Source organism: Phycodurus eques, chromosome 20 (genome assembly GCF_024500275.1).
Source record: "Phycodurus eques isolate BA_2022a chromosome 20, UOR_Pequ_1.1, whole genome shotgun sequence".
NCBI lineage: Eukaryota > Metazoa > Chordata > Actinopteri > Syngnathiformes > Syngnathidae > Phycodurus > Phycodurus eques.
This window is the reverse complement of record NC_084544.1, coordinates 4,754,602-4,898,780: the sequence shown is the minus strand read 5'-3', so window position 1 is coordinate 4,898,780 and position 144,179 is coordinate 4,754,602. Positions and strand designations below refer to the sequence as shown.

Below are 144,179 nucleotides of genomic sequence, written 5' to 3'. Positions count from 1 at the left end.
CTGCTCTCAGCTGAGTATGTGCGTTTCAAAGAAGGCCAGTGTTCCACAGCCAAAAGCATCACCGTCATTCCAAACGGACTTATTACGGGACGTGCGTGTCCACGTGCATACGTGCGCGTACGCGTGAGCGTGAGAGAGACTGACGTGGTGAGCATGTAATTCAGCGGCAGGGCGACCTCATTCTGTCATGGCGCCAGAGCGTCCGCCTCGCAAGCAACACTGTCACCGCGCGACTCGCTCGTGCGGCTACAAGACACACAAACGCACACACGGTACACAGCTCAATCGCTGTTGTGAGTCAAATATGCTGTGAGCAGACAATAGGAAGGTTAGTTCGCAGTTTATACGCAGCTTCCGCAGGGCGCAACCTGAACTACTGCACTCAATTCATGGGGTAAATTGAAGTTCATAAGGTATCTACTGCACAATGTCAGTTTAATTTTTTTTAAATACAGAAACACGCTGGCAGTTTTTAATCCCAATAAATAAATTTGTTCTCAACTGTTTTAAAGAACTAGGCGTCTTTATTTAGCCTACAAAGTGGCCACAAAGAAATAAGTGCTGATGTTATTTCGACAGGAAATCCTAAACGATCAGAAACACAATCTTACAATTAAGCTGGGTCGCAACATGAAGCTCCTGCTCTGACACACTCCACAAATATGGCAGAATTGTTGTTCAATTTTAAAAAATGCATCCACCTAAAGTCATAATATATTAGTAGTAAAATATATTTTTGCCTTGATTTGAAAACCATTTTCAATTGTTCATCAAATTAGAGGCACAAAACGGACCAGAGATAGCTGTTTTATTTTATTTTATTTATTTATTTATTTATTTTAACAGATCATTTTTATAATGTCCTACTGTAACGTCATAATGACAGTTTTAGCAAAATGAAAAAAAGTGATTCTTTGAAAACTAATAAGTTTAAGACTAATAAATAGCCCAGTACAAGCATAAATGAATACATGAATGATTGAAACGTAATAGATATATTTTTTTTATATACTTGTCTTTCAATTTAGAGAGCTTTGTTTTAGTCCCATGTAAATGTAGGGGCCCTGTTAAAACAATGTGAGCAACATGAATATGGGTTGTGTCACTTTCATTCAAAATTAGTTTCAAGATGCCTGAAGCTGCTGTGCACTTCCATGCAAGTGGGTCAAGCACCAACTTGTATGATAAGCATGTCACAATCTGCTATATAAACCTGGTCACATGTGCTCTTACTGTACGGTATGATAATATAGATAATATAACAACTACAAAGTGTTGACAGCAAAAAAAAAAAAAAATAATAATAATAATAAAAAATATATTTTTACAGCACTTCTGTGCAGCCCAGTGTTAGCGCCATTCCCCTCCCAGCAGACTGAGGCCAGGGCCTTTTTGAACATGAAGCAGTGACTAACGTAATGTCTGTGACACAGAGACGAGCCTCAGGGTGTCTTCAACCTCACATCTTCTCACAGCGCAGGCAGTTGAGAGGCGTTGTCCAAGATGTTCGGCTGCCTCTGCACCTCCGGGGGGGGGCGGGGGGTCCTCTCTCAACAAGATGGCAGTTATATATTTTCACTAGGATTATTAATCTTTCCTGCAGCCCTTTGCCTTGATGTATTCTCTCTCTGAGCTACGCGAAGGGAGAAATGTGCTGGCCACCAGCCACTGCAGCATGTTTGGTTGCGGTTCAGTGCGTTGCTCAAGGGTTAGCTCGACAGTAGTCAGTCAGCATACTAGCATCTCTCCAACAACTAGTTGAAGTTTTTATTTATTGGCAGCTGTGGCCCTCCGGTTCTAAAACAAAATTCTTCCAGATGAGCAACTGTCATCCCGAGTGCCTGAGTAATTACGTTAATGGTTCAATTACTGTGATTGAACCCACTGGTTTTGGGAGTACATATTCACATGTGCTCACTTCTCCACACAACTGGTTGATGCACTGCAGTGCTGCAACTGTGTGATACTTTCTGAGAAACAACGTCAGACATCACTTTGTCCTCTTCAGGCACTTGACTCATTGTATGTTACATTTTTGCAAAGAACAGCTGAATGTAAGTTGCAGTGTGTTGTCTGACGAGTGCCCCAACGTACGACGTTACGTTACGAGTAATTACCGGTGTTTGTTTTCACATACTCGTTTATTATCATTTATTGTGTTTTCATACAATACAGTGCTATTTTTATTATTAAAAACGCAGCAACAAAAATTTGTGTTTTAAGGCGATGGAATGGATTAATGGCATTTGAATTCATTTCAATGAGAAATATTGACTTGATGTACATTGAGTTAAGGGACCACTGGAGTTGCACGTCTACTGCCACGACTCTTTCACAGATATTGAAATGCTTTCTCACTTGTTAATAAGAAATGCGCTTCCAAACAAAGGACACACTCAGCACCTCCAGGGCTTCCTGTTCTCTGAATGTAAGATGAGCATGCACCGCAGCGCTACCTTGTTCTTAAACTGAACACTTCCACGTCGGAACGCCCCGCAGCAGGGAACTGAACGCCTGTGCGATGTCTAGCATAGAGATTGTGCCAGATTTACAGAAGCCGTACGCGCATAAAGCATTTTGAGGCGGAATGTGTGAAGGAGGAAGAAAGAAAGAAAATGTTTGTATGTGCTGCTCACTCTAGGACGGTGGGCGGAAACACATTTAAACCTTTGTTGTCAAAATCCATCAACCCCTTGAACTCAGAGCAGTCACCGGTCACACACAAAACATACACATTGTGGTGTCTTTTTTTTTTCTCTGGGCCTTTTTTCGTCTTTTGTACTTTGAACTCAATAAAACTAAAGCTATACAAACCCTGATTTGATCAAGTCAACCTCAGTTTAACCTCAAGCAGTGTTAAAGTGTTTGTTCCGCTACTTTTGAGAATGTTTTAAGTTCCAGAATCTTGATAAAGGTGTGGAGCGCAGAGGACGGTGCCTGCCAGCCCGCTCTGAGCAATCTCAACACACCGTCAGACAGAGGTGGCAAAAATACTTAAAATCTGTACTTAAGTAAAAGTACAGATTGAAAAAAATACTATGTGGTAAAAGCAGAAGTAATGATTCAACTACTTTAGGAGAAAGTGAAAAAGTACAGACTGAAATGTTCGTAAGTGCAAAAGTAAAAAATAAAAATACATTTTGACTGTCAGTTATACACAGCACCTGTTTAGAGGTGAAAAACAAATGCTGAAGTATATACCTGATACCTGAAAAGGCTTCTTAAACACAGTAACAAATTATTTGTAGTTCATTACTCACTACTTTTGCTGTCAGATGCCTTTGAGTTGTCACCAATAATGTTACCTCTTAGGTTGTGTAATTATTGTCCTGAAGAAAATAAAAAAATCAAACAAAACATCTGTTGGTAGAGAGGGCAGGATCCCTGCTTCAACATAGAACACGTCTTGAAAGTCTTTAGAGGACTTGTTATGAAATTATGTAATGAGAAACATGTTTATCCATCCGTAGTTTTTCTATATCGCTTATCCTGATTCGGGTCATGGGTGAGCTGGAGCCTACCCGAGATGACGTTGGGTGATCCCCAACCGTATTATCTTAATCCAGGCAACTAAACTGTCTGTACTCGATCGCATTAGATTGTGTAGCTGTACCTCACGTTGTGATGTTGTATTTGGGACTTATCATTCGCACCAAGTTTTTATGGATGTGAGTAAAAGGCAAACCAAAAAAAAAAAAAAACGGTTTGTTATTTAACTTCCATCTGGTCCTGTCTGAAACAATGTAATCCCCATTTAAAAGGCACCTGAAATAGCGTTGAATGTTGATGGTATTTCTCTTTCCTTCACTCTGTACAAAGGAGGAAAAAAAATTAAATCTATTTGGAGAGTAACGTGTTTGCACAGGCGATTAACTCCAGCTAATGATAATAAATTAGTGTTGTATCGCTCCACCTGCTGAACAAATGCATGTCTCCAGTATCTCCGTATAACTCTGGGTAAATCTTTCACTCTATCCCCATTACTTTTTAGCAAAGATAATGTGTTTGTTTAAGAGAGTGGAAAGTAGATAGGTTAATTGGGTGAAAAGTGTTAGAGATGCTTCAAACTTATTTAGACTCCCTTATAAATGTTCATTAAAAGTTAAGAACAAAAAAAGAAAACAGTGGCTAAATATTTGTGTGCAGATAAATTCATGCTAAGAGTCTAATGACTGAAGATAAATTTGTGGTAATGTTATCAATGCATCGTTATCTAGATCGAATATGGTAAATGTTAGAAGCATTTAATTCAAACCTATGTGCTTGAATCCAAACCAAAAAGAAAAAGAAAACTTCTGATTGTGTAAATATATTTTAATATTTACTTATAAAACTTGACACCCTTGTCACATGTTTAATATGAATTGAACCAAGGTGTCCATGACTTGACTTTTCTGTGTACAAACTGAAGTGATTGGAACATAATGGAGTCTTGAACCAATGGGGGTGCACCGCACCATCTCAGCACTGCATGGTCTGAAGAACATATTGTTACATGCAACATGTCACATTTAAAGGTGACAAGTCTCGTGTGATAAAAGCTGTAATTATAGTTTCATCAGTTTTCACTGTGCAGGCTTAAAGACTGAACCGAATGCATGTGTCCACGGTGAGAATACGAGTCAGTTGCAACCCACAGTGAAGTTTGAGCGATGTGGGAATAAGAAATCATCCTTCAGCATCGACTGACACAATTTATTAGAGGAGCCCATGAATGTGGCCAAACATTGCGATCCTAATTCGCTTATTAGTTGGGTTGTGCCTACAGATTTGAAGACACTCAAAATCTTAGCTGATGGAAGGACAGTCATAATTTTGGCAGAGAGTGTGGGCAGAAGACCTTGCCGTAAATATTCACCAAGAATGACTCAGTAATTAAATCTCCTTGACTTTTTTTTTTTTAAATCAGCCATCAAGGTCTGCTTTTATTACAACGTGACACATAATGATTTCCTGTTGATTAATCATGCGGAGACTCATTGACATCCTTGAAGTGTGTGTCAGTCTATGACCTCAACATCCTTGCAACTTATAATAGTGCAAACAGGTTGGCCCTCTTTTAGCTACATATAGTTAGTCACCAAAGCATATTATATTGGAGTCATTTTCCCACCAGTGCTTCGCCCAACCATCTCAATCATTGCAGCTGATAAACTCCCTCGCTCCTCATCTGTGCAGTGACGATGGAAGAATGATGAATGAATGTGGCAAATGTCAACTTGTAGGGGAGCTTGTGTGTCTCCTGCGTCCCTTGTTTCCCCAACAAAATTATGGTATGACTGTAGTTTTTTGGGGGTAGCTATTGTAGAAAAGATGGAAGGGTCAGACAATAATGATGGCTTGGGATTTACTGTAAGAATGTTTTACATTGACACATTTGTTTGTCCAGGTAAAAATCAGTGTGCAAATGAATCGTCTCTATGTGACAATACTTTATTAGAATTTGGCTTAGAGTTCCTAGGGATAACCTAGTCTTCTCTGAGACTTTGGAAAGAGGAGCTTCAGGGCACAAAACAAGGAACTCTTACTTCTGTATCTCAAAACAATGTCAAAGACAGACCAAAGGGAAGTGTTCTTCGCTTGCAGCCATGTAATTGTATGCATGGTCATCATTACTTTGATCACATTTCAATCTTAGACTGTTAGCTAGAGAAAGAGGAGACAAAGTCTTGCATCTTAGATTAGCACCCAAATGAACAGAATAAGAGGTAATTTTCTTTCTTTTCATCAAAAAAATACAGTTGTATGCGTCTCTGTATTTTGTCCTGATCTTGGAACAGATATTGTGTTTATTTGTTCTTCGTTCTTTACGGCGTTGAATGACTGCACACGGTGTCTGATGGTACCAATGTACAAATAAAGCAAAGCACCTGTCTGAAAACGTCTGGCCATTTTACAAAACACAAATGATACAATCTGGTTAAGAGGACAGTAGTTGTAAATTACTTTTTAATGAATGTCAATTTTCTGGGGAAAGCTGCTTGAAATGTGGTTGTAACGGCATTGAGCGATCTTTTAATAAAGACTTAAATTCTCCCATAGCTATCAATTCTCTTGCCATTTATGAATACAATATGGGGCTGGATCATGCTAAGCTTTTTTTTTTTTTTGCCCAATTCTGTCCTGACTCAGAGTCAGCATACAGGTGCATAAAAGGTTGGAAGAGAGCTTTTTAAACAAAAATAAGCCTACAGTACAGTTCGCTTTCTGTGGTCCGACTCAGTCTTTCCATTATGTTTGTAAACTTGGGTCTCAAAAAACCTGTAAAAATATCTATACAAACCAAAGTGTGTCAGAAAAAAACATCGAGATTACTCTCATTGGTCTCAAAGAATGCAAACTGACAGTTTACTCACTGTACCAGTTAAATCTGATTGATCGCAGAAAGAGTTTGTGTAGAACGAAACCGATACCGAAATGTTTAGCACCAGTGGATTTGGTCTTCCCACAAGTTCTCTTACTGATCAAACAAAAAAGACTAAGACGGACAAAGAACTCTGGTAGATTAAAAGTAAAGAGCGCTAATGTAAAAGCATCCTAGGGTTGAGCCACATACCAATGTATGCAAAACTGTTTTCAAATGACCAGCCACCTAAACCTGATTATTGTTCTGCTATCTCCAGGGGCATGCAATTGAAATGCGAGAGGTGTGTTAAAAGGGGTGAAGACAGGAAAAGAAAAATTGAAAAGGCAGAGTATGACACATGTTGGGGAGGCTGTCAGGTCAGGCTACCCAGAAACTTGAGGATGAATCAACAATGTGTTGAAGAATTGGACATCAAGCAGAGAGGTACACGATTCGGCTTGAGTTTCCACTGGCTGCCTCCTTTCCCCTCTCTCCTTCCCCAGAGATGACAATAAAACGAAAAACACTTGCGAGGGAAATGGTGTGAGAAAGAAAGGCTGAGAACAGTGGCAAGGTTCACAGAGAAAATGACATTTCTCTAAGGGGGGAGCCAGCCTTTCGCATTTATTTGATGAGACACAGATGAAGCAGGGGAAGATATAGGAATTAAGACGGAGAATGCAAAGGTCAAAGGCAAGATGGTGCCCACGGAGACTGGTTCAAAAGGGAGGCAAACACATACAGTTTTATTTGTACAGCGATGCCTTGGCTTACAAGTTTAATTTCTTCTATGACCAAGCTCTGATTTAGATCTGTTGCTGATAGTTCTATTTTAAGTTGAAAGCAAATACTCGCGATTCAAAAGATGCTAGTGCAGTAATTAAAGCAAGAAGTATCACTTTTTTCCTTGTATGTGTTTTGTTAACTTTTCTGTCAGAAGGGAACATAGAATTGGAGTGTGAAGGTTAAAAGGATGAAAATCACTGAGACGAATGGACTGGAAGCCTAATAGGTCAATGCAAGCAGGATATGCCTTGTTCAGTGGTTAACAATAAGGCCTGCTGTTAAATATGATGCAATATTTATTTATTTTTGTTTTAATTCTGTTGGTATGGATGAATCATAAAAAGAAGAGCAATCTATTTCGACCTACTTTTTTTCCCCCACTAGTGTTGTATCCTCATCGAGGAACAAATATGAAGCCTGCACTCGTTTCCTACTTGTCCCATTAGTTCACACCTGTGGGAGAGAGGATTATTTTTTCCTTCTCCCTTCACTGCGTTCTCCGATTGCACGCTCAATTAAACCCTGCACCCCCGTTAAGGCTCCTGCTTTCTCACCGGTGCAGATTACAGATGCTGTTGGATGAAACGTGTACTTATTGAAATGCGGCGCCGCGCTGTAAGTTATTCTGACAGGCAGTTATTGGGTCGATTTAAAAGTGAACAGTGAAGGAGAGGTTATTACGATTGATGCACTGCTAAGAGTGCACACACATAAAGCAGTGGAATAAAGAGGACAGGGATCATGGACTGCTTCTCTGGAGCCCCGCCCACCTTTCAGCAGGGGTAATTCAAAATAATAAATCCGTGAGATCCAGGACCTAAACTCAAGAAGCTTGTACAAACCACGGCCACCTCTCGAGGATTATGGCTCACGGTCAGAGATCGTCAGTTCAAAGTGGTCAGAAACACCGCGCAGAGAATCAGCAGAAATGGAAAATGGAAACACAATTGCGAGACCAAGACTGGAGAAGAGACAAACGGTGTGACAATAATCTAAGTGATTATCAAAGAGAGCATTCAAGGTCACTGCAATACCAAAGCCAAAACATGCTACAGGAGAGGCCTTTTGTGAGCGTGATGGCCTCCAGCGAATGGAGGTTCAGGGTCAATTTAGTTTCACAAAAATTTAGTTTCACAAAAAAATTTACTGGATAAAATTATTAAAGTTGATGTTCATACTAAACAAAGCAAAAAAATTACAGTTTTCCAGCAAGTCCTACAACAACCAACCACTCAAACAGGCACTAAAACTGCAATTTCTGATATTGCCAAACCAGTTACAGTTGCAGGCTCAAGGCAACTTCACCCTAGGACTGATTGTTGTATAATACAGTGAATCATGTTTTCTCCAAAATCCTTTGTCAATTTTTTCATTGAGGACAAATTCTCAAGGGTGAAGGTAAAACCTTGAGCCATATGATGTAAAATGTTGTAATGGTTGAAGTATGCATGCACAAACTGGGGCGTATCCTGGAGTACTTGCTATTCGGGTTGATGTTTGTGGAGCAGCAGAAGGTGCGAAGCGACCGCTTGATCCCAAATATCCATCACAAGGGGCGGCGGTGATGAATCCCCTCTCAGCGAGTCACATTAACAACATTGCGCGTGTTAGTCACGGTGTTGATAAGTGTTAGAAGATGGAATTGATTTCTCCTTTCTTCTCACTTCAGAGTAGTTTTTAAACATTTACCACAATTTGTTCACTGGTAAACAATTTCTAAGGCTGGATTGATCAAGTGAAATTTTTTTTCTCCCATGTGTCCCGATTCGGATGTGGGTAATGACATCGTAAAGCACATTAGGATTGGATCTCATCAGCTTCAATTTAAGGTTCGAATTATTTTGTATCCACATGAATGTACACACACCTACATAAAAAAAAAAAGAAAAACGTACAACAGATTTTTTTAAAATACCCAAGGTTAAAAATATATATACATATTAATTTTTACATCTTGCTTCCTGATGTAGATTTCGGGCATGTGCACATGCTGGTTATTTTCATACGTCCAGCAAATAAACACCATGATTCGACTTGACTTCATTGATATAGCGGGACCGTATACTGTAAAAAGCAGTTTTATCCATCCGGTGCGATTTTAAACACATTTAAACTTATGAAAACATTTTTTGTAAGGTCCCGTATTTTGGCTATTTAGACCACCATAGAGTGACTCTCTAACATGGACTTAGAATAAAATAATAACCTTGGTTTTGTCATACAATAGTCCAGAAAAGGCCCCTCTCACAGCTACTTCTGTTTGACCCAGTTTTGCATCGGCTTGGTCTATATTTGGCTAAGACTGCCCCCTTTCCTCTGATTGGTTGCATCCGCATATGTTGACAGCGCTGGCTCGGGAGCAGTGAGGTAGGCGGAGAACTTCGCCTATGATGTAGATAAGCTCAAGAAATTTGAATGGCCTCTCAACAGAAAAACGTCTGGAACTCAGGAATGCGTGGAAAATTTTCATTCATATTTCACATGTTTACTGAGGCACCAGAGAGACAATATTACATTCCCAATACTAGAAAAGGTTGGTTCGGCAAAAAACAGGATATTTGAAGTTATCTCTTGGTGCTTGTTCTCTTTCGCTCTCTCTCTCTCTCACTCTCTCTCTCTCTCTCTCGCTCTCTCTCTCTGTCTCTCTCTCACAGTTCTCCAAAACAGAGGCAAAGTTTACAATCATTTCTTGCAACAATTTGAAACATTCAAACAACGACTACTTATCACACACCGAGCAGCAACACGTACACACAGCGCATTACAAGAATATTTAGAGGCATATTCCCACTGCTTTGTAGGGAAAAACAACTATTATTAAAGCTTATAGTTAGTAGATGATGATAAATGTCGTGTATTATACTGTATGACTAACACCTTTTCGGTAATATTCTTTAAAGATTGGAATCTGTTCTGTTGTTTTTTTTCTCGCACAACTTGTCCCTTCCTTGAAAAGGGTCCAGGCTTTCGTTCGGCCTGAGCTTTTCAAATCTGATTCAGGATGACATAATTAGACTTTGGATGAGATATTTGCTGGCCTCAGAAGTGATGCCCCAGTTAGGGGATGTGTTGCATGGGAAGTTATGGAGCGGAGAGAAAGGAGGGAATGGGTTCTCACTCTGTTCGTTCCTGTAAAGCACAGTTCAAGGACAGGTGTAAGTAGCAGTGTTGTACTTTTTACTTTACAGCAGTCTACAAAATTCACTCGCAGCTTCACACCGTCCTTCACTGTCTCCTTCTCTCAGGCCTTCCAGGAACTTCAGCGCTGACATGCACACCAACTTGCACGAACACCTGCTTCTCTTCTCTCGGCCATCCGGGCTTGGCCGGCTTTCAGTCGCTGTTTATTTGAGTGGCAGCTCTGAAATGCTCACAGGTGAATCACTGAGCTACCCTGCGAGACAAACACAAGCCTTTTTCCCTGGCTTGGCTTCAAATTCACGGCCCCCCCGGTCGTCGCCAAATGTCTTTTTAATGAAAACTGCTTCGTCTCATCACTCAGAGCAACTAATGGATCCTGTCTTGCTGCAGGTAACCGCCAAAGGTAAGGATGTCTGGCACGGGCGAGCCGAACCTTAAGGACCGAGGCAATTAACACGTACTCTTTACACGCAACCGTGCACACTTTACATTTCAGCCGCACTCAGAGTTCACAAAGTCCGGACGTGTCCAATTACTGTGGCCTCTCTTGCTCCCGTGGCCGACAAGAAGAGTGGGCGTTGTTAGCAGAATAGTTTGGAGTTCGATTAATCATCATGAGACTTTGAGATGTGAAAACACAGGAGAACTAAGTGAAACCGACTTGTTAATCAGAACTACCACTGGGAAATCAGACCACATGAACGGGAGTATAAGTGTGTGAATGGAACTGGGGAAGCAAAGCGGGTAAATATATTTTGGTAAATTTGCGAACATTTTCCAGAAATTTACCGTAGGATATTGATGATATGATGTTGACATCTCTCCCAAAGTCAGCTGGGATAGGCTCCAGTTGTCCTTAAGTGTCAGTGTGAGGGCTATACTGTTTGCCCTGCGATTGATGTGCAAGCAGTCCAGGGTGTACCCCACCTCTCTCCCGAAGTTTTCTGGTTCAAGCACTCCCACAACCCTAGTTAGGACAAGCGGAAAAGACAATGGATAGATGGTTGCCAAGCTTCAAAATTCCTGCCATTTTTCACCCCCAGTCAGCACCAACTTGACGTCATTGTAAACCCAGATGAAGACACGATGACAATATTCTCCATCCTATATCTCGTGTTCATTCAATGTCTTTCCTCGCTCAACCAGCTGGACGTGTCTCTCATCGCAAAGCGGCGGATTTGCGGGCTCATCCTGAACCCGCACACACAAAAAGGGAGGCCGCATAATCAGCTTCCTTTCTCTTCCGGCCTGAATGGTTCCCTCTCCAGAATTCCCACACGGGGCCATGCCTACCCAAATCGGACTTCTACCCATTATCCCTCATCTACTCAGCTGCTCACTCTATAATCTTTGGCTCATTGCTTTCCACTTTCCACATTCCCACAGCAGCCATCACAGGGGGATGGATAATATCTGGTTCTCGATGAGGTCATGATTTTGCCACGTTTAGAAATGAATTCAGCTTAAGGATGCGCAAAGATGACACAACGAGCTGTTCACTGACTGAATTCTGGCCTGAATAGTGTAATATCATATTAAATGTTTTAGTTTTTGATTCATGGCGACAGTTATGAATATTATTATTTTGTGGTAATCCAAATAACTACAAAAACTGAAATCGTAACCTGCAAAATTTGCATTTTCAAATATTAATCAGTTTTACACATGGTTTAATATACACAAACACAGCACTCAATAATCTTGTTTATTTTGTTTTTCCACTTTGTGCTTGTTTAAAAACGTTTTTTTCTTTTGTTCAAATCAAGCTTTGCCATTTTTGTTAATTTTAGTGAACATGGCACATGAAGAGAGCAACAGCCCTGGATTTGGAAGTGACAGAATGTAAGTTAGAAAAAAAACAGAATAAGAGAGAATGATAGAGTAGCAAGAATAGTTTGTGTGTGTGTGTGTGTGTGTGTGTGTGTGTGTGTGTGTGTGCATGAGTGTGTGTGCATTATTGATTCATGGGGGCCTCTGATCCTCTCTCTCAGCAGACTTCAAAATTCATTCCCTTCCAAGCTGCAGAAGAATCAAGCTTCCCATCCAGCCATCAATGATTTACTGTCATAAGCTCAAATTTAACACCGCTGCTTGTCGGTATAAGAAAGTGAATGCTAGTGATACAATGGCGAGGCTAATTGTTCATTATTTTTAATCACCTCCTGGTCTTGGCAACAGAATACAAAGTTCTTTGATTTGCAGAACATGACAGAAGTCCCTGAATACATCACGAAATGTATCAGGATGAGGTCATACAAGTGGAATGCAATACATTAAAAAAAGCAATTTTAAATGGAGGAATTGCCATGAAAGAGGGTGCAGGTCCTCGCTGTTTGTCTTGATCTCTCCCCTCTGTTCGCTGTACGCTGAGAACTGCAAGAAAATCACTGACTTGTTTTCACTCTCCTGTAATTTTCTATTTTCTTTGGGGGGGGGGCTCCTTCAGACTTTGTGACAGGCAAGTGAGTGAGATAAATTTTCTTTGTTTGAGCTCATCTCGGCGTTATGGGGGTCTTTTCAATAGGCTATTTTATCCATCCATCCATCCATTTTCTGAGCCGCTTATCCTCACTAGGGTCGCATGCGTGCTGGAGCCTATCCCAGCTGTCATCGGGCAGGAGGCGGGGTACACCCTGAACAGGTTGCCAGCCAATCGCAGGGCACATACAAACAAACAACCATTCGCACTCACAGTCACACCTACGGGCAATTTAGAGTCTTCAATTAATGCATGTTTTTGGGATGTGGGAGGAAACCGGAGTGCCCGGAGAAAACCCACGCAGGCACGGGGAGAACATGCAAACTCCACACAGGCGGGGCCGGGGATTGAACCCGGCCCCGCCTGTGTGAGAACTGTGAGGCTGACGCTCTAACCAGTCGCCCACCGTGCCGCCTAGGCTGTTTTATTGTAACATTTTTTGTCTTGCCTTCACTCATCTTTCCAATCCTCTTTTATTCACCTCATATCATTTCTATTTTTTTGTGGTGATATTGAACATGTATTTTCTGTGTGCTTCTGCGAATTGGTAAGGTTATCTTGTTTCATTTCCTAATCATAACTGTGTTTTCTTTGTATAGATGTACTGTGAGAAATAAAGAATCTACGTCATAATCTATATTTTGGCTCCAGGAAGCTTAATTTAGATGGTGTAATGTTTAAAAGTCAATGTTGAAGAAACTGACTCTCAACACACTGTGTTCCCCCAGCAAGCAAGATAAAACCACTTGTGACTATATTCGAAATCCTGGCATAGTTCAACGTTTACTCCAAACTTCGTCCACCCTCAAGACACTCTGGTTGAGTTCTGGACCCTGGTGCCAGTTGACAAGAAGCCTCGTCCTCAAACAATCCAATGTTCATTCCTGAGAAAGCTAGACTCTTTGATATCACTCCATGTCATCATCAACATGCCTTTGTGATATGAATAGATGGACAGAGAGTGTCAAAACAGAAAGAGGGGGGCCTATGCCCAGGGGATTATGCAAATCACCTGAGGCAGACTACCACTTTGTTACTTCTTCCTTTCTATTTTAGTCATGAATAGGTATGAGAGGCAACTGAGGAATTTCCCTTAATTAGAAACCCGAGGTATGTGGGAATGTGATCTTTTTGTTCTTCGTCTAATTAGGCCCACGTATCTCGAAATACGTGTCGTGTTCTTACCTGCGTGCAAGTTCGTGCCAGCCTTCAGGGGTTGACCTACTAAAAGTTCCAGGGATGGTGCGCGCACATCAGCACTGTGTGGTAATTTGTCAGGAGTGGGCGGCTAGCGACAGGCTAGTCAAAGCACTGCCTGGGGAAATGGCAAGTCGAGGAGGGAAAATGCCAATTCCCAATGTCAAAAAACACCTAATGACTCCCTCCAAGGAGAAAGGTGGCACACATCATCGCACGTGTGGACACTCGGCTTTAACTCCGGCTACACCTTCATCTGCCCCTCGACACACGGCGGCTCCTTGGGGAGTTTTAAAGGGATCCTAAATGTGTGTTTGGCAGAGAGAGAGAGAGCGAACCATAGTGTATTCATTCCATCCCTTGACTCGCCTGTCAAAGTGAACCAGATGTTCGATGAAGGTTAAGGTGAAGGGGATCAACTTTCACAGACAGAAAGGTAGAAAGGTAAGGCTAAGAGTTTTGTCAGGGTTTTTCACGTTTTGTCAAAAGCTGCGGCTGACCTGAACTTATCTTTTCCTTCTCAGAGCGAGCATCATCCGCCAAGCTGTTGTCACTTCTTTCCATCCGTGTGCAGAGACTGTCTCGCTTCCAAGGGGATACAACTGTCCAAACTGTCTCATTTGAAAACAAACGTGTAAAGCTGCGACTTTTGTCATATGTCAATCGGTTCGCAGGTAAGCTCGAGCCTTTCGCAGCTGACTTTGGGCGAGAGGCAATTGTTTTTCTTCTATCAACCTAACATGCATCCATCTTGGAATGTGGGAGGAAGCTGGAGTACCCACGCAAGCAAATCAACAAACTCGGAACTGCGAGGTAGACGTGCACGAATCTCCTGCAGATCAATTTTGAAAACTCCAAACATTACCAAATATGGTTCTTCATCACGACTTTTTGTAAGGCACACATTAAAATATTTGGAGGATCAAAAGCGAGGGTTCAAGCCTAAATTCCAAGCAGGGGTCGACTTGATTGACATCAACACTACTGCAAATGTCATCAACAGGAGCTCCTTGCTAATTTAGCCAAGCTCCTTCTTTTCAGTGTGTCACAAAATCTATTGCTCACTTTTTGATCACATAGGTATAAAACAGAGCTGTTTCTAAAAAGTTGGTTACCTTATTGAACAAAATGTCATACCTCTGAGTGTCAGCGAAGGTTGGGCATAATTGTCTTTGTGAAGGCAGAGAATCTTGGAATAAATCTCATTGCATTGTGCATAGTAATTGTATTGATCTTGTTGATTTGTGTCTCATTAAAATGCAGCATTTATCAGTGGCTTGTTATCACATAGAAGACTAATAAACAAGCGCACGGAGATACTTTATTTACTGTATTCGAGAGAAATGATGCACTTAAAATGTGAGAAATGTCTTCAGATTAGCTGTTTCTGCCACCTTCCACGAGCTAATTGCCTGCAGAGTTAATTGCCTGTTGAATCTCTCTTTTTTGTATATTTAGCTTACTGTACACATGGGAGTGCATTGATGTTTTCCGACCCCCGCTTCAGACGGTAAACAACGGCTCATTACTCCACTCAAGGCTTCAAGTGCCACACTTTGGCTTGATGAACGCCGAACAGCACTTTTGTTGTCATTACCACTTTTTTTTTTCTTTCCTTGGAGTGGTGTGCATAAAGGTGCGACTCTGCGCTGCTGCAGATCAATATGAGCCCCCTCGGAGCTCCAACGGGAACAAGTGTTGACCTTATCGGAGCTGTGTGAGTGCACTTGTGCCAATTTAATGAGCGCACTGGGGGCAGGCGCTCACATCGTATCATCACACCAAATGAGGGTCTGAATCAATAACAAATAGCCGAAGAAGAATTGTTTCTTTGATTCCGTGGCATACAGCGTATTTACATGAGGACACAATAAAAAGTAGAAACAAGGCAAAGCTCATATAGTACAGTAATGATACACACTGTTGACTTGTGCAGTACGCGAACCTTGAATCATGTTCCAGTAATTGGGGGGGGATTACTGTTTTGTAGACTGTTTCTTTCCATCCCTGTAAAATGGCATAATCGCTGGGTCATGACATCACCGTTATTTGTAGGGAAAATATCACAAAGGTATATTATCGTGATTTCCAGATTACACACAAATTGCACATATGCTGCAAACCACTGAAATAGGTGTTATTTGCAAAAACAGGCCTAATGCACCTTACCACTTGAATCTTTTGTGTATATCCACCACTTTTATCTAAGAAAAGAAAGAAGAGGAACAGTAACAGATATTATATATGATTTAATAATAGTTTGAGTCTTTAGATTATGTACATTCTTTTATCATCTACATATTAGAATAAAGTCATCTTTGCAATGTCACAATGATTGTGGTTTTTTTCCCCTCTTTCTTTGCCATTTAGCAGCACGGTGGACGACTGGTTAGAGCGTCTGCCTCACAGTACTGAGGACCGGGGTTCAATCCCCAGCCCCGCCTGTGTGGAGTTTGCATGTTCTCCCCGTGCCTGCGTGGGTTTTCTCCGGGCACTCCGGTTTCCTCCCACATCCCAAAAACATGCATGGTAGGTTAATTGACAACTCTAAATTGCCCGTAGGTGTGAATGTGAGTGCGAATGGTTGTTTGTTTGTTTGTGCCCTGCGATTGGCTGGCAACCAGTTCAGGGTGTACCCCGCCTCCTTCCCGATGATAGCTGGGATAGGCTCTAGCGCGCCCGCGACCCTAGTGAGGAGAAGCGGCTCAGAAAATGGATGGATGGATGGATGTTTGCCATTTATGGATCATATTTTTCTGTAAGGACTAGCCAAATTCCTCATTTCAATGTCAGCATATTGTTGTTTTCTTTTTTTCTCTCTCTCTCTCTCTCTCTCTCTCTCTTTCTCTCTCCACCCTCTGGCTCTATTTGGAAAGTCATTACTGTCTCCCTTAGGACAGGTACTTATTGTCTCTGAGTACATTTAGCAAACTGTAGCATGCAAGCAGCATACTGCAGAAACACACCAAAAAGTAAGATGACATTAACTTCTTGTGGGATTTAATTAAATATTAATGCCAGACAAGTGAGCTAATGGTTTTGCCTTTTTTTTTTTTTTACTGTCATCATTTGTCATGACACATGAATCCCCAGATGGTCCTTTCATTAGCGGTCAAGGGCGCAAATGTCAAATCACACCAGTCAATCACACATTTTTACCAAACTGTCGGCATGTATTTTATGTTTAATTCCAACATTCTTAGTCCAAGTGTATGCACTGTCAGTTACTAGTTTGCCACTGCCATATTTTTTCTCAATTTATTGAGAAATCTATTATCAACATATCAGAGGATAAATGTAACGTGACCAGCAAAAACAACGCAAGCAATTCATTTCATCTGTGTTCGCTACTTAATAGGTACATTGTTAAGTTTGATATTGAATGAATTTCAATATTTTACCTCACTATGGACAGTTAATCCCAAAATTATTCATATATTTTTATTCATGTATATTTTTTATTCAGCATACTACAGAGTACCAGCATCCTTTGGAGTGTGGTAAAAGAGTTCTTATCCTATTACAATGTCTTGCATTGCTATTGGGGAACTTTGGTTACCAAAATATCAGAAACACTCCTCAGTATGATGGCAGTTGTACAACACAAGAAACTTCAACTCAACTTAAATGAATAGCTGTGACAGTGTCCATCAAAAACATGGCATTGTTATCTTCGTAAGTCGGATCGTGTGGGTGTAGCTCAGGTGTTTTACGTAAATCTTTCCATTTGATCGTTTGCGTTCAGTTTTGACTTCATCCCCGTCTCCTTCCATCCTCGCCCCATCTCCACACAATTGCTGTCTATAATATCTTCGGCTTCTTCTTGAACTTCAACTTCTCAGTGTGCGCTGCGCGGTGCAATATCTCTGCATCTTGACGTCGAAGCGGGTGCACGTCACCTAATAGCTGCTGAGCGTCCCTGTGAGCGACGCTTTAGGGCAAAGCCCAATTACAGGCTGCTGTGACAGACAGACAGCAGAGAGATGAGACAGGTTTTTTTTTTTAATTCTTAGCCTCTTATTTCTTTGCACCACATCCCATTTCAACAGCCAATAAGCAGACTAAGCGTGCTTTATTTGTTGTGTAAACAAATTCGCACAATCCTGCACATCATCTTATAAAAGATAAAGCATTCATGTAACAAAGCAGCTGTTTTATTCTGTGGTCCATTTTTTGGACCACAGAGAGCTTTAGGGAGGTAATTATAAGACAGCTAAATGATATAAAAGAAAAGCAAAAAGGAGTGGTCGTTACAAAAGCTCCATGTGGCGAGATCTTCAAAAGTCTATCAAACAGCACGAAGAGATTGAAGAGGCATGAGGACAAAACATTGTCAAGCAGCGTGACAGCGAGCGAAACAACAAAAAGAAACGGCACGACGAGCCATCAGAAGGAAGGTTCTGAGGATAAGACGCATTGAGAGACGCGATAGCCCGAGTGGGGGAAAACGGCAAGAGACGGAGGGACACATAAGCGACGTCCATCAAAGTGTGGCGTTTCTGCCACACGCAGCAGCTCCACGCCACATGGAAAGGAGAGAGTGAAAAGCCAGCCCATTAAAAAAAGCGGAAGAAAGAAAGAACACCCTCAGCTGCATCCCTTTAGGGCTGCTGAGAGGCAATGATCAGACCGAGTTTTACATCAGCTGCCGATGGCCATCGGGGTCCCTCGACCCTCATCAGCCTTCGCAGAGTGCTACGCTCGTCATCCCTGCCACCCGTTTCTCTGTCCTTCCTCCTCTCCTTCCCCGCAGGCTGCCCCTGTAATTGGCCTTCCAACAGGGCTGCCGACACATGAACATGCGATGTATCTGCATGCTCTCTCCTCACACTGTGTGGAGCTTTCTCCATTTTTCAGTGTAATTTTAAGCACAGTTCACATTTGTCGACGATCTTACATGGTGAGCAAATAAACAGCTTGGAATTTCATATTATCAGTACATCTTTCATCTTAGGATAGCACAAACTTTTTGTGAAAATCATTTGCAGCATTTTCCTGAAATCCTCCCTAAACTAGAAAGACAATATATCCCACCGGACATCCACACACAATTATACTACACGTACGTGATAACGACCATAACATTTGTTCCAAGAAATTTGGTTTCGCTGACTGGACAGACTGCATGACTACATAAAATAACCCATTCACTGCCAGCCCTCCCAGTTAACATGGATATTTGATTTCTAAAGCCGTCAATGGCAGTGAATGTGTTTTAAAGGGAACACGAAAGAGGGAGCATATAACTCCTATTCTGGCCTTCTTCTACTGGCTGTCTGTGCACATGACAGTTAATGTTAAGATTCTGCTATTTGTTTTCAAAACTCGATATGGTCTCGCCTCACCTTACCTCTCAGAGCTTCTCCATCCCGACACTCAAACCTGTTATTGTTGTATTATTTTAAAAATAATGTTAAGTTGCGTTTTCTCGTGTTTATGTTTGATTTTTATTCATGTACAGCACTTTGTTTTAGCTGGAGTCGTTTTTAAAATGCTCTATGAGGCTCTGTAAGCCATGATATGTGAACCATCTGATTGGATGTTAGTAAATGCTTTGGGCAATACCATGACGACATTTCTCCATTGTTGCTATTACTTTCAATGATTTTGGTCTGATCTTCTTGCAGACTAAATTGAATGTCCCAGTTTAAATAATTCTAATAGTAGGAACAATAATGGCTATTCTTAAGCACTTGTTTTCAATTCCCGAATGCAAGGAGAGGAAAATATTTGTATCAGGTGTTTTTTTCTTCTCGGTGTGTTCACACGTTGCATTATTTCTTGGCACCCGATTGTGATTTTGACACCATGTGACTTTTGGAAATGTCAGATCACTGCAGCGTTCACACGGCCGTACCTTGCTGTCTTGACCTGGAAACTTGAGATCACTGACGTTTGCACACCTCATTGATCACTGGCGACAGGTCACGCAATATACAATCGTTTTGAGGTTGAATCTGTCTTGACACCACATGCAGGTGCACTCAATGATGTGTCCTGTGTGTTGAAATCGTCAGTCGTATTTGTGTTAGGTATTGTCATTAGTAATTGTCTTTTTTTTTCTTTTTTTTCCAGATACATGAATGTGTATGAAAAGTTGAAGCCTACAAGGAATGGAATTATCCACTGATATTTCACAGATCATTGGATTATTACAGAGTCAGGCCATTGAGTGCTGCTTATCGATTGTTAATTTCCATTAATGCCGGTCAGCTGCAAGGGGGAATATTCTAGTCGGATATTTGCTCTCATACGCTACATTTGCTGTCAGATGGAAGTTTGGCTCACTCCATCAATTTGTTTACTTGTCGGTCGTCATATTGCCGCACCGCAGAAGTCGAGAGATGTTTATTTGTTTAGTTTCCTTTTCATTACCAAAAGGAAATGCTGCACATTTGTCGGCTTCTCAAGGCTTCCATTAGCATAACAGATTTAATTTCCTCTCAGTTTATTTTATTTACATGATTTATTGCCCCTGTGCATATCAATCGATCTGATTTTAAGTTCAGTTTACCCTGCTGGGCTTATTTATGGTGCTTTTGCTTTGATTAGTTAAGTATTGGTTAAATCTAAAACTGAAAAGTGTTTTTGATTGTGTTCTACTTGCACTGTACAGTATATACATGCCAGAACATTGTAATCCTCAGCTGGAATTCAAATGTTTATGTTTTACATTATCCTTAAAACACTCCATCTACATGTAAATGGCACTTGTAGAAGGTCCCTTCAATATTTTTAATCGCTCTCCATTAGCTGTCGTCAGTTCGAGCCATAAGAGCAAAGATATTCTTTGTTTGCCCTCTCATGCATATGTACAACTCTCACAATGTGGAGACGACTCCAATTTGGAGTTATGTCACATACTTCCCTCCCAACTCTGCGACCACAACAAATTGTCATTCTCGTCCTTGGTCATCCCATAACAATTACACATTGAGAGGTTCCCAGCTAAATACAGTTCTCACTTGTATAGCCGAGGAATAAACCCATGTGTAAGTTGTCTGTGCAGCTGTGTGGACATGTTGCAAAGGGAGCCAGTTGATAAGAGCTGGACTGAAACAGCCTTCGGTGCATTCTCATTATAATGCAGATGGGCGAACTACATGCCTAACACTGTTTGCAAATAAACAAATCTTTGCTCTGTAAGGGCGTGGAACAGTTGTTGTATTTTTAAACACATGCAAATGTTTGTGCAGGCAACTAAATCAATTTACACTCGAAGCTTTTGGGTTTCGCTGTGTGCGTTCGTGTCTGTTTTGATGCGTCTGGTGGAAGCTGCCTTGCAGAAGTATGTCCAGGCAATTTGATGAATCAATAAAATGAACATAACAAATGAGCAATAAGACGACATTTCATCTTCTGTTTTATCTGTGTAGGAGTCTATTAGCATGAGACATCGTGACATATTTGCCCGCTATTCTAAAATGTTTTAGGAATGTTCATAATTGCCAGAAATCAGTCCTCACAGCAAAGGTAATAGTACTTGACTTGGACTTAGTTTCTGGCTTAAGGAGTTCCTTCGAAGCTAGAAGAGTGAAAAGAAAAGTGTAAGGGGTTTAACATGGATGAAGGTTTTGAAGTCAGATGTCCCAAGGAAGGCCATGATCATAACGTCATTTTGATAGAAAATAAAGTGATGTTTTATTCTGTGCGGTACATATGGAGCATATTGTGGTATTGCCTGAGCTAAACCTGGCTCGGGGTCATTTAGAGTACGGGATAGAAAATGCTCAAACACACAACAGCAGCCTGCAATTACAGACTCGGGTTCACATTTCGGTTATTGTTGTTTTCAGGAACCTTTAATGGTTTAGATATTGAAACGCACTCCTCATAACCCAACCTCCTGCTTCTCCCATATGCATGCACCCTGAAGTGGATTAACATCTTTGTGTTTTGTTTTGTTTTGAAAGATTTCGCATGGAAAGTCAGTCAGTTACGGCTACGGTGAGATTTGCACAAGCTAAAAGAACTGCCAGACATACTCTATTAACAGATAGAGGTGTAACATTTTTGACATCATTTTTAATTTCAGAGATCTGAGGACATAAAATATTTACTTTTGAATGCTGAAAAGCACGGTAACACCTGTCTGGCATTGTGCTTTCCGACCCGCTTTCATGTAATCTCAAACAAACAATATTTCCACATTGGTGTTTTTAGAGTTTACTAAGAACTGGAAGAATGCTTAGTGTAAAACATCAAGGTAACTCCAGTGTTAACGTTTTGTTGCTAGCAGTAGAGGAGAAATTGAAAAGTAAACTTCAGATAAATCAGAACAAGTAGTACTGCAGCTCAGGCAGTGAGGTTTAACCTTGAAATCTGTGCTCAAACTCTGGCCCATTTAAGTCTGGAAATGGCTTCGGAAGGTTTTTATGGCCGGTGGGCAGGCACAATCACCGAGATGGATGAGTTAAAAGAGAGATGCAGAGAGATAGCGCCGCAGCCATGAGCTGCCCTCAGCTATAAGGGGGAGATGAAATCAGCATGGATCTGGGCAGGGGTACAATGGGATGTTAAAGAGGTTGAGCTCCGGTGGGGGTGGTCATGATCGGAGGCTTAGAGGGGATGATGAGCAAAGAGCTGCCCACTGGTGACGAGGAGCAAACGGTGCCATTAATCTGATTTGTGATGAATTGAAATGGTGCGCAAATAGACGCAAAACCGATTACGTCCATCGTTTTCAGTGATTAAAATTGAAGCACAACCGCACGTGCTGAATTCAAAAACAAAAGTCTGCAAGGCTGATATTTGAGATCCAAAGGTCAACAGGTCATTTCTCACGGACTTTAATTCAACTCTTCTTTTGTACCAATGACAGTTTTTGATGATTTTGCTCAGGTTGAAAAATCAAGTAACACTGTATGATTGACAGCCAGTAAACCTAGAAATTAGATGTATGTTAGGAGGTTTTGTCAGAAAAGCGAATGGCCTGGTGTTACAAAGCATATATTTTTGCATCCAAACTACATGTTTTTCTCTTTGGAAGAAGTCCCCCTGCAGTCTAATTCACTTTCCCCACCTTCTCTGCCACATCTTCGCGTACTCATGGCACCGCAGCTTTATCCTCACGGCCATCTTGATGTCATCCACGACCCCAAAATGGGTCTCCTTGATGACCGTCTAGATCTTGGGGAAAAAAATTACACAGCCAGGTCAAGTGAGATGGAAGGTTGCTGCAGCACAGTGATGCTCTTCTCAGCCAGGAACTGTCAGATGCTCTGGGCATCGTGGGCATTTGCGTTATCATGATGACGCAGCCACATGTTGTCTTGCCACACAACTCTCACCTCATCTCGCGCAGGATCGCTTTGTAGATGTGCTGGTTGATCATCTGAGCCACGATGAAGGCACAAATTTGTAGTTTGGGCTTGAAATATACTTTTCTGACACACTCGTATCTGCATATTTGGATTCATCATATACATTATTCAGGTCCATCAATGGCTCATTTTGAAGTGCACAAAGTGTTGTGGTGCAAAAAGGCAAAAGCAGGAGAGAGAAAGAGCAAGAGAGAGCCCAGACAGAAACAAACATTGCAGAAGCATTGAGGTGAGTCGCAGAGCGAGTTTTAAAAGAGCCACTTTAACAGTTTAGGATGAGAAATGAAATATATTACACTCACGGGGGGAATGAGATGCGTTATTGGATGGCTCATCAATTCACAGATAAGAAATCCACAAGCCAACACAAGCAGCATGAAATATGTATCAACCTTATATATGGTTTTTGCTCAGAATAATAATCAGTGCTATGGACAGCATAGAGCCGCAAAGACAAAATGAAATTCCACTCAGTGAAGCTGGGCGCAATGCTAGCAGTACTATCCCAGGTGGAATCTCATTTCTGCTCCAGGGGCACGAACTTCACGCGAGTTGGCCAAGTTGTTATTGTGACACAGGCTGTCTGTCAGACTCTCCAGCGGGTCGGTAAAAGTTGTCTCAGTAGCTGACTTTCTGCATTGTTACTGCCCAATGTAAATGTTTTGGGGACGATTTTCTGACAAAAGTCAAAGGTTTTATATGATGGGCTTCTCAGTGGGAAGCTCTCCCACCTGGTATTTTACGGGGGGGGGGTTTGTGTTTATGACCTGTGTAAATATTACACACCTCTCATAAATGCCCATTACCTGAAATACCAAAGTTTCTCTAATAGTTACAGGCAATGATCTCACTACTTAAACTGTGATGTTGCAGGAAAAAAGGTGAATTATTTTTTTTTTTAAAACACATTCAATGTTTTTTCACAGATTGATTATAAAACACCTTGACAAGGAAATGATTGAATTGACAGTATAATTGGTAATCTTTATACCAGTAGCGACCGGTCAATAGAGGGCGCTAGGGTGCAGCCCCAGCACTGACGGTGGTCACTACATTAATTTTCTTTGAAGACAAAAAAAAAAAAAGCACTCCAAGGCTGACATTCATCAATCTCTTTGACAATGTTTAGCCAACAGTAGTCTAAAGCAGAAAAGCCCAGACATACAGGTACCTATGCAGAATTAGTATATTTGATCATTTCAAATGTATAGATATTAAGTGGATGAAAAGGAAAACTCACTCACGTCTTTTTCTGCCCTTTATAGTTAGCTTTGCCCTGGGACTGACTTCAGCTTCCCTGCAGTCTGAACATAAGAGGTATCAAAAATGGATGGTTTCTAGCCAATAAAGAATTCATGCTAAATGTGCAGCAATGTAGACTGCAGTACAATATCACAAATAGCATCCACTTCTTTTATGTGTCAACATACCAAAGCTTGTTTAGAATGTCCCTGCAACTCTGCTCGTAACAGGACCCACAGTCACTTTCTTTCGCCGTTGTACATCTTACTTTGTAGACTTTATAGCAAAACTCTGCAATCCCTCTCTGCTTCTTGTTTTTGATTCAGCAGGCCATAAAATTCTTAACTTATGTCGACTTGCTGAGAGCGCAGTAGGCTGCTTGCCTGGAGGCAGTGTTCAGAGGCTGGCCCGCGGGTGTTACTTTGCTTTTCATCATTCTAAACCTTTAGAGCGTGCCCATAGGAGGTGACAATGCAATGTTGACCTCTGCTGCACTACGTCTTTTGTCCTCTTTGGTAATCCCATAAAGGGTGATCACACAATGTCCCATGAATCACCCCAAGAGACGTGTTTGGAGGACAGGAGTTTAGTTCTGATGCGATAAAAAGGGGGAACGCGGCACTTACTTGCACATAAACGCACTCTCTCATACATATAAAATCAGGCTACTGCATCAGCTACGTAGTCTAAAAAGGAAGTTTCTGACTCGGTAAGCAATATTTACTTGCTCGCTGATAGACTAAGTGCCAGAGTGCGGTTTGAGAGATAAGGCAACCCAAAATATTATGCAGTAACATGAGCGCTAAAATCAATAAAAGCCATAATGCATCTATTGTCACACTCATGCAAGCCAAGCGATTCATTGTGCGGCTCCAGACGTTAAGAGATAACACACGATCTGTTCTGTTCATCTTAGAAATAGTGTATTGATATGGTACTCTGCGGTAAAAAGAAGGCACATAGATCAAGTTGTACGTGAAAGTCACACAACACATGGGAACACTCAAGTTTTTGACCTGTGCGTGCCCTTCAAAGTAAGCGCCAAGTGAATCTTGTTTGCGTCTGTCCATTGTTTGCCTCATTGTGTTTTATACCTCCAAGACTAATTGGAGATTTGTCCTTTTGATTTGTGAGGCTAGTAAAAATACATTATCTGAGCATAATGAGGCAGTATTTGGGGCCCTATTAACCACGCATTCATAAACCCTGGACAAATCTCTCAAAATCCTTACAGTGTTAGCTGTGATCAACATCACCTCATTTGAAACATCTCCAACAAGGAACACCTGAGCAATATAGGGATAATCAACATCAACTTTGACCTTATTTTGTTCATCAGTTGCGCTCTTGCTTTACTCAAAGTCAATAAACCTTGTAAATTTGAGGGACAGTCAGATAAGTATGACTAATACAGAGCTTAAAAGCAACTACAATGACAATTAAGGCTATTCTATACTTCTCTTTGTTTTTCCATTGAAGATAACCATCCATGCAACGGTCTTTAGAATGACGATGATTCTATCACTATTCATTTCCACTCTTGTAGACTCAGTATTGGGCTGGCCTGGCAAACAATGGCTATTTACCAATGCATCAATCCTCCATGTTCCACAAGTTAACGACTGCCTACCCACTCTTGAATCTGTCACTTCAATGTGAGTTCAGTTCCGTTGACTCTGAGCCCCCTTATTCATTCTTAAAGACATAGCCAAGACCCTTGCAGGGTAAGGATGTATTTTGTACTGCAATAATTTTGTGTTGTGGGGGTCTTTCTTTCACTGAGGAATCAGTTCGAGTTAGCATCGTAATGAATAAAAATGAGCTCCAGACCGATACGATTAGATTGGACAAAACAGTCGAGAAAGAGCTCAGGACGTTCGACCCGACATGCAGAGAAATTACTTTCCCACACACAAATCTGCAGTAATGCACCCTGATCTAAAAGCGTCAATAAATGAAACTGCTATGCTGCTTAATGCACTTTAAACAGTATTGTCGGACTTCCCGGCCCCTTTTATCTTTTGCCCATGAGGGATTTGAATTATAAAAGGAACAATTGCTCTTATTTAGCTTTTAGCTTCCTCTATTTTGTATCGTCAAGGAAGAGTCACAACTGTTTTTGCACGACATAAGTTCTATTAATAGGGAAGGCAAGGCTTGAGGGGTGTCCAATCAGAGTGTTTCTTCCAAGGTGAGGTTACGTCATGAGCTACATGAGAGTGGAGCTTTTACATCTTTGTGAACAACAACAGTTTCTCTGTACAGAGTGATACCAGGTTGTAGCCTGGTCAAGATATGCTCAAGACGATGAATTAGTACAATAACTTTAATCCCAGAAACTAACTGGACACCCATTCACAGCAATGGGCAATTCAAGAGTCTTCAAATAACGTACCATGCATGTTTTTGTAATATGGGAACTAAGCTGGTGCAAACCCACACAAATAAGGCCCGGACCTCTGAATCCTGCGTCATCAGAAATTCACAACCGAAATATACTGTATGTTGGGTAAGAGATTTAAAAATAGTTTTTGGGATAAGAGTGAGAGGAGAAGGTGGTTGGTGCCCATGTATCCATCTTGCCTACATGTTACAGCTTTTCATCTAATTCTCCATCACAGTGTCAAACAATGAAAGAGTTCAGTTTTTACTCGATAATTTCAGTCTAAAGCAGGCACGGACAACTTGCATATTTTTTCATTTTTCAGAAAAGGCCAGTGAGCCACCTAAAACTTGGGGAGAAAAGGTGAATTCGTTGACCTCTGCATCGGTCTGACGTGGTGAAACCATTTACTGGTTGATCTACGTTCCCACCCTCACTGGTGGGAACGAACTGCGGGTTGTAGCCAAAAGAAGGGTGATGGGCTGAGGAGCTCGGTCATCTGGGAGGGGCTCAGACCAGAGCCTCTGCTCCTCTGCATCGAGAGGTTCCAGATTAGGTGGCTCGGGCATCATTTTGGTATTACTCCTGGGACGGCGGCCTGGTGAGTGTTCTGGACCAAACTCTGACCCCTGCCAGGAGGAGGCACTGGGGACGATCCAGGACTCGGCAGAGAGAATATGTCTCCAGGCTGGCCTGGGAACGCCTCGGGATCCCCCTGGAAGAGATGGATGAAGTGGCTGGGGAGAGGGAAGTCTGGGCTTCCCTGCTAAGGCTCCTACCCCAGCAACCTAACATCGGATTGGCCAAAGAAAAATTATCGATGGATGGATGGATGGTGAATTCAGTTTAAAATGTCTTATTTCTGTGAAAAATTTATGAAATGAGGGCTCACTGAAATTAAGAGCCTCCACTAAAGCATGTCTTGATGCGAGATTTTTTTAGAGGTATTAAAATCTATTTGGTCAGCACTATACTGTCTGTTTTTTTTTTCAAAAATAAACTAATAAAAGGGGTGCATGTTCATAGCATGGATAAAACAGAATGTGGCCTTTGTGATCAAAGATGTCCATTCCTGGTTTAAAGATCCACTTCAAGCTCAATGGTCTGGCATTGATGACAGCAAAGTGTCACTTTGTCTCACTTGACAGTGAATGACGCGGGACGTGACTATTTACGTTCATTCGTTTTTTGAGAGCAAAGTGCATTCTGAGTTCACAATTAGATCTCTTCAATGCGAGGCAATTGTTCGCTCAATGAGGTGTGCTCGGTGCAGACCCGTTTTTTGAGGATTTGAAGTGTGTGCAATCTCAGGCTGTTTGCCGTGAAGAACTGCATGAATGCTAGGACCATATTGCTGACAATTCGTGGAAACATGGATGAGAATGGTGATGTATTTTCTTTATGTCCAGTGTGGTTATGAATGATGTCTTCTTATAGCACTGTTAGTGTGATAACTGTTGATGCAGTATGTAGTAATATGAACAAAAATAGCATCCTTTCTACTAACAGTAAATTACTTCAATTTAAAAGGTACGGTAGTGTTTGCTCCTAGCCAATCCAGGATAAATTCCTCACACGTGCCACATTTCAGTTTTAATCTAAACTCGGAAATTAGACTTTCAGTGTTGGGGAAGAAAACATTAGTTCTGAGTTTCCCATTTGCGGATGTAAATAGTGAAGTTCAGAGAATGTGCAAAATTATGCTTGCCTAACCAGTGTTTCATCATAATCTTCCACTTTTCTGCAATCGACAACAACGCAAGTCGTGATCTCAAATTGGAACTGTGACATTTGTTGGAATAAACTGTGTTCCTTATTTAGCGTATTAAAATGTCAACACTTAAGCGTAAAAAAAAATAATAACAATCAAAAAAATCCGCACTTCATATTTCACCCACTCCGCCCATTTCTGTGAATATAATCACCACAGAAGGGAACTCTGTGGTTATTGCTAAAATTGCTTAATCAATGTGCTACAGTCAGTTTTTTCAATTCCGTTTTGTAGTTGTGCCCATGCACCCATGTGATTTATCTTGGTAAATTGCTTCCGAATCTTTACAGTTGTGCTGTAATTGAGACTATAGACGCTCTCGCTCACAGTCACACACATACACAAACACACATCTTCGTTTTTGAATCGTCATCTTCCATCTCGTGAAAGCACCATTCAAGCATCTATCTACACAAAGGTTTGATGTCAAAGGTTGTATTGCGCAACAACTGAACAAAAGAACACACACACACCACACAAAATGAGATGTTGAGACCTTCAGGTGTAACAAGTCCGACTGAGCGTTTTCTAGTTTTTGCTGACTGTTCAGATCAGTGCTGTCCTGACAAGTGGGGGGTCCAAAGAAAAGGATTAAAGACAAAGTGAGCAGGGCTTTGCAAACAGTTGATTCAGTACCTTGAGGTATTATTGTGCACCTTTCTATAAAATCTCTTTCACATCAAAATCCAGACCCCACAGCCTTGGATTCGTTCGTTTCCCATTCTGGCCTCTCTTAAGGCTTGAGGATCAAACGTCTCAAAAAAGGTTTTCTTTTTCCACTTATGAACTATAGTTTGTTTCCAGATTGACAGTTTAACACATCCACAACCTTTTCCTCAATGTGTTATTCCAGGCGAATAAACAGTTGATTGCTAGAAAAGAAAGCAATCAAATCCCATTTAAAAGTGCAATGACATAAATCAGGAGCACACTGGACCGGTAATGTTACTTGAGACGGGGAGAGAGCAGCAAATAGGTCAGTGGCTCGTCAACTATTGCAAAATCTAAGATGAAATGAGCCACAGAAAATGGGAAAATGTACCGCTTTTCTGGTATTGGGCATTTTTCCATTAAATCAATCCAGCAGCACAGGAGCGTAGTGCAGTCCGAGTCATCTTAATCACGCTAAACCAAAGTCTTAGGAAGTGTAATGAGCCAATCAAAGTGCTGAAATACAAGAATGCTGACTTCTGACACGAGAGGAATGCGCACAGATACGCGATAGATACTGGAGAATTGTTACCTGTGCTGTTTGATTTATATAAATGTGCTCTGAGTGTGTACACGACTCGGTGTGTTTAAACATTGAGCAGCTCAATTAGTTTGAAAAGAGGGTTCTAGTAATTGTCTTCGACAAGCATTAAAGAGACAAATCATGGAAGCCACTGGCTCAAACGCTTATTGGTGCACACACACAACTGACTGGTGCTTATGACGTCAATAATCTTGACTCTGTGTAAACAAAAAATAAGAATTTACTGAGTCGATCAAAGAAGTGCTGAGAGTCGATGATTACAGAGTTTTAGTTGTGATATTTATTGGTGGAGAATATTGGCGCTAGCAAACATTTTTCGCCGTTTGTTTGTGGCACTCAATTAAAACTGCGAGGGTCGACTTCGGTTCAAACATGTCCCCCACTGAAAGACAAGCCTTTGGAGTGTTTTCAATGGGATTGGTTTGTTGAACACAAACATATATGCATGATTCCCACTTATGACACCAGCTACATTCATTACAACGGTGCAATGCTGAGTTAAATATTTTATTGTACATCCCGACCGGCTGACTACACATAAGGTTTAACGTGAGCTTTATCTTTTTCATAGATTTAAATGACATTCACAAGTCTGAGGAGAAGCACACGTTCCAGGATTTCCACGCAGCCCGAGTTGTCAGTGAATCACTCGTCTTTGGTGTTTCTGGTTCATTCGCAGCTTACGCGCAGTGGATGTGTGAAGTCTGGACGCGAGAATCAGCGTAGATGAAAAGTGCGTACAGAAGAAGTTCTGCATGACCCTTAGTCACCGAATGTCTGGTCGTTGGCTTTGCTGTTCATCCATCCATCCATTTTCTACCGCTTATCCGAGGTCGGGTCACGGGGGCAGTAGCTTTAGCAGGGACGTCCAGACTTCCCTCTCCCCAGCCACTTCATCCAGCTCTTCCGGGGGGATCCCGAGGCGTTCCCAGTCCAGCCGAAGGACGTAGTCTCTCCAGCGTGTCCTGGGTCGTCCCGGCGGTCTCCTCCCGGTGGGACGTGCCCGGAACATCTCGCCAGGGAGACGTCCGGGAGGCATCCGAATCAGATGCCCCAGCCACTTCATCTGGAGGGGAGAGTTGGAGGTAACGGCTTGATGAAGCCAACAGAACCACATCATCTGCAAAAAGCAGAGATGCAATACTGAGGCCACCAAACCGGACCCCCTCTACGCCTCGGCTGCGCCTTGAAATTCTGTCCATAAAAGTTATGAACAGAATCGGTGACAAAGGGCAGCCTTGGCGGAGTCCAACCTTCACCGGAAACGAGTCCGACATACTGTCGGACCAAACTCTGACTCCGGTCGTACAGGGACCGAACAGCCCGTAACAGCGGGTTTGGTACCCCATACTCCCGAAGCACCCCCCCACAGGACTCTTCCAAGTCCACAAAACACAAGTAGACTGGTTGGGCGAACTCCCAAGAAGATCAAATGGATCCTAGTGCTTCTAAATGATGGGGGGGGGGGGGACCTTTGCATCTTTGCATGTTTAATTTTCCAACAAACTAACCAATTAAAAGTGTTTTTAATCACTTCCTATTCTTTTTGTATTATTTATGAGTAGCAAGTGACCATACCCGCATTAATGTGTATCCCCACTGAGGCCAGATGATGACAAAACAGAACTTAGATTCATTATAAAACATCCTCCATTGATTCTTTTTTTTTTCAGCTGTGGTTATTATTTAGTGTACTTTTATTGCAGAGAGATGGGCTGTAGTAATGATTGTAACGACTAATGGTATTTGCGAGGGAGCGTGTTCGTGCTGTTAATGCCACTCTGTTGCTCTGCCGCAAAACGCAGCTTGCCGTTGATTGTATCATGAAAGCAAAGCGCTGCCTCGCCCGTGAGAGACCCCATCGATGAATACATAAATAAAAAAATAGAATGTCTAAGCAAAGAGCTGAAATGATGTGTTCTTTGATCACTGGCATCGATGCGCTCATGTGCCATGTCTTGCCGGCTCGCCTTGATGAAACGTTTTCTGAAAAGCGGTTTCTCTTATCACCGCGTACGTCGACATATGAAAAACACACATCAATCATGTGGGAATTTTTCTTTCTTTCTAATTGTAAGTAATTAATTATCTGTTGTCAAATGTAGGGAGTAAAAGTAGGCGGCACGGTGGACGACTGGTTAGAGCGTCAGCCTCACAGTTCTGAGGACCCGGGTTTAATCCCCGGCCCCGCCTGTGTGGAGTTTGCGTGTTCTCCCCGTGCCTGCGTGGGTTTTCTCCGGGCACTCCGGTTTCCTCCCACATCCCAAAAACATGCATTAATTGGAGACTCTAAATTGCCCGTAGGCATGACTGTGAGCGAATGGTTGTTTGTTTCTATGTGCCCTGCGATTGGCTGGCAACCAGTTCAGGGTGTACCCCGCCTCCTGCCCGATGATAGCTGGGATAGGCTCCAGCACGCCCGCGACCCTAGTGAGGAGAAGCGGCTCAGAAAATGGATGGATGGATGGAGTAAAAGTAAAAAAAGTCGTCTGAAAAACAAATACTCAAGTAAAGTTCAAGTAAGCTTGAAAAGTCTGCTAGAGTCTGGCCAAAACCTTGTATGTCCAAATTTGATCACATTTTCCCAAATTGATACTTTTGGTCAGTCCCCACGTGCTTATGTTGTTTTTTTACAAGTTATTGACCAATCTAAAGTGTTGAAAATGACTTGCTCTCTTTGATGATGCAATGCCAACAGCTCAACAAGCATGCTGTTTTTTTGTTTGTTTTCATGAAAAGTGATGGTTTTGGAGAGATGGCGATGTCATCATTATACAGAAAGTATGCTACAGCTATGTTCCCACTTTTAATTTGGTTCTCTGTTCCGCAGAAGAAGAAGAAAAGATTCATTGGGCATTTTGCATTGCACATTTGATCCAGGTTCACTTAGCGTTCACACTGGCATCTCTTAACATCCAACCAAACAGCCTTTCTGTCACATTTTGACAAGTAAATATTCTTTAAAAAAAAAAGCTTGCTAGCTTGCATACATTTGTTTTACAAGGAGCTATTTATTACCAGCTGAGATGTCACCAAGAGCTTCTAGAATGAGAGACAAAAAGCACAATGAGTTCCCTAAAGAGCACATAGACGGACAGATGCCATAAGGAGGCTACTTCTGATGCCTGTGTAGATCTTAACAATTAAATAATACTGTAGTTTCATGAGTTCCTTCGACTTTCTGCTGTCATTTCGAAGCTAGTCAGAGACTTTGGTCTGTGCGCCGTTGAAACTGAGGCTGATGTCAACCAAACCCCAGCAGACTTTGTTAACAAACAGACTGAGGGTGTTTTATTTGCTTATCGCTTGCTGTTCGGTACAGCGAACCTTCTCCCTGTTGACATTCTGTCCAATAAGATGAGGAAATCACATTTGTTTGTTGTGACACATTTTGGTATGCTTGGAATTGTTTCCGACCCGGTCAACTGATTCGAACCAGAAAACGGCAACCTGAGAGCCATCGTCTCAGATCTTCTCAGGCTGTCTATTTGTTTTCATACGAGTGTTCGGACGATAGCATTCACACTTGATCCGACAAGCTGCACCGTCAGAGCATCGCATTAGAGTTTTGTCTTTAAAAATATTTTGGACAGATTTGAACCTTTTCCAGAAAATCAAGGAAAATTTGTATAATGCAACTCTGAAAATGTTCTACTTGTGTCCTTGAGTCTGCTTTTGTTGTTGTTCTGCTCAGTCAGCGGTATGGTCTTGATGACGTTCATATGCACTCCTTTTCCCGTCACATCTTCTACCCTGCAACTCAATAACAAAAGAGAATGTTTTGTTACATACATGATTTATTTCAGTATTTCGCGGACTGCGGGGCGATTCGTAGCTGTGCGTCGTGATCAAATTCTGAAGAATTAACATTTCCTTTCCAATCAACTCTTCACGATAAAATGATTATGCAAATACTTTTAGTGGAAGACAAATGTCTGGGAAAATTAACTTCATCAATTTACAGCTGAAACGTGAAAGAGAGCTGGGAAAATAAAATAGCAAATAAGATAAATTAAGGTTATCGCAGAGATTCAGTTACTGGATAGAAGCAACAAAATAGAGGCTGCGCTTCCACCTCATCTCAGTGTTTTCCTTCCTCCATCTACAATGAGTTACTCTTGCATCCAGTAGAGTGAACCAGGGAAACGATGGCGATCCACACTGATCTCTCGAGTGGCCTTGGAACATCCCCCACACTTGATGGGACTCAAACTGGACAAGAGGAACGAGTGGGACGAGTTGATTACGACACTTGAGATTCCAAGTTTTTTTTTTTTTTTTTTTTTTTTTTGTGGACCACCTGTGAAATTGGATAACAGATTCATCTCAAATGTCCTCCCAACTCTCTATTAAGAAGAGCCAAAGGCAGTGCGTTAATCGTTAGCCCAAAACTGCTGAAGTACACTGAAGGACAGTTTTCGGTCACCAGGCAAATTGTTGCTCAAAATATTCAAAAGGGGACATATTGTGGAAAATTGACTTTTGAGATGCTTGTATAGAAATAGCTGGGTCACCAGTGGGCCTGCCCACTCATCAAGTTAATTTAATTAACCAAGTAAATATTTAGTTATCTGCCTATTTTTGTAAATATGTGTGCAGGCGAACCATTCGGAATTTCCGTCCTACAAATAACCACTCTCACGCAGAGTTTATTTTCCCATGACTTAGCAGCTAGGCTGGGTGAAGATCTGCCACGTTCAAGCTGAACTACACTGAGTGAAACACTATCATGTCGGAGCCAAAAGGTAAGCAGAGCACATATTTACAAAAAAAAACACTCAAAACTGGTGTGTTTTATTAATAAGGCAAGGCAACTTTAACCAGCACCTCATATCGCTTCACATTGATTGGACTCTTGGTTGAACTAATCAGACTCAAGGGTTAGTACCCTTGAGTCTGATTAGTTCTTGGAGAAGAATGACTAAACCTTGGGCTTGACATCATTTTGCCAACGTGCACTGTGAATAGATACATGGCTTGTCCAGTAAAAAAAAAAACACGAAAACATGTCCAGTAATTGACTGTATTTGTAAAGCGAACTCTGTTAAAGGTCATGTCACATTCTATGACCAGTTTCTGCAGAAATACGGCTAACTCCAGTGTTTCCATACTTTTACTTGCAACTGCGTATTGTCACAAATCAACGCTTCTCATGCGTACGCCGACCGTCACCCTGGACGGATATTTATGGTACGCCAATGGAAACAAATTGCGGCAGAGGGAGCACTGAAAAGGAACATGTATCTATTGGCCTCATGGCAGTCCAGGTACCAATGCAAATTAATTGTGTCCTTGATTAGATATGAACAAAACATTTACTACAAGTGTAAAATACTAGTAGAAATGCATAACCAATTGACTGGTATTACCCACTGTTAGAGTTATGCAAAATCACCTTGCTTGGATGTAGAAAAAAGAGAATATAGTAAATAGGTTTCCTGGAAGAATTAATGCGGCAATGTAATGTAATTATTTGGCCTTTGCTACAGTATTTCACTGCTTTGAGATATTCAGACATCATTGAAAGTAAATACTTTCTTCTTAAAAAAAAGAAGAAAAAAACACCGGAACGTTCGGGCCTTTGCCTTGAACAGCTGAACACTCGCAGAATGAAAAGCTGCAAGCAATTTTTTTGACCTCAAGGATTTAAGTGTGTCAGAACACATTCAAAATGAATCACATCCTCATTCACACAGGTATAATCGTTTTAAATTGTAACAAATACAATTGGTTGTTAGTACTGTATGGTCTTTTCATACAGTACTAACAACCAATTACTGCCGACACTGTAAAACATGCTTTCGGTGTGTCATAATAACGCTCACCTAAATTACCATTTTCTTCCCGCCACTAAAAAGGAAACATTGGAAGAAAGGCTGAATCATTTTGTCTTCTAAAATTGGATCATTCCAGCTCTTTTGACAGAAAAAAAAAGTCTCAGATTTCAGAAGGTGCACAGGCCGAATCAATACGGAGCCCTTAGGAGGCCGAATCAATGGCGAGAAGCAAAGGTTACCCTGCTTCCGAGTATGATGGCTCTCTACGTTGCCCTTAACATTTTTTTGCAGGACATCATTTGTTACAGCTCAAGCGGGCGTGCTTCTATGACCTAAAACACTCCTGCTGCAACATCATCTCACCTTCTCGCAGATGTTTTATCATCACTTTAACGTCCTGGCAGCGCAGCTCTGCTATGGAAGTTTATAACGTCGACGGCGGACAAATTAAAACGTCTCTATATGTGACTTGGGATAAGTGAAATGCCTACACTGTGAAGTCTGAATATTCCTAATGGCTCCCATAATGTGGAGGTTTTCACTCTGTCGAAGTGGAAATGACCTGTAAAAGTCTTACTTTTACTAGTGCCCATAAATGGAGAATTGGGTTTTGACGGAGGCGGTAGTTGAAGACAGCCTCTAAACTATTGGCCCTAACTGCTAAAGTAACTTTTAACAACTTATTATTACTGTACATATATGCAATTTAATTTTCATGTGAGGAAAAAGGGACAAACATCTTTAACCTAGCCTTAACAGAGACATTGTTTTTTTTTCAGTTTACTTACACCACCATTTATCATATGCATCTAACGTCAATAAAAACAGCTGAAATTATTATAATTATAATTAAACTGTTTGTTCAATTTTGTGGAAGGTACAAAATACCTGCTGGGTTTTCATACCTCGAGAAGATGCATAATGTGCAACAGGAATCCATGGTGAATAAATTACATTTGACATAGTCTGAAAAGGTGCTGAGTGTAAACACGCTTTGAAAAGAGGGCATAGCTTGCATTTACTACTTATGAGTTTCAAGGCAGCAGAATGTGTGCGGCAAAGCAAATATCTCTTTTTCTTTTTTAAACCGCGCTATCATGGAAAATAACAGATATTTGCGACTCATTTTCTTCCATGCAGCCAATCATCCTCGGCTGCCCTGCAGTTAACACCCAGAAAGGGATGAACCTTCTCAGCATGACCTATCTGCGAACATTGGTTACATATTTCAAGGTCAAAGTCACATGTGACCACGGGATGCAACACCACGCACCAGAAGTGGAATGAAATCAATGGCCTGCAGGCTAATGGAAACCACAAGACGATTGGACCGAAGAGCTATTAATAAGGCTGGCCTTTCCTTTGGCACCTTTTATCACCAATGGTGCCGATCTCGGTTGATTTTTTTTTTCCTGCCAATATATTTAATAAAACTCAATTCAAATTAATTCAATAGGCGTTGAACAACTTCAGATTTTTTTGTAGACGACGCAAAGGTGATGATAGTCAACGACTAATCGGTGACATCAGTTATATATATATATTTTTTTCAGTCGTCAAGTCGCTGCGCGAGCTAGCTCTCTCACTTCTCGGTTGCACAGGCCCCACCCCCTGACTCGCTCATCCAATCACATTCAGTCACTTGTTCATCCAATCACATTCAGATACCTTCAAGGCCTCGCATGTTTTGGGGGCAGGTGCTCAAGCCCAAAAAAAAAAAAAGGCACCCATCACCAAAATGATTCATGTAATTAAGAAAATTTTAAAATACTTTGGTTCAAATTTATGACAGAGAGGGTGTTTTTTTCATTTTTATTTTCAATCAGTGAAGGAAAAAAAAAAAGGCTGCAGTACCACCTAGTGGCTATGTGTGCACGTGGCTGTTCGTAAGTCTACTGTTATTGCTTTGACCTGATCACAAAAATGACAGCGCACGGGATCATTTGTGAATGCCGCACCACGGATATGCGAATGTAAATAATCAAACGGACATCCTTGAATGACAGTGTAGGGGGAAAAAAATAGTGCAAAAACGATTCACTATTGTAAAAAGGAGCAAATTGGCAGCTCGTATGTTTGAGGTCGATATGAACAGAAAACTGTCAATGCTGTTAAGAGGCAAACCAGGGAAAATACATGTTGTACGGCGTGAATGAGACCTGGGTGCGGCGGTGAAGCCAGCCGTGAAATAAGGCCTTTAAGAGCTGTTATGCACAATGCCGCTTCTCAAATCTGCACGTAGAGTATACACACAAGCGCGGTGAATGGGACAACACAACGCATCCGCCGCCAATAAAAGGAAAACCTTGACACGTGAAACAAAGACAAATGACCTTCCGCTATCAGGAAAAGCTGACTTTAAATGACACCGGGGAAAAAACGTCAGGAACTCTATTCTGTTTTAAAGCATTTAGTGTTCATGTATAAAAGATATGGCTGCAGCGAGCATACATCTGAAGGAAGTAACTACAGAAACAACAGCTTTTGTCTTGTTTCTATGGTATCATTGTTCCACAACAGTTGGCATTGTGTCACTTTTAATGTCAACTAAGATTGACTAAGCCGATAGGAGTTACATGCCTTTCGCCATTTTCTCTTTTTCCTGGAACCAATCAGTCCAATCAAGTGTATGCGCCTCGCCCTTGGAGACTTGCAGCAAATCAATATTATGCATCAATTTGAATTGCATCACACATCTGCCATTAATGTGTGCGTCATGAGCATGAGACCTGTTTATACATTTGTGCAAACAGCGAGCCGATCAATTTCATATGATTAAATTTCTCATTATGTGCCCTTTGTTTTGGTGCTGTGAGATATTGTCCCTCCCATCTTGTTAGCCATTAGTTTACTTTGGATTAATTCATTCTACACTGCCCTTGCGATTACTGAATCATTGATTTATTTGGGCCCTTTTTTTTCCCTTCTACTATTTCACTTTCTGTTTTTAAATTTAAAGGAAACAGTGGCCTCTTTTTACATGTATTTCCTGGCTGGTGAAATTTGTAGATGATATAAAGTTACTGGAAATTGAGAAGCAATGGTTTGATGTGGAGGACAACTCAGTCCAGAATACTGAATACTGACAGTGAAATTTGTTTTTATAATAACATGTTTAATTCCCGCATGATGGGTAGAGGTGGTACAGAGCGAACATAGAATGCGGTAAAACAAGATTTTCTGACTAACATTAAGATGGCTGTCACACTAAGCTTGAGCCTCCTCGTGTCCGCTGACCTCTAAGACTTGACAGTTACTTGGAACACAGAGCACAAAAATGACCTCGGGCAATGAGCCACATGCTGCTTCATCAAGTCTAAAGGCAAAGATGTTATTAGCCTATTAATCCATTATACCAATCAATCAATCGATTGATCAGTGAATGTACAGTAGCGAAATGTATATAGCAAAGTCAGAAAATGAGTTGAAGAATGAGATGAATTTGCGCCACATTCTTGTTGTGAATGTAATTCACAGTAAATACCAATTGTGGGATTTTAATGATATACAAAGAACATTTCAAACTGGGGAAAATGTAATAAAATACAGAATGCAGAGAAGTTCAAGAATGTTTACGGGGTTTTTCATTTCACTATTTCATTCTGTTTATTTGACGCAGTGTTTATGGGAGGGTAAAAAAAAAAAAAAAAAAAAAAAAACAGCAGAGACACGCCAAAGCAGAAACTCCAGAATCTGGGCCAGAGATTGCCAGCAGGGTCCATCCAAAAACTCCACTTCAGAGAGCAAACAGCAACTAGTGGTCCTTTTGCTCAAATTGTCCTCTGATTTAAACACAAACAGTCACTGCTGCTCTGAATTTGAGCGAGGGCAATTTCTCGAAGAGGCCAACAAAACAAGACAGCCCGTGTGTTCCAATACAAGAAGGCTTGAGTCCTTCCTTGTTCAAAAGGTTGCTGGGAAATCTTCCAAAGGATCTGGCCGATGAACTGAAAAATACAACAAGAGATCAGTAGGGCTGGAAGGGTCGTTGTCATCACCACTGCACTTTGTATTTTGGACAACAAACACAAAATGCTGGATGTCCTCCACCGCCGTCCTTGCAAATGTCACAGCTGCACGCCCGTCGGTGGAAATAAAAGCCTGTAAATGGAGTTTTGTGTGGTACTAGTAACCTATCCTTGCTGTCTGGTGACGCTTTATGACTACAGTCAACCCCCGTTTGACCGCAAAGGATACGTTCCCGGCAATATAGAGAGAATTTATGAAAAGGTTTTAGCCCTCCCACATGCTGTAAACATATTTAAAGGTATTAAAACGTACTTGTTTACACTCTCGCTAGCACAGTTCTCCAAATAAGAGACAAAGCGTACTCGCTTCAGGCTGTTAATTTGTCAATCCCCTGCTGAAATTGACTGTAAAATAAAATAAAGACAATTAAACATTGTATATTTAAACACCCATAATGTTCAAGCAAACCACGTAATTTTGTCCACCGAAAGTCCGCTAGCTTAATGCTGAAATATAACGCAAAACGCCATACACGGGCTAACGGAAATTAGCATAGATGATACAATAAATGGAAACACATACAAACAAAGATTACAGTAATAGTAATATATTCTCTCTGCTCTTTGGGAACGACTTTTACTTGAGCTAACAGTAGTTCTTACTCTCCATTGCGCTGCATCTCTTTCAGTAAAGCTCCGACTATACCAAAGGCTCACAAATTTAAATTCAGAATTGCCTGTACACTGTCAAAACCCATTAAAAACCATCGCTTAAAAGTCCCTTATACCACTAACAATGTACCGCATCAACATACAGTACATTATATTTCAAGCGTTCCGGCTAGCCCAGAGTAGCATGCAAAAAAAAAAAAAAAAAAACTATTGCCGGCACTTGACATTAAGCGTTAACAGATACAGGCTGCAAGGGAAGCGCCTTGCGGGGGCAGCAGAGGCGGGCGAGGCTGTCGACGGGGGATTACGACTCGATCTGGTCCATTTGGAGTGAAAACGATAGCAACGCTGATATCACACCGGCAGGCTCGGCTGCCTTAAATACACGGTCAACAGTAGAACACTTCTAATACCTGGATGTTGATTTTTACGTCTCTTTGATTTGTAGCTCGCTAGAACATTTTAGTTTTGGCCTTTACATTTATTTTTGTATTTTTTTTCCCAGATGTTTTCAGCTTCATTTATCCTAATCTTGAACTGCACTGCGGAAAATCGTTTTGTACGTTTTTTTAGGGGGGAATATGCAGTTATAAAGAAACAACGCTTTTACAATTATTCTCCACTATGCAGTTTCAAGTACGTCAAAAAATGTCATGAGTGTAAAAGTGTCGCGTAAGTCATTAGCATTTGGCTTTAAGGGCCATTCTCTTATCAGTCTGACAGACTGTTATTTCAGTAGTTCAGTGATATAGACATTTTGTGACTGAACAAAATATGTATATATATATATATATATATATATATATATATATATATATATATATATATTTACTGTTAGTGTGTGTTTTTTTTGTCTTCCTTCATTACAATCCAGATGCTTGGGCTCATCCAATATGGGCCGCATTACTCCCCCACTAAGACTATCATAGCAAATTTGCAAGAATACATTATTCATTTCCTATCAGAGATGACAAGTGCTTCTCGCGTTTCATCTTTGCTTCTTTTTTTTTTCATTTCCTGCAGTGCACCTGAGACACAAATACTCATTCACTTTTCTTTTCTTTTCTTTTGTGATTCAGACCTTTTCCAATTCAGTTCTCCGAAGAGAAGCTGCACTCACACATGGAGCCAATGTTATATCCCGTGATGACTACAAAGGAAATCAATAAACAGGATAGGTGTGAAAAAGAAGGTGCAATGAGATGACATCTGACTCTTACAAGGAGCGATACTTTTTTTCTGAAGCAAGGAAGACGAATTGAACCCTCAGAAATTGTGACATAATGAAAAGCGATTTGCTGAACAAGCAACTACGATTAGTGGGTAGTTTTAGTCATTGATTACTCTTTTATTGTATTTTCTTTTATGAAAAGCACATGATATGTATACTTGGTCTTATTGGAATTTAAATAGCCACACAGTCAGGGTTGCTTGTGCAGCCTCCTGTGGTATAACCTTTTCAAACCTCTGAGTGGTTGTTTTTCCTTGGCCGCGGTTAGTTTCTCAAAAATCTAATTAGACGTATTGGGCCAGAGAGGGGCGGCACGGTGGCCGACTGGTTAGAGCGTCAGCCTCACAGTTCTGAGGTGTGGGGTTCAATCCCCGGCCCCGCCTGTGTGGAGTTTGCATGTTCTCCCCGTGCCTGCGTGGGTTTTCTCCGGGCACTCTGGTTTCGTCCCACATCCCAAAAACATGCATGCATTGGAGACTCTAAATTGCCCGTAGGTGTGAATGGTTGTTTGTTTGTATGTGCCCTGCAATTGGCTGGCAACCGGTTCAGGGTGTACCCCGCCTCCTGCCCGATGACAGCTGGGATAGGCTCCAGCACGCCCGCGACCCTAGTGAGGAGAAGCGGCTCAGAAAATGGATGGATGGATGGATGGATGGGCCAGAGAGGGCTGTTTTTTTTTTTTTTTTTTTTTTTTTTTTTTTTTTTTTTTTTGGTCTTCACTAAACAAGGATGTTTTTAAATCACATTAATCGCATTCCATTATTTTTCCAGAACATTTGAGCTAAAGGGATATTGCAACGCACACACTTTAGTCGAGAGTGACATGTTTTCATTGAATAACAAACAACACGGTGCGTATGCACCCAGTTAGTGCCATGCATGGCTTTGTTTACTAGAAGACGTCTTATGGTAATAATGTGATCATTTGCAAGTGAAATGAAGTTCCAAGGAAAAGAAGCAAAGGGACAAAATGGGGACGGGAAATAAAAAAATCCGAAAATCGGTGAATCCGCGAGTGCTGAACCACGAGTATGCGGAGGTCGGCTTCCCTAAGGGACATTGCAATGACAGTTTACGAGATATTAGGCAAATAGCTTCCCGAAAGAAGGTACGTTGGGGAACAAACATAAAACTAAAGAGAACTAATGGAGTACTTGTAGAAGGGAAAAGAAAAAACATTTTCAGTGAATTCAACCATCAATTTGTCCTCTCAAAGTTGAGTTTTGTCAATTAGTTAAAAAAAAAAAAAAAAAAAAAAAGAAACATATCGGACCATACTAAGAAGAAACAATACTACAATGCAACTTAAATCATAGAATTATTGGATTTAAAATAAACTCCTATTTAAATGTATTTTCACATGTGGAGGCAGCACGCCGCTGGATTACACTTGTCAATACATTTGCAGATCCATGTATGTGGCGCAGGCGGCACGGTGGACGACTGGTTAGAGCGTCAGCCTCACAGTTCTGAGGACCCGGGTTCAATCCCCGGTCCCGCCTGTGTGGAGTTTGCATGTTCTCCCCGTGCCTGCGTGGGTTTTCTCCGGGCACTCCGGTTTCCTCCCACATCCCAAAAACATGCATAAATTGGAGACTCTAAATTGCCCGTAGGTGTGAATGTGAGTGCGAATGGTTGTTTGTTTGTATGTGCCCTGCGATTGGCTGGCAACCAGTTCAGGGTGTACCCCGCCTCCTGCCCGAAGATAGCTGGGATTGGCTCCAGCACGCCCGCGACCCGAGAGAGGAAAAGCGGCTCAGAAAATGGATGGATGGATGGATGGATGTGGCGCATGCATTGGCAAACACAAGCCCTCCGGAGACCCAACTCATTTGTAAACAAACAATGAAAATGTCAATAAATGTCATAATATTTCCCCCTTTAGTCTCATTATGAATGAAATAGGAGACGATATTGAGACACTGAGGTAAGTGAGAATATTACATTTCTCCAGTTCTTCCAGTGTTCAATATATTGATTAATACCCCAATGGGAACGCTTTAGAAGTCCAAAGGACTCAGGGGAATTGTGTCGGGCACTTATAGTTACTTACGTACTTCAGTGTTTTGCAACGACTGGACAGATCATTTGCAAATACGTACTAACGATGGCTAAATTTAAACCTCTGTTGCATGTGGTGGAAATAGAATCATTAATTAGAGAAAGGTGATATGTTTTCAATAAAGCTCACTCTTTCTTTCCCCTCTTGGACACTGCAAGTCATGTCTGGTGATACAAGAAATGTCACACCTCAGTTGAAAAGATTATGTCAAGGAATAATCCCTGTGTAATTAAAGGGCAGACTCAAGACGCAATTTATATGGAGCCAGTCACTACAGTCAAAATCATTCATTCCAATTTTATTTTTATTTTTTTTTATTACTTGTGTTGTTGGCTCATTGCTAACTACTTTAATTTGGTACATTGTGTAAAGAAATGTAATTTTCAACGGGGGTTGAATAATTTGGAGTGCAATGTACGATTATTAGCAGGCACTGGTATCTCCAGGTGCCAATGTATAGCAAACTAATTTTCTTTGTTCTTGTACTTTTTTTTTCTTGCTGTTGCTGTTTTTTGTTTTTTTTTAACACCCACATGACGATTCAGTATTCCACTTAATGCATTACAACTTGGAACGTGCTTATGGTGTATTTTTTTTTTATTAGTTATAATAGGCTACTCATAATCCTCAAGGGGAAACTCAACAGTGAATGATTTATAATTAATCTTCCCGATGATAGCTGGGATAGGCTCCAGCACGCCCGCGACCCGAGTGAGGAGAAGCGGCTCAGAAAATGGATGGATGGAAGATAATTGGCAGATAAAGGGCCCCAAAATCAAATTTTGCTCCGGTCCGCATATGATCCGCACAATATAAATACAGTCTCTCTTGCTTACATTCTGAAAATAAAAGCCAGGGTCCGGTCACTTCCTCATCAGCTTCCCTTTTCCGAACAGCCGCTCCATCCCCTCACACAACTCAACAGAATAATCTTTGTGTGGAGCCGACTCGACAGTAATGACGAGGCGCTCGCTTTCCGAGCGCACATTTGGAAAGACGCCCTCCGTATTGTGGCAGCCAGCGAGACAAGCAGCCTGCCAGAGTTGCTTTGTCCACAGTCGGCCTCTGGGGAGCGACATGTGCTCCTCCGCATGCCCTGCGAGGCTGCACAACGATATCCGGGACAGGCCAACATCGGACAACTACGAGCATTTTTACTTCTCCTGTTAGCGTGCTAAACTTTGGAAAAATAAATTTTCTGTCAAAGAGTGGATTAGCATCTTCTTTAGTTTGATTTTTGGATTTCTTGAAAGAAGAAATTGGTGTGGGCCTCTTCTCCACAAAGTTTCAAGGATATCGATCGTGGTTTTTTGTGGAATGCAAACGCACAAACAAACCAGTGGCAATAAAAATAAACTCTCTTGCCCTCATGTTATTGCATTTGGGAGGGGTAATAATAAATGGATCCAGACTTTGAATCAGATCTGCAGCAAAATCCGAGTGGCTTCTTGCTTGGCCCATCCCTTCACAGTTTGGTGGGAATTATAAAAGTTGTTTTCGCGTAATCCTGCAAACTAATAAATAAAGGCAACAATACTTGCTTGGCAATAATACGAGGTAATAATCTTGCTCCACGCTGGGAAATGGAAGCGACCTCAATCGTTCCCTCGCAGGGCTCTTAAACACCTTCCACTGTTCTGATAGCGTATTCATACAGTATACTTTGAGACGGTATTAAGTGGAAAAGAGCTCAGCTTTGGTCTGTAAGATGACCTGTTAAAGAAGAAAAAAAAATAGTGGTCAGGCCAAAATGTTAATTGGGAATTGGTCGAGCAAAAAAAAAATAAACATGGGAGATAAAGTCAATATTTAACGGTAAAATGTAGCAAAGGCGTCATAAGCACGTCCGTGTGATAGTAGTGTTCATGTTTGTAATACATCCATTAATCTGCGATATGGAAGAAAAAAAAAAACAACACTAACATCGCAACCCGCATAACTTGTGCTTCTGTCTCAAGTGTATCACTCGGTGAGGGGATTCTGTGCTGCATCCTATGAATTAATGATGTGCGCAAGGAGATCGGAACGGCGCCGAGATGGAGTGGGCAGAGCACTGCAGAGAAACAAAAAGACTTTTTGGACAGGAAGGAGATTAGTCCGGGACATTAGTGGAGGCTCATCATACCCAGAGACAAATTGAGAAAAAGAGCCAGAGGGGACTACACGGGGGGAGGGAGTGAACGTGTGGTTCCATCTTTTTTTTTTTTTGTTTGTTTTGCGGCAAGATAATCAAGGAACTCACTTGATTACAAGTGTCTCGTTGAAAAACATGGGTTGTCGTAAGTGTGCAGCCGCCAAACGCTCCAATCAAAACAACGAGGCATTTCGGGTGGGTCGTTAATGAGAGCTGTAACCTCACATCTGGATACTGTGTCTCGTCTGGCGTGGTGTGGGAATTCACCAAGTACTGGAGTACACTACTCTAACTTTGTTTCCCCTTTTTAAAACATTTACAACATTTAATTTGTTCCACGAGCAAGCTCGTAACCCAATTCAATCGTATATCAAATCACTTGTCGCGATTGGAATGAATTGAAATGACATTAATACGATTCCAGTCCCCTGGCAAAACACAACCATTTTGTGGGGTTGGAAGTCAAACAAACGCACACACGCTGGATTATGTATTTGTGTGTTCGACTGTTTGCCCAGTCAATAAATGGCTGAAAGTGCCTTGGCAACTGTTACTCTCCATTTTATTTTCTATCTGAAGCAGCTCCTAATTTAAAATAAAACAATTTGCTCAAAGCAACAACAACAGCAAAAAAAAATAAAAAAGCTGAGGAAGTAGTAGTCAAAGTAGAACTGTAGCAGCAAGGAAGGACTCTTGGTTTTCTTCTTGCTGTACTGCTTCCCCTTTGGTTGAAGTGTGATGTTGTAAAGACAAAGCAAGAAACCAAAAAGAAAAACAATGAAAACAATGACATAATCTTACAAGAATATAGTTCTAATTTCAAAAACTGAATGTTCACATTCCCACAAGCATCTCAACACAACAGCCTTTCAAGAGGTCCGCAATATATTAATCGGGTAATAATAATAATAATAATAATAATAATAATAAACATTATTTCATTGTTTATTTCATGTCATTCCTCATCATTGAATAATTAGCATTAAAAACACAATCCAAAAAAGATACCATCATTTTGGACACGAATTATAAATACTGTAGAGATTTTCTTTTTCTTTTGCAGGGGAGCAACGAGTCAGTCAATTAAAGTCTTGTTTATTCATTCCAGTAACCCACGACACTAATGCTAATTCCAAAAACATTAATATGGAAATATGTATATCTTTATGCAGTAGTGTTTTTTTTTTTTAAAGAGCTCCTCCTCTTTTTTGAGAAAACCCCCAAATGAAATAACATATAATCAGCAAAATCAACCCCTTTTTATATGTAACCCAACTCTGCTTTACAACACGGTGTCGTCTTCTTGACGTGTATAATGTAATTTCCTGTACTAACTCTGGAATGGAAAAAACAGCATCAATTGAGATGGACTTTTCAACATCAAATTGTATGTATATACATACTATTTGATGTTGAAAAGTATATATATATATATATATATATATATATATATATATGTATTAGGTCCCCAAGCTTGGCTGCCGGTGTGACATGTTTGTAATTGTACTTAGAAAATAGCAGCAAAATATCTGTGACATTTTCTCTGTTGTGCCACCAGGTCTTTGCCTAAAAATAACCGTTCACCAGCGGTAAAGATTATTTCTTGCATCAGAACGCAAAATTCAATGCGCTTGCTCTTGCCAACGTCAAATCTGACAGGGAGGCTTATGCCTGTAATACATCATCATTATAGAATCCCTGCAAAATGCTTAAATTATAAAAGTCCTTTTGCAGTGGAGCGCCTTATTATGAATCTTATCAACTCATCACAAGAGCACTCATTCCAGCCCCCCCCCCCCCCCCCCCCCCCGGTCTAATTCACTTCATCTCTCAGGAGATTGGTGGGAAAAAGAACCAAGTAATATACGAAATCCAATAGACGCCAAAGGTGTTGTTTTGACAGTGTGAGGAAGCAGGAGAGAACAAGTTGCCGTCTCATGACATGAGATGATAAATGTGTGGCAGAGGTGGAAATGGCTTCCACCTGATTTGACATGGAACTTTCTGCCTGTTCCTCTTCATATCAAAAGCCTCAGTAACATATTCATTGGCACTGTCAGACACGCTGCTTTATGAGCTAAAGATGGGGAGTGATCCCACATACCACCCCCGCCCGTCCCCCAAGCCCACAAGCAACTTTTGGCATATTCCTATAGCACCAACTGAGCACTCCATAGCATGCTCAAGCAGTGGGGTGGGTGGGGGGGTCCAACCAATAGAAGAGCTGATGTAATGTTGTTGTTATGTAAAGCTCCCAAAATGTAGTACATTGCATACCGATACTGGACTATTTAGAACAATGACTTACACTGTTCGTAAAAAGTCAGCTTTCTGGTGAAATGTCCAAATGAATGCACTCTAACCTTCACAAGTTGACTTAATTTCACCTTCCCGAAACTTTTGAGAACATTACATTTCCTGGTTCAATCAGAATCCATATTTAAATAGTCCTCCTCTTCCTGCTGTGACGAGAGACCACATTTAAAAATTGATCAACAGTACCTCGTCTTTACCGGGCTTCAAACAGGATGTCCTCAGATGCAAGCAGCCATTGAGCTTAGCGTGTGTCACGGTGTCATCAGCTACAGAGAGACTGGTAGAGTCACAGAAAGTCATACAAGTTGTCATCCTCAGACATTTTTTGGTCGATTTATGGATTACAGGCCTGCTGTGCACTTTTCAGAGTTGCGCAAAATCTACTGTAAGAGTTGGATATAGCGAGACTGGAAGAGTCATAGGAAGGCCATCCTTGCAAATGTTCCTGGATCAACAGCAGCAACAGTTAAGTTGTCAAAAGGTACTGAAATCTTCAACAGTTGGAGGTGTGCATTCAAAGGTTTACAGAAGGTCCAATTAAGTTCACCGATAAAAACATTTGTTCCAAGGATGGCCCAGCCTAAACAAAGGGTGTTAAGAACAGAAGTAGGTACATAGTTGGCTGGTAGGTATAAATTGGCTGGTAACTACTCATAAGAACAGGTACAACCTCTATAAACTGGGAAAGAAAAAAAATAAAAAGTATGTACCAACTTAAATGTACTTTTGGGGCATGTTAAACAAACTTATCGTCCCTACCAGAAAACCATAGCTATGCACAGTAACACATCTATACCCAATGAAAAAAAAAATAATTTTGTTTTTTTGAAAACAGAAAACTCTTCCTTTTCCCCAAAGCAAAGCTGTCCCAAATAAAAGTGGTCTGAAGCGGATCAAATCAGATGCACACAATTCGCCGCTTCTGCATGGAGAGTCGGGAAAAGCAGCTCTGTGATATAGAGAGGCTGGAGAAACCCCAGCTGACCCGAGCTCTGCAGTGCCATACATCTTTTATGAACTCACCTCTGCAACCTGCTGTTCACAGAGACCCTCACTGTAAAAGGCTTTCTGTAATTTACTCTTATTACGGAATCATTAGCATATTTAAGATATGAACACATATTGCAGAGCTCCCGACTGCGCTAGGACGCATTGATTCATTATTTCGTGTTAGTCCAAAGCCACAGAGCTGGATCTAAGCGCGGTATTTTACATCTTTAAGTGGATTACATTTCAACACAATGGGAGAAAAGTGTCTTTAAAATATTAAAGGGGCCTTGTTGAAAGAGTCTAAATCCTTCCCATTTTCACATTGCAACTGAAGATAAAGAACATGAACAGTGTCGACACTTTCAAAGCTTGAAAAACCATCGGGTGCATACCGAATATATGAGGTAGAGGCAAACAGCATAGTGCCTAAAAACATGCACGTTAGCTTCATAAAAGACTCTAAATTGCCAAAAGTCAGCTGGGATAGACTCCAGCTCACCCTTTGAAATACAGTAGTGTTTGAACTGAAATACAGCTTATCTTACTGACGTGTACATTTTACTGGGGTAATTTATTGTACCTACTGTGCGCTTACTGCTGGAGGCTAACGTTAATGTCTGTGGACAACAGAGACAGATTGGATCGTGGATTGGTAAAACGTTCCCTTTCGATCGTGATTGTAAAGCTCTTTTAGCTCTTGAGGTCTCTAATTTTTCCACTCACTTGCCAAGCACAAGCACTAACCTTTGCACATCCGTTACTCGCTATTGAAGCTTAGCAAGAGAGTACAGCGGTGCTGTGAGATGCAACTTTAATTCGTTCCCGGACCACACATCTCAAATCATTTTCCCCCATTGATACGAATGTAAACGGCAAATAATGTTTCATGTGTTTTTAAATAAAATAGTACTCGGTCATATTGTACTTTATAAAAATAATGGAATGTAAAACATTTGTGCATCATGATGACTTCATTGCTGTTCCTTCTGGTGTGTGTGACTTGGCCACCGGGGGGCAGTATAATACAGTGATGCAGACACAAATGAAAAAGAGTTTCACAACTACTGCAAGTGACTCGGTAAGCTGCAGTCATAATCCTCATGTTTCACTGAGGATAAAGAATATATGCCTGTCAGTATCAAAAATTGTACATTTAAACACCAAAAACCTTCAATCAAACTATAAAAAACATTCAATTAAAAGTCTGCTAGCTTAATGCTAACATACAATGCCAAATACTGTAGATAAATTAATGTAAATTAGCATGCTATATGGTAAAGTGGCTGGGAATCACTGATTCAGAGCAGCGCTGTAACTATAGCTAATGAAGGTTTTCGTATGGCAACAGTTCTAATGGAGATTTACCCTAAACCCATGCAACACGGCGTCAAGTTAACACGACAGCTCACAAGCGCTGCATTCCAATTCAAACTTGGCTTTTCATCCAGCAGACATCCTCGCTGAGACTTCTGGGGGTCCACCGTGCAGGTGCGTTGTTCAATTATCCTCCAGGAGCCAGCGTGGCGACCTTGCCTGCCCTGGCTTGACTTTAAATGAAAAGCAGAGATCACTTTGTGTGCCGTGTGAAACAGTACGGCACATGACAGGCAATTTCGCTTTGTGATGCCAGGCTGTTGGGGGGCCACGCCCGTCACCATTGTTGTCCAGCACTCTCCCTTCGCTCCTGTCTACGTTTGATAGACATCTCCTTAGAGTTCCGGCCGAGCATTAATGGCGGCTTGCGGTGACGCTGGAACAGAAACTCAATATGGGCCAGGATTGGCATGAAAATAAAAGCCAAAAAAAAGCCAAAGGAGATGGGTGGAGGGGAGAAGAATGCAACTGTGGCTGGAGAAGGTAATGTGCTTTTAAAAAAGGCTTCCTAAGACTGATCTTCGTCGGCAGTGATTTATTCATGCCAATGTATTTTAAATCCAATTTACATGCGGAGCACATTCATTCCCAGTTAGCCCCATCCGAGCCTTTCGTGACATTTCAAAGTGCATGCTGAAATCTTGAGTGACAGCAGAACACTGAATTCAAAGGACATTTAGGGTGACTAAAAAAGCTCTGCTGTTTTCCAAATACAAGCTGGCGTTTTATGAATGTGCGCCGCAGCATCCTTTTTGTCAATCTTTGTCTCTGTAACGGCATCCCATTTCCCATTTCCCCACTGGCCGCTGGATCGGAGCTCGTCTCTTCCATAAAGAGCAGAGAGAATTTGCAAAAATAAAACTGGGGGAGCTCTTGTCCCCCGGGCCCCAATTAAAACTTCCTTTGGCAAATTGAAGGCTTTTTATCCCTCAATACTCACCCACGCCCCCACCCACCTTCCACCACATCCCCTAATAAACTACGGGAAAGAAGCAGCAAAAGCAAGCTATCATAAGCTACAAGCCAAGAGAAAGTGGACAAGTTAGGCTGGAAGACGTGGAGAGCAAGAAAGCTATTAGTCACGCATTAGTCCGAAAATATGGAATCATTTTAAATGTTAAAACGACATGTCTGGTAGACCGAGCGCTTATTTGCATGAACCCGGGGGATTGCGTGGACTGTATATACAGATCAAGAGCCACAACTTGTGACTGGAAAGTACTTTTTTTTAACACTCCTTTCAAAAAAGTTCAACTATAGTATACTAGGGGTTGAACCGATTAGTCGACTATTCGACGTTTAAAGCTTGAAATCGACTCATTGCTTTTCATGTTTTTGGCATCTCGTCAAATGGCTGACTGGCTCGTTGAAGAGAAAAACTTCCACGGGCCTCTCACTATTTACATTTTACATCAACTAGATGCTGCGTAGTAGTGAGTTGTACTTCTCATCATTTCTTTTTATTTGTTTCTATGCCAATCCGTTGAAATACATCTTAACATGAAACCGGTCAATGGGGCGTAAGAGGTCGGGGACAGCTGTACTCTCCCGAAAAAATATCAATGACGTCGTCGATTAATCGACTTCGATTCAACAACAAAAAAATCTTGAGTCGTTCAACCCAAGTAGAACCTCCAGTCGAGCGCAATCTGTTTCAAGACCTTCCAATGCGGAAATAAAACGATTTGTATTCATTCCCCCAAATACAGATATCTTCGAACAACTATGATGTCATACTTCCTTGACATCCTTAACCTCAAACCTTTCTAACCTCTATAGTCTAGACTTTGGTTAACCTCTCCCTTCCTTTATCCGTCAAATACTTGAAAACTTATACAAATGCCAATGACAAGTCACATTACATTTAAAAATAATAACAATAATAATAAAAATGCTGCACTGTGTGGCCACACATATTGCACATTCAAGAAACAGCCACTAACTACAATAAAATAAAACTGCTCACCCTTTGAAGATGCCTGACAGACATGTAGTGGAGATGGAACAGGCATCTTTGTGGAGTGAATACGTACCGAACTGGGAATTTTGGCACTGCGATTCATGATTTATGTGGTTTTACGTTTATAACCGGGGCCCCCTGAGGGCAGACATAATTACAATGCGGCCTATGATGTAAACAGCTTTGACATCTGTGGTTTAGAAACATATTAAACTGAAGTCTTACAAGATGTCCTGAAATCTCACATGATGATAATTTGAACTTTAAGTGCTTTTTTTTCCCAGTGTTGCCACAACTTCAAATGCGGCTTTTGGGGGATTCAAGTACTAAGTCATGATTAGGAGGCTATCTGGGTTTGGATGTACGCTTACATATTGACAGTTTGTCATATTTCAACCAAAGCGAAAGATTTTTGATCCAGACGGGAATTTAGGGCGATGTGGAAAGATAACACATGCATGGATATTTATATTCGCAGCTGAAGCTGGGGAAGACATTTTAGCTGACTGATGTTGTGCCGCTGTGCTCGTCTATATTTGGCCATGCAAACGGCTGCTTGTTCTTCATCTCGCCGTACACTTCAAGTACAGTTCAACCTAAAATCCCTGCATGCCGCCGCCGCTTTGATGAGAGGCAAAAAAAACAAAAAGCCGTGTGATGATTAGTTATGCTTGTGGGTTCGGATTAGGCCGGCCGGGCGTCGATGCTTTTTTGAGCTATCTCGGCAAGCCAATAGCTCAGCTTGTTGTTACTAAGATTACAAAGGTTTCCATCTGGACCAGACCATCAGATTCAATTACTGAGCACAAAGCCCAAAGCAACACGAAATCCCATAACATTCAATAACAGATTGGGCTAAAGAATATATTTGAAAGTTATAAGATAGTGGAATTGGCTTGTGCGGTGTTTTAATTAAAAACATTCTCTGGTCACTTTTAAGCTGTTTTGTCAGTCAGATTTATTTTATTTTATATTATTTGCTGAAGTCACCAGACTCAAATCGATAAAAGGTGTATTGTTATTCATGACTGATGAAGAATATAATTTTGTCCCATGCAGGGAATCTGCCGAAACAAAACATATTAGGTTGGATACACACATTGCTGTTGCTCTTTTTTTTTTTACATTTCTTTTCTGTTCTCAGAAAATGTTTTCGTATCAAATGGTACCATTCTGAATAACGACCACAAAGAGAGCGGCTTTTTTGGCACTTTGCATGGATCGCCATGTAAAGTGCCAAAAAGCATTTCCAGAAACGTCCCTCCACGGTGGGGAAACACTCCATCAGTTTGAGACTGACATAATAACGAGGTTGATCCACCGCTATTTCACTCTTGCGCTGATAAGAGTCGCCATTGCTTCACATAAATGAAATCAGGGGCCATATCTCGTATTAACAGCTACATGGGCATTTTGTGAAATATGGAGCCAGGCACGCAAGCCGGGTCGGCAACGATAATAAATGTGTGTACGTTTTGCGGCTATGTGACAGCGGGGATCTGATAGTGCTGAAAGGATCCCAAACCGGATTCAAACAAAACCTGTTGCACAAGGAGATTGTTTTTTTTTAAATAAAACAAAAAATACTTTATTCATCGAGGTAATAAAAAAAAGTTGAGACCGAGGTCTCATTCACAACGGTGACCTGGCAAAGCAGACAAAAAGTACATATGGTACATAAAATGGTTTTACATAAATTAACAAAAGTGCAGCACATATGAATGAAGTAACCATTGGAAACACATCCACTGTCTGTCGTCTGCCCTTTAAAATAAAGTGTCGACGTGTTCATTTTAGCTCTGAGTGTTCCAAGCAGATGGAGTGGATAAAAGCTCTTTTACTCAGTTTATTTCAACACGAGAAGCAGTAAAATTGAAGATGTCACATGACCGTCGTGGGTACTCAGAGAGGGCCGACCAAATTTCACATACGGATCGCAGCGATGCGTCAGTCAACTGCGACCGGCAACTTGTTAGGAAACGCAAGGCACAGTGGTACACAGAGTCAAGGGACTTTTAGTGGAGGCATTCAAATATTACGTAGCGGTAACAAGGTCTTGTCTTGGATATTTATTGTCTGTAAGCGCTAAAGAGGAAACCTGATTTTTGCTTTTAAAAACCATAATATTTTCAGGTTCAACTGAGCATTGATTGGACTCAGGTCTTTTCCCTCAAGCTGCTGATTTTGGCACTCGTCTACAACATAATTACAGTTTTCAGAGCGACAGCCACACTGTGCTTTCTCTGTTTGTGAAGGTATTACAAAGAGTATTTCAGGACTGGGGCTTCTAAATCCTGTCACTTAGCATTCATTCACGCCATTCCGGCTTGACTTGTGACGGGTCGAGAGGATAGACTGCCTGTCTCATGGGAAAAGGCTCAAGAAAAAGAAGAATATCTTAACTCCAGAGGTGGCAAAATTACTCCCACTATGTACTCATTCACTGTCATACACTTTTATATTATTAAGTTCGTTTTTCAACGAGTAGGCGTGGAAGAGGGTCTCTCACCCAACTTGTCTGTGAAATTCAGTGTCTGTAAATGACTTTAATGACGAACAGATTCCTTCCTGATGGCAGCGTTGCATTGCTTTGGATTTGAGATGAGCACAGCTTTTGAGTTGAAGATAAAGATTAGGCGGCAACTCGCGGCTGGTCACATCGATTATGAGGGAGTGAAACGCCAACACGTTGGACAACTCAAACAGTATTCATATGGGTGTTATGAACAGAGTACATGCCGCAGAAAGTAGCAGAAAATGTGTTGAGATTGTTAAAAAAAATATGACACAATTTGTAGTGAACGACATACGCCACGTAAAAAAGTCACTGACGTTCGACTTGAGCCATACGATGAGTCAGCATCGCTCACGGCGTGTTTCTTAGTTGTACATCTGTAAATAAATGATGTTGCCATCAAAAGCCCTTTGGTTCATTAGCTTATTGTGTCACAGAGCAAAATATTCTTCGGGTCTTGAAAGATCAGTCAAAGTGGCCGGCAATATGGGGAACTCTGCTTTGAAAATGGCTAGCAGTGAATGAGTTAAGTTGAAGTACAAATACTTGTGTAAAAAAAGACAGGGAGTTAGGAATGCAAAACATGTTATTATATGCGTGCCTCTTTTTTTCACGTGACCGGATTGTGTGCCAGCTTCTACGCAACCTTACATGTGCGCTTGCCTGAGTTTGTCACCGCGAGGTTACGGCCGACCAAGTCCGAGTCGGACGGAGGCGAAGTCTTTGAGTAGACAAGCAGCCTGGAGAGAGATTCTGATTATCTCCAAGATGCCAGGCCTTAGCAGAGCCTTTCCAATACCTTTCACTGTCCTCCTCCTTTTCACAGATGCACAGCTGATGACAAAGCCCGAGGTGGCTCTCCTCGAACGAGTAGCAAAATCGGACCGCCGAGCCGGATTTAGCAACATCATTATACTCCGCATACTTGTGTGAACACAAGGCCCCTCAGGCTTGCAATTCCTGATTTGCTTGCCCGCTTCAGTTTATTTCCGACATCCCGCCTTTGTTTACGACGGAAATTGCCTCCGAGAAGCTGGCGGCCTGCGCGTATTACCGGGCGAGGCGCTCTCTCCGCTAACGCACCTGAGGAGACATACGTGCGGAATTGTACATGAGTGCATATGCATGCAGTTCCTGATTTCCTCAACCTCTCATTTCCCCGCCATTTCCTGCGCAGATGCTTCCATTACCTTCACCAACAGGCAACCTGACACTGTTGTCTGTTTGCCAGTGCGGGAAACGGTCGGAATACTAACTAGGGCTCACACGGCGCCTGTGTATATATGTGCTCCGCTTCGGAAACGGTCTTGAATTATACATGCCTGTCAAATCACAGCGAGCTATGCGGGGAGACTGTGGGGGAAAACAAACCAGCAGAGGTCAGAGTTCAGCTTAGTACTATGAGCTGTCAATTATGCTGCCATCTCAGCTATCCCCACCCCCCACACCCCCCACCTGTCAAACCCACTTGTTGAATTTGGGTGTAATATTGCGGGTTCCCTCCCACCGTTGCTCTGATTGTAATCAGTGTCCCAGCCTTCTGGTATCAAGTATCCAAACGGCACCGCAAGCTGTGCATTTGCTATCAGCAATCATCGAATGTCACCATCCCTCGCTATGCTCTTACTACAGCAAGGAGAGGTATTATGAAACAGAAACAGATGCTAAACTGAGCACCCAGGGGCAAAGACTCAAAGGAAATTCAGATCCATATAATTACATGCAAACACCTAATCTTGGGTTAAGAATTATGCCTTAAAAACAAAACATCTTTTGTGTCAATTTATCTCTGTTGAACACGTACACAAGATAATGAGAGCCACCGTGAGAGCTGGGACAATTCTTCCTTTGCCAATATTACATCAGAACCATGGAGGCCTGTACTGAAATGACTTGAAGATGATCTTTTTAGGAACACTAGGCTAAAATATGATAAAAGAAAAAAGAAAAAAAAAAAGCACATAGTACACTAATCAAAACGATCCTTACCTGAAAGATAAACCCAACGTGAAACAATAACACCACAAGCATAAATCATTATAATTTACAAAAAAAGTCAGTACCTGTTTGCTCATACTGTAAAGTTCTGGCTATGAAGTATCAATCATTTTGTATGTAATAAAAGTGTTTGATCCATGGATGGAGCCACTCTAGAATTGCTATTTAAACAGTCCTCCTCATCATGCCGTGCAGATTATTGACAACAATTCAACAGTCTCAAACAAGATGTTCTCCAAGGGAAGTGGAGAACATCTTCAAAACATGTCCCCCTGCCCACATGAATGCTGTTCATTTTTCGAGCATGTATCTTTTTTTCTTCTTTTCTCACCCAAAAAAAACATGTAGGTCACGAAAAATGGATTATTTAATAATGGACGCTTTCTATGACAGCTTGTTGTACAAATGAGTAACTGTAACATTCACGTTAGCGTCTTCCACTGTGCTGATCAAACACGCTGGCCTTGTCAGTTCGAGGCCTCGTATCATCTCTTTCCACAAGCCACAATCAGTGGTGGGAAGTCATAAACTACAAATCCTTTGTTACTGTACTTGTAAATTGATTTTTCAGGTATCTATATTTTTCTGATGGCTAACGAAACGTGAGGACTTTTACAGTACAACACTTGTACGATTACGTATTTTAACTACTATACATTCATCTGATTAGATGAACTAAAGGTAAATGCTTTGTTAGACTGTAAAATGACTTTAGATTAAAGTAATGATGCAGAGGATGAAATAAATCCCTTTGGTTGCTGTTTGAACTTCCACGTGACAACGAGCAGTAAAAGTCTTTTTAATGCGTGTATTGAGAGAGTCCTTGCTGCACAGCGGTGTGCCATAAACATATCCGAGAGCACAGACACCACTTTGATCTGCCCACAATGGTCGAGTACTTTAGGGATAATGGTAAGATCATCTCTCCAACCGCCTCTCATCCACTCGGCATATCACTCTGGCAGAAGTCGATGAGCGAAGCATTGTGCTGAGAATCAATAGTAAGAAAGGGCAGCCCTGAAAAGAGAGCACGAGCGAGCCGATGGTGTAACCATTGCTCGAATTACACCGTTCGATGCGAAATCGAGGGCTAGCCCGAGGACGTTTCCCTTGGCGAGGCACGTCGGGAAGCCAGCGTGACCGTTTGTTTGAGGCGCCACGCTTTTGTTTTGATTAGCGGTTTGAACCCGGCGACGGACTTGGCTCGCTCGTTTGTCAGCCAAAGACTGGAGGGGAACGTTGGCATTCAGAAGAGATTCCTTGGCACCCGTTGGACTCCGAAGGGATCAGATATCTGCCAGAACGAAAAACGCCAGGCACGCTGACGTCCAGAGCTTTTGGAGGAGCGACCCCGGAAAGGTGGCTGCTCAAGGAAACGTCAGTGAAGAGCATATACTGTTAGATGGGGTCCATCCATTTGCTACGATGCTTGTCCTCACTCAGGACAAGACAAAACAAAACAAAGTGCTTCACAAAACAGATAAAAGGGAAAATTTGCAGGGACTAGGGGCAGAGCCCTGCTATGAATAACTAAAATCTGTGACTAAGTGACATCCCCCAAAAACTTTATAATTGCCTTTACCTACCGTAAGATGGCACCAAAGCACTACTTTTATATTTGGTGCATCTTATGACACAAACAGTGCAGCGACAGGACAGTATAGTGCAGACAGACAGTATAACAGTACTCACAATCATGCATTGTTTATCCTTTGCTGAGAACGACTAATATTAGTGCCATACTGATGATGTAAGAGGAGTCAACACTTCGCAATGAACAGTGTATTCCTCTGTCTGTCTTTTCCTGCCCCCAGGTGGCCATGTGAGGCACATTTACACGCAAGGACAATTTTGAATGTTCATTTAACCCCAAATTTATGTTTTAGGAATGTGGGAGCAACACTACACGTGAATGCCTTGGCTAAGATTCAAAACCAGAACCTGTTGAATGTGCGTTAGATGTGCCAACCACTCTTCCACCGTGCTGCCCTCACTAAAAATATTGACCGTATATTTTAATTGTAGGACCGACTCAAACTAAAGTTGGCAGAGTCCACTTGAGCCTCTTTGTCCATTGGTAATTCGTGGCCTCGTCATTCTCTCTCCCACCTGAGATTAAATTGAGGAGGAAAAGAAGAGGGGCTCAGACGCAAGAAAATAACCCATTGAGAGACACTTTTGTTTTCCGGCTGCCATTTAACAGCGGCGTCACAAAGTGAGGAGCGGGGCGGCGGCCTGATCCGTTCATTGTTACGTTACAGCCAATCACGTCAATTTGCTGATGCTCGTTGAGTCGAGTGACAGCATCGCATCGCGAACGTCTTACAGCAGGTTTTTTTCTTCAAACCACATAGCTGCTTTCACTCCTACAGCTTTTATGGAGATGTTCTTTGAAGTTCTACAAAAGGTCGATATACAATGGAGCATGTACTTGTACTGGCAATATGAATTACAGTACTGTCACAATAAATGCTTCTCAAGTGTTGACGCTACGTTGCGACAACAAACGACACATTTATGTGTTCAAAGTGCTTTTCAGAGGTCCTTATTGAGAAACTGAGTTTGAAGATGACAACTGTTGAGTACAGTGCTGCCTTCAGAAAAAAGTTTTTTTTTCTTTTTTTTTTTTGTTCCGTGACCACACTCGCACTAGTATTCTCAAATCATCTTCATCAAGAGTTTCACAACTACTGTAAGTGACTGACTAAGATGCAGTAATATTCGTCTTTTATCGCTGAGGATAAAGCGTATATGGCTGTGAGTAATGTTATATTGTCTGCCTACATGTGTTGCTGCATCAATTGTGTTTAAATCTGTTCCTTAAAGCTCTTTAACACGGTTACATAGATGCTGTTAGCCTGTCGATGCAGTTTTTTTCTATTAGCATTACGCTAGCGTACATTAAGGTAAAGTGTGTTTGTTTAAAATCCACAACATGTAATCTGCTTTGTTTTATGTTTAATTTGACAGTAAACAGCTTGAGACCTGTTTTTTAAGAATTGTCACTGTCTGCTCACATTTCGAAAAACTCCTCTAAGTGTGGGGGTCACTCATACGGCGGCAAGGTACGATGTTATTGGAATTCAAATACACTTTACCATCTTGATTCTAAAGTTTACATTCAGGTCGGCTTTGAATACTTTGCTTAAAAATAAATGGCACTCCAGACGGTGCAGCTGCTGTGGAGATCACATTATCTGTCCATCTGTGCTGTTGACAATTTTTTTATTTATTTTTTTTAATTCTGCAATTTCGCTGGCGATGTATTCATTTTTTGTAGCCTAATAGTGGCTTCTCCCACCAGCGGCAGCACCCCTTTTTAGTTAATGATTGTGATTGCTGTGCGGATAAATGCCTCACCCCCTTGTTTTCTCAACATGTGGCGAGGCTCCAAAGTGGCGGTTTAACATGGGAACATCAATGCTGCACTTTACTTTTGGTATTTTTGCTGTTTTTCATGCCTCTCGCAGGTGTCAACCTGGCATCTGCAAAGGACGCATCTGTGCAATACTGCTTTTAGCACATCCTCTTCTCTTCTCTACATGCAGTTTAGGAATGGAGAATCAAGAATAATCGATATCATTCTGGCCGTGCATGCGATACCTGCGGCTTCAGTAGCCGACTTAATCCCCCGCCCTTGATAGCAGCACTTTCAAGTCACAATTACTGAAACCATCGATGACATAAAGAAGAACAGACTGTTGGGGATGAATTAACACAATTTTGTTGAGCAAATATTTGAATTTAGGTTGCAAATGTAGACCAGTGCTTTTCTACAACTGGTAGAAAGTCTGTTAGAATGGTGTTGTTTCCCATTAAATAGTTGATTATGCTAAGGAGTAATTGCAGTAACACTTAAAAATCCGCCTGCGTGAACGACATGACACTTGTGTTTGTTTGGAACCCAATCTGCATGCTGTATATGAGCGCTCTTGTTTCAAAGGACCAGATGTGGTTTGTCTCAGTCTTCCCTCTGCACTGAATTCTAAAGAAACAACAGTTGGATCCTAATTGCATGGGGCACAATCCGTATGTGCGTGCATGCGTGTGTGCGTGTGTGCGTGTGTGTGTGTGTGTGTGCTCGTGTGACCAGGATGACTCGCTTGCAAATTTGTCATTTCCAAAGCTAATCAGGTACGTGCTGAAGTGGAGAACACGCTCAGGGCTCGGGAGGCACCGATGCGCACTTTGACTCCCGCGAAGAGGCTTAGTAAAAGTTCCACGTTGGAGGGAAAGGGAATATAAACACATTGTAGGTCTTCTGGCAAATCATGACCTGCATTGACAAGAAGGAGAAAGCTCAAACAGCCAATTAGCACCGGTGCTTGTTAAGACAGCCACTTAACACATTGTGTGTCAGCATACATTGGCCTTTCCCTGCTGCTTTGGGGCTATTGATATGAGTTCAGATAAGTGTATTAAGAGTGGAACAACGCTTTGGGCCTAAACAAGCCCCCCTACTCATTTGCCGAATCCTACCCGGAGACGTGAAGCTCAGCTCAACCACAAATAGCTCATCTGCTGTTTACAGTGAACCCGTTATACATTCCAGACCCGCCCGCCATAAGTGAAAATCTGCGCTAGAGAGAGACCATATCATTTTTGGAAAAGTAGCTTAACTTATTAGAACACACTTTCTAAACTATTATTAGCGCCTCACTTTCTTACTCGCACAGTTCTCTAAAAATGATGCAAAGCGTGCTCGCTTGAAGCTGTTTATATGTTGAACTTTGAAGTTAAAACTGATTCCATAAAACAAAAGAGAATTCAACTTTGTATATTCTAACACTTTTTTTACTGGGGCAAAAAAAAAAAAAAAAAAAAAAACGAAATGAAAAAACGAGAGGGTCAAAAAAACAGCAAAAAGGAAAATCGGTAAAATACGGAGGAACACTGTAATGTGTCTATTTGCCATAGACGGGCTAACGGAAATTAGCATACATGTTAGGGAAACAAACAGCTGCTACCTTAACACACACGGAGCAGCAACAGAGCATACAACAATACTCACAGGCATACTGTATATTTTCTCTGCTCGGTGGGAACAACGAATACAACTGGAGCTAAGTGCGTCTGCCTCTCGTTGCTCTTAATGGACCTTACGCATGGAAAGCCATTAAGCATTTCCAGTGGTAAGGTCAGATGGCAGAACCGTTTCCACTTTCAATACGTTACGAGCTTGTGGGACGTCATTCGACTGAAAAATAACTTCTGTAGTCAAATGCGTGATAACCTGCGTCTCTTCTGTTAGACCTCAGTGCTGCCTGCCATGTTGTGGCACAACGTGGTACTACACCGAAGGCGTGCAACTCTAAAGTCGGACATGCGGAAGTGATTAAAAAAAAGTGAACTTACACAGAAGTATTTGTATGTCTGAAATTTAAAAACAACAGAATTACATAAGTTAGCTTTAAAAGTGAAATGTTTTGGTGTTTTTGTCGCCTGGCGTCAGTGCCAATAGCGATACTGGTACTCGTAAAAGGGTCCCGGAAGTACACACCGAGACCACATGCCGTGTATTTGCTATTTTGCTTTTGCCTGTTACCTGCTTTTGGAGAGGAGTGACGGCAGGGGAGCGGCGGAGGTGGGCGGGGCGGTGCGGATTCTTGAGAGACCGAAACGGAACACTGAGTGACAGATATGGGAGGTTAGAAGACGACCCTGTGTGAGCGGCAAATCCACAGCAAAATGGAAAGATGGGAAGCAGCAGCTGCAAGAAGATGAGCGCGTCGCCGATAACGGGGTGAATAAAGATGGCGAGGAGGTAGGAGAAAAGTGGAGAGACGTCCACAGCGATAAGCCAGAGGGGATTCGTCGCAGAAGACCAACTAGTGCGGGGAGGCAAAAGAGAGAGAGAGGGGAAGGATGGAGGCGGCGAGATGCCACATGGGAGGATGACACACATCTTTTTTTCTCTCTAGAGAGAGAAAGAGAGTGAGAGAAAATAAGACGTGAGAGAGGTCAGACAGGCCCGCTGATTGAGTGGCACCAAGTAAGCCTGTCATTCAGCATCCACTCACACTCAAGACGCTGGCTTAGCTTCTTGTGACGGGGCCAAGGGCACGCTGCACACTGACGTGCCAACACGTAACCCTCGCCAACTGCACGGGTACTGTCAAACGGGTGCCGCGATTGAACACTGCTATTACTCTGGGAATTAGCAAGGTGCACGCCGCACAACACAGGTACATGAAAATAAACAGTGCCGAGTCAACCTCAGATCCATTCTCTAGGGATGAACTGTGGTCGGAATTAAATATAGTTTCTCACGTCTGTACTCCACTTGAGTATTTATTTTTCTGATGACTTTACTTATACTCCCTACATTTGCAAACATATCTGCTCGTTACTCCTTTTAGCCTCTGTGGATGACATCACAACGTAAAAAAAAAAAAAAAAAAAAAAGAGAAATGTAATTTCAACTGCGGCTAAGATCTCGATTGATTGAGATCTTTTAAGGTATAAAAAACAGGGACAGCAGCGACATGGAGAAACCTGAACAATGGACGCATGAACAGATTCGGGATGCAAAATATTCCCCATCCATGGCCTTATTTAATGGATCCTGTCGACAACGATTCATGGCGAATAAAAATCTTAAAAATCCTGAGTTTCTGGCATTCCAAAATTCTCCATCTAATCTGAATAAAACATACAAGTAAGGTGTGCTGTTTCAGTTGTTATCATGAGCTAATTTAGCTTTGTTTGGGTTTTTTTTGTAACTCAGTTCACAATGTTAGCAAAGATGTCTCTGCAGCATCGCCGCAACGACTTCCAGACGAATTGGTCTCCGCGAGATGTCGCCACGGTGAGACCGAAAGCAATATTTTGCTCTCCCGAGTCGCCGCAGCTAATCAACCGTGACAGTCACAGTGACATCTGCGCCAGCGAGATCGGCCCTTTAAGAACAAAACAAACAAACAAACAATTAGCTCAAAATATGTGCACATGGCTTTGCTAATTTTTTTAACTGAGTAATAAAAGGGGAAAAAAAGAGCTAAATTAGCTCATCATAACAACTGAAAAAAATACACGTTATCTGTAGGTTGGGCCTATATATATATATATATATATATATATATATATATATATTATGTCGCGTCATCTTCTGTGAAGGTTGAAAAAGTAACAAGCCTATTTTGACAAAGTAAGGAGTAGACTGTAGATATGTTTTCAAATGAAGCCAGTAAAAGTAATCAGACTAAGAAAGACTGAAGTACAGAAACGTGCAACTTTGAAATGAACAAGGTGCATATGCTGCACAGCACTACAAGAGGAAAATAAACACTGTCAAGTGAACCTCAGATGCATTCTCTAAGGGATGTTCTATGAATCGGGCCCAGGCCAGTGACTGGGAAGTTAAACAAGCCCCAGGTTTCCTCTAAATATGTGATTATTAATTACCACGCCGCTGAATCCAAACATCTCAGCAGACCGGTGGCGTCCAAGATGCTGCCAGACAGAATACATCAGACTTCTCAAGCAGAGCAGTCCACCTGGGAGTTGAGGTGGAAGGGAGATCGGTGTGTTTGGACTGTCCTCCAGTGGTTACTAGATGTACTGAGAAGTTGTTCATGTAGGGCTTTACCTTCATCTGGTGGTGTGTGAGGGGAATTGTTTGTATTGGAAATTTAGCAGAGTTTATTTTTTTCTCTCTCGCTCCCCCCCCCTCAGTTACACTGGATTTATAATAATTCCCAAAGGTGAAATTCAACTCACACTCAACTCAACTCACAGTTAATTGGTATTTAGCTATTTAATCAAATATACACAATAAATCATAATTTCAATTTAAACTAAACATTGGGGAGATAATCAATCATGTGATTGGCCGACGACCAGGTCAAGGTGTACCCCACCTCTCGCCCAAAGTCAGCTAGGATGGGTGGATTTCTAAACTATACCCCACTCCAGCACTTATGTTACAACAAATCCTACTCAGTTATAAATGAGACAACAACAAAAAAAAGAAAGAAAGAAAAAAAATTGATTCGTTTTGGGTGTTCAAGTTCTTAAACGCTACTAAACACCACTTGGAAAATCTAATTGTTTTGCTCATAAATAATGGCACGTACCCGTTTAGCCTGTGGGGAGTCGACTGTGCGGAAATCCTTTATGTGTATTAGACGCGAGACAATGGATCAGAACAGACTAATTCATGGATGTGTTTTACATATATTCATTTGCGTATCAAATATTTATGACAATAAGCGTATTTGTTTTTCAAATGAGTGCAAGCGCCATCAAACATTTCAGACACACCTCATTAGAGAAACACAGCCATGAGCTAGCATGCATTTTTAAAGTTCCACACGCCACGATGGCAACAAGAGTTTTGTGGCCTCAATTAGCAATGCGAATTCAAAAAAGAAAAAATTTTTTTAACTTATTAAAGCATTCTTAATGGATTTTTCATGTCTGGTCAAAACCACGTGTGATTCTCAAGTGTGCTGTGGAAAATTACCAAGTTTCACTGAATTGGTCTGAAGGTGATTATTTCTTACAAATAATGTATCTTTGTTCACCTATTTATGCCAGTGACGTATAGCGACAGGCCAAAAAAAGTGACAGCAAAATTTTTTTTATTGCATTCCACTTCACTTTACTTAGTTACTCAGTCACATGGTTACAGTTACAGTTATATGGTTAGTTATATTTAGACAGTCAGTTAGTCAAACCGGGTATGTAGCTCTGTTCATAATAACTAATCACATTCAAACTCGTTTTAAATTGGAGTCAAACATACACTTGCCACCATTTAAAGTTCCTCCGAATAACGCCAAATAAAGTTCAAAAGTTCTAGTATGCTTTTCCTAACAATTTTATTTTGTTCCTAGCAGAAGCCTGAAGGTTTTGCGCTAACACTGCCTGCTATTTGGAACGGTTCAGAATTCCCTCCCTGGAAGAGAACTCCACCAAAGCATGATGCCACCATCATTCCTCATTGTTGGTATGGTGTTCTTTTGGTGATGAGCCGTGTTTTGTTTGTGCCAAACCTTTTGGAATTATGGCCAAAAAGTTCAACCTTGGTTTCCTTGGAACCGGGGCCTTAAAATGGACGGAATTATGAACAGTTCCAAATAGTGTTAGCCCAAAACCTTCAGGCTTCGACTTTAAAGCTCCCACAATATGTAAAAAAAAAGAAAAGAAAAAGAAAGCCTACTAGACCACCTGAACTTTGAGGTTGCTCAAGAGGCATTTTATAAAGGTGACAAGTGTGTGCTAGCTCCCATTAACCATGAGTTCAACAGACTTTTTATATATACTGCCTGGCGTTAACCAATGGTTCTTCCTTACCCAACATTTTCAACATCAGATTGTTCGTCAATAAAGCAATTGTGTTTATTTATGATGTTTTAAATAAGTGATCAGGACGGAATAGCAAATACGCTATCTTTATAAAGCCTGAGTTGTATTGCACGGAAGAAAACTCAAATGGACGACGACTGACTCGGTGGATGGAAATGTTTACTCACACAAGGAAGCTCTAAGGGGCTCCAAACCATTAGTTGCACAGTGCAACCACTCGCCCGGCCCATCCCTCAACATGTCTTGCAGCACATCCAGGATGCCTTGAAGCATATTCTTGTTTTCTTTCACGGTTAAGATTTTGCCATCTATTGTGTGATGCCTGATATCAATCTTTAAAAGTTTCCAGTGGAAGCTACTTTGTTATGCATAGTGACAGCACCAACAACTATTCTGAGCTGCAGTAAAATGCCAGGATATTGTCAATATAAAAATGGTTAACGTTGAAGTTAATGAAGGTGCTTGTTCCTGATAATCACACGTCCGTGCTTAAACCGATCGCGCTGACCTCGCGATGACAGTGTCATTAACACTCACTATGGAGCCAGTAAACAGCCCATCCCGAAAGTTCCATGTAAAACATGTTATTACAGATAAGCCACATGCATAATGAATAGAACAAGGATGGGCTTAAGAAGATTTCAAAAATCAACAAAACGTGATTAATCAGTCCGATTCAACACATTTTCACAACCAAGAAATCGTCACACACACATACCAACTCTCACGCACGCAGTCCAACAAAATAAACTTTCACCAAAACCCTCTTACTAAAACAAGGTGGGGGGGTGGAGAAAGCAATCCTGTTTTTTGGTCTAAATTAGACCTTAGTTTGGAGTTGACCCTTTTATTATAATTTTTTTTTCGTTGTCATAACAGGATTTAGGCAGCAGAGGGAGCCGTTCGAATAAATCCAGTTATTGGCTTGAACCCAGATTATCGGATGTTCTTTGAGTCATTCGACAGTACCACGTCGCCGTGTGCGTTCCACGTGGTGCTGACTCACCCCACGCCACGGAAAGGACACACGTAAGGCTTCCGGCAGTATAGATAAACAAGTGTAGCAGACTGGCTTGGAATCAGTTTGCCGGCAGGGGCCTCCTGTTATCGCACACACTTGATTTTTGGCCGGGTTAGTGGCAGACTAAACCCCGAAGCACCTGCACTGCAAAGCTTCCACACCCCAAGTTGAACAACAGTTTACCGGCATTGATGACTCACCTTTAACCTTTAGCTGTCAAAGTGATCAATCACCGCCTACTTGCTAGCACAGCCTTTAACAAACAACTTTCAAAAAGCATTGGGACGCTTAATAAGGAGACGGGAGTGCTTTTTATTCAATTTATTTATCTTTAAAGAACCAATACGAACTGGGGATGTTTTCAAAATGGGAACAACAATTAAAAAAATAATTAAAAAAAATTGAAAAAAAAAAACTGACCATATTCATTCTTCTCCACTTTGCCTTTCAGATGGGGGGGACCTCATGCTGTGTGGGTGTGCACCTAATAAAGGGAATCCTATTGTTGCACTGTTAAGAACAAATGTACCTATTCAAGAGGTTTCTTCCTGTATAACATATCTGATGGTGAATGTGTGCAGGGTGGCACGGCCGCTAGGTGGGCTTTACTGGGGTGGACAAATTATTGCACTCCAAGAAAAAGAAAAACACAAAATAATGACATGGCTCTCAAAAGGAAGGAAAACAAATAAACGATTGGAAATCAGTGTCCTTGCCCCCCTGCCAAACTTGCAACTCCCACACATCACCTTGTGAATAAATATTGCAGACATATTCAAACTCTGTGAACCTTTAAAATCAGTGACTTGAAACAAGTGAAGGAAAAACTGCATTTTCAGGTGCCCCCAGTTAAAGAGAGAAGGGGGGGGGGCACCCCAAATACCAAAATGGACAGTCACAATAGGTTTAAAAATGTTTTAAGATACATTAATCTGTTCCAATCATAAAATTCATTGTTTGCAGGAATAAAAATCAGATTATTATTTCATATTGCATCCTTTCATCACCACTGTTTGTGTAAAATTAAAAATAAAATTCACAAAATGGAAGTATATCATCCCACAATTGTAACTGAATGAGGTGGGGGGGGGGAGAGGAAGAAAAAGCAATATATATATATATATATATATATATATATATATAAAAACTAAACAACAGGATGGACTATAGTTGAAAACAATTATGGGCCGTGGTGGTTGACAGTAGAACCGGGAGGTGGGCCCGTCTGTGTGCTTTGACCTTCCATTCATTGGTTTAGCTGGTGTACCCCCGCCATCGGAATTCATTTCATTCGATTACTCGCTTGTTCTCTGTCCAATTAACCATGACTCAGTGTTTAGAAATCATCACGACAATTACTGATAGCGCTCTCATCGTTTATTTTCACCCTCCCCCCTCCCGCTCGAGGTGCATATTCAGGTACTGGCGGGCCTGCTTTACTGCACGCAGCAGCTGTGCCCGTTGGGATCCTTGAAGCGCAGACGCATTTTCGGTCGATATTTCTCGAGGTAAAGAAGCTGTTTGGAGTTGAAGGCTCCACGTCTCTTCCTACGGAAGCACACGGTGAAAAAGGTGGTGTCACTCACTTATAGTAATTCTAATCATGGTTACATGTCAGACTTCGCAGTTTTACAGCAATGTTTTCCAGGTTGATCCAGCGGACATTTGTTGTATGAAATGATACATTTAATTTGGTGTTTAAATAAACGATGTTAATTACGCTCTCTTAAACTTTAACAAATAGCTTGAAGCAAGCACACTTTGCCTCTTACTTGAAGAACTGCAGGTCAGCTATATAACTTTCTATGGTCTTTTACAGACCCATTTTCACCTATAATGGGTGGATCTGGGACAGATACTCCTGCGATAAATGGCTTTACTGAAATGATGATCTTGTATCAAGTTACAAATTGACGTGAAACCTGGGCCTGATTATTTGAACACAAACCATCATTATTGTTGTATAAACAGCAAAAGGCGGATAGACAGCTTAATTGTAAACTGCCATCTAGTGGAAGAGCATTGTTGTACTCATCACTATAGGTCGCTGGCATACCTAGATGAACAAAGACATTACACTTGACTTCGATTCCCCACGTGCGAGTCAATCGTTTCAAAATATATCACGTCTCCAGGTATGCAGAAATATAGTCATGCAGTAACAAAGGAAGGGAGGATGACTGCAGGCCAGTAAAGATTGGAGGAAATCAAACCATTTCATTTAATTGGTCCTTATTTACTAGAAATAATGTATGTGTGTTATCTATCCATGCCAGTGACGTACAGTGAAACACAGAACAATTGAATGATCTTCCACTAGATGGCAGAAGGTACATAATTAATTTATATCTCCAAGTAAATTGAGACCAGATTATCATTAGTATTTTTCCAGCATATATAATTTGTGATTTTTGTTTTCCTTTGTGGTGTTCTGTGACATAATTCTAATGTAATGTGTTTTCCTCATGCACCTTGGCTCTCTAAAGGTTGGCATAAACTTCAATTCGATCACCTTTTCTTTATTCACTGCTCAAGACATTTTTATTCTAACAGCAAAAGTAAAGAGACTTACTGCCTTATGAACTGCACGGCATCCTCGTACTTCATCCCGCTCTCAATGAGCGCCAAGGCCACCAAGACGGGAGCGCTGAGAGGTGGACGAATCCGGCGTACAAGGTGAGGGGGAGACAGCGCGGGAATCAAAGAGGAGGAGGAGAGGAGAAGAGATTAAATGCCACAGTTCACATGGTTCATTAGTGCGACGGTGGTTCGAGGGAGAGGTATTTGAACCTGGGAAACAGGCCTGGGAAATCAACAGGGGTGCGCAGGTTTGTGTTGCCCTGCAGGGGCACCTGGTTCAAACTACATGCGGTACAATAAGACAGTGTAAACCTCTCTCACCAGAAAGAGAACAGGAAAGGAAAATAAATATTTTAAAAAAAAAAAAATGTTTCACAGCCCATTGACCGACCGGTCAGATCTCAACGCTGGTAAGGCATTTCTCCGGATGTCCTGCAAGTGTCACGCAGGATAGAATGTAAGAAAGAAGGGGGTGAACAAAGAGATGCAAAGCTGTGATGGAGCGAAGAAAAGGGGAATAACATTATCAAAGAATTGGCAGTTGAGAAGAAAAGCAGCTGGTGCGAAACTAGACTTAACTGAGGCACCCAAAAGGGAGGGGGGGGGAGAAGAAAAAAAAAAAAAAAAAAAAAACGAGTTGATGAGAAAACTGAAGCAACTAACCAAGAATGACAGTTATACAACATCCAGAATGCAAAACGCCAAAGGCCAAATAGATCTGATTGGCTGAATATGCCTTTGTGGTCAGGAGACTTTTTTTTTTTTTTAAACAGCACTAGCTTGCCCACATCATGTGCTTCTGTCTACTTTGTTTTCAGGCTTGATTTTTTTTGTATTGAATAAAGCGTGTGAAATTTTCTGCCACGCTGCTAGTGGATCGAGACAGTGCAATGCGTGCATTTCGCTTGGACAATCCCATGACCGGCGGACAGATCACATGCACACGGAGGTCACTTTCAGCCCTGACGGAGAAGCAACAGCTCTTATGATCAATCAACTTAGCTATACCAAGCAGCTATTTAAAGAGCAGACAAAGAAACACACACAGCAAGATGTTGAGTGAACACCGCATGGGCTCATTGAAGGGAGCCAATTTTATGTATTCATGTTGCATTTACATATTAGGTTGCAAGTTGGTAAACAATACCCATCATGATCTTAAACTGGTTCTGCCTGCCGAGTCCGGCGCCGCACAGATAGTCTTGCTAATGTCGGGGCCAACACAAATACGCTAAAAATAACTTCAGTATGTTGAACGTTGTTGTAGCAACCGGCCAGTTTGAAACAGATGACGCCACGAGCAGTTGCCATATTAAAATGGACCGTGGCCTGGACTAAAAGCTCCAAATCTCAAAAGAAAAGCAAACGCTGCCCACCTGCCCCAGATCTAGTCATGTTAAACTTAACGCAGTACAGTGGTACCTTACGAGATACTTTGGGGGGTTTTGTTGCCCGAGCTGCAGATACCAATACTTTTACGGGTACTCGGTACCCGTAAAAGTATCACAGAAATACACAGATACCACCTGGTGGTATGATAAAGTACTAACAAAGGACAATTAACGGGCGATAATTATTTCTTGCAAAAATTTAACGATTACCGTCTATGGTAAATCACGGCAACATTGGACTAGTCTGTTTATATGGTAAAATACAAAACACAGACAAATAGATCTGATTGGCTGATTTACAATACCTCCCGACGACCCAAAAAAAAAAAAAAAAAAAAAAAAAAAAAAAGACAACTCGCTACTGTACAAGCGAGCAGCGCAAGGGATGGGGCATCAAGGCACTGTGGCTGGCTCGCCCTGGAGCTTCAGAAACTTGGGCTAAAAATTAGCAAAGCAAAAAGTTCCACTTCCATGCAATGAAAACGTATATGGACACAAACATCATTTATGGACTCACCGGCCAAGCCCGGCGACACAATGCACGGCGATGCAGCAGCCAGGTTCCTCTCGAAACTTGGTGTTGAGTAGTTTGAGCCAGTCGTCCACGATCTGGGTTGGAGGAGGGGCGCCGTCGTCGAAGGGCCAGTCCTTTGGAGATGGTGGGAGAAAAATTACAATTACTTCATATCCTATCAAAAAGGAGAGAAACAATATCCACTAATCAAGGTTTACTGCAGTCTCTCACCAAAACCTGTATCCCTTCCTTCTCCACAGGAGCCTTGTCGTAAGTGGCTTCACAAACTCTCACCAGTGTGTGCACCGCAAACTTTTTTAGCTCCTGGCAGGCATAAAAAAATTTAAAAAAAAGAAAAAAAAAAGAAAAAAGAAAAAAAAAAAGACCACCATAGATGCCAGCCCACTCAAAAACAGATGCGTTGCGATAAGCATAAAAGATGCAGACATACCTCTGTGAACTTGTTAAGGGTGGCATTGGTGGGATTGTGGGTGATGAGGAACCTCATGCACTCGTAGGTAATCTCGACTGCAGCGGGGCGGTTCATGTTGGCGAGACGGCTTTAAAAAAAATTACAATGCAAAACTCTTACAAAACAAAAAGTAACTCTTTGGCTCAGAAGTCAGTCAAGACATAAATGGTTGAATAAATAGAGGAAAACAAGCAGACAATGGGTCAACTTAGGGGGGTGATGGACACAGTGGACAAGGAACAAAAACTAGTCCACAACACTCCAGGATGTAAAAATAAAAATACAAAACCAAAATTTAAAATAATTGGGGAAAAAAGGAAGGAAAAAGATCAAGAGACTATCCGAGAGTCAGTTTACCCCATTCAGGAGAGCTGTTTGTGATTGGCTGTTCAAAGAGAAAGCAGAAAGCAAAGATTCGGCGGGGCAGTCGGGCCGAGGACTACGCGTTATCCAGGAGGGCTTTTTTTATTCCCAAATCAGCGCTTCCGAGGACAATCCCAATCAAGGGGGTTTCTGGGTCGCGTAGTCTTTCAGGGGGCAGCCGATTCACTTCTCCACAGTAGTGAGGTGCTGTGCCTGGCAAAATTCCCCGCTCACACACGCCATATAGGTACAGCCCAAGTTAACACAGAATGCCTGTGCAGAGAAGAGGAAGACAAGAATTAGTACAAGATCATTTCAACAAAGTCAACCACAAACACACCCTAGGCTGAGCAATTTGTTAGTCAGTGTCCAAATTCAGCACAATTCCTAATACAGCAAGATGTTACTGCAAGACTTAAGTTATGAATTCAGACTGTGAGAGAGGATAAAAAAAAAAAACTTTAGTTACAAAAACAATTGTTGCTTTTGTAACAGAGACGTTATGTTCAGATATCAATGGAGGGCTCTCAATCTCTGAAGTGTTTGTTTTTCTTTCATATAACCATGACTTAAGTGTCAAAAAAAAAAAAAAAACACCACAACTGAATTTATGAGGCAGCTATGACCTGATGACACCTTTTACTTACATTACTGTCTAATATGAGGGGACCTCCGCACGCACGCAGGTCTCTGAACAGCAGAACAGTGCAGAGACCTTGACACACTAAACCCTGCCGCCGCAAACTGGTTGGAGCAGTCTCGGACCAACGTGCGAAGAGGGCAGCGAAGGGACAGTGCATGACGGTAGATGAGTGGCTCTCGCTACGCCGGCCACGCACAGAAGGCGGGGAGCGGGAAACGCAGGCAGAGGGCTTGGACTTCAGCACTGTGTCACAGGCTGTAGTCACAAGGTGAGGATTAAAGTGTGGGCAAAGCTTCAAACAGGCGCTCAAGTCCCACGCTTCGAGTCTTCACTGTTTCTCCAAAGTTAAAATGTGTGACTAAGAAATGCTGCTTAGACAAACTGAACCCTTGTGAGCTTCTCAACGGGGAAGTGGGTCAACTATACGCAACGTCAAGCCCTGCTGTCGACGTGTTGTGGGCAAGGCATGCAAATCACTAGAACAAAAAAATTGCTACCTCACTCTAAAGCCACACTGTTTGTGGAAGCCAAAGCGTGTTTACCACACAGGAAAGAAACAAGAAGCAGATATTGCAGGTTGACCATGTTGTTTGTGCATTCTAATTTTATTTAGAAGTGTCATCTACCATTATTCAATTTAGTATTTAATAAAAATCTAGCTGAATTGTAGAATTAAGTGGAATCTGTTGAATATTTTTAAAAATCGAGTATTCTACTGATTAGTTTCCAATTAATCAAGTAATTGGATAAAAAATTATTTTGCATAATTTTAACAATAACATACATGTGAGGCGCTTGTATTATTTCTGTGCACTTGGAGTCGCCATCCTTACGTTCTACTGTAGTATCTGTGAATTTATGAGTGTGTATGGCTTTAATGGGCGTCAGCGTAGAAGAGTGTAGAATTGGCTGGCTGTTAACTAGCTAACGTTGGCCATTCTGCGTGTTGAGTGACTTGTGGCCATTGGCAGCTCCTGTATGAATGTGCTAACTATTACTTGGTTGTTTTCAAAAGCGATTTAAAGTACACCAGCGGCTGGGGCATTACAATACGTTCCAACCTGTTGGCGAGAGTACACGTACTGTTGTGCTACACTGCACTTTATTGTCCTTGTGTGTGAAACGATCCCAAAGTTTGTACATTCTCAGTCTTTTACGGACTCGTGCAAACTAATTTCTACACGGAGTGGGGAGCGCGTACTATTAGTCAGTGTAGAAAAATGAAATTTTTCTTCGACCATTTTTGTAATCAAAATATTCCAGTTATTCAATTAATCATAGCAGGCCTAAAGCACATTTTCAAATGTTTTTTCCCCTTCTGTAATATTCCGATTTTGTTTTAGATTTTTTTTTTTTTTTTTTTAACTTTAAAAAATTAATGCATAATAATTGTATTTATTTAATACTAAAAACATTTTAAAAGAACCACTGACTAATCCATTATTTGTTTAAGTACAGCTAAGGGCTAAAACTCTTAAGAGGTCACAGGTACATATACAGTAAATGAATGTCCATGAAACACTAAGTCCTTTATATACAGTATATGTATACAGTATAAAGAAAACTGGGAGAAAGGTCAGCTGAGAAAGGCTGCAGCACAGTAAAAAGTCCCTTGGGGAAACTTCCCTTGGCGCTCACCACATGCTTTACTGTTAGGGGAAGGGCCTACAAATTCTGTGTGTGTGCGTGTGAGTGAGAGACAGCGTGCAGGGCAGTGAGCAAAGGTGGGGGGCTCGGTATCTGTTTCGGGGAGGACTTCCCAAATCAGCTGGCCTCCAACAAAAATCAACACTGACTGAAGAGAAAGAACAGAAAGCGATCGTGAGTGAAAAGGGGAATTGTGAGAGAGCAGTAAGAGGCTGCGCTGGCCGATAAGGAGGCAACGCTATCTTGGAGCAGAAAAGCACACTCAAACCTAAACAGGTGATAGTGTCACAACAGAACGAGAACCAAGGCTGCAACTCAACTGCAAAGTCATCCTTTTAGGTGAAGTCACCATTGAGTCTAGCGAGAATAAAGACCCTAACCCTCTATAGAAGAATTAAACAAGTTCTATATTAATGGGGCCCGCTTTAAAACTAAGATTTAATACAGCTGCTCTTCCACTACTAGCTATTAGGTGTCCTATATTTAACTATCCCCGTTGTGAACATCAACTCAAAAATGTAGATAGTCTTGATTGGAATAGGGCCATAAAACAGGTTAAGAAACTAAATAAATGTCTCAATGAGAAATGTTTATTTGGTAGGGTATAGTTACAAAACGTAATGTCTCAGTCCATTTTCTCTGTCCCAATACAGCCTGCCCTGTCTAGTGATCTGAGGGTTGAGCCAGAGCCAGGTTGAGCCAGAGTCTGGCTCCTGTTTTGTCTGGATACAGACTGGGCATGACCAGTGTACAACCTTCAAGCAGCTGGAGGGCTTATTTGCCATGTGGGCACTGAGTCAATCGGGCAAGGGGGGCATCATCTGTTGCAGCTTGGGCAACCAGGGGGTAAGAAGTAGTAGCAAAGGAGTCAGGAAGCTGTTTTCCTTGGGTCAGAGCACCGCATAAAGGCTTTGATACCCATGCCCTACAAACTGTAGACAACTCCTCGATAGCCTCTGCGCCTACATTACAACCCCAATTCCAATGACGTTGGGACATTCTGTTAAACAAATAAAAACAGAATACAATGATTTGCAAATCATATTCAACCTATATTTAATTGAATACACTACCAAGACAAAATCGCTAATCTACAAACTGATAAACAATTTTTTTTAGCAAATATCATTAACTTAGAATGTTATGGCTGCAACACGTTCCAAAAAAGCTGGGACGGGGTCATGTTTACCGCTGTAACATCACCTTTTCTTTTAACAACATTCAATAAATGTTTGGGAACTGAGGGCACTAATTGTTGAAGCTTTGTAGGTGGAATTCTTTCCCATTCTTGCTTGATGTACAGCTTCAGCTGTTCAACAGTCCGGGGTCTCCGTTGTCGTATTTTACGCTTCATAACGTGCCACAGATTTTCTATGGGAGACAGGTCTGGACTGCAGACAGGCCAGTCTAGTACCCACACTCTTTTTCTACGAAGCCACGCTGTTGTAACATGCAGAATGTGGTTTGGCATTGTCTTGCTGAAAGAAGCAGGGGCGTCCATGAAAAAGACGTTGCTTGGATGGCAGCATATGTTTCTCCAAAACCTGTATGTACCTCTCAGCATTCATAGTGCCTTCACAGATGTGTAAGTTACCCATGCCATTGGCACTAAGGCTTTTGAACTTTGCGTTCTTTTCCTCTTTAGCCCGGAGGACACGAAGTCCACAATTTCCAAAAACAATTTGAAATGTGGACTCGTCCGACCACAGAACACTTTTCCACTTTGCGTCAGTCCATTTTAGATGAGCTCGGGCCCAGAGAAGCCGGCGGCGTTTCTGGGTGTTGTTGATAAATGGCTTTTGCTTTACATAGTAGAGTTTCAAGTTGCACTCACGGATGTAGCGCCGAACTGCATTTACTGACACTGGTTTTCTTAAGTGTTCCTGTGTGGTGATATCCTTTACACATTGATGTTGGTTTTTGATGCAGTGCCGCCTGAGGAATCGAAGGTCACCGGCATTCAATGTTGGTTTTCGGCCTTGGCGCTTACATGCAGCATGTACAGTATTAGGGGGAAAAAATGGCAGATAAAAACTAGTTGGTATTAGTTTTTACTTTTTAAAGTATTGTTACTACCACATTTAGCATCTCTGAGTACTTGTTTCTTCTACAATAAATGAAGGAAGAAGACAACCTCACCCATAGAAGATGATGTAAACTCTTGAACTCAGCTCTCGAATCACCATGCAAATAAATTGATCACCAGGACAAGTTTGTGATACTTTAGTTCAGTTTAAATAGAATTACTGTTGTCTTTTGGTGATAATACCAAGTACCTCGATGTTGGTCACTATAATTATTACTCTAAACTATAATTATCACTTTAACCTTGATGTAGATAGCACAGGATAAAATACATTTAACGTTGAAACTTTGTCTAAACGTGACTGAACCCATCCTTAAACTATTAGGCCGTGTCACTGAGGCATGTTTGCATACCAGTGGGCATCAGCACTGAATAAAAGATGCTTAAAGGTTTAAAGAGGGCAGACATTAAGGCATTGTCAAAATATATCCAGAAGACATTAACGTGAAAAACCCCATCACATAGATATGAACAATAGATGAGAATTGAAGAAAGACGCCCAAGATAAAAGCAGAGAATCACACCTGCTCAGTGGACCAGCTGACTGTGTGCTATGACGTCAGTGTTGTTGATCATTATGGTGGGCAGATGTCACCTCTAAATGGAGCTCGAGCTAACCATGTGCTCCAACAAAGGCAATTCATGTGGGCTAGAAACCTCTAAATATCATTTGGAGCTGCCTCTTGCACATTCAATCTATGACATACAATGTATATCTAATCTTTCCCAAAATATATTCAGACCAAAAAAAAAGGGGGGGGGGGGACATTTTAAACAATTATTTCTCTCTTTTTTAATCACATTTTCACAATTAGCTGTTCTTGGATTCATAAAGATTTTGGTGGGCGAATATTACCTTTTCTGTCCAAAAGGGACAGGCAAATAAATCCCAGCTCCACTTATGCAACACTGCAAAGCCAAAGCAAATGCGGAAGCAGCTAGACTGAGAGGGAATGCTTCCGAGTGACGAGTAACTGTCAAGTCGAGGAAACGAAAGACGAGTTGAGGCAAAATACTCCGTGGCGATGTAAACTGAGGTGCTTACAAAGTTGACCTAATTTCTATTTGACAGCAACACGACTGATGTGACTGGAATTGGAGCAAAGTATATTGATGAATGACAAATGATATAACCACTGCGTTCCCCAAATGTTTCCTACATGACATCTAAAACTACAATTTATCAGTTTTGGGCCTAGGCGTAAATTTGTTCTCTGGTCCAGACCAAAACAGAAAATGGTACTTGTAGCTATCACATTTCTTCTGAAAACGACAACAGAAAAGACACCAGAGTTAATATGCAACTTGACTAAGACCGAACTCTTCAATGCAGTCATGATGTACACCAGGGTTTGAATGATATTTGATGATCACACTTCATCTATCAGAGAAATCGCACCTTCACTGCCAGCCTTCTCAGTTAACATGGATATTTGACTTCTAAAGCAATCAATGGCAGCACATGTGTTAACAGACCACCTATAGATAGATATTGCTGTCATAGAGTAGATAATGGATACATTCCACCAAAGTAGTGTCGTACAGATTTTGTGCAAGGGCAAAATCAATTCGGTGCCAGTTCTTCAGACAATTTAATTGGAGCATGACAACCAAGACATGAGTCACTCGTTCATGTCTGTAGTTACCTTTGTAAGAAGACAGGCTTGTAGCAGTCTCTTTGGAATATGCTGAACGTCAGGTCTGCCAAACACATAGGCTGAGCCAAAGCAACTGTACTGGACAATTGCAAAAAACAAATATTAAAACAGTCGACCACTCGCATTTGGCGAAGGACCCTTGCATACATAACCAACTCGCTACAACGGGAAAAACTGCCTTGTTTTTTTTTGGGGGGGGGGGGGCATATACTAATGCTTTTTTTTTTTTTTTTTTAAACCACAAACAACATGGGCCGATTGTCACGGAAGAAGCAGTGTGCCCTTGCCAATCCGTCGAGAAATAAAAGGAGTCTGGATATTTGACAGGCTCTTGGCAATGATCACCCTATTCATTGACTACACTTGTGCATTTCAGCGGCAGAGACTCTCCACACTTTGCTTTTTACTCACAGGTAAAATAAGAAATTATAATTATAGTGAAGGATTATCATAAAACAAATACATATACACTGTATTGCTATGGCTTGGCAGAATTTAGTTTTTGTTGTGAGAGCTCATGTGATACAACATGGTATTTTTGTTTGGTCATTACATATGCAATGTTACAACAGTGGTTCAAATTCGGGGAGGCATTTGGCAAACCTCTCAAGAAACCTGACATCATGTTTTGGAACTAAAAGATGCCTGTTAGGACCAAAATTTAATAATATCTCCCTCGAGTGTTGCTCGTCTCAAGCCAACAGAAGATTGGGAGACTGTGACACTAGTGCAACTTGTAAATACAGTATGTTCTGGGACAAGAGGGGAAGGACTACTTTGAAAATTGTGTCAAAAGTTTTTAACAGAGTGAGCAACATAATTATCCCCTGCTTTCTTTTGTGTTCTTTATACACAGTGTATCCTCCAAAACTAAGTTACTTTCAAGGACAGGAGAAACATTGGCCAACTTGGAAAATCATTCCAACCTTGCCAATTGCACCCAATATTATTTACTTCCTTTTGTGCAGTCGTTTAACAATAATTGACCAAACACATGGGTTGTGTATTAACATTTGTCCTTTAAATAATACAATGCATTGAGAAAAGCCACTAGTATACCTCAAAAGCAGCTAATAAATGTACCCATCAAATACTCCCAAAACCTCTGTTTTTCGGCTGACCTACAAGCTTTCTACCACCGCAAACACTAAAGTTACTGTCCAATTACTTTCTGACTGGAATTTAATCATCCTAATATTCTGACTAAGCTATAAATTGAAAATCTTAATAAATATTGCAGCTTGAGATATTGTGGGAAAAAAAGGGTATGACATCAATGATTTGATTTTTTTAAACAACAGGCTAGAGCAGTCTCGCATACATTCAACACTGGTTTTAGGTTGTGTTGTTTAAATACCTTCCAAAAAAATGCAATGTATTACAGACCAACTGTTGAAACTCAACCATTCAGAACAACCACAGATGATATTGCGACTTGGTCATTGAAAATGCCGGCTTCTGAGGTCGCGCCTCAACAATTTTAAAAAATATTATTTTTCACTTGCCAAGTGGTATTCTGCCAAAGAATGTAGCAAACTTATTGGGATGTTGGGCTCCATAAATTAGGCTGTTAAGCAGGTTATTTTAAGAAAAAAATGCGCAAAGGTGAGTACTTGTAGAACGGAAAAGTCAAAGATAAGATCTTATTTAGGCACTAATGATTACGCCCAGTGAGAGAGCAAACAAGGAGGACAGAAAGGGTTACTTTCAAGCAAAACAGTAGAATGCAATAGAGTTAATGCAGTGTGCAATTGTTACTGGGTCCGTCACACTGTAAAGCTAGTAATGGCAGAGAAGGATTTTAAACTAGGGCTAAACGATTACTCGAATAACTGAATGCAGACGAGAAGTTGAAACTAAAATATTGTTCATGACAAACACTTTTTATCTTATGAGAAAGATAAAAACTAAATGGTGATTCAGCTCAGTGCAAGAAAAATGTCCAAAAACAAAGCATTGTGATGGTTCAGAAGACTAACAACAACAAAAGAAGACAAACTGAGACTATTCTTAAGATTGCATTGTTGCTGAGGCCCACTGCGACATCCATTTTTTTTCTGACCTTTAGAGACCAACATGGCCTTCTGACAGCCACATGGGGGAAAGCCTGTTGCTATACCAACAATAATCTCAGCGGTGGTAACAAATGCTTCTTTAGAGAATTTTGCTATCCCCTGCGAAGGGGATCAGAGGAGAGCATGGCGCTTTCGAAACATTCATGCAGCCAAACTTAACAGCTGACAGTAGAACTTTTTATGATTGTGGTTTACAGCAACAAGTTACTCTTAAACACTAGTCTCTGAATTTTTAACTTTCAAAATCTCTCATTTAAGAAAGTAATAAAAGAAGGACTCTGCATGCATTGGCATCAAAGTCATCATCTTACAACTATGGCCACTCTTCACAGCTTGAGGTCTTGCTGAGAGGAGTGACACATTTCACACATTTAATAAGCTAGTTAAGGATATGAAGAAAATAGCGTGAAGTCAAACATTGCCTTGGTAACGAGAAAATACTGCTTGTTCTTGTGCAATACCCCCGCTGTTTCTCAGCTGCAGTTGCTCCAAATCTACAACACAGTCTGGAACGGTAAAGGCCAACAGCGACATACATTTGCTTGCAACAGCTTTAATTACATGATAAAATGTTTTGGCAAAGAAAGGTAATTTTAACTGCAGCTCTGGCAGCTACAGACACTTGTAAGTGAGAGAACCAACATTGGCAAGATCAAACTGTATTCCTACCTGTTGCTTTAGTGTCAGCAGGTAGCTGCGCAGCAGCATCTAGATTAGTCGTCAGTGTGTCGGACACTGACGGTGCCACTGAGCATGTCCCTTGCTCTGTTCCAGCGCTGTGGCAACAACCGTAAACGAACATTGTGCTAACAAGGGGCATGATTCATTTACCAATAGAGTGCAGATGAAACGCATAAGGTGGCCATGGCTACACAATTCTCTATGGCTTTCCACTTACTGACTGGCGTGAAAGAACAACAAAACGTGCACATCACATCTAAGCATTCTTCAACCAACTGACACGCCAAATCGTTTTTGGAGGTAGGCTTGTGATATTTTCTATCAACAACTAAAGGATGCTGGTATGCATGTTCGATTCTACATTTCAACCATGCAGCCTCAGGGCAAACACATAAGTGCTCTTCTACCTTTATCAACATGTTACTATAAGTATGTTGACCTTTCAACATTACAGTAACCAAGAGAACTCTCGACCACCAGTACTCTATTCCAAACACCACTTTGGTTTCCATCCACACCTTGCAAACGCAAACTATCTGCGAATAGAGGAGCCTCACTTTGACTTAGTTATTACTGTTGCTGACCAAAAAAAAGTATGGATCTCCAAAATGTTATTTTGTTGGTGTTTTTTAAATTTAAAATCACAAAAGCAATTTCTTTCCATAGCAGAAAACTAATTAAAAAAAAATAAGAGCACCCTGCTGCATGCACATCAATTATTATTTTTATTAATGGCATTTAAAATAAAATGTAAACATTATGTGGAATGGCATGATCAACTCAATTGTTTTGTGCGACACTTTTTTTATATTCAAGTCTTATTTTAAGAATGTATTCTCCCTCTCTCTTTTGACAACACCCTGTAGCTTAAGGGTTGGACAATATTATAATATGCGATCATGGTTACATTTGTAGATTAGAAAATAACTTTAGATTAGTTTTGCCTATACTATAAATTGAAATATACAATGTCCATACTGTATATGTCAGCTGAGTCTGTACCATTGTGTGAGTCACACACACGCCTCATCCCCCGTCTGTTACTCCGATATCCGCAGGTGGTTACAGTACAACGAACCATTCTGGGAAGGTAATTTAGTTACGGATGTGATGAATGATAGGCCAGTACCTCGTGGATGGCTAAGCTGTTATGGCCTAAGGTGATCAGATCGGCTTAGAGGTTTCATTCAGCAAGTAGAACAACAGTAACAGTGCTTTGGATACATACAGACACTTGGAAGTAGTGGACAAAAGTACACCAGTAACGCCAAAACAAAGTCATAACACGGTACCCTATAGTCTGACCTCCAATTGTCAATGACAGTGGTTCTTTTTACAAAGCACCACCTAAGATAATATTTTGCTCTTCAAGTAAAGGTTTGAACACTAACACTGCATGTAAATATATGAAAATATAACAAAACTCTTCTTAAATAATGATTCAATGAAAATGTATTGGACAGAGTTAAATAAAGGCTGTATCTAAATAAAAGTTTAAAAACAAAGGTTTTTTTTATATTAAATGCAAATGTATTGTGCTCAAAGTTAAGTACAACTGAACTGTACTTAGGCATTCTGTGACATACCACTAGAGGAAGCATGCTTAACACTGGTACGACTAGTAAAACCCTTCTGAGAATTCCTGTTTTATGATCATATGTATAAATGTTGCTCAACAAAACAATCATGTTTCAATTAGGGTTGGGGAAAGCATACGGAAATATCGTAATTCATTGTATCGTTACCCCCCAGGGAAGAGTATCGACACACCGACATTTGATATCACTCACCACCATCGTGCCAACATACTACACGGAGTACGGTGTGCATCCATCATAACGTTAGTCAGCGTGGAAAAACCGCACCAGCCAAGCTCCGAGGCGGAGATTCTGCATTAACCTTTTTGGGTAATCGAATTGTTTGAGTTATTTGATGAATCGCTTTAGCTGTAAATAACGTATGTAGTGATCCCGACTCCTCGTTCAAATAATGTCTCGTCAAACAAAAGCGTCAATGTTTTATGAATTGAACATACAATACCAAATGATAGAGTTTCATTGAAATTTAAAATGATCACGCTCAACAGACAACTATGAGTTGTCCTAAACCTATGTTTGAAATGAGTTTGAACCTATTAGGTCAAACTATTGCACAGAAAGTACCATCCCTTTTCTGTGCAAATTATTCATCCTCAATCCTCATATCTAGTATCATAAGATACACACCAGAAATTATTACTGACCAGGGGGACTCCGTTGGAAGGTCATACGTTGAAAACTGAGAGGCATGGGAATGTGCTGGGCCTTTAGTGTCACAGCTGCTCGAGTCAACTTCCTCTCCAAGTACATTTCCTCCTTTCACCTCGGCCCACATGGCCAAACGCCTGTGCCTTTTTATGCGTACCAGTTTACAACACTGTTAAAAAAAAAAGACACACCTAATGCACAGCACATTTCTACACGCAAGGCCGAGAAGGTCTGTGGTTTATATTAAACACTAGACTCACTTGGACATACAGGCACACGAGACAATTCACATCTAATAAATGTGGGGGTAATGTGGGGCTCTTGCCCCACATGTGTTGTTATTGTCACATTAGCCTGGAATAATGTTAAAGATGGCACGAAACAGGTCAACCATGCCCTGAGTCAAGATTTGCCACAAAGGGTGGAAGGCGGTTAGCTCGTTCGCCAGCTACACGTCGCGGAAATGAGCACAAACACACACCTTCCTACAAACACTAGGTCGACTATGTGAACATAAAACAAAATTAATAATAATAATTCTTTAAAAATCCTGAACGTTACACGATAAATTGACGAGGAAAGGGTTTTCCCCACCCCTGAGCTAATAGCTAGCGTTGTCTTCATCGTTAGTCTGCTGTAATTAAGTGGAACAGACAAGACTTGATTCTGTTTCGACAATTACAGCATACCAAGACCGTGTCAGATTTGCTTCAAAAGAAAACAAAGCCCACAGAACAATGTTAATTCATGTTAGTCGTGACCGTAAAAGTGCCCTCTTCCCCCCCGCCCCCTCCCCACACACACAGTCCTGATAGCAAGCAATGTAGCATTGTTAGCTCGTAGGCTAGCTCCACTCTCGGCACTTTTTTTTCCTTTTTTTTTTTTAAATGACTCAATAATGAGCTCCGTGTTTGTACGATAACACGCTCTCCTTGTTCCAATTTCACCCGAACCCGCTTAATAAGAGTAAATACAAGCGCACGGTGACACAATCATGTCAAATTAACCTTGCTAAATGCTAACGTTAACGTGGCTGCAGAGTGCCACACACTCTTTGAACTTACTTGAGCTAACTGGTTGCTAATGCTAATCTCGGTGGTGAGTCTACCGCGGAGTGCCGCTCAATACTACATGATACACAAATCGGACACTTTTCGTTCATGTTGGGTTTACTTACAAAGCGCAGGATGAACATTGAAATCCAGTGACTAGCCCAGAGAAAGAGGAGCGAGTGCAGAAAGAGCTGTCAAGTTGCCTTTTTGTTCCGCTTCAATGTGGCAGCTTCTACTGTTGTTCAGGGAGGAACCTTGCTTGGTGGTTACTTTCATGGCGATCGGAAATGTAGGCGTGTGACGAAACCGGCGAGAGAAATCGACTGTTCTCGATTTGTTTTCCTTTGTCAAATACCTGTTTGTATCTTATACTTTAAAATCTTATCTTATACATATATATATATATATATACATATATATATATATATCACTTTTACGGTCACGACTAACATGAATTAACTAAGATCTATATATATATATATATATATATAGATCTTAGTTAATAATTTAATTAATTAATTAATTTATAGTTAATTTATATATATATATATATATATATATATAGATCTTAGACAACTCATAGCGATGTATTATTGATAAAGACTTCATGTTAAATGTGACACTACGACACAGCCAGGACAATCCAAACAACACAATAAACTACTAACATACGTTTGCTGCTATAAAATGCTTTTTATAAGAGTAGAGTGGTGCTTGTGTGAAGCTAAATCAAGCCGTCTTTTCATCTATTCCCTTCCGGGTGTCCGCCTTTACGAAGTCCCCAAACGTAGCACTAGATCTCTGGCGTCAGTGCGACGTAAAAAGAATCCGGGTCCACGATGACAGTTCCAGAAAGCTCACATTATCTTGCTGCTTGTGGCTTGTTTTGCGTCATCGGACGACAGCCCACGAACACACTAAGAACGTCGTATTGTTCTCTAAATATATTGTTGATTTATACACAACTGAGGTTGTTCCAGACAGTTATAGCGTGTGAATGTAAACAAAAACGTCAAAATTCCACCCCAAAGAAAACATGCTAAATGACCCATGGATACAAAAGAAATGATAAAACTATATAAAACAAATGAAATCATAAAAATAATAATGCTTAGCATTCAACATGACAGAAAAATCGCATTGTATATAACTTTAAATTTTAAAAAATTATGTTGTTCAACAATTTCCAGTTTAAACCGACATATGTGACGTCAAATTTGATTCCAAGAAACAAACTCACTGATGAGCACAACTGACAACCGTTCTATCTACTCTATAGAATTTTTACATTAAAAATGAAGTGGGGTTAAAGCACGAAACGGATTGAAATTCTATGTCTCCCTCAAGTGGTAGTTGCATGAATTGCAGCTATAACTCTACCGCCTGCTGCAACACAGTGTAAGTAACACCTGTTGGAGTTTTGCTATTCAGCTCCTTGAGAACAGTAAATTGTGCAAAAGGTTCTCCAGCTCTGAACAGTTGGACATGTGCATTAAACATTTTCACAAGTTCACCTGTAACGTTATAGTGCATTTGAAGTCCATCCTGAAATTTTACCCAGTATCCCTAACTTTATTTTGGTAAGGTATAGTATATTTACCCCTTATCCTCATTAGGGTCATGGGTGAGCTGGAGCCAATTGCACATACAGTAGAAACAAATGAGCATTCACACTCACAATAAAACATACAGAAATGTTTAATGAACCTAACATTGTATTGTATTTTATTTTGTTTTTTTCTGACGCATCGTGGGATAGATTGAGGCCAATGTGTAGGAAGTAACCTATACCATATGATTAACAAACGTGTGTGTGTATTATTCTATGAACAGTATATTTGATAATATCCATACACAAAGAGAACAGAAAACTGAAGTCTGACACAGAGAAGGCCTTTATTGATATAGTATCAATACAATCAAGTACTTGTAGATTTTTGATAAGCAGAAAAAAAACAATGCCAAATCAAAGAGAGCATTTTTATACTCACATTTATTGCGCAAAAAAAAAATCAAAACATTAACGCAACAGCCTTGTGTGGAAAAAATAATAATCTGATGAGTAGATACATCGTACATTACACAAATAATAAAATCTCCAAAAATAATCCTCGACAAACATAACACTAGGGTGCTAACTAAATGTTGTAAATGCTATTAACTCATCAATGCTGTTAAATACCAGTTATACGTTCTTGGCTTCGGTGGTCGGTTTTGGCATCCCTATTAAATTATCATACATGTATAAATATTTTCATTAATTTCATGTGCAAATGGGAATGGCCGTGTATTAATTCAATGCAACTAAAACAAAAATCCCTTCAAAACCGAAGCAAAGTGTTTTTTTTTAATATAAAGCAAAACAATTCCAAGCGATGTGTGATTAAGATGGGGCTTCCTGACACTTGTTAAATGATTTGCACACAGGGCAAACTCTGCGAGCAAGTGACACTGTCTATCAAACACAAGGACAGAGAATAATAACCACATGTAATTCACATCACCATTTCATAGGTCCAAAAAATAGGCTACCAAAAATAAGCCAACATACAGTACATAACGAGCCTTGAACCATCTTTGTCGACTCACGTTACAATTATGATTCATAGCATTGACTTGTTTGTATTATGGAGACAAACAGGACAGGTACAAGTGCATTTTTGTTTTTTTTCCATTACGTAATTGTAAAATACTGATTAGGTCTCATCCGAGATTGCCGTTGTCAGTCAGTGGGTGTACATATTAGTTGGGATCGCAAAGTTCAATATTTGGCTTCCACGTAGAGCGGTGCACTGAGATGAATTTGTTCCGTGACCGCGTTCGTAACTCAGAATACTTCTATCTGCCAAAAGTGCCATTCATCATGTAAAGAATTCAACAGTTTGTGAATCATAATTTAATGTTTCAATTCTATTCATAACGCTGCTCCTTCATGTGTGCCCGCCTTGGCCACCGCGAGGCAGTATAATACAGTCATACAGACAAACAAAGAAGAGTCACCACTGCTCTCGGCGACTTAATAAGCTGCAATAATAATAGTTGTTTTTCGCAGAGGATAAATATATGCCTGTGAGTATTGTGCTATTGTCTGCAACATGTGTTGCCTCACCGTTTGTGTTCAAATATCAAATGGTTGGAACACTAGTACTCGAAAAATGTGTAAATCGGGTCACTCATTTCTCACTGTATGGACATTCTTGTCCTAAATTCAGAGCGCTGACAGTTTTGAGTTGCATAATTACACTGAAATGCTTTCAGATTGACAGGATTATTGAGATTGTCTTTTCTTTCTCGTCTTCGATAACTACAAACATTGTTCTTCTACACTATACGACTCAATTTGGTAATTGGTCCCGACAAAAAATTATTGCACACAAGCCATTTGGACATATAGTCAGTGTTACCATGAAATTCTCTCTTTTAATCCCGGTGTGTCATTTGAATTCTGCCGCAATGTCATCTTTTTATTTTGCGCTTCTGTTCCCTTACTTTGCACCGTAAAAGTAACAACAAAGAATCTGTGCAGGACTTTCTTTCAAAGCTCGAGGACAACAAGTCAGTGTTCCGATGGAACATTGACAGAGCTGCAAGTTCTATCTGGGATTTCGTAACTTCACTGCAGTTTATTAATATCTTTGCCAAAGCGTTCATGACCTGAATGCCAGTGGGACAATGTGACACGCAGACGCCCACATACAGTACATACATAGACTCGCTCACAGGCAGGCAGAAGGTTATACACACACACACAAACACACACGGCGTCTATCTTAAATGGTTCAGTCACCAGAAACGCATACACAGACAGCTCTGACCCTCTAGCCTGCCGCCTGACAAAGAAATCTATCAGGTGGTTTGTTAAATGTTACACAACTTGTATTTCACAACCTGCGGGCCTCTCATTCAGTCCCTTTACTTATTCACAGAGTCAATGCGGAGTGATTTGCATTTCCGGCTCACTCTACTTTTAATTCGAAAACATCTTGTCCTTGTCGCCATGTTTTGTTAAACTGTAACTATTTTGGAAGGCATGGCTTGGGAATGATAAAAATACAAATAAAAAAACTCTTCCGCAGCTCTTCTTTCTCTGACACCAAATGAAGAGTTGTGTAAACATTAGCTATGTGCATCATTGTCAATTAATGTAGCCTTGGTTTAATACTATGAAGTCCTATTATTGTTAGACTGTATCTCCAGATTGCCTTTTTGGATAGTTCAATAAAATAAATTAAGTAGTAAGAAAAAAATAAGTTTTAAATGGTCGGCTATGAAATTGAGAAAGCAACCAACTCATTATAAACTAAAAAAAAAAAAAAGAAAAGAGAATTCATTCCATGATTTTAATGAGAAAACGACACTCAAACGATTAGGAAAAAGTTAATGTGATGTTCCTCAATGTTCTTTAATATTTACAATTGTTGAGTGTTGTATTGATACTAATCTGGCCAGGATTGTCATCGATGAAAACAACACAAAGCTCCCACCTCTCTCGACAAGGTCAGGTGATATTTGTCCTTATGATGTCGGCATGTGGCCATGATGTGCACTGGCATAGAACGGTGTGCTTGCACGTTACAAATTAAGGCACCGGACAGTCTAAAATAAACAACGACCAAATAATAATAAACAACAACAATAATTAACATAAAAATACAACCCCCAAAACACATTTGAATGACAACAAAACAAAGAACACTGAATAATATTCCTAACTCTGCCTTTTAAATCCTTCTCTTGTGATTCATACGTTTTCTTTCACTGATGCTGTTGACTGTAAAGCAAACAAAATATGACTGAAATACTACGACTGTACTGTTAATTGTATTGTTTTTTGGGAAATCGGTATGGCTGCAAGTATTTTAGGTTTTGGTCTGCTCCGAGGAGCTCATAAGGGATCTCGTTGGAATCAAGGGCAAGGTTATGTGGGGCAGAGCAGGAATCCTGAGAATGAAGAGTGGATGTACTCGGTGGAATAGAGACCGTTGGCCTGATCCGAGGGCATCTGGACCCAGACCTGGTCGCCTTCTTTCAGCTCGAGGACAGCGCTCCCGGACGCCTGGTCCATGTAGCCTTTCTTGTATTCGTCGTAGGTGTAAGTAGCTGGTACATTGTTCTTGTACAAGGCCACCCACAAGCTAGTCCCCTTCACATGCACGTGGTACGCAAAGTAGTAGACGCCCGATAGGGGAGCAGTGAATATGCCAGTAGAGGGATTGTAGGCATTTTGCCCATTGTACAGAGTCCTGTCAAATATGATTGGCATACCGGAGGGAGGGAAAGGCTTGGAGAGGATGGCTGTGAAGGCCGGCGCTAACGAGGCAGAGAGTGGAACTTGAGTGTACGCCGGCCCCTTACGGTGTCCTGGCACTTCGCCCCCTTCCAATTCTGAACCGGTCGGACCTGCGGAAACCGTGTGGCCGTTTCCCGGAGGACCCGGGGGACCAGGTGGGCCGGGGATACCATTAAGTCCGGCAGGGCCTGGTTTCCCCGGAGGACCTTGTGGACCAACAGGTCCTTTCTCTCCCAATTTGCCCAGTCCTGGAAGCCCTGGAAGGCCGGACTCACCCTTCAAGCCGGGTGCACCCTGTGGTCCCATGGGACCCATCGGCCCCTGAAGACCAGGGATACCTGACTGACCTCTAGGGCCAGGTGTTCCCATAAATCCTGCCGCACCTTTAGGTCCCTGAAGACCCGTCAGCCCGGGATTACCTGGTAGACCGATATGTCCAGCTTCACCTTTGGGTCCAGGTTTTCCAATTGCTCCATTTGGCCCAGGTAGGCCTTTGTCCCCAGGTAAACCAGGTTTTCCTGTGTTTCCACTTGGACCTTGGTCACCCATGAGGCCAGGCAGCCCTGGAGGTCCTTGGGGTCCAAGTTCTCCCTTGAGCCCTGGCATGCCATGTTTTCCGGGGAGTCCCATGGGGCCGTGAAGTCCAGGGGGTCCTGGTTGTCCATTAATACCTGGCTCACCGATTGGGCCCGCCATTCCTTGCTCACCTCTGTCTCCAGGTAGACCAGTTAACCCAGTCTGACCCTTCTCTCCTGTTGGCCCACTAAGACCAGGTTTACCATAGCCTGGAGTACCAGGAAATCCTGGGGAACCCCTGAGCCCTTGTTCACCTTTTGGACCTGTGAGACCTGGTCCTCCTGGTGATCCATCAAGTCCAGGCTTCCCTATCCCAACAGGACCTGGGTGACCTTGGAGACCTGGAAGCCCAGCCTCTCCTGGTTCCCCTCGATCCCCTGGAAGTCCCTGATCACCTTTAGAACCGATCAGTCCAGGCAAACCTTTTGGTCCAGGTTTGCCAATGCCTGGAAGACCAGGTGGTCCTGTACTACCTTTCAAACCAGGGGGACCCCTTACACCAGAGGGTCCTGGTGTCCCATTTCCATTCTCACCCTTAACTCCACGCTCACCCGGAGGGCCAGAAATGCCTTTTAATCCTGGTTCTCCCCGAGCACCAGTCGGGCCCCTGATGCCTGGAAGCCCAGGTTTCCCATTCAGAGACAGGCCAGCTGGTCCTGGCAGTCCTGGCTGTCCCGGTTGACCTCTGAGACCCGGTTCACCACGAGGGCCAACCTCGCCAGTAAGTCCTGGCATCCCCTTTGGTCCGATCTTTCCTGGTAGTCCTGGGAGTCCTGGTTTACCGATTCCTGGAAAGCCAGGTGGCCCCTGAGGACCTGGTTGCCCGTTGAGGCCCGGGTTCCCAAGTCCAGGTTTCCCTGGAATTCCTGGAGGACCAGGGGGTCCCCTTGGTCCAGGTTTACCTTGGGGCCCTGGCTCCCCCTTGACATCTACCATGGGTGGCATGTCTAAAAAAAAAAAAATACAAAAAAAAAAAAAAGAGATCATTGTGTTTATGTGAGTACTGCAATCAGATCGGAACAAAATCATCATAATGTTTTCATTGCTCCTTAGCAAACTAAACGAAACAGCAATTTTTATGTCCGTGCTCTATTTCATATGGGTGTAGATAGTTTCACGAGAAAATAATTAGAATTTGTGATTACCTATGAACAGTTTAGCAAAATTTGGGGGGAAAAAAAGGCATGTATCTTGAATCATATTGATGAACACCACAATAGATGAAGCCAAGCAAAGCATGGCCTGTTCAAATTTTCTTAGTATGTTCTTCCCTCTGTTCTTTCTTTATGGCTACTATTTTTGTTTACCTGACTGCATACTGTTTAGACATTTTCAGCACAGAATTTACCCCTCTACGTTTAACCAAGGCAGTGCCTGTAACACGAGGTTATGCCTGTGTAACTTATATACGTGGCAATGGCATAAATGCCACACGTGCATTTTTCAAGGGAAGGGTGACTGTTGCTTCGTCTACTGGCAATTAGTGACACATGCATGTTTTTGGATTAGAAATCATGAACATTTCTGCAGGACCTGCACATCATTCCACACTTGCTTTCACTCAATTCAGTACATTTCTTAAAAGCTCACTATAGCTATACACGCATCTATTGTTTATAAAAAAATATATAATAATAAATAAAAAAAAGTTACTCTGAATCCACATTTTAAAAACCTAAAAGGTCCCATACAGTGAAAAAGTCTGATCATAACTGCTGTTTCTAAAAGCTACATTGGCCTTATACTGTACAGTACTGGATTGACTCAGTCACTAAGTGATGCGGTGTGGATTTGTAACCAGTAAGTGGCAGTAAAAGCAAAGCATTAGTTTTACTCCTCCAAGATACCTTAGTTTGGGAACACGCTTTTCCTCAACGAATTTCTTTTCATTGTCATTGCAGATGTATTTTATCAACATTCTAAAACCAATGTTTTTTCTTTCGGGGAAACAAAATTAGATGACTTAAACGAAAAGGAATTCTAAAGCTATACAAATGATTTTGGTAGCATAATTTCTGAATGATTACTGCTCACTACAAGTGACTATACTGAACTGTATTTCTTTTTTCCCCCCTCTCACACTCTGCTTCATCCCAGAGCTCAATAATCAGAAATAAACAACACAGAAACAGCATCCAGATGGCTACTTTAAAGTCAGATCCATAAACAAGGTGCAATCAGACCTCCCAGCTCAATGATGTTGGACAGGAGAACGCTGATCATACAGCCATAATGGAAAACAAATAAATAACCGGAGTTTAACACACCGAGTCGCCTACAGCTGATATCGAGCTTATTGCGATAGTGAACACCAAAGCGTTACTCACCGACATAATGTCCCTTGCCCTCTCTGAACGGCGGTCCGACAGGCCCTTTCATCATGGGTTGCATGTACTTCATGTGAGGCATGGGTGGGTAGCCTCCAGCAAGAACATGCCCTCCGAGCATTAGCAGCACACAGGTAGGGGCCAACAGCATGGCGGACAGCATCCCAGGCATCCGATGTCACACAAACAACTGGAAGATACATTTGGATGAGAGAAGACAATAAGTTATGAGCCAACGAAGCACAAAGCGCAAGTGATACGTTCAAGGAGTAAATTAAGGAAAGAGTACAATCTCATGGCACAAGAGAGTCGCAATAAATTGGAGACATGAAGTCACTGGTTATATAAAATCTAACTCAAATGAAACATCCATCCATCCATTTTCCAAGCCGCTTCTCCTCACAAGGGTCGCGGGAGTGCTGGAGCCTATCCCAGCTATCTTCGGGGTACACCCTGAACTGGTTGCCAGTCAATTGCAGGGCACACATAAACAAACAACCATTCGCACTCACATTCACACCTACGGGCAATTTAGAGACTTCAATTAACCGAGAATGCATGTTTTTGGGATGTGGGAGGAAACCGGAGTGCCCGGAGAAAACCCACACAGGCACAGGGAGAACATGCAAACTCCACACAGGCGGGGCCGGGGATTGAACACCGGTCCTCAGAACTGTGAGGCAGACGCTCTAACCAGTCGTCCACCGTGCCGCCCTCAAATGAAACACTGGACCAATAATAAATGTATTTTTTTTCTTCTGTGAAGCCATTTTACTTTAAATTGTTTCCTGTCCAGGCTTGTCACAGGCAATATGGCCAGTGGAAACGGTTGAAGTTATGGAAAATATGCATTAGCGACATGGACACATCCTTGATTTAGGGAAATCATTTCATATTTCTGGCTTTCCTTATGGTACCTTATATATGTACATTTTAGTCTTGTCTTTCTTTTGGAAATTACCTTGGATCACAAAGAGCAGTACAGTATTGGTCATCTACATAAACAACACACTGTGCACCAATTAACTACAGTGGACCCACTACAATCAAACGCTCCCCTTATGCACAATTGGAACTGAATTTCAGTGGAAATTCCGGATTCACAATTTGAACAACTGTCGCGAATGAAGTCACGCGAGGCGCAAACTTATCGTATGAGACCTCAGCAAACCTCACGGGACCGTGATGACTGGGAGAACAGCATTTTAAATGTAATGTAAATGTGAGACTACTGTACAGGGGCATTTGGTGAAAGTCTGTGACAAAACATTTAAACACAATACATCATATCACCGGAGATGCTAATTATTAAATGTACAGTGTCAATGTGTGCAGATCGCTACAGACATGTTTTGCTTGTCAAAGTTGGCTGTAACAATGTTTGCTCTGACTAACCAATCAGAGGATAGAATAATTGCTGATGTCATCAAGGGCCAGCACTTCGGCCCTGTGAGGCAGACCGATCCATTAAGTCTGACGTATGTGGCGCACACATGTTCAATCATACACTGTAGCGAGCAAATGTCCATCCATCTGCTGCTGCACACAGCTTATATGTGGTGTGTTCTTGGCACGGCGGTGGTCTTGCAACAGACAGTTCCGTTGACTTTAATTTACGTCAGGGACAAATGACCACACCGCCCTCTGCCAAATGTTTTCACAACTGTGGTCAGGTGCGAACAGGAAACCACCAGAGGATAGTTTGTGTGCCCTTAAGTGTGCAACTCGTCGGGTGAGCGAGACGCGGTTTAAACTTGCGAAACGGCGTGTGAAAATTGCATCCATTTCCACTTTCGCCGTGACACAGAGATGTTTTTGTCCGTTTTTCAGACAGATGATGTGGGACCTCAAGCCTGCTATAGCATGCGATGTTTACATTAAGCCTAAAAATGTCGACGAGCCAAACAAAACAGTTGAGGTTAAAAGCTGAATGCTGTACGTCACATTCAACCAACGGACGGATTAACCGGCCTTGAGAAGTGTACAGGGGATAAGATACTCAACAAACAGGACTATTAGTGCTTATGAGAAGTGTTGAATCAGGGAAACAATATGAGCAACAAGGACACACAGATTGTTTTTTATCGACATACATTTGGTCAACCTGTGTTTTGATGCTTCCACCTCCCTCAAGTGTATTAATATACCCACTTGCTATTCTTTGCATCAATAGAATTAGAAGTCTAATTTAATAATGAACGCGCTAATAAGAAGCCTAGACTCCACAATATTATTATATTCAATATTATAATTACTATAAATATTCACAATAGACTTTTTTATAAGGTGTTTTCATTGCCACATCAGTGCTGAGATCAGGTCTGTTTTACAGCTTGGCGCTAGGTGCCGTCGTCTGTGATTGTTAAAGCAACCGCAAAAGCTCGACAGCCCAATTCTTGTTTTACAGCCGTTCAATAAAGAAGTTGCTTGGGTCACTGAACATTTTTAAGTACTTAGTCACCCGTCTGCGGGCTCCTTTCGCGACTAAACAACAATCAAACTCAATTGATGATGAAAAAAAAAAGGAAAAATGGAAGGAATACAAGAGGTGCGGCATTTTTTAATTTACTGGCCGACCTTCAGGCTGGCTGGCTGGCACATAAATATGTCTGGTATGGTGGGGGATCTGAGGTTTTGGTGCCAATGTGATTCATCAGGAGACCCCAGGTACCCGCCATTCAGCAGACCTCTTCAAAGAACCACAGGGACTCACATTAAAAACAGAAGCATGAATAGGTAACAGACACAAGCGGGCCTCTGCAGTCTGTTTGTTAAGTGTTTTCAGTGAGAAAGCTCCCCAGACATGCTCCAAAGTGTCATAGAATCCTTGCTGGCTTGCAGCATGAGCCTTTTGGAGCGAGACTGAGAACTGTCTCGAAAACACATAATCAAACAATCTTGCTCAGTATGCACGAGAACACAATCTAGCTGAGAGCACTTAAGGTTGCTAACTTCCTAAGATTTTTTTTTTTTTTTTTTTAACATAAACCCACTGAAAACAAATCCCAACACTCCAGTGGTGGGAGGTGGATAAAAGTCATACTTGAACAGCCGCCGTTAAAGTGGGAAAGAGTTTCTGGCAGGCTAAGTGAGCCTTTATATCAAATAGACTTGAAGGAGGCATATTATGCATTTTTTACCAACAATTTAAGACAGTTCCCAGCTGTTTTTACGTCTGTGGCGTGCTCCCGTCAAAACACCCAAGGAATTCAAGACATTTTTGAACAACATATTTATTGCCATGGTGAAATTGGCTGGTTTTGGGAGGAAATCTGTCTCATGCACAAACATTAGGCTTCCACCGTATTGACATCACTGAGAAATCAAGTAAGCCCGAATCTACACATACGTTCAACAGAACCCTTAGTGTGAAGTCGTACGAGTGAACCCTTGTCGTTCTGAGTTGAATTGTCTTATGAGTGAGGTCAAAGAGTGTACTAATACATGGACCGTAGGATGGAATAAATGCAGAGTACAGCGTGTACAAACAAAGAACGAGCACCGTCCCAAGTTGTCCGCATCGGACAGACAGAAGACACAAACACCGACTAATGAAATCAGCAGCACCAGAGGTGAAGGTACTCAACCTTGAGTTCCCTAAAGCGGTGAGGTTGGATCCAGACGAGCAAGTATTTCCTCAACCGCACGGCCACGGGGAGATGAACGCTACACCAAGAGTGAGGATTCAGTGTCGCTGTGGGGAAAGAAACTGCTGTTTTTGTGGTGAACATTTGAGAAGCGCCTTGAGTGGAAGACGCTCTGCGCGATGTGCCATGCCGTGCTCGGCATTTTACAAAACACGCATTTCGGTCGATGAATTGCATCTTATAGCCATAACCTTGACCCAAATCATACATGAAGCCATGAGTGGTTTTGCTGTTTTTCAACCACGTCAGTCCTCATTTACAAAATATTCATTTGTCGGGAACTTTCAGAGCACCAGAGGAGAGAAAAAAAAACACACGATGCATTTATTGCGGTCAGGCTTGAGTCTAGACGTAAGCATAATAATGAGTTTTACAGTTTGTAGAGGAAAAAACAGAAGAGCCTACCTTATGCAAACACACACAAATAGTAGTGAGGTATTGCTATCACCTACAGGGAATTAGAAAATGAGTGCCGCAGTTTAAAGAAACTACTCTCAGACCTATTGGGGAAATGTGTGTGTTCTTGTCTTTCTCTCCATTGACATTTCACTTTTAATTTTACGTACATTTTTCTATGTGTGGACAGTTTGGGTGGTCCAAACAAGGAAACGGCTGCAATGGACTGACTCCTTTCACTCTCTTGGACTGTTGAATGAATGGCACTTTACGATAAAATACTTGCCCTTACCCCACAGACTCTGTTGAAGTGTGACGTGGCTAAACTTGTCTGACTTCCAACGTGTTGGTCTTTCTCTCTCTCGTAATTGACGAGACAAGCCGAGATTCACCCCTAATCTTTATCTTCTACTCAAAAGCTGTGTTGATTTCAAATCCAAAGTAATGCAACGTCGCCCTCTACAGGGTTCTGATAGCCATTGCAGTGGTTTACAAATCTGAATTTCACAGACAAGCTGGGGGAGAATGTTGTAAAATGTACTTGATGGCAGTAAATGGAGTCAAGTCGACAAATGTAAACATCCACGGCTGTGAATGAGTTAATTAATTTAGAAAGTTTTCAAAAAAATCCACTTGCTATACATTAGGCATTGATGTTCCTGTCACTTTTTTTTTTTTTTTTTAAATGGGCTATACTGTAGTGTTAACGATCCTGCTGAGACACACACAGGCATGGTCTCAATTATATTGTAAAAGTTTTCCACATAATGTACCTTGATGTATTTATCTTTCCGTGGTCTGGACCTCCTCAATGCATGTTGACATCTTTACTCTTAAACCTAGTGTCATGTCATGTCAGTGAACTACAAGTACTAACAGTGTAATTGTTCCGTGTGTAATGAAATACGTGACTGTCTGGAAACACATGCTCACTAACTCATTGTTTGACACAAAATTCAGCTCTATTCATGCATGATTCTTTTATCCCTTCCATTTGAAAATATTCTGTCTCAATGCTAAAGGAAAAAGACAGCATACCTAATGAAATCGAGAGGGGAGTGATGAAAATAGTCTCATCAGTTCAGGAAATTGCACTTTAGGGGTAGAGTTATGGATTCCCAACACCCCGAGAGGTTAGAAAGAGTTGAGTGGATGCTGATGGCGTGCGTACATAAAGAGAAGCAGTACAATTTTAAAAGGAAACAGTAGGTAGAGAAGAACGTGCGAGGATCAGGACAGGATAAAATATGTGTAAAAAACAGATGGGGGTCAGGTAGAGGGTTTTTGCTCTCTTCATGACATCATACAGAGGAACATTTAAATATTCTGTGCGCTCACTGAAGTGCAAAAGCAAATGTGCTATTTATAAAACAATCTATCTATCTATCTATCGATCTATCTATCTATATATATCCTGTTTATTGAACGAAGCAGGTGCAAAAGCAGTCAAATGAAGGAAAAACTGATTTCTTTTCTTTTTTTCTCAAAAATAAACCTGGAGCTTGCCTATTCTGTAAAAAGTCAGAATCCTGAACCCTGTATGAAATGCGTTGCTCCTCCAGAGTGCAATGTAATTTATGACATCATCGACTCTACCCAAAAAAAAATATTCAGTGATGGCAAGTGTGTGTGCTGACTCCCACTTAACATACGTTTGAATGTGACTGGTTCATTCTGAACACAGCTGCATCGTAGATCGTATTCAAAACACCTGAGATAAACTGCATGGGGGAGCTGAGAACTGTACAGTCCACCCAGTGCTCCACCAAAATTCTCCCTTTCTCCCCCTCGTGTTCCCCTTAAGCCTTCTCTGCTCGGCTCATTCTTGGGGTGAATGCGTTCTTTGTGAGTGCTGCAAAGAAACGTGAAAGCAAAGCGTTTCCCTTTGGAGCAATTTGACTATCACTAACTCAATTAATTTCAATCAATAACTGTCAATTCTATTTTTCAGCGTCTCTGTCGAAAGAGCAAAATTATCAGTACACGAAGAACAACAAACATAACGTGAGTGAGACACGGGTGTTTAGGACATTTTAAGGCATGCAGCGAGCTGATTGGCTGACACAAAAGGAGCTCAGTGGCTGACACAAGAAGTCAAAACTGCATTCTTCACCCATTGACAGATGATTTATTCCCCTAATCGTAAAGGTCGTCCCAGTTAGGAACATTAGTACAGTGTTCCCCTGCATATTTTCGATCCTGGACTCATGGATTTGCATATTCACAGACTTTCTTTTGGACCAATCTTTCAGGAACTATGTTGAAGTGAGTTGAGGAGCTTCCTTTAGTCAAAAGTATTGCTTTGGCGCCATCATCGAGGATCTTGGTACGAAGAAACTATGTTGAAGTGAGTTGAGAAGCTTCATTTAGACAAAAGCAGTAGTTTGCCACCATCTTGTGACAGCTATAGGAAATTAAATCCTCCACAATTCCACAATATAAAGCCAAAGCACTACTTTTATATTAGCCAGGGATTTGGACTGTCGAAAGGAAGCTCCTCCCCTCACTGCCGCAAAGTTCCTCGGCACCGAGATGCCACAAGATGGCGTCAAAGTACTACTTTTATTTTAGCCAAACAATTTGGGCATTTCAGAAAGAAGTCCGAGGGGTTCACTTAAGCGGGTCTAATCCTGGAATCACGACACAGCTGTTTTGTTTTTTAAGTGGAAAAAAGATGAAGCTGCAAGTAGCCAAGGACAGCTTCCAGGAGGAAAGTCCTCGCTGTGGTCGCTTTCTATCAAAGGATTCCACAGTTTGACGCTGCATGCAACACAAAGCTAAGACAGACCATTGACAATATGGTCTGTGTTAGTCTACCAAAGAGTGGTGATAACAGGAGATGGAAAGCAACATCAAGCAATGGGTGTCGATGACTGAAGCAACAAGACGAGGAAGCACAGAAACCACAAAGCAGACATGGAGTCAAGGAAGAGAAATGAAAGGGAGAAGAACGGGAACGCTCCAGCTCCTGATCTCCCTGCTGACCCACTTCAGATGTGGCCAATCATCTCGCTCCATCCTCTGGCAACTGAAACAGCCTCACAAATGCATGCATGCGCCAAACACACAAACGCACATGAGTTGTCAGCTAAAAAAGAAGGGAAAGACCTATTTTTCTGTCTGAAATGGAAAGAAAAGAAAGGTAGAAGGGGGATTATGGTTTAATAAGGTTGCCGGAAATCTTGGTTTAAATCCCCCTCAAGGATCTGAAATGCCTGCTTGCTGCAGGCTACTGAACTACACATTGAACGCTCAAAAATACTCCAGATGTGGGGAAAGGACATCCACATTTGGAGAGATATTTCTATTTCAACTGTACAGTATCACCAATGATTTGTAAATCATATTTACAGTAGGAATGGTGAATAAAATTACATACTTATTAACTAATATCCACACGCAGCCGACACTGAACCCATTGGAACAGGATTAACCGATTAATTGTAAACGTAACCATCTTTAAATAGCGGCATTACAATCATGAGGAAAATGATTGTGGAACAGTTGAAAATCCTGACGATAGCTTGCCATTCAAGTGAAGCGAAGCTCAACTTTCAGTCAAACCACAAACCAGCAAAATTCGCAGCGCAAATCATCAGAGTTACAAAGCAAAACTATTAGGGTTGCTCTAGACTCAATGACCTCAAAGATTACTCTTGGCTTTCTCTTCAATCTGCAGCACTTTACCGCTCAAGTTCGCCATTGATGATAAACACATGAAACAAAATGAAGGGACACACCATACAAGCACAAAAGGATTCCTTCATTTATCAGAGGAATGGCAAGGACACTGTCATATTAACAGAACTGTTGGGCCTGGAGAAGCTCTCTGGGCTAAGGGATAGTTGGAGCTTAAGTTAAAGTGACACAAGATGGTCTGAAGTGAAAAGAATTGACTAAATTAGCAAGCAAGCCAGTGTGCATTTTTTTTCGACGTCGGAGGTGAAGTCAAAATGGATATGCAGTGAGCTCCTGCACAAATCGTATTTTACTGCTGCCAATGAAAGTATAGTGTAACCTCAGTTTTCGTGATTAATCCGTTCCAGAAAGTCTGACTAAAACCAAATCGTACGAAATCCAAAGCAATATTTTCCATACGAAATAATGTAAATCCAATTCATCTGTTCCAGACACGCCAAACTATGAACAAAAAATACATTTGACAGAGAATAACTATCACTTTTGACTAATGAAGTGGATAAATGCAAACTTCTTAAATTATATCTTTCTTGCCTTCTTTAGCAAATGGCTAATTGCATATCATGTAAAAAGGGTTTAACAGAAGGCAAGGTGCATTCCACAGCGCAAGCTTTTAGTAACAACTCAAGGCAATAACAATCCTCTCGGTCTACTTGGCAACACTTGGACAATTTGGGGCAACATTTGGTGTAAAATCATCTAAAAAAATCAGCCCTTCATAAGAAAAGCGTGCCAGTATAATGACAATTACACCACATTTTGGCCCTATGGTGGCTTATCTAACAGTCGCACTCATTCAGTCGCATTTTGTGCTTGTTTCTTGATAGCCACTGTTAAATAAGCCACTAAGTGGCCCAAGAAAGTGTGGTGAAACTGTGTTATGATACTGCATACTTTTATTTTGAAAGTTTGACTTTTGTCAGGATGTGTTATGTTGAGTGTTGCCGAGCAGACAGGGAGACTTGTTATTGCCAGAGTTTTTAATAAAAGCTTGCATTGTGGAATACGCTTTTTTCTGTTGAACCCTTTATGGATGAATGTGCAACGTTTCCGGGAAATGAATTTATTTTACGAAAACCAGGGACAATGTTTAGACAGAGGGAGGGGGGGGGGTCGAAAACCAAATCATATGAAAACTAGGGCATACAAAATTCCAGGTTCCACTGTACATAGACAAGTTTATGGAGAAAAGTATTGAAATAAACCTCTCAATCGATTAATTAATCAGTCAAAGCTAGGCTAGACACATTAGTTAGACATCTTCAACTTTGTGGGAAGAGTTTGGAGAAGGGCCTTCGCTGTACTCTGGTGTACAAAGCAAGGTACAACCCAAGCCACAGTAGAAAGTCTTCCAAGAAGAGTGGAAGCTCGTGTACTGTTCAGGCAGCCCAAAACATTGGTCTTCTTGGAGTTTAATACACGAAGAAATCAGTGGCACATTCAGCTCAGTGTTGAGGTCAAGAATTTCCTTTGCCCCTGGGTCTTTTTGTATTTTTCTTTCTTTTTGAGGTCTAAAAGAAACTTGCTGAAATAACTTCCATAGCACAGCGTTCGGAACGGAAATTCACCGAGCTGAATCCCAGTTGAGCTCCATTAACTGTTGATTGGGCTTCTTTTTGATTGATTACTTAGTTAAAGGGCTGCCGACCACAGCTGAATGTTTTATTCTCAAGCAGAAAAGAACCCACAAAGGCCCCCTCCCACCCAATCGCCCCCCCCGCCCCCCATACACACATAGTACAGTAATATAAACACCAGGATACGGTGCATAGTCCCTCTGGACTGTAGGGCTCATAGAGGACTGCGCCTCCCATCAGGGTCAGCGTAAGTCTTTATTAGCTGTTGGCTAAGAGTGCTGGCTGGAGAAGAAGACTTTTCCAGCACTGACCTCGCACCTTCCAAAATCCTCCCCGGGTTATAAAAACATGCTTCTGTGAATGTGTGTAATATAGACTCTTTGCTGAAAGATAGCTGGAGGTTGTAATAACATTTAATGATCAAACAGCAGGAATTAGAATAATAAAATGGAGAATGTAAAAAGTATATAAATGTCTGTGATGCAAGCACGGAACAAGTTTGACTTTTAGTCTGGCTATGCAGTACTGTATTTCATCCATCCATTTTCTGAGCCGCTTCTCCCCACAAGGGTCGCAGGAGTGCTGGAGCCTATCCCAGGTATCATCGGGCAGGAGGCGGGGTACACCCTGAACTGGTCGCCAGCCAATCGCAGGGCACATACAAACAAACAACCATTCGCACTCACATTCACACCTACGGGCAATTTAGAGACTTCAATTAACCTACCATGCATGTTTTTGGGCTGTGGGAGGAAACCGGAGTGCCGGGAGAAAACCCACGCAAGGCACGGGGAGAACATGCAAACTCCACACAGGCGGGGTCGGGGAATGAACCCCGGTCCTCAGAACTGTGAGGCAGACTGAGGTTATTTATTTTTGTCATTTCTAGTGGTTCATAATCAAATGTTACAATGACACACCAATGACAAATTTTCTCAACCAATGAGGGACGAGCAGTAGTTTACCCATGTGGTGTCATACGGTAAACTAATTGAATTGTTGTTAATTGTTGTTTTTAGTTAAAATGACAATTCAGTTGAATTTAACTTTTAAATTCAATATATTTACATGTAATCTATAAGAACAATTAGCTTTCAAACATTTATTTATTTAAATTAAACTTTTATGTGCAGTACGTTTTTTAATTGAACAATTATTTAATTGTTTCCCGTATTTAAGGGCAATGTTAATGTGCATAATGTTACAGTGGCTTACAATAATATTCAATATATATTTTAGTAAAATAACACCTCTGCTTACTACGCAACTGTATTTAATGTTGGCCATGATGGAGGTAGTTGGAGAGTAAAGTTTTATTTTGTTGTTTTTCTAGGGGATACATGGCTGAGACAATGGCCAACATAGAAATCGACAAACTCAGATACAAATTAAGGGTCCTGTTAGGCAATTTATTTGTGATTCACTGCTAGTTGTACATGCTTGTTTGCTCGATATCAAATGGAGACAGAGAGTCATTGGGTTGCCAGAAGCAATAATTAAACTCTGCTAACGCAGAGGAGGAAGTAAAACTGTCTGACTGAATTGCTTTTCATCTTCTTCTGCGGATGGAAAGATCACTGCAGATAGTCGGGCCACAGAGTTCATATCATAAAGGCAGCGCTATAGCCTGCGGTGGTGAACACAAGCTGTCATCAAGTTTATTTTGATGATTCGACCCATTTAGGCAGATAAATAATGGCCAGAAGAGAATGTGCATTTGTTGGACAATGAGCTATGGGAGGTACGTCTCCTTCCTGAAAATGTATGAGGTAGACGGGAGATAAGTGTCCTTTCTTTCTTCTGTATCGCTGACACAGTTTCTTTCTGTGACCTTGTCTCCCCCTTGTCAACATCCTTCCACTCACTTGACACTAATGGTGAGCGGGTGCATCGCTCCCTGCTGTGTGATTTATTGCATTGCACTTATATTCAAACCAGATCTTCCTATTTGACTTGTCTTATCGCCACAGTCCGGCCAACAGGAGACACACAACTGGATGAGACAGCATATGATAGAGATCAAAATGTACAGAGGTGGTTGAATTCGCTAGCACTCCATCAATGCGTTATTAGTGCATATTTGTAAAATGCTCCTCTATATTTTACTGCAAAGAAACAATGTGCACATATGTTATTGTTGTAAATCCCAAACAATCAGAACAAATGGGCTGCAGGACTGTCTGGTTCTCTCGCCAGAATGTCACATTTGATATTTAATGACAACAAAATTGCCATAATTGTGCTGCTTTGCGTGAACTCCGTTCGCTTTCTTACCTGCCTCATGGAATTCTTGCAGCGCCGCCAAGAGCCAATACAAAAAAATGAACATTCAACCTCTCCAAGGCCAGACACGATAATAACCTGCTCGTTACATGTTAAATGGCTGACATTGAGAAGGGGGGGGGGGGGGGGGGGGGGAAGGAGGATATAAATGATTTTAAACGGTCCGCATCTGTATTCGACGCTTTAATCAGATCATCAACAGTCAAGTGTAATTTGGAGAGATACGATAAGCCTCAATGCATCGAATGACCTCTAACCTGGCAGCCCAAGCAAGGGGACATTCTTGAGTGTCTGCAGTTAGCGTCGATTGAACGGCCCTCACCGAGATAATCACCACACCAAAGGAACTCATGGAGAAAACTACTTGGCAGCAGAACATGACAAAAATGATTGGTGGGAAAAATGTTCGGAGAGGAATTCAACTCCCGGAGTCGCACATTCCTGTACACTAGACTGGCTATGGAGCAACTTGTTGTCTTCATAGGCAGCCAGAGGTTCTTTAAAAGTATTAAACACCGGTTGATTATACAGAACAGCAGCTACTGTGTTTCAACACTGACAGGCTGCAACAGAAGACAAAGTTGACAGACACTGACTATGAATCAACTGATGAAGCCCAAGGAGAAGTCAACTGAGAATAGATGTCAGTGGATAACAAATGTCTACTTGAGGAAACATGAAAAACATCCCTCATATTGGAGTTTATCATGTAGGCCAGATAGAAGCCTGCAGTGTTACCCGCTATTCACAGTTTATAAAGTTTTATATTCGTCTACAGATTCCACAAGATGGCGGGGAAACACAACTTGTCGAAATGAAGATCCTCAATTAACTTCAAGATAGTTCCTTGGCACAACATGGGATGATTCACCACCCCGCAAAAAAAAAAAAATCTGCAAATTGGGGAATTTGGGAATGCCTCACAGCGAATATACAAATCTGGGTCAAACAGAAGTAGCTGTCAGAGGGGCCTTTTCTGGACACTCGTATGACAAAACCAAAGTGTTTTTTGAAATGAAATTGACACTTTTATCAGTCCATGTTAGAGAGTCACTCTATGGAGGTCTAAGCTAGAGAACCTTTAAGTGTGTTTAGTGTGTGTTTATATAGTTTCAATGTGTTTAAATGGTAAAAGTTTGTGTTCCAGATTTTCACCTTTTCCAGTCGTGGAATGCACACACCTCAATTATTCTCCTATATGCCCCCCCCCCCCCCCCCCTCCCGATTCCTCTTTTTCTTCATCTCAGCCTCCTTCCTCCCACATTAGCAACTCTGTCTTTGATATCAAAGTGAGGTGAAAGATTAAAGCCAGGGGTGAGGAGAAGAGTTTGCTCCAGCTTTAAGAGGACGCCTGATCCACAGAGTTATTCGCCTCTGCGCTCACAACCTCCTCTGTTCTGGTGACCGAAGACAGCTGCGAAATAAAGCGAGGCGTTTGTTTCCTCTCGTGCATGTTGACACGTTCATCATCGAATGCAACTTGGCAGGCTCTCCGCCCGGGGCTTGATGCGAAACATATTCACTCAATCCTCTGTTATCCATTTACAGCTCATGTTCAAACATCCCGGGATGGATTTAAAGGTCTGCGCTTGGGAGGAATGTGACCCTCAAGCTCTGTGAAAACAAGCAACAGCTAAGCTTCCCTTTGAACCTTTTGCCTTTGCTCCCACTTCACACCTTTTTACAGTTATCTGCCATCCGCTTAGCGCGTCACTCAAATGCCACACCCTTGTCAGCTGAGATCGGACCGCGGCCCATCATGTCGTAGCAAGTGTCACTCATTCTGGAGCAGTTGGAGTGGTCACATCCAGGGATCATGTTTGTTGCCCCTGTCACTCTTCATTGGTTTGTGGTGATTTTTTGTTACCACAAACACTGAGAGGGGTATTTTTACTAGGATATTTGTGGAGGGGATAATAAATATTAATTTTATGAGACTGGGAGGGGAGACACATTTCCTACTCCATTGAGGTTAAGATGTTAATCCAGATGACGTGATGGAGAATAAATCACTATCATTCGAGTTTATTGCGCATATGTCGCCCAAAGTGGGAGGAAAAATTCATATTCCCTTTTATGGGATGTTTTCAGTGGATTTCAAAAGAGAGAAAAACAATCCATCCAAAAACAGATTTTAGCATTCCTAGTTGTGAAAATGAACAAATATGAATGGAAAAGCCATTCATCCGTTTCAGTTTACCCCCCCCAAAAAATGTTTGTAATGTGTTTTCTCAATCAGAAAAATACCATTCTATAATATGGTACTACATAAAAACATACAGTAATGACCAAATAAAATGTCAAGAATTAAACCATTTTTCCATTCTTTGCTTCAATTGAATGGACATTGTGCTGCTCATTCTGGTGGGTGTGCCTTGGCCACCCGGGGGCAGTATAATACAGACATGCGAATATACTGTACAGGGAGACGCGACAACTCAATCAGCCGAAAATAATAGAGTTCCTCGCAGAGGATAAACAATATATGCCTGAGAGTATTGTTATATTATCTCTTTACATGTTAAACTAATTAGCGAAGCAATGTGGTTGTTTTAAATAGACGTGTAATTCTCTTTGTTCATGTTAACGAGTTGAGTTCATCGCTTCATTCCAGCGCACATATCAAAAATCAAAGCAAAGAAAATTGGCAGAACGACAGCTCGTGATCTTGAAACACTCGTTAAGTGACGTCACTTTCATCATCAATATAACTTTGAAACCGGTTGAGCACGAGTAAACAGTTCTTTGTGTAAGAATCTTCAGCATGTCCATACTGGGGATGGAGATGACGTTCAGGTTAGAGACTGCTAGAGCAATCATCTTGTTCCTGCAACCTGCTGTTAACTGGAAACCGTAGGCCTTGGCCAAACTACAAGCTTCTCCTTAGGTATGAACCTGCAATGTAATGCACGCCCCCTCATCCCTCCTCTCTGATTCCAAAGAATATTTTCAGCGGACTTCAGCAACCTGCTACGGGTTCCGGGGGAATCAGATGCACCACAGTCACATGTGTCATCAAGGTTCATCTGCCACCAAACGCAATGTAATGTAACTGTTAAACACTGCGTATGGACCCACGAGTCAGCGTGTGTTTATTGTCACAGTAGCAGCAAAAATGTAACCGGTCTTCTCAGCAGTGAGTTCTGAGGTTTCTGCATCACTCCTGATAAAACTGGCATGAGATTCAAATTGCAACCAGATGGAGACTTTCTGACAGTGCTTTCCAGTTGAGCAAAGCCATTAAAGCGTGAGATAACGTGACAAATCTGTGCTCTGAGAACAGGTGACACACAAAAGACCGTGCAGTACTACAGGAGCTGAAATTAAACACAATGTAGTTTAGCACAATGTAAGAATACACAGAGTCTATCCATCCATCAAACCATTTTCTATCCTGTGCAGGGTCGCAGTGAGCCGGAGCATATCCCAGCTAACCTCAGGTGAAAGGCAAACTACACCGTGGACTGGTTGCTAATCGATCACAGGGCCTGTAGTGAAACAGACAGCCATTGATATGAGCTGACCAATGACCTTTATGACCTTGCGCAAGTGTCACAGAGGATCATCGAGGACCATTTAGCTTAATTCTACAGTATGTGACATCATCTGAGATAAGTAGAGCGATACATCATTTTGACTGGTGACATAGAATACATGTCATTTACATGATGTCTGTCTATTATACACAGCAATGATCGAATGAAATAGGGCAATTGCATGGCTGCCTGGAGCAAACAAACTCACAATGACTCGAAGTCTCCCTCAAAATTCCCTCTTTTCTTTCAAATCAAAAAATAACTTGGGTCCATCACCATCAGACGTGTCTTTTTATTCCGTCTCTGTGCGCTTTGTCAACCAGCTTGTCCACTTAGGTCGGTGGAATTAGGAGACTCCTCACACATGTGGGTGTGTTTTTACACAAATAACCCAATGAGGACAGGAGACATCCACTCAAATCAAGGAAGATTTACATGTTTCAGTGGAGGAGATGGAGCCCCACACTTTTGCTTTGTGGGAGGTGGAAACACGGCTCGGTGGCATCTCGTGCCTACCACAAATTGTGAGGGGCCTGTTAATTAGAGCTAATGAGTTTTAAATAGACTGTAAAAGCCTGATTGAGTGTGAGGGTGCATATGTGCTCGTAGGCATGTGCATATGTACATATGCATCACAGATCTCAAAGTGGAAATCAGGCCAACATGGGTTAAGTTTCCTTTCGATATGTCAACATATATGCAGTACAATGTCTCCAAGTGAAAGTCATTTAGTCATCATTTAGCTAACTAACCACAAACGATAGACTAAAAAGAAATCCCGTGATGATTTGCTCCACTTCTTATTAGACTTGATGTGTTATGTGAGTGAAAAAGTGTCATTCCAAATTTAAGGATTTTGTCAGAAAATGATACTGCCAGATGAGCATTTCTCACCCAGGAGAAGAAAGCTGGAAGAGATTCATGGAGAAAAGATGCTGAGGGTTTACCAACATCTCAAACACCCGGCTCCGTATTTGCACTCACCCAGCTATGTTAACACAGGCCGGGCCTGCGTGGTATGAGAGTTGTGTTTAGACGGCTTTTCACAGCCCCCTCAGCTGAGAGCAGTACAAATAGACCCAAATGCCAGAATAACAGTTACGGGAATGCAAGGCGGCATAAGGGGTTGTTGGGCTTGGATGAAGATTTGAGATCAGAACCTGACAGATAAACTCGTCCCCGCGTTGCTGCCAACACGCTCGTCATGTTGTTGTCGAGCGTGCTGTTAGTTGATGGTGTTCGTGTAGTTTCAGCTGAGGGATTTAGGTGATGTGGCTAAGTGTAAACCTGAAACTACAGCGTTCCCCTGCTATACTGCAGATTTTTAAGCGATTGTTTTTACAATATACAGACATGCCCAGTTTAGAGTCGTCCGCTTTTAGCGCAGTACCGGATTTTACCACGACATGCCGGGCAGCACTGAGGTCTACTGGAAGAGATGCAGCGTAATTAAGAGGGAGAAGGAGAGGCAGAGACTTTCCCCTACAAAACTGCAGTAATAGTCATTGTCCCCACAGAGCAGAGAGAATATATAGCGGCTGTCGGTCAGAAACCTCGCATCTTCAAAACCAGCACTTTTAAGGAGACAAAAAAAAAATATATACTTTTTTGTTGAGCTACTAACATTAAGCCAGGTTCAACACTTTATATTGGTAAAAAAATATATATATATAAAAATAACATACCCACGTGAGGACTGACCAATCGTACCGATTTGTGAAAAACTATGAAAGTGATGAAAATGAACTGTGAGAGAATGCCATTCACACAAGGCAGAATGAGCACGCATCGGCAGTGCTTTTGGACGACCAGCGGCGCGTCTGCAATTGTGTTGTCAAACATTTATCGACAAATATCCGGAACAGTGTTACGGGCGTAACGAGTTAGGGTTCAGTGTTTCCTGTAACAAACTATGGACAATCCGTAGCTCTGTCTAAATGGAAATGCCATTCATTCATTCTGCCTTCCAAATAAACCAATACAAATGTGTGTAATTTGTTTTATATTAGAAAACTAGCACTCTATAATATTGTACTTTACTTAAAAAAAAAAAACACAGTAAGGTCATACTTAAATACAAGGTAAAGAATTAGCCAGCACGGTGCATGACTGGTTAGCACATCTGCCTCACAGTTCTGGGGACTGGGGTTCAAATCCCGGCCCCGCCTGTGTGGAGTTTGCATGTTCTCCCCGTGCCTGGGTGGGGTTTTTTCGGGCATTCCGGTTTCCTCCCACGTCCGAAAAACGCGCGTGGTAGGTTGATTGAAGACGCCCGCAGGTGTGAATGCGAGTGCGAATTGTTGTTTGTTTCTGTGTGCCCTGCGATTGGCTGTGCTGCTCCTTCTGGTGTGCGCGTGTTGGCGAACCTCGGGGCAGTCTAATACAGACCTACGGATAAACATGCAGCTGGTCACAACTAAACTCGGTAAGCTGCAGTATTATTAGTCGTTCTGTGTAGAGGATAAAGAATATATGCTTCTGAGTATTGCTACATTATATGTCTACATATGTCTCGTATCTCAAATTGTTGCTTGCAAGTCAAAGCAAAATATCCACCAAACAACGGTGGTGGTGGGTCATTTGTACCTTAAAGCACCACTGCATTAGCTAGAGTTGTATACATCATTGTCTCCAATCTTGTAAAAGTACACCAAAGTGGAATATCACATACAGTATACAGTAGTTATGGGGGGAAAAGACGACAAGCAGCAAAACTTTTGTTGAGGTTATTTCTGTAAATGCCACATACGAGACATATGCATGCATAATGAGGTTACTGCAGATATGCTTGTGGGAAAGATACATTCCTCGCTCAAAGGCAAGCGACACTGCTCCATCAATCAGTACTTATCGAAATTGTTTTGGTCCACAGTGAGACTTGGACCGATGGCCAAGCCATTCCGACTGAGCTACTGCCTGCCCAAAATATAATTGACAAGAAGATACTGTTTAAGATTTGTGTGTTTCTTTTATCAGATAATCCATTCCTCAGACTGGAAACATCCTCCCTCGCAAAAGAAAAAGAATGACATTGATAAACACTGTATTTCAAGCAGGTTTCTTACTACTACCGCGAACAGCCCCTGCAGAGCCTTACCTTACCTCCCCCGTGTCTCACCTTGGATAATGTAGTGCAATGTCTGTGGTTTCTATTAGTATGACTTAAAAAGCACTTTCGCGCTTTCAATGATGGGTGCTGCTGTCTGCTCCACACTTGTGTGCATATCTGTCAAAGTGTAAGTGTTCATGTGCGAATGTGTGGCGGTTCCAGCCTATGTTTCCATCGAGCATGCCAAATATCTTTCATCAAGGCATACACCCCCCCCCCCCCCCCCCCCCCCCACCCCCACTCCCTTCCCCCAAAACCCCAAATCTCTTGATGCTTACCACAGCTCCCAGCTTGTATCCACACTATGGGAACAACAGAAGTGCCCTCTTTGACTGCTACAATTAGCTTATCACATAAACACAGATGTGAAATCAAGTCTAGACTGATAGGGGAGACAAAGCCCTACCATCTGGGTTTTCCCAATTTCTCTCTCCAGACACACATACAGTGGAACCTCCACTTGGGCAGCATTTCTTCTTCTCAATGTTCAGTACAACATCCATTATTCGTTGATGAACATACAATGTATCGTATTTACATTGTAACATTAACTGCAATTAACGTATTACACTTGTATGTAATTGTAATGTAACTCTAAATCCAAACAAATCAGTGGTTGACCAGAGTTCCGGAACCAAACCAGAACGTGGTGGTGAAAGATGCGAGAGACATGCATGCGTCATGGAATTTTATTGTAAACTGAAGTAATGAAGTAGTACAAATACTTCGTTACAGTGCTTAAGTAGATTTTTCAGGTATTTGTATACTTTACTTGAGGATTTATTTATTTTTCTGATGACTTTTACTCCTGATATTTGAAAACAGATATGGATACTTTCCCGGAATGATTTGTGGCAAATGCTTTGTTTTTTGTGCCAGCCTAAAAGCTACCAGCTTCTCGTCTTTAAAAATTCTCTGTCTAATCTGTATAAAAAAAAATAAAAAATAAAACACAGAGAGAAAATAGATTTTTTTTTCTTCAGGTGCTACAATTAGCTAATTTAGCATCTTTTCATTTCGTAAAGTTAGCATAAAAGCCTGAGCCAACACTAGCTAGCTCTTGGTTTAAAAAAAAACTACATATGAATCAATGCTACAAAAAAAACAGTTTATGTCGTGTGAGTATGAGCACATCTGTGACAACAATTGTCTACTCTGCGTCCAGCGTGAGGTTTGAATCGGCAGCCTCTAATGGGTCACATCCTGTCACTGAGGATGTAACGGACATCCAAGGCTTCCTCTTCTGTCTCACTGATATGTCCATCCTCCTCCTCTTCTTCCTCATCCTCCTCATCTTCTTTGCAGTCACAACATCCCAGTGATAGAAGACAGGGACTGGAGCACAGTGACTGGCTTTTGTATTCCAAAAACTGAATGAGAAAAATGATGCTGTGGAAAAAAAACAAACTCAGAATATAAATTCAGGCCTGTTGACTCAAATGTTTCCTTCAAACGCTTTAAAATGCTCCAGGTTTCTCTTGGGCCAGAAATGAATGACACAAAGTTGAGCTGATTGCTCGAGCTTTTGAGGTATTAACTGAGCTTATTGCAAAACAGGCCGGGTGTTCTCGACAGGGTAATAAACAAAGAATTCGAGGTTGCAGAGTCCAGGGCAAAGTGAAGCGGAGTAATTCTGTGTCTGGGAGAAAACAGACGGTCCGTGCATGTTTGTGTTGTGAACGGCTCAAGTCGCCGGGTCCGGTCTAAGACGCCACATGGTTCTGAACAAATTCAATGCTCCTCCAACCACGTTTATTTCCTCTTTTTTTTATTCTTCAGCTTTCTTCCTTGGTTCTTTAACCGCTTGCTTCCTCTCTCTCACGATAACCTCAATGCTCTCTTGTACCCATTTTCCTACTTTCTGTTCTAGTTGGATCCATCGGGGTGCCTCCTTTCCAAACCTATACAGATATTTCTAATATCTCTATCTCACTCTCGCCACAGGTCAGGAACACTCCGGGTTTGTCTGGTTTCTACCTACAGTAGTTTGGGAGCAGTCCAGCATAGGCATTGTTGGTCTCTATGTCAGGTCCAGCTTGTGGATCAGACCTAGACCCTCAGTTAGGAAATGACTACTTCCCTGCTTCAAATTGGCAATGAGACAATGGGCAAAGGAGTAAGCACGATTGGAAAGTGAGAGCACACAGCCATCTGCAACCCACATGAAAGTGTGTCATCATTGATTCAAAGCCCCGCATGTCCAGAAATAGTTTTACAATTGCACATTCGCATGGTTAGCATCAAGAGAGTCTTGTTTTCTTTCTTTTTTCTTTCTTTTTTTTATTCCATCCTCTAATTCTGCTACTCATCAAGTATAAATCTTGCAGATTCGATCGACATCATGTCGGCCATATCTGGCCTTGTTCAAGTTTAATAGGTTAATTCTTATGCAACTAACGCTACATTCTTAAAGCCCAAAACAGCTTCTTAATCTGGCTAATCGTATTCTTGTTAAAGAAATGGCAACAAAATTGGATACACATGCATGAATATTGCATTTGATCGGCACAAACTCTAAATTTCATCCTTAAATAATTTGAACCTCCTGCCATGCTGACTTATTAAAGCCATCCCATGTGTCGGACACAACCATCCATGACAGTGTATAATTTGCAAGGATAAATATTCCCAGCATGTATTCAGCAAAAGAACTCAGTGAGAACCTTTTTCTTTTTTTTCCCATTTTATTGTTTCACCGCTTTTCTGCTGATTACAGGAAATGATTAGAAGAAAAGCCACCAAAAAAGGACTGGTAGTGGTGTCGACCGCCTCATGCCAAGGAAGGTTGCACAATAAAACCTTTTGCTCAACAGGCTCAGTCTGCACAGAAAGGGTTTAGTTTCTAAGCCAAGGCCTTTTCAAACACACAGTCAGGGAGCACTTAAATCCTGCACTGAACAATCATGGGATACCGTAATGTCCATCCATCCATCCATCCTCAATACAGTGATACCGTAATGTCTCGGGATAAAATTGCGTGTTTTCTGAAACTGTCAAAGATCTCTATTAATTTCACGTGGAGCAGCGGTACGTGGAAATTGGTACACACTAAAAAACTCATTCACTGCCAGCCTTCCCAGTTAACAGGGATATTTGACTCCTAACGCCGTCAATGGCAGTGATTGTGTTAACATTGTAGCAACCACCGCTTAATAGGTTATGAAAAATCTATATTTGCAGAAGAAATGCCACACAATTTGTGCTGGTTCACTTTAAAGAATGAATTGCCTTGTATTCATTCCTTGGAGGGGGAAAAGTGAGTCAAGTTGAATTTCAGATGTTTATCTAGGCAGAAGCAGACAAACTCTGTTAGTGGGTTTAGAGTTAAAGGGACAGAGGGTTGGCACATCAGAAACCATGTGGTAGGCCCTTGGAGTTACCTGCTATTGTAATAGAATGAATAAGAGACAACTGAACAAAGCAAACTTGACAAGGCACCAGTGTCTCCTGGTGAAATTATTGAGGAGAAGAGTGAAAACATACAGTAGACTCCCATTCAAAAGTTATTCGAACAGTGAGACCAATTCTTTTATTTTTTTCCTGGATTTGAATGGATTCCAGTTACGGATTGCTGCCCGTGTAATTGATCAGCCAGGACTCTAAGCATACAGTTTGCATCTTATATTCATTTTATTTCCCATCTCTGTGTGCTCAGTTTGGCTTGTTTAAGCTTAATGAGCTTCAGATTGGTCCAGAGGTTCATGTGAGTGATTTGGAATTTTCTTTTTTAAACTTTTTCTTTTATGTTTCCACTATTTATGAGCAGCTGGATTTTGAAGAAACGTTCCCAAGCTCTTTTCCCGGCATTCGAGAGGCAGGCTACGGTTTTCAGGATTGTAGGAGCCAGAAGGACCCACTTTTGTCCCCCAGGCTGATCTTCTCCTGAATTCTCAGAATTCTGACCTCTACTTATACTTATTTATATTTCTACCTTTACTTGTGTCAATAACTGTGTTGCTTTCTGCTCCATTATTTGCCCCACGGGTATAAAAACCCCAAAAAAATTCTGAATCTGAATCTGAATCTGACAGGTGTTTTATGTTGCCCAGGTGTTAGGTGAATAGGGATGTTTCAGTTTTGGGTGTTGTAAAAACTCCATTTATTTACAAGTGTAACCAACATGAAAACCAGAGAGCCATCTATGAGTGAAAACCAAGCAATTGTGAACCTGAGTGAAAATGGAAAATCAACCATTGGTTATAACCAGTAGAGCCATTTTGAATGTCTGAAGAAGAAAGAAGCCACTGGGGTTCCAAGTACTCGACGCCAAATGGGTAACTCAAAGACACCAATGCCTATTGATGACGTAAACATCAGAGAGTTGTGAAGAAAGGCCCTAAAACAACTGTTGATGACTTCAGCAATAACCTCCAGAGGTCAGGAGCAAATGTCGTAAAAATGACCAAAAATACAGGGTGTCGCACAAGTCACTACACACGTAAAGCTTTGTCACTCTCCGCATTCGCTGACTCAAGCTTTTGCTGAGTTCCAGTGAAACCCTCCAGACAGACTTTCACTGGCTTTGTGCGAACACCTGTTCGGTGTTTTCATCAGTGGTGTTAGTCGCAGGACTTTCGCTGCATCGCTTGTCAAAAGAGATCCTGGGGTAAAAGTTAGACGTGACAGCGAGCATTTGGACAGCAGCTTCGCGCTGGCGTGTCTTCTCAAGAGAACCTCGTTGTCGCAGCATGGCCTCTGCACACTGTTGTGTACTGGTGTTAAGTACTTTATTGCTGTGGTATCAGATATAGGTCAAATGAAAGTAGAACAAACCAGTTGTGGGTACAAAATCCGAATTGCTTTGACCTGCAGTGTGAATCCAGTCTCGGGAACACCCCCCAACCTCTGCATCTCTCTGTAGCTCAAGATTTTAAATTCAGTACCAGAGGCTTGCTCTAAAAATGATGACTGTGGTTAAGCCACAAAGCATATGGAAGAAATAGATCAGTAAGTTTTTACTGGTTCAAAACTTGTCAGTTGATATTAGGTTTGCTGTCATCTTCCAAATGACACGGTAGTCATGATGTATAAGCATATAACGCAAATGTCAATCGGAAAACCATCCGCTCCCTGCAGAAGATGATCTGTCAAAATAAAAGGCCTCTTTAAAATTATTCTAACACTGCAATAACCCCTTTGCCGTGATTTTCTCTTTTAACAAACTGCTTCATATGTGTCTAAATCAGGCTCAGACTTGAACAAAAACAAAGTCTGGAGCATTTCAAATGGTCCCGAAAGAGCAGTTTCCAATTTCTTACACGCTGACCTATCCCAAAATGAATACATCCACCCTGCATCCAAAGCGAAATAATAAAAATAAACATACGGCTCGTGAAATACGTTGGAACACGATGAAAAGAGGGATTGTATACGTTTTCAACTCTAGTGTTGACCTCTGTTACGATGTGGCCCAAAGTTCTGCCATAAATGGTTTCCCAGCCAGTGAACTGAAGGGCAGTGAAAGGAAGCTAAATCAACTTACCTGTGTATTTTACCTTTGCTCATTTGTGCAGCTACCTGAACTCGAATGCCAAAATGCACGCTTGATTTATAACCCAGAGCACTATTGCCACCTGTATTGCGTAAAGTTAAGTCCACAGCCAACTGTAAGTCAAACAATATCATGTGATGTGGTATGGATGCCCTTTTTTCGTGACTATGATTAGAGAGTGGGGGGGTCACAACCAAACTCCTACAAACCTCAGCCTCAGTGGGCGAACACACGTCACATCCCATTAACTAGGAACAACACGTTTGCTGGAAGGGCACTGAGGGTTTTATTCCTCTGTTTGTTCCTGTTTGATTCCCTTTGAAAACATGAGTCTCGCCTGAAGAAAAAAAAAAAAGGAAAAAAAAATCAGACATACCATTGGAAAAAGTCTTGAGCTTTGGGTCTGGGAAGTATTGCTCAATACGCTTGTTTTGACCATGGTGTAGCTACTGCACTTTGCTGGGCTCAGTGACTAAAAGCAACATCTGGCACTTTTTTTTTTTTTTTTTTTTTCACCTGAGAGCAGGATTCGGTCCATAGTCTGTAAATCAGGATGGAAAGATTGGGAAGACGTGTGGAACGAAGTCAAGAAATGGTGAACCAAGCAATGATGAAAGCCTTCCACCTTTTTCCTGCTTATATCTGCTAAGCAAGGCCCGCGATAAGCTTCACGGAGCATTTTAACAAGTTCCTTGTCGGTGTGAGAGCCTGTAAAGACAGAGTCAATGGGAGACAGAGAACGAATAACAAATCTTACTGTTACTCCATCTCGTTTTTGCTGCCAACGTAGTGGAAAAACTCTCTTTTGTCCAAGTTTATGAGAAAGTGACTAAGAAGAGACATGTAACACAGATTAAATAGGAGACACAGTGGAACCTTGAAAAAAAGCCCCCAACCACAAAGGTCACGATACATACTAATACACAGTGAAAACCCACAATTAATTACGGTTTGTAATTGTCCTGTAGATGCCACAAGACAGCAGCAAAGCACTTTTTTTTTAGACTAGATATAAGGCTGTGGAATCCAAGAAGCTACGAGGTGGCGCCAAAGAAATTGTTTTCTATATTAGAAGGGGCTTTGGCTTGAGATGCAAGAAAAAAAAATCTGTGAATAGGCAAATTTGCAAATGCCGAACTGCGAATATGTTGGGGTTCACCGTACTGTCTACACAGGCAGATATGCAATGCATTAATTTCAGCAATACCTATAAAAAACACTAGATGGCAGTATTTCCCGGCAGAAAACCGTCCCTGGCTATATGTCTGTCAGGCATCTTCAAATGGTGATTAGTTTTAATTTATTTGTTAATTAATTGTTTGTAGTAAATGCAGCATCTCTTTCTTGGTTATGCGAAGTTAAGATACCAATTTAAAAGGGAAAATAGGATTATATGTACAAAAAAGGCTCCAGCACGCCTGCGACCCTCGTGAGGAGAAGCGGTTAAGAAAATGGATGGATGGATGGATGGATGAATAAAAACTACGACATACTTAATCACAGCTGCTGAAGACCTGATAGTAAGGTGGCCGAGACAGGTCACAACAATTGCAAACGCCACAACACAACGACATCAGCCCACAATAAAACCACTTTGACCAGTGATTCCCAACATGAGTGTACTCCTACGGTCACTCCTTCTGTGTCTTTTGGCAAGATAGTCAGATGTGCTGCGGAAAATTATCCAATTTCACCTTATTGGTCCAAAAATAACAATAATAATTTTTGTTCATCTATCTATCCCTAGTGGAGGATGGTGAAAGCCGGAGCAATTAAATGCTCTTCCACTAGATGGCAGAAGGTCCAGTTAAACAATATTCAATTAAACAGGCCCAGATTTCACAGTATGTAGATCTGTTTGTAAATATTGATCATCATTATTTCAGTATGGAGTACATACCTTTGTGAGATTGTTTTGCAAAAATCTGACTTCTGAATCGCCTCATCATATTATGACACGTAGACAACACATTGATGGATAACTAGTTTTGAAATCAGAAGTCAAGGATAATGATTTAGTAAGTAACTGTAAAAGGGGTTTGGAGGCAAAACCTGCTTACAGTAGTTCATTACTATTTATTACATAAGAATATTATACAAACGTTTGGAACAGATTTTAGCAAGAATCATGGAAGTTGCGACATGATTTGCTTTCGCGGGCCACATAAAATGATGTGGCGGGCCGGATCTGGCCCCCGGGCCTTGAGTTTGGCACCGGTGGTATACACAAACAAGAAACATCTGGACATGAAATGCTTCTTCTTTTACTGTATGTTATCTTTTTGTTCTTCTTCTTTAAGACTCAATTAGATGAAAATGCAAATCCAGCCGATTAAGCCTGAATGGTACGGCTTTGATTAAGACCAGTGCATGTTTTCTGTGTCTATCACGCTTCTGAACAATTCTTCTACGGGAGTATCAGCAATAGAACAGAATGCAAGTTGTGCAGAATGAAGAGTGCAGGCATCAATGTGGCTGCAATTACTGGCATGGTATTCTGTCAGGAAAACACATTGAAAGAAAGCATGAGCCTTGGCCAGGCTCTGAAAGCAGGGACATGTTCTCACTCGTGTGTGTGTGTGTGTGTGTGTGTGCATGTGTGTGCTTTAATGGTTTCTATATGTGTCAAAAAAAATTCCTGTCAACTGGCAAATTGAATGGCATCCCCATTGGAAGATGTATGAATGTAAATATGTTGATTATGACCTGAGCAGAATAGTAAAATATGTCAATACCATGAATCGTCATGTTTAATTAGTGGTCTGGGGGAAAAGGACTCAAAATGACTTCAATATTTAACTCTTTTACAATCACTTAAGTATCCTGAAATCAATTAAAGAACTTGTCCATCCGTTTGGAGTGTTAGGAGGGTGTACACGTTCCAAACAAAGCATAAAACTGCACGCATGGAGCCCATCACTTCCACTTCTTCAGAGTGGTCCAAGGCATAAGCAAACTAAGCACCTGCTTAGGGCCTTGCGTCCACTAGGGGCCCCTCCAGAGCAATTAACAGTCCACAGAGACTGCAGTGGTATTTTAGTTTTTTTTGTTTGTTTGTTTTTGTTTATTTTTTTTTGGGGGGGGGGGGGGTAGTATTGAAAAAGAACAAAGTTAGATTTAAAAAAAAAGTGAAATACTTGGATTAGGGTAGCATCTTTTGATTTTCTTTTTTAAAAGTTTTTTTTTTTACATAGTTTTCAGACTTATTTAACTATTTGTTTATTAAACAGTTTTTGTCACCATGTTTCAGGTACCTCTGTTCTGTTACATCATTATTTGCTTGGCATTTGATTGTTTACGTGTTCTTGCGCTTTATTGTTGTTGTTTTTGTTTATTGTTTTTTGTAACCAACAATAATAAATCAGATACCTTTACAGGAAATGCATAGTACACTGGTTCATTGTTGTTACTTTAATATGATATTTACTCTTTATTATACTTATCATAATCACTCAAAGAGACATTCGAAAATGAATGATCAATAATCTATATTACTGGCAGCAATGGAGGGCCCCATAATCAAATTCAGATCTTCAACATGTCCTCTTTTCTGTCTGGAGAATACTGTACTTCATAGATTGCCCCCTGGTGGCCAAAAGTTGTAAACTACTTTACAAATCAGCAGCTTTGTAGCCATCCATCCATCCATTTTCTGAGCCGCTTCTCCTCACTAGGGTCGCGGGCGTGCTGGAGCCTATCCCAGCTGTCATCGGGCAGGAGGCGGGGTACACCCTGAACTGGTTGCCAGCCATTCGCAGGGCACAGAGAAACTAACAATGATTCGCACTCACAGTCATCCCTACGGGTAATTTAGAGTCTCCAATTTATGCATGTTTTTGGGATGTGGGAGGAAACCGGAGTGCCCGGAGAAAACCCACACAGGCACGGGGAGAACATGCAAACTCCACACAGGCGGGACCAGGGATTGAACCCAGGTCCTCAGAAATGTGAGGCTGACGCTCTAACCAGTCGGCCACCGTGCCGCCAGCTTTGTAGCTTATAACAAAATGCAGTTGGTTCATTTGACTATAAATTTCTCATTTTGTCCAACAAGTGTGAACATTTTGAGTGCATGCTGTGGAGAAAATACTGATAAGAATCACATGTACCAACAAGGTGCCAGGTACATTTATGACATTTAGATAATTCTTTGTCTTTTTGCTGCTTCTTTCGCCATGACATCATATTTTCTCCCAACTTTAGCATCCAGTGCAGCCGGTCGAGTCTGGCGATTGACGTGCGTCACAAGCCGAGAGGGGCTGATTGGCTGAAAGTCCTTCAGCTCCTCGGTAGCACACTTTTGGAGAACATGCCGAAGGGGTTGTCACGGTTACAGCACCATAATGCCAGCCATGCAAATACATCAGGTGTGTTTCCATGATAAAGCAGGTGAGAATTCAACCAAGCAAAAAAGAAAAATAGATACAAATCCAACACAACGTCAATATGCTGATATAATACACCTGAGGTCCTAAAGCCTTTTACTACTGCACCGATACTTCATTTCCACAGGGCGAGGCCACAGTTGACTGTGTCATCTGAATGTATGAAACAAACAGGCGTGCATGCAGGCGACACAGATCGACGTTGCCAATTGTTTTTTGGAAATCAGAACTCAAGTCCACTAGTTTTTCCAGGGCCGTCCCCTTTCTGTTACTCTCATTCTTCACGTCTCTCAACAATGATGCTTCTGTACTCACATAAAAATGGAGGAAAGATGTATACATTTACGCCATGGCATGCTCCCTTTTTGTTTTGTTTAGAATTTTCCCCCAGCTGTCCGTCTCATACTGCGTCGCGAGAGCCACCTGAGAAGTCACGGCTCCTCTTTCTGTTCGCAACAGACGGATGTCGTTTCAATGGAATGCGGTGACGCTTGCCAGTGGCATCGCGGAAGATGCAGAGAAGAGCAGAAAGCGAAAAAAAAAAAAGTGGTGACATGTGTCGTTTAACTGTTTTGCTTCACTTTTTTGTCAGTCGGGTCCAAATAAATACCATACAGTCGTCCAAACTATTAGGCTGAATAGCAAATTCAAGGTTCTACCTGCACAGAGATTATCACACCCGAATGAAGCGCATTACAGCCGCTTAAACATTGTCAGTCTGTGGATGCAGCAACAGTACACCTGCAATTCTAATTAAAAGAAATGATAACAATCCAAACCATGTGGAGTCTGGACAGAGAGGCAGAGAATAACTCACATCAGGTCATTTAAAGCATATTGTCCACAGAAGCTCCTTTCTTAAAGGTAACCATTTTAATCTTCACATTGTTATTCTCTGAAGTAGTTTAGGACTGTGGAGGATTATGTAGGTCCCATGACTGACGTCTGTTTTTATTTTCATGTTTTCTCCTCCTTCCCGGTCACTCCTTCTGTTTCTTTTGGCCTCGCCACCGTGGCCACATGTGATGAAGTGAAAGACAGTAGCTGACAGGACAGAGGGATGCAGGAAAGGGCAAGGAGGCAGGTAGAGTGCTTACCTTTCTCTCCTTAGATTGTCCAGCGGCGGGGTCGGGGGGAGGGGGAGGGGGGGGCAACACTGGGGTAGGTGTGATCTTCAGGTGGATCTTGTCTTCTACCTCCCTCCTTCAGCCACGTGTGTCTCCCATGGGATGGAGTGGCATCAGATGTTCAGTGAAGACCAAAATCAAGAGGAACGACTCAATCGGTCCAGTCAAAAATGAAAAAAAAACACGGCAAAAAAAAGAAAACGAGAAAATTAATTCAACCACAGGTGCAGCAACCTGCCTTTTTAAAAGTTCTGTCAGTCTCCAGTAAAGAAGAAAAAAAAAGACTCAATCCATGTGCTTTTTGGCAGAGTGTGAATTTGATAGGATGGAAAGGGGAGGAAAAAAAGAGAGGGAAAATCCTCTCTGCGCCGTGTTCAAGCAGTCCAGACCGAGGTCTGGGGGAGCACCTTCGCAATCTAAGCACTCCCGTACTCCAGGGTGGAAAGTAGGAGGGAGCAGGTTTCGGGAGGGAGAGAGAGGCAACAAAAGTGGAGTGAGACTCTGCTAATCAGGTAGTCAGCAATATATATTGAGCTAAAGGCTGAGGGTCCGAACAGGGTGCACTCCCGCTTCCAGGATTTATAACAGGGAGGCCGTGCAACTCGTTGGACCAATCTCCCTGGCTTACGCCTCGATCCCTCTCCCACAAGCTTATTTTTGGAAAAGACAGACAGGATTGTTCACCGGGTTCACCCCCTTCGTACAAAAAAAAAAAAGCAAGTGTCTGCGTGCCGAAGGAGAAGGGGAGTGCGCAGGATGGGGTGGGGTACTAGCAGCCCTGCATCGAGGGGTGGGTGGGGTAGCGTTTAGAGGAGAGCGAAAGGAAAAAGAAGCAAAATGTTTTTCTGTCCAATTTCACCTCTCAATAAATCATCAAATCATAATCATTTAAAAAAAAAAATTATCTTTTCAATCATCCGCCGCATCGAGCACAACTTTTTGGCACTGAGCAACCCTGAGATGTTAATCCTAAAATCTCCCACAAGAACTCTCTTTTTCTTCTCTTGCCTGCAGCGCCAATGTGCAATTAATAATCTCTCTGCATGACATAACGCTGGGAACCGCATTACACAGAGGGGCTTTGTTGTTGTCCTGTTTGTGTATAATTGTTACATGATATAGAACTCTCTTGGGGTTAATCACCAAAGCATTCCAATTCACATTCAACAGCCCTGCTATTCACTGCATCGAATACATTTTACATTGAGAAAATGCCAGGTAGTTTTTTGGGAAAACGCATAGATTCCCTTCGACATCGAATCCGAGCTGTTAGAGATCATTGTGCTGCGGGAAATGGTCTAATTTCACTTCATTGGTCTGGGAAAAAAAAATATATTTACTACAAATAATGTTCATCTATCTATGCCAGCGACGTATAGGAACAATGAAATGCTTTTCCACTACATGGCAGAAGGTACATTTTTTTGGGGACTTATTTGTTTGCTGGTGCAACATGAGATATTTTCCAATGTAAAATATGTGCCTTGGCTCAATGAAGGTTGGAAACACTGGATAATTACTGGATGAACTCGAGTGGAGATTTTCTCAGACGAGTATGTTTAACAATCTTAGCATATAGTGATTAATGTACTTGACTTCTGACTGGTTGGCCTGGGTGAACGTTGCGGGATCTCCAATTTTTGGGGTCTTTGTTCTAGTTCCTCAAAAGGTGCGTGATGGGGTTGAGGTTAAGCCTGTAATGATACAGAAAATCTCGATACTCAAAAACACAAACCTGTCACCTTTAAAATGGCAGAACCGCGACATGCCCTTTCCAACTCCCAGAGTTTGTGCCTCCAATCCACTTACAGCCATATTAGCATACAGTGACTATCCAACTTTATAAACATTATTATGATTATTATTTCCAGGTATATAATTTATTCAAAACAATATTGTATTTGTCAAGTTATTTTATTTAAGCGTGTCATCTAACAAGCATTAAAATCCAAATTGCATAGCTTTTCCTTACAAGCGAATTGGAAGCTAAAGTACGTACTTAGAGCATATTTGGATCATGGTGCCCACTTTTCTCAAGTATAATTAGGGTACAATTTTTAAAGAGCATATTTGCTTTTGCTCTCTTTTGGTTATTATCGAGATAGCACCATCGTGATTCAAAATGAAATGCCAGCGATGTCATTATATTTACAGAGCCAATATGTACCGCTTGGACAAAAAGAACCACTGTTTGATTCTAGGGACAAAAAAAAAAAAAGAAAAGTGATTTCAATTGCAACTGGAGCTGGGTAAAGTGAATAATCTAAAACAAAATAAGCTATAGCCTTCACGTCTGTGAGCGAGCCGTGGCGCACTCACTGAATAGTTCTCTGAACATGGAAAGGGTGGAGTGACCAGATGCCCGGTGATGATGTCATCAATAGGAGCCCTGTGTGGCTTTCAGGCCTGCCATTCATTCATCCAAGGGTGTGTGTGTTTCTGCACGAACAAGTAGGACCTGATTGTTCGGCAAAAAAATCGGTTGGTAAGGCACAAAAACACGAGCAACCCCATCGTCTCCGCAGTTCTATTCAGTTAAAAAATATATATCAATATAGCCTTCACTGCACATTCATAACTCTTGGTCAGCCCATACACACCTCTTAGAAAAGCACAAAGCCACTACAACACAGACCCCTCCCATTCTCCTGTTTCCTTTACAAGGTGAAACATTCCCGAAAAGAGGGAAAAAAGCACCACTTTTATTTTTCTCCTCCACTCCACTCTCCCTTTCATTCCATTCCATCAGTAGGAGTGTAAACAAACAGCCTGCAAAACTATTACGTTGCATCATACAGACTTTGCCCTTGATATTCGTCAAAGTCCTCCCGGAATAAACCATGAAAGGCCAGTTGGCGTAACCGATAGCCTCCACCCTTTACACCGCACCCACCAAACATAGACCCGCTATGTTTTAACATATGGTGGCGTCTGTTCTCGTCAAAGGGGTGTGTGTCCACGGTTGGGTTAGGCGAATGGTTGGCGTGTGTTGAAAGGCGGTTTGTGACACTGATTAGAAATCACTTCAGCGTTGCAATGCGACCTTGTTCACTGCAATCCCACTGTGAGGAAAGGTCTATATGCTGATAATTGGGGGGGAAAAAAATACATTTTTAATCTATCTATTGGAGAAAAACACTCTTACAAGTACAAATACCTCACTTTTCAAAGAGTTTGCACCTACTCCAAATCCATTTTCTTTCACGTTTAATTCAAACTTTGGGAGGTTAAAGTTGAAAGTTCACATGAGGACAGCAGGCGCTCCTTTTCTCGCTTCTCTCCTTTACTTTTTATACTCCCTCTCTTTGCCATTTTCCCACCAGCATCAATTCAAAAGAACCATTTTTCTCACAGGTGATGTGGTCCACCTTTGTCTGTTCTAACCTCTCAAAGGAATGCCACGCATTCAACTCTGCACAAAAAGGGAAAGGAATTGTCAAGGGGAAGAGGGCGACGGTGGCACACAAAACAGAGTTGAGGGATGCAAAAGACGGTGCCTGGTAGACTGGCAGCGAGAGAAAGGAGGAATGTTGCATTGAAAAATGATGGCACGGCATAGGGAACATGACTTTACGCAGTAGATAAAAATTAAGATCTTTCATACCGAACTTTACTAGGAAATTCTTCTCGCACTATGCTCAGCTAGCAACGGGGAGGATAGCATGGGTCATAGATTGAAAACTGCAAATCATAACTATTTAAGAACTATTTTACATTGATTATTGATGAATGTGCATGTGTTAGGATTATATACAGTACGAACAGACAACCTAAATGGCTAAGGCCCGCCACACACCGAGCGACTTGGCCGAACGCACAAAATACAGTCCACTCACACCTGCACACCAGGCGATTGATCGTCGCGCATGTAACCACTCGCGGCAAAAACCGTGACCCCCGGTGTTCTTATTGGGAGGCAACATTTTGAGGCGCCACATACAGTACACTACTGTACACTGTATTGTTTTTTATTGAACCAGAAACAACATGGCGCGATTGTCAAGGAAGAAGCAGATTGCCCCCTTAGAATAATACAAAGAGACGTAATGGGTAAGAAATTCAAATGTCAAATCGCAGCAAAACTCGTATAGCCGCTGGTCCTCCGCTCATGAAAACTCGTTGCAGAACCCCCATACACTAAACACACGTTCAGTCGCGTTTCCAAGGCTCGAGAGTGCTGCCTCACAATGTGAGTCAATTAAAGTCAAGATGTTCTGCATTCAGAATATTATGATTGATAATATTAAATGATATTTTTAATTGATGAGTCTCAGTGGTGCAAACAAACAGAACCACATTTTTCAACTGTAATTTGCCCAGCAACTAATATCAGCAAATTAATATCAATGAGGAAAAGCCAAATCCAGTCCAAACAAGTTTGTACAATTCTAATTAAGCCTATTAACCACAAGATAAATCTGTCTGCGTTTCACACTGCCTAGATTTCCCATGCCCGAGCTCAAGATGTGTTTTATGCAAACATGCAATGATTAGTTTAGCAGAATGAAGCAACCACGTAGGCTGGAGCAGCTGTGACTATGACTGGGGAAAAAACAAGCAGCAACCATGAAACAAGCACCTCATGGTTGGAGGGAAGGTTTACAAAAGGGGAACACAGAATAGGAGTTGCTGCGCCAAGATTTGCAGTAGGCATACATTACAGGCATTGGTTGAACGTGACAGAGTTTTGAAAGTAGTCTAACTGCCAGAAGGGGGAGACAAAAAGTTCCACATTGTGGGATCAACATGTTCTCAAACAACTCACCAAAAACATGTTTAGTAATTATAGACACAAAGTTGGGGCCTCAATTCTGAACATTGCAGTTCTAATTAGTGATGGCACAGTGGGGCAGGACAGAGAATGAGTGGTAAGCACATCTGCCTCACAATTCTGAGTTGTCGCACATCGCCAGAAACGCAGTTTGCTAGTTGGACACGTTTGCTGAAGGGCAGATTAGATTAGTTAGACGTGGCAACACAGAGAGGTTGAAATCTGATTGGACAACAACAACAAAATCGAACATCCACATACAGTAATGGAAGCAGTGGTGGCCAAGAAAAACGCTGCGAAAACAGAAGAACAGACTGTTGGGAATGAATTAATGCAATTTCATGGAACATATATTGAAATTAGGTTGTAAATGTAGGTCAGTGCTTCTGATAGAGTTTAGGCCAAAAATCAAAATTCCAATTTGCATCCAACGGAGACAATGAGTTCACCAACTTAACATGTCTTGCTGTCGGGTTGCAACTGCTTATATAATATTTTTCCCTGACCTTTGCCCCTCGTGTTTGTACTAAGCGGCGTCTGTGCCGGCTTTTGTGAACGCCTCACTGCCGTCCTCTCCAGCCTGCTTTTGTACGGTCGGTCCTGTTATAACAAACCCGTTTAGCCACTTGACCTCATGCTGACCTCGGCGAAAACTCCGTGTCTTGTTTGTTTGTGTCTTTAAAGCGACACAGCCTCATCAAGCTTCTCCTTATGAGCTTGTCGGTAGCCCTGTAAACACACACATACACAAACTAAGCATCCCGTTGGGCTTCCGATTTATAACGCAGCCTGACCCTGATGCTCACAGGAACCTCCTCCCGAAACAGCTGTTTCCACATGTCCCACCACCCACCATCACCGCAACAAGTGAGAAATTGCAATGAAGTCACCTCAAAGCCATATTACCCACTTCAGACATAGAATGTGCAGATAAATGTACCATGTGCAAACGTTTCAATAACACACAAGCGACTCTGAGAAACATTTAAAAGTCTTAACTGTCAGTGGTGATCATTTTTCTTCCTTGATCATGCTGGGTGTATAAAGAGGGAACAAAGTGGCCTTGTTCGGCGAGGGTATGAATTTGCAATAAAACGTCTGCGTACAAGTTACCGTTGAATCCATTACACGCCCTTAAAAGTTTTTAATTAATGACCTCGAATTAGGGTATTTCTGTGCAGCATAAAAAGACGGGATGGAACTAAGATGGAAAATGTGTCTGTACATTAACCACGCTGTCAAAATGGAACATACATAAATAATGAGGCTGTCAACAGTGTGCTCGTGAACCGCAGGTGACGCTTAACACAAAACCGTACATACGTCCAAGGGAGGGAGTGGCAACTTTCTTTATAAGGCAGGGCTTGAAAGTTTCTCCACTCAAAGCGCAAAGGAACAAGAGGTATTGTTTTCACTCCAGTTAGCTGGTTGGTAATTTAGCAGGATTACGCACTGAATGAAATAGTAGAAAGAGTGATTTATTTTTTGTTACGGTCCCGTCTACACGCTGTATGAAGTACACAGTAAAGTCAACCCAACTTCATGTTGGGCCACAAAATGTGCCATATTTTCACTTTGTGGTACCTTATCCTTTTCTGTGAATAGTGATGGATTATTTCATATATTTACATTGGATATTTGCATATCTTAACAGACAAACACTGGCATATATATATATATACCAGTTAACGTAACCTCTGCTTGGCGGTCCCTGTTTTTTTCATGTTTTCAGCTTCATGCGCCTGCTTCTTTCGGGAAGCCTGGAAATGTGTAGCTTTATGTGAAAGAAAACAGACTTCGGCTTTCCTTTTTACCGAGAGACGTGCCAGAAAAATAAAGACCTCTGAACTATACAAACATGTAGCATCAAAACTACTGCACGGACCACCCACGGAGGCGTCAAGTTCGAGACCACGATCAAAACCAAATTCTTGGATTGGGTTGCTACCAGATAACGGGCATAACTTGCATTGGAGGGAGAAAGATGAGCTCCAAGAACAGCTTTATGAGAAACGACCGAGGGCCAAAGAGAATAAACTGAGATGGAGCCATGTCTTGATGTGGTACTTTGGAATTACACTTGTTCAGTTAATGTTTAATTTGATTTCCTGTGTATCGTTTGTCGTTATTGGTGACCCTGGCGAAAGGTTTTAACAGTGGTGAGAAGTAACAAAATATGAAGTGTATCAGAAATGTTCCAGGACTGGTGTCGCTTAAGAAATACTTCAAACCAAAACTATGAGTGTTCTCCTTCAGTGTGGGCCAAGCAAGCAACCAAAGAGATCCTGCGGCGTTTGCTTCACTCGGAAGTAAAGAAGTTGAATTAGTACTTTTACCTTTCACTCTTTACCAGTCTCTTTTGAGCTATCTGCACTTCCAAGTACAGAATGTGAGTACTTTTGCCATCTTTGATCAACATTTTCAGTGGATCGACCACGTTCTAGGTCTTGGCAACCCCACAGCATCGCAACTGTTAAAAAATTAATCAGTTCCAGTTCTTTCCGGACCGTGGCTCCAAATCCAACATGAAACCCACCGACACTCATCACTTCACCAATTAGCACCTTCTTCAATTCCAGCCGCCTGGTGCTAGTAGCCTGTCCCTGTACATTTGCGGCCTTTCTATTTGTACACTCTCGGGTGTTTATCTTCACGAGATGCCGCCTTCGGACATGTAGATTTCCTGCTTTGACTAGCCGCTAGCAGCAGGCGCGTCTTTTCTTTCCTGAGACAGACATATAAACATTATTCTTGGAGCGACAGCCAGGAGCTCGTATAGGACAAGGTCAGGATTTCTGTCAGCTGCGCAGGTGTGGGAGCGTGTGCTCAGGAAAGACGCAAAGAGGGTTGGTCTTGGAACTGAAAATCACGATGATCATGGGAAAATAAACATGAGGGGATAACCAGGCACATATGAGAAAAGGAGAGCATTAAAATGAATTTGGATCAGGGAGGTTTCCAATGATGTATAATTTGTGGTGCTATTACAGTAGTATACACAACAATGAATCAGCTCCCAGTGGGAAACATTTAGAATTTAAGCTAAATTTGGGTATTGGAATTTTAACGTCTGAGATGTTTTACGGCCCCATTAGATGTTAGCGAAGGAACACTAATAACAATTGGGGGGAAAAAAAACTAGCTTGATGTATAGCACATAAAGCCCTCGTAAAATCTGCTTAATCAACCATGTTTTTGATTTGTAGGGGGATCATACATACATGGCGTTATCTGTAAAAGGACAACAAAGTTTATAGAAATATGCTTTCTTCGCTTGCCTGCGGCCAATCTCCTCTCTTATTGCCACATGCAACTGAACACTGTCCTGGAAAAGATATTAGCCTGTGTTGGTTATGAAACTTAAAGCCATATCACTAAATCTATTAGACGAGCCACACTATAATGTAATTCTCAATTCGCCATTCAGCAACTTTATTGGGTGAAAACTACACACAAGTGGACTCAAAACAATAGGCAGTACATGTGTGTTCTATTAGGTGTGCGTAAGTTAGAGCCCTTCAATCGCTTCTCCTGCCCTTCTGTTCAACATCTTTCACATTCTCCTCTCTTGTTCTCCTCTCCAGCCTCTCTCCCTTCATCCGCTACATATTTTTGCCACTCGTGTGTGTTTAGAGCTGAGCCTTCAGCCCAACCGGCGGGCTGTGGTTCCCTCCTAAACAATTCACATGGAGCTGGTTAGGAAGACATTCCTTCCATGTAGGGAATTTTTGGCACCAAGTGCCTCTAATACAAAAATCATAAACGAGAGGTCCGGCCTAATCACATCCCATGGCACTCTCTGAGCTCCTTCTCCCCGTCTTTCTTTATCATCTCTTCCTCTTTGAGGGGTAACACCAAGAGCTGATCATGACCTTTTCCATTCTTAGATATAAGGAAGAGTAGCAAGCAATTGTTGGTTAGTGATTAGATCAGCGGTTATGCTTTCATTACTGTTTGTCAGTGACCAAGACTTATTGAGGAGAAACGTAGCTCCAATGGCACGACTGGTAAACAAGCCCTTCTATGTCATTAGACCAAGGCAGATCGATTGGGAAAATAGGGTAATTGGCTTGTATGAGGATTTTAGCCATCTTCCCTACCAGCGTAGTTTGAATGTGTAAAGTGTCAGTCAAAAAGAAGATGTTACATGAGGTCAATTGCTTGGAAGGGAGATGGAAGGCCTCCCATCATTGACATTTCATCAGATAAGTTGAGTCAAATTAGACGTCGTGGAAATTCTGACATTGATAACGATCATTGAGGGACTGGATAATTAATTGACTCGTCTGTTTTCTGGATTAAAGTCACAGTGCTCTTGAAATGGATAGCACGCTGTAGAGCTCACGTTAGCTAGCAGGCTAGCTACTGCGTTTCGCTAAATTACTCAAAGACAGCCCAAGTAAACATTTGGTTTCCAGTCTGTCCCATTAGAAGTGGCTACCAGGACATTAGACATCCTCCTGTAATCTCGCGAATTTTGACATCCACACGATCTATATTCCTCACTAAGAGGTCCGGCTAGATTGATTTTGATTTAGACTTGTGTCCAGGAAGCATATGTTCAGTTTCCACTCAGTGACAGTGTGAATATGTGTGTGAACTGTTTGCCTGAACAGGCTACATGGTATCAAAATTGAATGAAAGGATAAACCCAACAGACTAAAACCTAATCTTAGAGTAGTTTCCATATGACATGCGCCAAAACCAAAGAAACCAAAGTTTCTATATGATTGTTGAAGCACTCCAAAACCAACGGGCAGTAAAATAGAGTCAGAGGCACATATTGGACTCAAAAATATTGGACTCCCCCTAAAAGAAATGTGGGTTAGAAAGATGGGAGGCTAATACACGAGCTCTAGTAAAGTAACTTTAGCCAATTGGTTAGCTTTGACAGGAAAACATGTATCCAGATGTAAACTGTACCCCTTGATGTTTTCAAGGACATCCTGTGTCGAAATTACCCCTGAGACAGGCACTCGTGCATTACATCTGCCCTACAGGCCCAGTGCACAACTGTTATTAACATGCGTCCTGAGTGATCTGATCCAAAATGGATAGCTTTTAAGTACATGTGTTCACAGCTGGCAACACGAGTCTCGAGTGACCACTTGCGATCGGATCTCGCTCCATGCAAATAAACACGGCTGGAGGCAGCGAGGCTCTTCACGTGCCTGAAAATTTAAATAGGAGGAAATCAAAACAGTGCAGACTTGGCTGCAAAATAAACCACATTGGCCAAGACGTTTTATGCACTTTGATATATTTGCATCAGCTGTGGAAAAAGAGAGCAAAGTGTAAATCCACTCTTATGCTAACATTTTCACTGTCAATATGTGGGATGTATTAATAAGATGCATTAGCCACGTGTACTTCTTGCCCCTTGTGGTCAGGATCAATCTGTTCGCGGAGATAGGGACAGAGCCCTGCCGCGAATAGCGGAAAACTAAATTTAGCTCCTCCTCGATATACAAAGATCTCAGAACAGTCGAGATGTATCACTTTATCATACATCCTTGTCACTTATTACTACTTTCCTTTTAGCCACCCATTGGCAGCATCTTGTAGGCATCTTCGGGCATTGAAGAAAGGGTACAAAAACTCGGACTAGGCGAGTTTCAGCAAAGGGCTGAGGATAGTAACCGCAGGGAAAGAAAAGTGAATTGGTGAATTGGTGAATCGCGAACTGTAAATAGATAGAGGTTCACTGCACTCCTTTTAGGCTGATGTTGTACGTTTTTAGTACTTTCTGGACTAGAAGAATCACAATTCAAGGGAAGAGCTGTAGCACAAGTACTGTCTTAAGAAAGACAATAATAGTAATTGTTGAGTTGTTAAACAGTATTTTAATAGTGTTAGAGTCTATAATTAACAACTACATTTAAAGTAGATAGATAAAACATTCTGTATTTGTATAGAAGTCGAGTTTATACTGTATACCATCCAGAACCACGTCTTTCTATTTAGTACACTATTGGCTATTGGTATTCATGTTGAATTACCACTAACAGCAAAACGTAGCTGACTTGAAATAGTGAGTTGAGGCTTAACATGCCTTCAAATGATTGAATTACTTATTTTATTAATGTTTTGAAAGTGGCACCTCTAAATCTTTGCTGGGTTGGGTTACTAAAGGAAACAACCAATCATAAGACCTCTGAAAAACTGCTTGAGCGAAACAATGGTGACCTTGAATTTTGCATGCTTTTTTGCATGTAATGGTATCTAGATTAAACACAATATTATTGTTGGCTCCTGCGAGCTAATCATGATTTCTCTTCCCCATGCATTAGAGCATGCTACGTGTGGAAACGGACTTTTTTTTTTCTTCAATAAATCAGTCTTTCTTACCTCTTTCTGGTATAGTATTAGGCAGGAGAGGCAGTGGTAATTAAAGTGTTGGGGCGAAAGGACAACTATGCTGGTTCAACCGAGTAACTGCATTTGAAGGTTAATTCCAATTGAACCACGTTAATGTTTAGCACCCTTGTAGGAATCCGGCACGCAAACAAACCATTATTATGGACAAAACTGTTGTGATCTTATATTTTGTCTGAGTCAAAGTAGCCAATAAATGGACCAAAAGCAACATAGGATCACGCCAGCTCGCAATCCTTCCAGACTTCCCATTCCTGTCTCTGGCACTCAGTCTCAAGCTTGTTGACCCTACGGAGGCACGTCTCAAAAAAGTTTTATCTTCCCAAAACACCACTAATTTCTTGAAACAATGGAAATGTGACATTTTTAGCACCTGGGAGTATTTAATGGTTCATTTTAAGGCTTGATTTAAGGAGTAGCCTGACAGTTGATTACAACAAATACTCATGTTTTACAGAATATCGCCACTAAATTCCAACCATGCAGAAGCTCCCATCTTGTCCCGTCAAAAACTGGCACTTGAACTTTTTACTTCAATTACCGCAAAGAAAACTTCATTACTGGTACCAAGCAACCACCATTGTTCCCCTCTCATCTATCTCCTCGCCCTGTTTTCCCTGAATAACAGGAGCACACAGGAACGTGGAGTAATCTGTCTGGGCCAGCGTGCGGGGTTACGCATGGCCTCACGTTGAGGCCTGCCTAATCACCTTTCGGATCAGCCGGGAGAACAGAGGAGACTGTACCTTTTATCCCAAACCAAAATCAACAAGGCAGGAATCCTGGGAAGCATTGCAGACATTCTTGAAAGCAGAAAAGGAGGGAAGAAAAGAAAAGTCATTGACCCTTCTCACCCAAATTTAAGAGCCTGGGTAAAGGAAGAGAAGAGCGCACATGAAAGACGAACTTGGTTGTTGTGTTGTTATGGCAGAAGAGATGGCACCTCCAAATCCACAGACAAGTCTACACCTTACATTATTAGTTGGTCTCAATGGACTCCATGAGCCGCCTGCTATTTTGCGTCAGGCCCAATTTTTCGCTGTTGACCTGAGGTAATAAATTACTCCCTTCGCTTGGCGCTGTTTGCACAGATGGACCACCTCCTTCAGAACTGGCCAGCCTTCCGCTGGTGCTATTTCCTCTCTCCCGGTTAGCCCGAGCTATCACATGCTATACAAACACTGTCACTCAATGAATATGCCAAGCACAGCAAAGCTCCTGTATGACATTGAATGTGTGACTCATTTTACCTCAGCTTTGCCCAAATGTATACCCATGAAGATTTCTGGAAGTCAGTTCACACATACTATGAATCCAAATATAAACACCAGTTTGTTGTGTTTCTCACAAACATTATGGATTGCGCACCACCGTGACACATTCGCATTAATTAGGGAATTAGGGTACAGTCAGTGAAAAGTAACAAAGTACAAATATTTGGTTTCTGTACTTAAGTCGAATTTTCATGTATCTGATCTTACTTGAGTATCTATTTTTCTGACGAGTTTTTAAAACTTAGTCCCTACTTATGAAAACAGATATCTGCACTTTCTTCTCCTTATTTTGTCAAAATAGGCTGTTTACATTTTTCAACCTTCGTGGATGACAAAACCATGGGGAAAAATGCCGCAACAATAAACCGCCAGGAAATAAATAAAATGATAATGACAAGACAACAACAGGGTGCAGGAAGTTCTTCCACTGAAGTTGCTCAGCTCTTTTGTCTTGTGTGCCACTTTCAAAAGAAAAATGCTTAATAAAAAGTTTATTACCATTATGGTTGCAGCCTCTTCCATCCATCACAAATATTAATATTTCAATAAAGTTATGCCCGGGTAGTAAAGTGTTCCATCCCTGACTCAAGACAATAGTAAGAGTACGGGAGCCAAACCAGCGTGAAACAAGCTGGAAATAGGCCATGAAATATTAAACCTTTCACAAGGATTGGCATGTTTTTGCAGTTTTGCATTTCCATTTTGAGTTATATCTGGTGTAGTGTTGTGTTGCACACCCATGTTAACATTTTAAAAAACTGTTCAAAAAATTGTGAAGATACAGTATGTGGCTCATAATCACTGCTATGATTCAAAGAAAATGGAAAGAAATCGTACCAACAGCCATAGTGGGTTGTTAGAGTGGTAGCAAGAAAGCAAAGCGGAGGTTGGAATTGGAGATGTTTTGGCCAGAGATGTCAATGAGGAATCAGTGAAAAACTTGGCATGTTTCTTTGTGGCGGGAACAGCATGGGTTGTAGACTTGAGCCAGAGCCCACAATGTCTAGCCTGAAAGGTTCTCTCATTAGAAAGATTGGAGCACTCAGCCTCATGGGAACCGCAGCACTCTTATAAGTCATGGGAACGCTGAACGTTTTAAGGCCAACGCAGGTATATCACACGGAATTTGAAGATTGACTGTTCCCCGTCTCACATCGTTCATTTCGGCATTGATGGCGCTTTTTTTAAGGTTTTGTTTGGGATGGCTCGATGTGAACATCTCATCCCTCTGTGTTTGAAAGCATCTGAGAACGTCATCCAGCATGAAACAAGCTGAGTTTTGGTGCCATTTCCAATGCCAGAAATGTCCTTTTTGAATACGGTCCGCCACTGATTTATTTATTTATTTTTTTGACTAGTTTTATGACTTTCATGGAGGTAAGCATAGATGGAAAATAATAGAGACAGTATTGCAAAGGGATCGAGAAAAAAGGGCTTTCATATTTAAAGGGGTGTTTGCAATTTTTGAAAAATCACTTTTTATCATACAGTATTTGTTAAAACTGTCAGTGTGACCTGACAGTAGCATATTATCAAAATTATCTGTGGAAAAAAAAAAAGCCCTCACTAGCCCAATCTTGCACCTTTAATATGATGCTTAAGAAACCCTGGTGCCTGAGAGAGAAGACATGATTGACGAAGTGTCAATCATTTGTTGTGCACTTGCGAGCACACGCGCTCGCGCTGACGTGTTAGTTTGGACTCGATGGGCTACTGAAACTATGGCGGAAAATCGCACTCTAGAAAATAAAAATACAATGGCCTTCAAAGCAAGGGACCTCATGCAGCTGAAGATTCAGAAGCAACGCAGAATTAGCAACAGTTATGCTCAAAAGGTATGTTTACAACTTGTGTTCAATTCAGAATTTCACATTCCAAAAAAAAAAACTTCAAACGGATAACATTAAACATGAACATAACAGCTACACACATAACATAACAGCTACATCTACCAACAAAGCAGCCGTGTGTTAGTGAAGTAACTTTAACTGTGAGTGAACTGCAAACTCCAATTTTAACACTATTACTCCAAGAATTTTCTGACCCTCCTCAGCCATATCAGAGCTAACCCAACTGGCTGCTTGGTTTGAAACTTAAAAAAACAAAACTAACAAACTAGCTAGACCACTGCCTTGCGAGTAATTGCCACATTTACAGAGCATAGGCCACCAGCCACAAGTGATTAAGGATATTAGGTTAAAGGTTAGGAACACGAGAGTCAGCCGTCTTTGACTCAGCTGCTCCCAACCTAACAAGGCCTTGAATGGGGAATCTGTTCAACCGCTTGAATTGTCACTAACAACGTTGGGCATGGCCAGCTCAACCCACTTTTTCCAAAGGTTCTTTTTTTAAAATAAATAACACTCCACATCAATTCTCAAAGGTTAGGAGCGTTGTCACTCCCAAAATAGCCAATGTTCACCTCGTCACGCGCAAGAAAGAAAAGACTACGTGTGGAAAACCTGTGGATTAATCGTCGGCGTCAACACTGTAATGACTGTATTCATTTTTAAGACTGTTTATAGCAACGGCCAAAGAAATAAATTTGAGAATTTAGTACGAATCGCAGTATATTCCATCCATTTTCTATGCCGCAAGGGTTGCGGGTGATCTGGAGCCTACCTCAGCTGACTTTGAGCAAGAGGCAGGGTACAAACAATCAGTGATGCTCACATTCCCTCCTACAAACAATAGAGAGTCGTCAGTTTAATGTTTTGGAATTTGGGAGGCAGCTGCAGTACCCTGAGAACATGCTTAGTCCACACCAGAAGGCGGGAGCAGAGATTCAAAGCCCAAACCTCGAAATTGTGAGGCAGATGTGCTAATCACTTGGCCCTGTGCTGCCCTTCGGTATATGATTGTTCAACATCGATTTTCGAGTCAGAGATTCCACCCAAAAATGTCTGAATGTGCTGAAAGCGCTACAATTCGTAAAGAAAACATGTTTTTATGCAATCTTAACTCATTCACTGACAGCCTTCCCAGTTAACATGGATATGTGACTTCTAAAGCCGTCAATGGCAGTGAATGTGTTAAAGCAGTAGTTAAGGGTTTAGCGCTTAACGCTAGATTAATTACATAATTATGTATTATACAGTTATCTTTTTAAAACACCAAAATATATTTTCCGATTGTTACATTATTATGTCATTATTAGTAAATAAATTAGTAATAATAGCTCATTGAGAAAAATTTGAACTAAACCGAAAGCATTAGTTTTCATATGTCATCAGCAATCTAATCAGTTAGTCTTAATTTGATCAGTATTTTTTTTTTTTTTTTTTGAGCAGTATTTTTACTTTAGCAGGCCTGTGAGGCCAATTCCTTTATTTTTGCTGTAGACTGGAAATATTTTCAAAACTGCTTGTTTAAAGTTGGTCGTTGAACTTTCTTCCGATCTTTAAATGTGTACTGTACAAAATCTATGTTTGCAGGTTTTTCTCAAGTTTACAGAAAAGCTTGACGCTTGTGTGTGTGTGTGCACTTTTCCGAGCATGCACACACCTTCCAGGAAGTACATCCTGATAAATCAAGACCTCTGATCTCCCGTCCAAGAATTCCAGACTGCCTGGGCCACACCATCCAGGTCCATGAAATACGGAAACAGCGTCTCTGTGCGAGCAAGTATGCCAAGAATGCCATTAGACTTCCATTTGTTTCTTGCGGTGGTGACAAGGCGAAGTAGGGTTGGGTGGTGTGAAGATTTTATTTTTCCAGATTTTTTTCGTGCAACTGAAAAACAATCTACTTTTGACCGCGGCCACATGTAGCACTCTGTCTGGCTGGACCTCACACATGAGGAAATTAGCACAGCAGTATGCAGAAACACACTTAGTCCACACAGCAAGCAGTGAACAACCACAGCGCTACATCAAATGTATGATGCATGTATGTAAACTATAGACATGTGGCCGCTGATCTAAAAACTTAGGCTATATATATATATATATATATATATATATATACATCAATCAAACCAAAACAAATTGCAGCACCATTATTCTATATCAAAGCAGCCCTAAGTAAGCTCATTTGCGGAACCAGGAGCGTAAAGGGAAACGGCTGACAATAGCCACTGTTGGATCACTGGAGTCCCAGGGGACCATTAAATAATTTGCAACACATCAATAAGCGAGGACCACTGCGCTAATATGACAAGACGCCTGACTGAATGATGACCGCTTATCTTTGGGCGAATAACAAAGTGATATACACTTCACGTAAATCACTCGCTCATGTCTCGCTCCTCTCGCTAGCTTAATGAATACGTTTAAGGCCTTAAACAAAACCCTAACCAGCTAATCGGGGAACCTAATCACCAATGCCACCAATTATTCCTTCCCTCTAAGTGAGGCGCCATGACGGTCTCGCGTGGAGAGAGCGATCTGTGCATGACTGGAGCACTGAACGTTTGCGGTATATCCTTATTAAGTACAGAATGAGCTGATGAAAAACCACTGGCGGCTTAAACCTGTCCGCGGACCTCAATAATCTGTATCCCCTCCAATGATCGTTCAGGAAAAACGCACTGGGGAAAAACATGAACCTCAATCGTAAACCTGATTAAAAAAGGCCAAACAAAACTAGACCAAAAGGTAACCATAACAGCAGTGTGACAAGTATCTTTGCTGAAAGGAAATAAGAAAAGCTAAAGCTTTTCAATCGTTAATATGGTAAATGTGTTTGAAGTTTAATGTGTGCATGTTTGTGTGTGTGTCGTTTGGGGAGGAAATAAAAGGAGACACCACAGGCAGAGTAACACAACTGGAATTTGTAAAGAAAGCAGCTGAGAATATAATCGAATGTTGATCAAACATCCTTAAGAGGACACTTGACATCATAATTATGAGCCCCATGACGACGAAATATTCCAGCCACCGCTGGCTTTAATCGGCTATATTTTTGCAGCTCAAACATGCAAATATGCAGGCAAAAGAAAGATTCTAAACAAAGTAGCATCCATTTGTCCAGGTCGAAGTACTGAAATTTGATTCAAAGTTGAAAGTTGCGTTGGGCGTGTTTTCGGCACATTCAGCGGACACACCCACAGCATTTGAGAGCAGAGAGACTAGCGTTATTTGTCACAATTTTGAAGCCTCATTTTATACACTTGCTGATTTATTTGTTTTGGGGTTTTTTTTGTGAATAACACTATCTCTGTGATGTGTCAAATTTAGACGAGATTATTTTCACTTTTCCAGGGATTTTAACATACTGCTATTCCGTACAACCGCTAAAGATGCCTATTACAAGCTCCCTTTTAAAGCCACGTGCATCTCATATGGACCTGTCTCTGGCAAATAAATTCCTGCTTAGGGTCAGGAAGCTACATTCTGTACAAGGAATTAGATCATTCAGAAACAATGTCTATATTTTTACCCTTTCTATTTGAGGTTTGTGGCTTATAAACCCCAACCAGTGCATTATGAATCTTTGCCTTGTTTCACTTTGTCCAGACACCCACCGTCAGCTGAATGTGATACTCGTCATGACACATTTTGAGGGGACTGCTCTGTCTTTTTATTACGCAAAGCATCAAGGGGGTAATTTAGATTAAGAAGGCCAAATTGTTAGAGAGTGTTGCAAAAATTGGTTCAGGCAGTGTAAGAAGTAATACTGAATGCTGTCATTTAAAGCATGAGGTTAATATACTGAATATCTATAACAGAAGGAATGGGACACAGTCAAATTACAAGTAAATAGCTTGGCAAGCTGCTCGTGTTTTTATCAGAAGGCCAATTGGGGAAGAAGTAAAATAAAAAAAAAAAATTTTCAAGAAAAGTCTCAAAATATATTGTCGGGTTCTGATAAAACTGCTTCGATGGGTAGGTAGGCTGCAGTTTTTGCATATTTTCAAGCATGGCCTTTATTTCTTCCGTCACATCTAAAGCATGAAAAACTGACGCCTCTATCTCCTCAAACGGTAAATATATCTATTTTCTTCTATGTTACCGATAAGACTTCAATCACCAATCCACCAAAGAACACCAAACAAAAGTCATTTTTGCTACACAAATGCATAGTCCTTACAAATGGGGTGCAATTTAACATAAACAAGCTTTCCAACAATAAAAGTTAATGGAAAGAGGCACAGTAACAACAAACAAATAGTCTACCAAACTTTTTCAGAACTTTTTGTGTTGGGTTCATAGTGTCCACATGGAGCAGCTCAAAACAGGAACTGAGATCTTGCACAAGGGGCAAGCTAAACTGTTAGCCTAATCAGTCCAGAGCACATCACGACTATTTTAAAATGGTGTAAATTAACTTTTTCATGATCAGGTGGAACTGGTTAGAGCGTCTGCCTCACAGTTCTGAGGACAAGGGTTCAATCCCCGGCCCCGCCTGTGTGAAGTTTACATGTTCTCCTCGTGCCTGCGTGGGTTTTCTCCGGGCACTCTGGTTTCCTCCCACATCCCAAAAACATGCATGGTAGGTTGATTGACAACTCTAAATTGCCCGTAGGTGTGAATATGAGTGTGAATGGTTGTTTGTTTGTATGTGCCCTGCGATTGGCTGGCAACCAGTTCAGGGTGTACCCCGCCTCCTTCCCGACGATAGCTGGGATAGGCTCCAGCACGCCCGTGACCCTAGTGAGGAGAAGCGGTTCAGAAAATGGATGGATGGATGGATGGATGATCAGTGTCCATATTTGTCTTCTTTTTGTCTTTCAATTGTTCACTTTAGCTGCACTGCTCTTTGTACTAACCAGCTGTGACCTCTGGGCTAGCAATGCAAGTGTGAGTCATGACTCCAGATCAAACATTTTGGTAAAGGACGCAGCAATAAAAGAACTTTGGGGTTGCTCGAGCACGCTGTTGTATTCTCTCTCATCCTTCACAGCAAGGGGCTATTAAAATACAGCTGACCCTTGCCCTCTGTTTGACCTGGAAGTTAAAATAAATAAAAACATGGCTGGCTGGACAGTTTTTCTTTACTTTACTCTCGCTCACTTTAGTTTCTTAGTACGAGCATATGGGGAATGAAAGAGCCAGTTTGGAGAATGCCAATATTTGTCGGGAAAAAATGAAAACAGATGAATGCTGGCTGAGGGAACTGTATTATCCTCCCAGTATCCCCCAGTGGTCTGGCCATACACTTAACAACGTCGAATATTTCAGCTCCTTCATAATGCCTGTTGCTTTCGCAAGTTAGTCTATCAGTTACGGACCTTTCCATGTCGTCTAGTCCAACGCATTTCCATCTTGATTTATTTCCCAAAGAGTCTCATCAGTTCAGTTCACGTTGAAACATAAATAAAAGAAGAAGAAAAAAAAACATTTAACATTCCTCATGAATGTTAAAAATGGGACGCTCAACCATTTGTGTGTACGTGAGAATTCTATGAGCATCCAAGAGAAATTTTGTGAGGTCAGTGGTCACCGATGCTGGACCTGAGAGAGAGAGGCTCTGGCTCACAATGTCTGTTGTAGTTCATTCCAAAAGTGTTTGATGGGGTTGAGGTCAGGGCTCTCAAGTTCTTCCACAGCAAACGTGGCCAACCATTGCGTTAGGACTCAAAAAACAGTCCTGAACTGCAGGCTAGCATTACAAACAGATACATAAATAATCTGATATACCATATATTCGAAAAATGGCTTTTTTCATCATAAATATTTTTACTATTAATTGAGATATAAGAACAAGGCAGAAAAACATAACTTTTGACAGCAGAGCCAAAAGCTCAGACTACTGAAGCTGATATGTGTAAAGTCAAGCTGAAAGTTTGTTTGCAAACTGTTGAAAATGTTTAGAAAGCAAAGACAGGCTGATATTTTTCACCATTTTACTCCCAAAATCCCCAATATGTTTATTATAAATAGGTTTAATGGTGTTATTTGTAGTTAAACCAAGACAGTATAGCATCATAATTCCCCTTTTAGGCAACCGATTTTGAGGGGGATGGGGGTTTACTTTCTCCTTTATTGAAAGTGCTCATACACACATCGGCTTGTTTTTTTTTCACTTGGAATAGTCAAAACATATACAGTCAATGCCCTCCTGTCTCCACCCAGCATGCCTGATCAAAGCGTTTCACCAGAGCTTTTACAGGCATCGTAATGTTCAAATCCTGGGCAATCTCACAACATGTGATTGTTAAAGCTTCCTCCGGATGTATTGATCACATTTGTGGAGGGGAAAACATTTCCAAAGCTGGGAGCATGGAAACACACTACTCCAAGAAATAATGAGGAGCACGTAATACTTTGGGACACCAGTTTGGAACGGAGAGATACATCATATTTATACTAGCTCCCAAAGAGGAGGTGGAAAAAAGGACCAAATAATGGCTTTACCAAGGTTGGAACAAAGATCATTCAAAAGTAATAAAAGATGGGGTTATAAGACCTTGGGAGAGAGACAGGGAGAAAATGAATTTCATATTCATCGTTGCACAAGTGTGCATCTGAATTCACTGTTTGTTTTCGCACATTTATTTCCCCCTCCTCTGTTTTGCCTCCAATTCATCCCCTTATCCTTAACCAAATACACAAATGTCACTTTTGCAAACATCCAATGTCTCTGGAAGAACAAAAAAATGTTGACGATCTGCCCGAGGGATTTGCAACTGAAGCAAACTTCTCTTTTATCCACCATTTGTCATTTATACAAGAATCCGCAATCATGGGTTCAACTGGGCCTCTTTAACATTTTATCATTCCATTACATGAAATAAATAAATACAGTCTCTTTCGTCAGAAATTAGTAAAGTAATCCATAATTCCCATTTCATAGTGCAGGCGGTCTTACATAAACATAACAATGATTTTACAAGCACTCTGCCTATTTGTGCACGAAATGTGTTTTCATTGTTATCTAATTAACAACCCCTGACCAAGTAGGGACCTTCTGTTTGATTAAAAAAAGAGATGTAAAAAAAGATTTTTAAATGATCTCTGACATGTTTGAAATGTAACCAACATCCTTGTAGCTGGGCTTGAAACAAATGACGTAGCCCCGTTCAGGAAGAAGAGGAAAGAACCATTTAAGGTATTATCAGGACCCAAAATGAAAGCAAAAGGAAGAAGCACCTTTAATTGTCACCCTGAGAGCCACACTGATACAGTCTTTTTGCTTTCCTTTCTTTATTTTAAATGAGCAAATCCGCATCTCTCCAGCAGCAACACTGCCATGGGTCTGGAGCCTTTTGTTTCAAAGTCTTTACAGACTTTTTTTCTACATTCTGGCTCAAGCCACACAAATGCTGTTTTTAAAATAAACTGTCAATTGCCATCAATATGCACATGTAATTTACAGGAATAATGCTCCTGTCTGCCCCCAGTAAGGTCCTGAGAAGAGTCGTGCAGGAGAGAATGAATTATTAAGCCCTTCATACCGCCATTGCCATCCCGCGTATCATCATCAAGCAGTCGATTGAATGGCTGTCCCAGCTATAAATGATATTTGTGGACTTTGAGAAGGCCTTCAAGAGAACGGACAGAGACCTGGGAGCTAATGCGCTACTATGGCATTCTACAAAAAAATGATGAACATCGTCCAAATTCTGTACAAGGATTTTACCAAAATTGGAAGTTAACCAACCCCTTTGAGGTAAAAACCAGGGTGAGACAGGAATACAAGCTGTCGCCCACTATCTTTTTAATGGTCACTGATTGGCTCGTGAGAAAAACAGATTTTCTTTTACCTTAGCGTTCTG

General features: G+C 41.4%; 2 protein-coding genes across 6 annotated transcripts; both read right to left on the bottom strand.

The window, feature by feature from the left end:
• Window positions 1–39,370: 39,370 nt before the first annotated feature.
• LOC133396181 (protein tyrosine phosphatase type IVA 2) lies at window positions 39,371–84,979 on the bottom strand. 4 transcript variants are annotated; one of them, XM_061665708.1, is made up of 8 exons: window positions 84,784–84,979; window positions 83,603–83,775; window positions 72,565–72,843; window positions 72,187–72,295; window positions 71,967–72,059; window positions 71,739–71,869; window positions 69,823–69,897; window positions 39,371–39,647 (listed from the first exon to the last, which is right to left on the bottom strand). In XM_061665708.1, the coding sequence occupies exons 3-8, from the start codon at window positions 72,567–72,569 to the stop codon at window positions 39,488–39,490; spliced, it is 573 nt and encodes a 190-aa protein (XP_061521692.1). In that variant the 5' UTR covers window positions 72,570–72,843; window positions 83,603–83,775; window positions 84,784–84,979; the 3' UTR covers window positions 39,371–39,487. The 4 variants fall into 4 exon arrangements, with proteins under 4 accessions (XP_061521692.1, XP_061521691.1, XP_061521693.1 ...); XM_061665707.1 differs by lacking the exon at window positions 83,603–83,775 and having other exon boundaries at window positions 84,784–84,974; XM_061665709.1 differs by lacking the exons at window positions 83,603–83,775; window positions 84,784–84,979 and adding an exon at window positions 73,218–73,353.
• A 1,558-nt stretch (window positions 84,980–86,537) lies between these two features.
• col8a2 (collagen, type VIII, alpha 2) lies at window positions 86,538–122,806 on the bottom strand. 2 transcript variants are annotated; one of them, XM_061665704.1, is made up of 3 exons: window positions 122,072–122,806; window positions 92,852–93,041; window positions 86,538–91,471 (listed from the first exon to the last, which is right to left on the bottom strand). In XM_061665704.1, exons 2-3 carry the CDS (start codon window positions 93,021–93,023, stop codon window positions 89,577–89,579), a joined length of 2,067 nt encoding a protein of 688 aa, XP_061521688.1. In that variant the 5' UTR covers window positions 93,024–93,041; window positions 122,072–122,806; the 3' UTR covers window positions 86,538–89,576. The 2 variants fall into 2 exon arrangements, with proteins under 2 accessions (XP_061521688.1, XP_061521689.1); XM_061665705.1 differs by lacking the exon at window positions 122,072–122,806 and adding an exon at window positions 108,198–108,273.
• Window positions 122,807–144,179: the final 21,373 nt, after the last annotated feature.

What these genes read in the sequence shown, in the direction of transcription:
- LOC133396181 (XM_061665708.1), bottom strand. An exon ending in CCCTTAACAAGTTCACAGAG is followed by an intron (nt 72,060 to 72,186) that starts GTATGTCTGCAT and finishes TATGCCTGCCAG; the next exon opens with GAGCTAAAAAAGTTTGCGGT. An exon ending in AGGAAGGGATACAGGTTTTG is followed by an intron (nt 71,870 to 71,966) that starts GTGAGAGACTGC and finishes CCATCTCCAAAG; the next exon opens with GACTGGCCCTTCGACGACGG.
- col8a2 (XM_061665704.1), bottom strand. Translation starts at nt 93,023, where the DNA reads ATGCCTGGGATGCTGTCCGCCATGCTGTTGGCCCCTACCTGTGTGCTG. An exon ending in GGGCAAGGGACATTATGTCG is followed by an intron (nt 91,472 to 92,851) that starts GTGAGTAACGCT and finishes TTTTTTTTTTAG; the next exon opens with ACATGCCACCCATGGTAGAT.